This window comes from Delphinapterus leucas, chromosome 9, assembly GCF_059928025.1.
Source record: "Delphinapterus leucas isolate spDelLeu-1000000601 "Yukka" chromosome 9, BTC_Dleu_Yukka2, whole genome shotgun sequence".
In the NCBI taxonomy this organism is placed as follows: Eukaryota; Metazoa; Chordata; class Mammalia; order Artiodactyla; family Monodontidae; genus Delphinapterus; species Delphinapterus leucas.
In genome coordinates, this window is record NC_143137.1 from 49,499,376 (window position 1) to 49,643,554 (window position 144,179).

The 144,179-nt window shown below is 41.4% G+C and overlaps 4 protein-coding genes and 1 pseudogene across 11 annotated transcripts; 3 read left to right on the top strand and 2 right to left on the bottom strand.

The window, feature by feature from the left end:
• Positions 1-48,911: 48,911 nt before the first annotated feature.
• CBX3 (chromobox 3) lies at positions 48,912-59,373 on the bottom strand. Of its 2 annotated transcripts, XM_022584822.3 has the most exons (6): positions 59,253-59,373; positions 58,032-58,083; positions 54,983-55,125; positions 53,379-53,541; positions 50,563-50,657; positions 48,912-50,239 (listed from the first exon to the last, which is right to left on the bottom strand). In XM_022584822.3, exons 2-6 carry the CDS (start codon positions 58,053-58,055, stop codon positions 50,113-50,115), a joined length of 552 nt encoding a protein of 183 aa, XP_022440530.1. In that variant the 5' UTR covers positions 58,056-58,083; positions 59,253-59,373; the 3' UTR covers positions 48,912-50,112. The 2 variants fall into 2 exon arrangements, with proteins under 2 accessions (XP_022440530.1, XP_089773721.1); XM_089917595.1 differs by lacking the exons at positions 58,032-58,083; positions 59,253-59,373 and adding an exon at positions 55,209-58,005.
• Positions 59,374-60,290: 917 nt separating this feature from the next.
• HNRNPA2B1 (heterogeneous nuclear ribonucleoprotein A2/B1) lies at positions 60,291-70,684 on the top strand. Of its 7 annotated transcripts, none has more exons than XR_002646215.3 (13): positions 60,291-60,500; positions 63,276-63,311; positions 63,409-63,519; positions 63,687-63,833; positions 64,150-64,360; positions 64,513-64,614; positions 64,689-64,769; positions 65,473-65,535; positions 66,821-66,940; positions 67,189-67,311; positions 67,984-68,066; positions 69,445-69,580; positions 70,135-70,684. XR_002646215.3 is itself a non-coding variant. In XM_022584791.3 (12 exons), the coding sequence occupies exons 1-11, from the start codon at positions 60,495-60,497 to the stop codon at positions 68,043-68,045; spliced, it is 1,062 nt and encodes a 353-aa protein (XP_022440499.1). In that variant the 5' UTR covers positions 60,291-60,494; the 3' UTR covers positions 68,046-68,066; positions 70,135-70,684. The 7 variants fall into 7 exon arrangements, 5 of the variants coding, with proteins under 5 accessions (XP_022440499.1, XP_030615650.1, XP_022440484.1 ...); XR_002646217.3 differs by having other exon boundaries at positions 69,445-69,517; XM_022584791.3 differs by lacking the exon at positions 69,445-69,580.
• NFE2L3 (NFE2 like bZIP transcription factor 3) lies at positions 68,418-105,984 on the bottom strand. Its single transcript, XM_022584764.3, has 4 exons — positions 105,159-105,984; positions 82,023-82,190; positions 77,103-77,186; positions 68,418-76,412 (listed from the first exon to the last, which is right to left on the bottom strand). Exons 1-4 carry the CDS (start codon positions 105,738-105,740, stop codon positions 75,162-75,164), a joined length of 2,085 nt encoding a protein of 694 aa, XP_022440472.2. The 5' UTR covers positions 105,741-105,984; the 3' UTR covers positions 68,418-75,161.
• Positions 105,901-118,549, top strand: LOC149748402 (thymosin beta-4-like). Its single transcript, XM_089917597.1, has one exon. It carries the CDS (start codon positions 113,010-113,012, stop codon positions 113,124-113,126), a length of 117 nt encoding a protein of 38 aa, XP_089773723.1. The 5' UTR covers positions 105,901-113,009; the 3' UTR covers positions 113,127-118,549.
• Positions 118,550-136,410: 17,861 nt separating this feature from the next.
• Positions 136,411-139,025, top strand: LOC111182490 (ribulose-phosphate 3-epimerase pseudogene; annotated as a pseudogene).
• The last annotated feature ends 5,154 nt before the right edge of the window (positions 139,026-144,179 follow it).

Consider the following 144,179-nt stretch of genomic DNA (forward strand, 5'->3'; position numbering starts at 1 on the left):
GGGAAAACTGCAAAATCCACAGACAATAAAAATGGAAGCTGCCTGAACTTGGTGTTCAGAAGTTATAATTAACTGATACTATACTATCTAAAACTCTATCTTTAAATTTACATGAATTGTCCCGCCTTCTTGAGAAACACTGTCATGGTACATACGCATACTGTACAAAAGATGGTTTTATCGTCAAACAACTAATAATGGGATGGGAGCAAAAATTTTAAACAAATAATTTGGATTTTGATTTCTCATTTTACATCATAATCTTTTTTCAATAGTATGAAGACATATAGATTAATGTGAATAAAAATAATCACTCGACTATTGTTGATGAAAAATTAATCAATGTAAGAAAGAAATGGAAAATTGTATTCACGCCAAATTGAGAATTATAACCCAGGAACAGCCTCTCAGAAAGCTCAGAGAACTGTTCTGCCCATTAGAGGTCAAAGCACTGTTATATAGGTTTTTGAGACAGAGGGCTGTATATTAAATGACATAGTTTTCACCATCCGGATCTGCAGGTACACAGTGGTGGGTCACTGTGACTCCTTACGAAATCAAGAAGGAATGTTATCTTTAAGGAGCTGTCTTGTTGGTGCTGGGAGAATGTTGTTCTTTATGGCTGAGCAGGCATTTCTGCTGGTGGGTAGGTCTGGTAGATGCATAATGCAGATACACAATGCACAGTAGAGCAGGGAGAGGAGGCCAAGGGGCAGACAAAGATTTTTATGTTTAAATTTTCCTTGACTTACCTTAGAATATGAATGTTATGCATGTCAACATATGCTTCCTCCCCTGCTCCAACAATCCCATATTACTGTCCACTGCCCATAAATCTACTTCAAGGAATTTCCCCTTGGTTGCTGTGATGGAGGCAAATCGGGAGAAAAACTTTGTCTCTTTCCTCTCGTGTGAACTTCAGCCCTGACCTTGCCCAGATGTTCTCCCACATTGCTCTCCAGTGAGTGAGACACACCGCCCCAATCAAGTCCACCTATTGCTATGTCACTGTGCAGGAGAAGACATTTAGCTCTTTCCTCAAGGCAAGGCAGCTCTGAGGAGCATTTCAGGGACTCAGACAACCTGACAACTTCAGAATGGTTTCCTGCCAGCTATGGTTTCCCTTCCTACCCTGGCTGGCACTGGCTCTACTTTACAAGCCTCCCAGCAGCAGCTGGTCTCTGTCTCCATGGCAACAGACAGGCCTGAAGGAGCACACTCTCCAGCTTCCCTCCACAGGACAAAATTAGGGTGCCCACAAGTAGTTCATTAACGAAACAAACACAGTGGATTAAGAGAAAATGGGAGAAATAAAGGAGCAACTGAACAATGATCTGAACAATGAACAAAATAAAAGAATAAAAAGAATAAAATGAACATATGGACCTAGAGATTACCATACTAAGTGAAGTAAGTCAGACAGAGAAAGACAAATACCATATGATATCAGTATATGTGAAATCTAAACAAATGGTACAAATAAGCTTTTTTACAAAACAGAAACAGATTCATAGACATAGGAAACAAATTTATGGTTGCCAAAGGGGAAAGTCGGGGGAGGGGTAAATTAGGAGTTTGGGATTAGCAGATACAAACTACTATATATAAAATAGATAAACATCAAGGACCTACTGTATAACACAAAGAACTATATTCAATATCTTGTAATAACCTATAATGGAAAAGAATCTGAAAAAGAATATATATATCTGAGTTGCTTTGCTATACACCAGAAACTAACACAACATTGTAAGTCAACTATATTTCAATTTTAAAAAGTTAACAAAAGCAAGAGAAAATATGTAAGGATGGAAAGAAGCAGTGGAAAATGGCAGGTTATAAAAGGTGTGTAAATTACCCTTTCATTTTTGTTTTCTTAGAGAAGGCACATATAGTAAGTACAAAGTGGTAACCACAATCTAATTTTTTCAGCATATGACCCATTTCTCTATTTTGTTTATGAAAATAAATCAGACTCTAAACCCTACTGCACTGGATTAGTGGGAAAGTCAATCTTAGACGTTACTAAAGGCCTCTTAATGCCTTCCCCACAATCCAATTCCTGCTTCCGTGCCCTGCTAAAAAAGGAGCCAGAGATTTTACTCAGAGCTAAATATATGAGGAAGTTTCAGATCTCTAGTCTCCACTGGTTCTCACTGAGATACCCATTGTCCAAAGTCTCATGGTCCTTTTATGTTATTTTTGTGCCATGGAATTTGATGAAGCTGCATGGAAAAAAAACACTGAATGTTCTAAGGATGTTAAAAGAGACAAACAAATGAGCAATTCCATTAAAGAAAAAAGAAATTATAAATCCATAATAGGCAGAAGAAAAACAAGAATAATTGGATATAAAAAATTGCCAACTAAAACTGAGGAAAACTGTAGTCAATGAAATTTAGAAGTCAATGCATGAGATAAACTCTAGGCTGGACACAGGTGAAGAAAGAATTATTAAACTGGAAAACATAACTGCAGCATTTGCCTAGAATGTATCACAGAGACAGTTAAGAGATGTGGATAATAACATTGAGAGAATCCAAAATAAATACAAGTAGTGCTCAAAAAGAAGACATTGGATTAAATGGTAGTGAAGTGATGTTTAAGGTGATGACAGTTGAGAATTATCCAGAATTGTTAAAAGGCATGATTCTTCAGATAGAAAATTCACTCTAAAATCCAAGAAGGAAAAATAAGAATAAAACTACACTTAGAGCAGTAAAAGTGCTATTCTAGAACATCAGGGATAAACGGGTATCCATGAAGCTACCAGAGAGAAAAAGCAGATTATAAAAATTATTTAGGGCTTCCCTGGTGGCACAGTGGTTGAGAGTCCGCCTGCCGATGCAGGGGACACGGGTTCGTGCCCCGGTCCGGGAGGATCCCACATGCCGTGGAGCGGCTGGGCCCGTGAGCCATGGCCGCTGAGCCTGCGCGTCCGGAGCCTGTGCTCCACAACGCGAGAGGCCACAACAGTGAGAAGCCCGCGTACCGCAAAAAAAAAAAAAAAAAAAAAAAATTATTTACACTGGCCATAGAATTCTCAGCGGTAGCAAGATATCAGAAATGCTTAGCAAAAACAACTGACAACCTAAAACTTTTTATCCAGCTAAGTGATCATGCAAGAGTGAAATCAAAATTTGAGATACACATAGATGAAGGGAATTTCCTACCGACAAACAAAATCAGGGCTCTTGAAGCAGCCACAGTTCTGGCCCACAGTGAGATCAGGTGTTGCCAAGAAAATGCACTGGCTCTGAAAACAGTTGCCATGAATTGGTGTCCCATGTGCCAGGCATTCTTATGCACCATCTTTATCCTTCAATGCCCCTGCCACGGGAGTGGTCAAAGTACATAAATGTCAAATGGGGGAAATACAGGTATTCCCTGCTATGCGTTACTCTGTCTCTGCCATAACTCATTTGTTTGACATCCTTGGGGAATAGTGTTACACATTTTCCAGATGAGATGAAATAGAAAATAATACCTCCACTCACTAGAGAATTCTGGCCAGAACAATTGCTTGCAACAAAACTCCACAATTATTGCAAAGAAGGTACAAGCCCCATTCCTAAGGCCTAACATCTCACAGGTAGGAGACCCTTAAAACTCAGCTAGACCTCTTTTATTTACTGCAATTCTTCACTATCAGGTAGCCCAGAAAGCAGAAGTGGACAGGAAATGTTAGAGGTAGATATGACAACACCAGCAAAGAGGGAGAAAAACTTTTTGAAAGCAAGTCTGAAAAGATTCTTGAAGTTCCAACCCTACCACAAGGCTGATGTCCACCCTCCCCACAAGACTATGAGCTTCCTGAGGGCAAGAACTGTGCCTGCAGACATCTGTAGCTCCAGACACAGTGCCTGACACACAGATAGTAGGGCCTCAATAAATAGTCACTAGGATAGAATGGGGAGGAGATGAGGGAAGGAAAGGAAAGGAAAAAGGAAGCGAGCTAAAAGGAATGCTCTGAAAAAAAAAAACCAAACAAACCCGCTGAGAAAGCCTCAGTCAGCTTATCCTAAGGTGTATTGATTTGTTTTCTCTATATTTGATGCTCTGCTATTTGGGGTCTTGATCCTGGAGAGACTGTTCCCCACCCCATCCCCAGGGCCAGCCAATTCCTAGAAAAAACAAACGACTCCCCTGCAAGTACGCTTTTGATATACAAACAAACAAACCAATCCAGACAATCCAGCGGTCTCACCCCAGCCCTCTCCTTATCAAACTGTCACACATCAAGCCAGTATTCTCCCTGCCCTAAAATGCCCCAGGGCCAGGTGCTGGCAAGTAGGGACCACCCAAATAGCCCAGAATCTGCTGAAATTATTCAAACCATCCAGTCCTAAATCTCTTCAGTGTACCTACTCTGCCTGGCCATTCCTTTCCAAAAGAATCTCGATAAGGCTCTGGGCCATGCTCTGCCCTCTCCCACTCTTGTGCCTCCTGACTGTCACTGGTCCTTCCCCATGTGGCCCTGTGTGGACGGCGTGGTATGCCTCCTGTATCTAGGGTTTAGGGAGGATAAACATCTTCCTTCATGACAATCATGTCCACGTCTGTGGTCTTACCACATCTGATTAAAACAAATTCTAGGTGCATTTTTAACACATAAAGGCAACCTTTCTTTCCTTAGAAATACATTTCCTACTAAATAACAGAATTGTGTGGAGAATAGAGAAAGCATTTGTGAATTTTTCCTGTAATATCTATTTCATAAAGCAAAGGGAACCTTGAAAAAAAACCCACAAATTTTCTGAGAAGAAAACAAACAGCCCATATCTTTTCATCAAGCCAAAGATATGAGTTATTGAAAGAGAAGGTCTCTTCTAACTCAGGTTACACCTTGGTCAAGCCCTAAAAAGATTATAGCTTAGTTCTGGAATTTTTCTAAGTGTTACTATCTAGAAAGCCTATTTCAATTTCCAGTTGAGAGAAAATGAAATTAACAAGAGAAATGTTCAGTTCCTTTTGTAATCAATACAAGTAGCATTGAATTGAGTGAGGCAGCATTGAGACAAAGCTAATCACAGTCTGTCCTTTTCCAGTGCCTTATTTGGAATATTTCTCTTTCTTCAGTTTCACTGTGATTCACTTTTCCTGGAAATTAGTGTGGACCAGATGAAGCCAGTCACACGCTGTTCTGGAGTATTTTTCCTGTACAGAAATTAATATACTTCAGCTGTATATCAATGCCCTAGTTAGAAAACATCACCTCCATACCTACTTATTTTTTTAAAAATATTGAAATCTCTGTTCTCCACAATTCCCTCTGTGTAAGAAAGGCCATCAAAGTAAACTCAGAACCATAGATGATTCCCACCCTTTCCTTTGCCCCTGCTTTGGTTTATATTTATCTTCTTAAAGTTTATTCATTCATTCAATATGTATTTACTGAGCACCCACTAGGTGTCAGTCCACAAGCTAGTTGGCTCACTAGATATTGTCCCTCTCCTCATGGAGCTAACAGTCTAATAAGAGAGACAGATGTTAATCTAATAACCAAAAAGTTAATAATTAAGTATCATCTGTATTAAGTGCTGTGAAGAAAAAGTATTGAATGTTATGAAGGTAAAAACCAAAAGACCTGACCTGGGGGAATCAAGTGAAGTTTCACTGAGAAAATGGGATTTGACACAAGATCTGGAAGGATAGGGAAAGAACACAGGAGAGTGTTTGAGGCATTTGGAATAGCATGTGCAAAGGTCCTGTGGCTGAAGCACAGAGCTGGGGGATGACAACAGGAGATGAAGCTGCTAAGGTGGTTATAGGATAGATAATCGCCAGGTTAGAGATTTGGGGCTAAATTCTAAAGCATCATGAAGCCGGTGAAGCATTTTACATAGGACAGGAATATGATCAGCTTTCTTTTGGAGGAAGATCACTCCGGATTGTGTGGAAATGCGGAAGGGAGTGGGATGGAGAAGAGTGAATACAAGGAGACTAGTTAGGAAGCTATTACAAATGTGTAGGTAGGAGATGATGGCCTAGGGTGTTGGCAATGAATGTGGAGAACATGAAAAGTTTTGAGAAACATTCAGAAAGCAAAATTGAAAGGCTTGATTAACTACAAGTGGTTTGGTTGGCAGTAATTTCAGAAAAGAATGCCATTCTCATAATGCCTGAGAGGTAGCAAGTTAGAATGGGAAAAGCCTGGATGGTGGAAGGAAAAGTACATTCAATTTTTAACTCTGCTGCTTATTAGCTGTGTAGTCCGGGATGTGTTATTTAAACTCTCTGAGCTTTAATTTCTTTGTTTATAAGTAACCCATGTTCATGTCACTCTATAAATTCAGGTGTGCAAGAAACACCTTGACTTTCTTTATATCAACCACCTGGCTCTGGTTCCCCATTTCACTTGACCTGTGAGAAATTCAATCTTAGTTATTCTTGATGCTACCTCTGCTGTGGTTGGGCAAATGTCTTGGGGTCTTACACAGTTCCAAGGGACCAAGGAGCCCTTGGATCATCAGATAACAACCTATGCTAGTTACCATCAAGTCACCCACAGTTTTAGAGCCCAGGCTCTGCCTCTTTCATGCCTGGCAGGAGGAAAGGATCTGGGGTAAAACCCAGAGGTCATTTGTCAGAGGTCAGACTTCTAAAGGTACCACCAAGCCCATAGGCCTCCCAGGGCCCTGGACCTGCCAGAAAATGAAATGCAGCTACCCAGTCCTTCCAGGCAGGGTTCAGACAGAGGCATTGTGTGTAGTTAAGACAAACTACCCAGCCTGAAGTCTGGAAGAGGGTCTAGGACCCAAATATAAACTCATGTAAAGATTTTAGGCTGGGGCACCCTTGCAGGAGGGCCTCCAGTTTTTTCTACCAGGCAGAACAGACTTTTGGTTGTCCTTCTTGGAGGACTCACATACCTTCCATCCAGGGAATCTTTCCATCACATGATATCTCAAAGGCACCCCCTTCTTTCAATTCTTCTGGGACACCTTGAAAAATGTCTCCATCAATGATCTCACAATGGGTAGAACAACACCTTGTCAGGGTGGTAGGGAGAGTAACATATGAGTAAATCTAGCTAAAGTTCTGACATGTTGTCATTCCCCTTCCCTTAAGATTCTGGAAAGGTGATAAGTTTGGGGAAAAAAAACATGAAAAAAAAAATGTTCAGGACAGAACAATACACTGAAGATAGTATCTAGAAGGGTAGGAGGCAGGTATAAATCTGAGAGCCTCGGCTGAACACGGTGGCCATATGGACACAGTACTGTGGGACAGAACCACAAGAAGCAAGGGAATAGGATCCTGTTAAGGCTGAGGTTAATTTCTACCAGTCACTGAAGGAGCAGCTTTTAAAAGAAGAAGTTCAGCCACCGAATGCAGGCAACCATAAGGTTAATCCTGACAGAGAAACACAAGAGGCCAAGATAGCCTAAGGAAGAAGAGTAATTTCTCCCCAGAAAGTATCACTCTTTCCTTGTGACTCTAAGTAGTCTCTTTCCACACTCCAATATCCGGTCAGATTTTTCTCCACATCAGTTTAAATCCAACATGTATGGTCAGGGAAACAAATTACATACTTAGGTTGTTCTCAGACTTTTTCAGAATTGTTTTGAATTCTTGATGTTCTAGTCAGTTCTCAGGTCTCTACCTGAGAGTGGGACAAAGAACTGCAAGGGACAAGAGGACTACACACTGAGGTGAGAGCTGGGCCTGGGGTGTTAACCTAGATGCAGGTCTGGCCTCCACATGCTAAGCTCTAGCCATCATGAACCACTGTGGCAGGATAATATTTTAAAGATATTATCTCATATTCTTCCTTCTCCTCTCCCCACCTCTTGCTCATCCACAGTGCTTTCCTTTTTTTTTTCTCTCCATTCAAGCAAAAACCAGAAATATCATTGAGTCTCCTGGCTGGTTTCCAAAATCCTAACCCCACTGAGATTAATCTAAGTGTCCCTGCGTGACACATCAAGAAAAATCAATATGACTATTAAGAATGCACTTAATCCAACAAACAGTGGTTTACTAAAGAGGATTTTCTTTTTTCCTTATACAACAGATAGTCCTGAGGTAGGGCTTTGCTCTTTGGGTTCAGAAACTCTTCCATATCGGAGTTCTGGGTCCGCATCTCTTGAGTTCTATCTACCTTCCCATCATGGCTGCAAGATGGCTGCAGTGGCTCTCACAACCATTTCAACAGGGCAAGCAAGGTGTGTGTAGCAGATGCGATCACCCCATATTCCTATGGCCTGTTCCATTTTCAGGGGTGCTGGCCCAGCTTCCAACTGCCAGCATCCCTCACCCTGCTGAGGTCTCTCTCTGGCCGCCAAAACCTCCTTGAGCAGCACTCAAGCAAGAGTTGACGAGAGTTGGTGAGTAAATCCTGCTCCTTCGCCCCTGGAAGGGGGATCACATTAAAGTTATGTTCTACATTGCTCCCCCCAGGGGGTATATGTCTCAGTTAGCCACACTGGGTGACTTGCCCTGATAACTCATCTTTTATTGGCTTCATGACCTTCCTGGTCTTTTTTCCCCACTTCCCTACCAATGTTTCCTGGGAACATCTTCCAAATAAACCCCTGATGCTCAAATCCTTGCTTCAGAGTTTGCTTATAAGGGGACAGGAAGTGAGTGACAGCAGCACCAGAAGCCCTATTACCCTGGTGCTCTCCCCTTTGGGGGGAGGGGGAATTTCCCAGAAGCCCTCGGGGGACTCCTCTTACAGCCTATTGGTCAAACTGGGTCACGTGGGCTCCCTCAGCTGTTGAGAGGCTGGGAGAACAGCTCTGGTGGAAGATGGAGGAGAAAGCAGGGCTTGGTCATGGCGCTTGAGCTGGCCAGTATATTAGTTAGGATAAAGCTCAGGGGTAAGGGACGGAAAACCCCAAACAAGAGAGACTTAAGATAGAAGTGTATTTCTAACATAAGAACTGAGAGGCCGGTACACATTGGTTAGGGAATACGCCTGGCTTCGACCCCAAGTTCACCATGTGTTCTGGAAGTTTTCCTACGTGACAGGTACTGTTCTAAACCTCTCATATGCATTACTACATGTAATCCTCTTAACCTTATGACTTAAGTGCTATTATTATGGAGATACGGAGGGCTTAAGTAACTTGCCTGCTGCAAAGTGTCAAAGCCAAAGGCAATCTGCATCTTGAGCCGCGTTTTAAAGATAATATCTTCCTGTCCAGGGACATGGATATATCTGCGTTTAAGTGTTCTTTAATGTCTTGTATACTTTTACTAAATTTATTACCAAGTCCAAGACCTGGGTTCTTGGACTCTTTAATCAAAAGCAATTGATAGGGCTTCCCTGGTGGCGCAGTGGTTGAGAGTCCGCCTGCCGGTTCAGGGGACGCGGGTTCGTGCCCCGGTCTGGGAGGATCCCACATGCCGCGGAGCGGCTGGGCCCGTGAGCCATGGCCGCTGAGCCTGCGCGTCCGGAGCCTGTGCTCTGCAACCGGAGAGGCCACAGCAGTGAGAGGCCCGCGTGCCGAAAAAAAAAAAAAAAAGCAATTGTTGAGAGGCCGGATGAGGAATTCAGGCAAGGCTTTATTGGGACTGGTGCAGCAGGAGTGAGTGGGAGAGAGAACAAGTGACAGGCGCCCTTGCTTGTTCCCTGAGGCGGAGGCGGAGGCGGGGGTGGGGAGCTGGTCCTTTAAATGCAACAAGGGTTGAGGGCGGACCTGTGGGTTGGGCGGGAGGGGCGGCTTAGGTAGTCTGCCCACCCCCTTGGTGGTGCTGTGTGCAGGGATCATGTGGTAGTACCTTGCTTTTGCTCCCTGCACCTCAGAAGTGGCAGTTGGGTTTTGGCTTTTGTGTATCTCTTTCATAATGTGCCCCAACTGTGCATGCCTGCAGTTATTTTTATTAATTAATTAATTGATTTTTGCTGTGTTGGGTCTTCGTTTCTGTGCGAGGGCTTTCTCTAGTTGTGGCAAGCGGGGGCCACTCTTCATCGCGGTGCGCGGGCCTCTCACTATCGCGGCCTCTCTTGTTGCAGAGCACAGGCTCCAGACGCGCAGGCTCAGTAGTTGTGGCTCACAGGCCTAGTTGCTCCGAGGCATGTGGGATCCTCCCAGACCAGGGCTCGAACCTGTGTCCCCTACATTAGCAGGCAGATTCTCAACCACTGCGCCACCAGGGAAGCCCTGCAGTTATTTTTAGTCGCTTATAATTTCTTTGTATTCTGCTGCTGGAGGAGATGTGTGTCCAGGGGCAAGCATGACACTAAAAGGTCCCAGGTCCCAGCCTGTCTCATTACTAGGGTCTTTATTTTGCTATTGTTAATGATATTTTGGAAATTAAGTTATCTTTGTGGCTGGTGAATCTAAATATAATGGATTTTTTGTATATTGGCTTTATATCCAGCCATCTTACTAAATGTATTCATTTGTCTGAATAATCTTGGGTTTTCTGTGTAGGTATTTATCATCTGTGAATAAAATCAATTTTGTTTCTTCATTTCTGACCCTAATGTTTGCCTGCCTTTCTTCCCTCCTTCCTTCCTACCTTCGCTTCCTCCCTCCTTCTTCCCTCTTTCCCTTCCTTAATGCACTGGCTAAAACTCTAGTACAGTGTAGAATAGAAGTGATAATAGTGAGCATCTTTTTCTTGTTCCTGGTTTTTAAGGAGAAAGTTTCTAATGTTTTATTACTAAGAATTATTTTGATTGTAGGTTTTTTGTAGATACTCTTTATCTGGCTAAAGAAATTTCACTCTATTTCCTGGTTTGCCAAGGTTTTTTCCACAAATGCTTTCTCAACAACTATTGAGAATATAGGGTTTTTCTTCTTTAACCTATTAATGCAATGAATTGCATTTATAAAACGTATAATGCTAGATTAGACTTGTATTCCAGGAATACAGTGAATTTGGTATAGGTATATTATCTTTTCTGCACATTGCTGGGTTCAGTTTACGGACATTTTGTTTAGGGTTTCTCAGCTATGTTCGTGCATGAGATAGGTCTGTAATTTCCCCTTCTTCCAGAATGAATTGAGGAGTGTTTCTTCCTTTTGTTTTTTTGTTTTGTTTTGGTTTGGTTTGGTTTCTGGCCACACCTCTCGGCTTGTATCTTAGTTCCCTGACCAGGTACCGAACCCATGCCCCCTGCAGTGGAAGTGCATATTCTTAACCTCCGGGGACCGCCAGGAAAGTCCCCCTTTTGTATTCTTTGGAAGGCTTTTATTAAATTGGAAATGGTCTATTCCTTGAAAGCTCAGCAGAATTTTCTTGTAGGCGTGGTGATTTGTTTTATTTTTTGAACATTGTCTTAACGTTTTGTTTTTGAGTAATTTCAGCTTACTGAAAAGTTGCAAGTACACTACAAAGAATTCCCGTATATCCTTTACCCAGATTCCCCCAATTGTTAACATTTGATCGTATTTGCCTTATTTTTATCTTTATGTTGCAAATGTATTTTTCTGAGAGATTTAAGAATAAGTTGCAGACATGAAGTCTCATTACCTCTTAATTCCTCAGGGTGTATTTCCTAAAAACAAAAATGCTCTTCTACACAACCACATACAACCAACAAAATTAACACAGATATTGTATGTCCATCTATCCACAGACCCCATTCAGATTTCACTGTTAGTTCCAATAATGTCCTTTAAGGTCTGAGATCCAGTCCAAGGTCAAAATTGCACTTATTGTTATGCTTCTGTAGTCTTTTCATTCTGGAACAGTTTGTCTTTCATGTCTTCCATGACCTTCACATATTTTAAAAGAACAGTTCGGTTACTTTGTAGATCGCACTGAAATTTGGGTTTGCCCGATGATTCCTCGTGGTTATGTTCAAGCTATGCACTGTTGGCAAAAAAAACCACACAAGTGATGCTGTGTTCTTCTCAGTGTAACATATCAGAAGGCACATCATGTCTATTTGTTCCACTACTGGTGATGTTAACTCTTATCACTTGGTTAAGTTAATGTCTCCCATGTTTTCCCACTGTAAAGTTAATTAGTAAGTATTTTGTACTATTAATAAGTAATCAATGACTATTTTTGTGAAGAGATACTTTATATAAATATCCTGTTTCTCATCCACCTTTCAACCATAAACTTTAGGATTTATTGATGATTCGTTTATTACTATTACAGTGGTTGCCAATTGGTGTTTTTCTAATTTTGTCATTCCTTCTACATTTATTTGTTGGCATATTACTAAAAGGTAGAAATTACTTTCTCCATTTGTTTATCTATTCATTTATTTTTGTGACAACCGACTCAAGGATTCCTATTTTATTCAATAGGTTATAATCTGATGCAATGGCTTATATAAATCAAAATTATTTTTATAGCACAAATTATTATATATTGTACAGTGGGAGCCCCTCAGCACTGGTTTTATGTCCTTTTGACATGCCCCCATAATTCTTTGAGCACTTCCTTACATTTCAGCACAATAAGACGTTCCAGGCCCATTTGTAGTCTCTCTGCCCTGGCCCTGAATCAGTCATTTCTCAAGGAGCATTGATTCCTTTTCAGGGAGAATGATGTTTAGTTAATGTAGAAATGAAGACCTGGGTGCTAGGTGTGCTCATTGCTTCTGATAGGTCTTGCTTCTAGTCCCTCTCAATGGACAGAGCTGGGAAATGTAAGTATGTATACGCATATATACACTTATATCTATCTCAACTTCTAATATATGTATATGTATTCAAAATCATGAGATACATCAATGCCTCCAATTTGATACCACAAGGTTTATTCTTGTCTGCCTGCATTTCCCCAAGGGAAATCAGAGAGGTTTAAAATAACTCACAAGGTATTGGGCATCTGGGAGATTCCCAAGAGACTTACAACTCGAGGCTTGATTAGGACTATTAGGGCAATAAATAGTAAGTGCTCGATAGCATATATTCTACGACATATAATACCTGCTCAAGCAGTAGTCATGGATATTAATATATGCAGGGTTGAGGATGAGATAGTAGGAATTTTTCTTCCATGTTATTAGTCCCAGTAGCATAGTCTAACTGTCTTATGCATTTCTTGTAGATGAAATAGACAATTCTGGCCCTAGTTCCAAACAGCTGGCTGATAAATGAACTATTAGAAAATAGCCTCTTCTTAAGTTAAAGGCTGCTGCTGCTTTTTTACTTGTTATTGTCAATTTTGATTACCAGATACCTCAAATTTCAAGTGTATATATAGTCCAGATTGGTGAGAAATGGGAATTTTCTCTTCATTTTATAGCCAGAAACAGAATATAATTGTTCCTTTGTTAGCTCACCAGCACGTAAAAATGACTGGAAGAGAACTTTGCTTCTCAATGACTGCCTGCTCTTCAGAGCCGTGCTCCATAAGGTGCATCCCAGAACCAAAAGAAGCCAACAGTAATTAAGCAAAATTTCAAAGAGATTGTGCCTTTGCATGACCAAGATATCTTTCCATTTTCACTCTAAGGCAGGTGCAAATAAGACTTGTTACTGTAGATTGAATTAAGCTGCCTTTAAATTCTCTGTACTGGATTTTAAATGACCTGAAGCCAGACCGGAGCTACCAACCTAAGCAGTGCTGTTTCTTCATAACAACAACAAGAACAATAATAAGTAACATGTAATATAGAATATGTGATAAATCGCAACAATAGTGATATAATATGTATATTGTAAATGTAAAATAGTAGTAAAATGTCATCTGTCAAGCCTTTTCACAGGTGCCCTAATACTCTTAAAATACAAACTAATTCTTCTGGACAGATTTTTTAAAAGACACCTCTCTGAGTTTCAGATGTCTTTTCTTTAAAATGGGAATCGGGGCTTCCCTGGTGGCGCAGTGGTTAAGAATCTGCCTGCCAATGCAGGGGACATGGGTTTGAGCCCTGGTCTGGGAAGATCCCACATGCCGTGGAGCAACTAAGCCCATGTGCCACAACTACTGACCCTGTGCTCTAGAGCCCACGGCCGCAACTACTGAGCGCACATGCCACAACTACTGAAGCCTGTGCACCTAGAGCCCATGCTCCACAACAAGAGAAGCCACAACAATGAGAAGCCCGTGCACTGAAACGAAGAGTAGCCCCCTCTCGCAGCAACTAGAGAAAGCCCGCGCACGGCAACGAAGACCCAACGCAGCCAAAAATAAATAAATAAATTTATAAAAAATAATAATAAATAAAATGGGAATCAGAAGTCCTTATCTGCCCATTGCAAAGGTTTGTTTAAAGAACCAAATGAAATCATGCATGCATAAGAAGTTTGTGAATAGTAACAGTTGTACAGATATAAAGCTTTGGTTTTGGCTTGAGAAATATTTCCAGATCCATCAGCATTCATCTCTATAGCCATGATGAGCTCCCACCAGCTATTTGTGTCAAGCCAAAAATTAATATTTTGGTTATAATAAGAATTATAATGACTTAAATAGAGAAGAATAATAGCTACAAACACTACATACAGACATTATTTTGAGTGCTTTGTATATATTAACTTATTTAATTTTTATAAAACTTTATAAGGTAGTACCATTATTTTCCCCATTTTATTAATGAGAATTTTGAATCATAGAGTGTTTAAGTAACTTGCTCAAGGTGACACAGCTAGACCCTTGTGTAAACAGAATTAAAATAAGGGGATCTTCTGATGTGATGCAATCAGAAATACACAATATCACCTATGCAGTGTTCTTTCTAAATGATTATGAACAAAGTATTGCCTTTCTTTATTTTCTCTAAATCAATCTAATTATTATCGGGTCTTCATCCCACCACACTGGTGAGAAATTCAATCTGTCATTATTGGGGCTCCCTTACCTTCCACACAAGAGACTGGAGGGCTCCAGGGCATCTAGAAAACAACAGAGGACCTCAGATTTCTAGGTCATATCCATTCCATCAGTCACCACTCATATAATCATTTCCAAGCCACATGGTCCCTGTTAAGTCTGGCCACCCTGCGAAGTGGGAGTGGGGGACCAGGAATCCCTGCAGAGGCTAGGATCCCTTTGTCTGGGTCTAGCTTGCCTGCCCCCTGCTGGTCTGTTGCCCACCTCTCCCGGGATCTATTCCCGATCCACTGTCCTCCATGCCCATTCCTGGATTCCTAGCATAATCTCTTCACAAAAGGCAGGAATAGCCATTTTCAAGAAGTTTCTTTCTTCAAGTCCTGTAAAAAAGACATAAGACAAGGACATTTAAAGAGCCTAACTACCTCCTTGGAGTGCAGAAATCAAGGAGAACAAAGCATAGAAAGTATCCAACCGCAAATCTAAGTTGTCCTGCTGATACCTGAAGACCAGATCCTTGCTGGTCCTAACAGAACAGTGGTGAAATTCCCTGTAAGATGATGCATCGTCCCTATCTGCTTATGTGGAGCAGATCCAGCCACAGCCACGCCATATAACGTAAGCACCAAATCTAAAAGATGATACTGCATATAAAATCTTGATTGATTTATTTTCTGACTTGAAAGAACACCTAAGTAGAGGGCTTCTAAATGTGACACCAACTAACCAAGTTCTCACAAAACCCCTTTGGAGGGCCAGTGAGAAAAGAATAATTCTACTGCATTTTTTCCCCTTAAAGATCCTCCTCTGATGGCAATCCTTCAATAGTTTCCCACTACAGAGTAAAAGCCGAAGTCCTTTCAGTGATCTACAAGGTTCTACATGTTCTACCTCCTCTACCCCCAGTAATGTTAACTTTAAAACTTCTTATCAAGGGACTTCCTTGGTGTCACAGTGTTTAAGACTTCGCGCTCCCAATATAGGGGGTCCGGGTTCAGTCCCTGGTCCGGGAACTAGATCCTGTATGCATACTGCAAATAAGAGTTTGCGTGCTACAACTAAGGAGCTGGTGAGCCGCAACTAAGGAGCCTGCTTACTGCAACTAAGACCCAATGCAACCAAATAAATAAATAAATATTTTTAAAAAAAGACAACTGAGTCATATCTGACTTAAGAAAAACAAACAAACAAACTTATCATCGAAAGCATAAGGCCCCACCTGTGATGACCAGTGCCTTGATGTTGTCACAGCATTTTGGGGTCTCATGCATAGATTTGTGGCTCTAGAAATTTGGTTTTGTCCATAAGCCAGAGTTAAGCAGACAGACTTAGGTTAACCATACCATGTCTAGTTGTTAATTTTACAATGAAGAGCACATAAGTATCCAGTGAAGGGAATAGGCATGTCCTCTACCAACTGTATTCCTCTTCTGCCCAGGGGGCAGAATTACTGACCAAAAGGCTTCCTGGAAGCATGGAATCAGTGTATGGATTTATGGAGGTGTGGGTGGGGACGGTCTGACAGAGGTATATTTACCTTGAACCACAAGGGTTTGAACTGTGCTGTCTACTTATACCAGATTTTTTTCCCACTAAATTCCTACTATAGTTCTACATGATCCACATTTCTTTGAATCCCAGGATGCAGAACCACTTATATGGCGGGGGCCGACTGTAAAGTTATATGTGGATTTTGACTTCGTGGAAGTTGGCACCCCTAACCTCCGAGTTGTTCAAGAGTCAACTGTATTTAATCCACGAAGTGGATGCTCTCATACACTTTGATGGCAATGCGGATTGGTATACCTTGGGGGGCAATTAAGTACAATCTATTAAACTTTAAAATGCATATACCTTTTGGTATAATGATTTCACAACTAGGAATATAGTGTGGCTTTCACTTATGGAAAGGACTTCTACCCAGAGATATTCACTGCGGCATTGTTTAGAAACAATCTAAATATCTATTACCAGAGGATTGGTTAAATAAGGAAATGGAATATCAGTTGATAAAAAAGAATAAGTTAGGGGGCTTCCCTGGTGGCGCAGTGGTTGAGAGTCCGCCTGCCGATGCAGGGGACACGGGTTCGTATCCCGGTCCAGGAAGATCCCACATGCCGCAGAGCGGCTAGGCCCGTGAGCCATGGCCGCTGAGCCTGCGCATCCGGAGCCTGTGCTCCGCAACGGGAGAGGCCACAACAGTGAGAGGCCCGCGTAACGCAAAAAAAAAAAAAAAAAAGAGTAGGTTAGTTATGGATTGAAAAATAATGTCCAAGGTGAATTTGTAACCACTTTGTTAAAAGTTATGTAGAGACACTATCCCTATACTTATATAACCCAGGAAGGACAGATGAGAAATGGTAATAATGTGCAGCTATGGACAAACCACTTGGGTCCACCCCTACCAGTCAGGGGGCCACACCAGCTTTGAAGTCAGGTAGATGAAATCTGCTTAGCATCCCTGTGATAGGAAATAATGTAAAGCCCTTTTAGTAGCCCTTGTCTCTTTGTGTCCAGAAATGTCCATCCCTCTATCTTGAAAAGAACTTTGGGCAGTGTGATTAGATTATAAGCAAACGGGCTGTGAAGCCAGACCATCTGGGTTTGAATTCCAGCTCCACGGCTCATAAATCCTGTGACCTTGCTCAAGTTACTGAACTCTCTGTGATACAGTGTTCTCAGCTGAAAAATGAGATCATAAATTGAACATATTCTGAGAGTTGGGGGGGAGTTGAATGAGTTAATATTTGTAGGAAGTTTAGTTTCTGGCACGTAGTAACCACTAAAAACAATGTGAGCTATTATCATTACTATACCTAGAGAGGGAAGGAAAGCAATGTCTAACTCTGGCAATCTTAAGACAAGGACACTTGCTTTTTGCTGTATAAATATTAGTAATGTTTGATATTTTTTCCTTTGTGAGCATGATTTCCTTCAGGAGAAAAAAATTATTCTGCTAAATTGAAAAAAAAATCCAGGTCATGGTAGGTTTGAATGAACTATCTAGCTCTCCCCCCAGGGTACCCTGGGGCAGGTCATTTATTCATTCATGAGCATTAGGGTCAGGTTCCCTCTCCCCTCCATACAACTGGCTAAATGCACCCAAATTTGTCATGCATATCGTCCTCTTTTTGTTAATTCTTTCTTAAAGGACAATATAAATGATTCAGTTTGATCTTTCTTAGTCATAACCACATCAGTCCACACTGTCCTGATATTTCATCCAGATGATTTTAATTGGATTTTGACTACCCTGAAGTGCCAATCCTACCTTCACAGCCTGCTTCACACCTCAGTACTTCACATCAGGTCTCCCTGCCTCTAGGCCTCCTCCTGAAACTCCAGCCCTCACATTGATGAGCCGAGTCCTTCCTTCCCTGCTCAGAAGTTTCACTGGCTCTCTCAACTGCGTACAGAAATAAGTACTAATTAAAACCGAGATAGAATAACAAGCTGAGGTTTTTATTTTGTTTGTTTGACTATCTGGTTGGCAAAAATTAAGAAGACAAGGAGTGCCCATTTTGGTAAAGATGTTGAGAAACAAGAATTCTCATACCTTACTGGTGAGGTTAACCATCTCTTGGGATAAATCTGGGAATATGTATTAACATTTTTAATGTGTATGTCCATTGCCTCAGCATTTCCCCTTCTGGAAATTTAATTTAAGAAAATAATCCAAAAATACAAAGGTGGTTGTACAAGAATTAAATGTAGCTTTAAATGATAATAGTAGAGAATTTGTTAATTACTTATGGCGTATTATAGCATGGAATACTATGCTCCCATTGAAATGATTATACAGATTTATATTTATTGACATGGAAAAATAGTATATAAAACAATGTTTTATATACTATTGTAGATATTCAGTAATATTTATTACATGAATTCATTTATAATATATTAGGTTTAAAAAGTTATAAAACAATATGTACGTTTCCATTTTTTGTTTTTTAAAAACATACATATCTCTGTGTTACATTATATTATATATATTATATATGTCTCTGTCTGTCTGTCTGTCTCTGTCTCTCTGACCCCCCACTTTATCTATCTATCATCTATGTATCTCTACCTTACTATCTGAAAAAATCCTGGAAAGATATTGATAAAACAGTGGAGAGTAGAGTTGGGAGAAGCAGGGTTTTCACTTTCTGCTGATTGGTCTTTGGTACTGCTTAATTTTTTTAATTAACATATATCAATTTTATGATTTATTTCAATTCTGAAAGATCAAAACCATATTGTGTGGAATGTACAAATAAATAGAAATTCATAGTATGATGGAAGGGTAAATTCCTACAATCAAGGATAATTTGACATTTTGTTTCAAAATCCTTAAACATTAGCATATCACATGAAGCAGCAACCTCAGTTGAAGGAATTTGTGCTAAGGAAGCAAATAAAATTCCCACTAAAATGTCTAATACTAGAAGGTAGTTAAATAAATTACAATATCCACATGAGGGAGTAAGTTGCAGTTAAACAAAATGTAATTATGTTTTGGGGAAATTAAGAAAGGATCCCCCACATTTCCTAGAACCATTTGCTCTCTCCCCGTTCAATATGTGGTAGTCATCTCAGTGGAAGAGATGAAGATTTTTAAGATTCAAAAGTTGAGGAAGCCAGTGTAGATAGATGAAAATGAGCTCAGACCTGACATTAGCCTTCTCTTCCCTCCCCCCAGCCTTGGGCAGAGAAAGGGGAAGGATATTAACTCTACTGAGAGTCAATTTCTACTCCTAGATGGAAGGGGGCTTGAAAATAATATTAAGTTCATTTATATAGAAGAGTTTCAAAAGTTACAGTCCTTGCACAGCTGAGTTTATATCTAATATGACTCTAAGATTTTTTAAAGTATGCACGAAAAAGATTGAAGAATATATATCAAAATACATAGTGAATTTTTCTCAATTTTAGCATTTCTTTTTTAGAATGAATAAGAATTACCTTTGGAATTGAAAAATAAAACAATGCTATTAGAAATGCTTCTAAGCACAACTTCTCCTGCTTTGCCTTTAATAATATCCTGTAAATACTCAGTTTCCACTTTGCTCTTACCATCAAGGTGTTTTGCTAATAGTTCTTGCTTTGCCAAGCTCGCCTTTTTTACTTTGTATTAAATCCAGTTTTCTGGGGATTTTTCTCTCAATTATGCTTGTGTTTTTCCATGTTCCCATGGTGAAGGCAGAAGTAGGCACTGGAAGCTGTTGTCATGGATATAGATGACACCATGTTGGCTTAGAAGTATGTGATGATATGGAAACAACGTAAATGCCCATCGACAGATGAATGGATAAAGAAGATGTGGTACATATATACAATGGATTATTATTCAGTCATAAAAAGGAACGAAATTGGGTCATTTGTTGAGACATGGATGGATCTAGAGACTGTCATACAGAGTTAAGTTAGTCAGAAATAGAAAAATAAGGATCATATATTAACGCACATATGTGGAACCTAGAAAAATGGTACAGATGAACCAGTTTGCAGGGCAGAAATAGAGACACAGATGTAGAGGACAAACATATGGTCACCAAGGGGGGAAAGCCGTGGGGGGGTGGTGGTGTGATGAACTGGGAGATTGGGATTGACATGTATTCACTGTTGTGTATAAAATGGATAACTAATAAAAACCTGCTGTATAAAAAAATAAATAAAATAAAATTAAAAAAAAAAACGCAAGAAAAGATGGTGAGCATAGAAAGTGATTGACTTTTAGGTAAATCCAAACAAATATTTCCTTATAAAAAGAATACTGTTTAGGGACAAGGGTACTACTTCTTCGTAGCTTTTTCAGTTTCATCACTGGAGATAAGAGATCATGGAGCTGTACATATTTTCTGTCAACCACCACCTCCCACACCAGCATGTATGCTCCCTGAGAATAGGGTCTCTGTCTGGTTTGTTCACTGCTTGTGTCCAGTGCCCAGAACAGTGCCTGGCACATAGAAGGACTCAATAAGCGTATGTGATGACAAGATAACAAAAAGTAATTATGTAGTCCCTGAGACAAAGTAGTCCTGTTTTAAAAAAAATTGTCAGTGAAAGAAAATTTGACTGGTTTCCCTAGAGTATTTTATGCTTTCATTGTTCTTTTTAAATTATATGGCTATGAAGAGAGATGTCTGGTGGTGTGAAGGTCAAACCTGGACATGACACAAAGCTGATCTTACTTCCGTCACTAATCCACCGTGTTCAAGGTCCTCTGAGCCCATTTCCAAAAGGGTTTAAAAAAATAACCTGGGAAAGCCTCGCAGTGTTCAGAATAGTGCCCTAGCTCCAGTTTTCAAAATCTTTTTGCATGCAGATTTTTGTGCCTTTCTCTGTACGTTATATATTCTGAAAACAATAAGGTATTTAATTTACAAATAATGAAATTGCGAAAGAGATAGATTAAAAGTTGACCGAGGTCGCTCAGCTGGGTTGGGAGACAACAGAGATCCAAACCCAGGACTTCAGCCCCTGGAACACTAATCACTACAGGAAAAATACACAAGCAACAAACGTTTGTGAAGTGCATCCCGTGAGCAGGCACCGCAACAGGACTCACTCATGGTGCTTTAAATTTCCCCACAGCCACGAAGGCCATGGGAGAATTATCATTCCCATTAAACAGATGAGGAATGGGAGGCACAAGAAGCGTTTGTGACTTCCCCATAGGAAAGGGCACATCTCAGGCATGAACCCAGCACTTCAGGTTCCATGTCAAATGACCTTGAATGGATTTTTGAATAACCTTTTCCCCGCGGCTTGTGGGATCTTAGTTCCCTGACCAGGGACTGAACCTGGACCCTCAGCAGTGAGAGCACAGAGTCCCTGGACTGCCAGGAAATTCCTGACCAACCTTTAAATATTAACATTATGGTTAAAATGAAGGTCAGATGACCTCTGGGGTGGGGGTGAGGATTGGCTGGAGATGACCGTGAATGAACTCTGTGGGAAGAAGGAAACGTTCTCTACCTCGATCTGGGTGAGTGTCCAATAGTTGTAAACCTATGAAAAAGTCATTGAGCTGTAAACTTAAGATTTAGGCATTTTATTGTATGTAAATTATGTCTCAATAAAATACTGTAAAAATATTACTGTTCTACCGCAACACCTGTTTTATATCAGTGTCATCAGTGTGTATGTGCAAGGATGTGATATTTTCTTTTTCACTTATTTTGAAAACATTTTCCCACGTTGTTTCATAATGTCCATATTTGTCATTTTGAAATGATGATGTTGACATGTTTAGAAATATTTTCCTATTCTTTCACTTGATTCTTAAAGCCCCTCTGCAAGATAGGAGAGACCGGCATTATTTTCTCATTTGGTAAACAGAGAAATAAGACTCGGAATTTATTTTCAATCTGCTTTCAAAAAATATTAGAAGTGGCAGTTAAGGGACTTTTCCAAAGCGCTGAAGAAGTAGGGGTAGAACTAAGACTAACTCTGGGATTGCTACTCGTTCCCCTGGACCACAGGTTCCCATGGCTGCTCCCATCTGTGCATCTGACAGGGGTGTGTACTAGGGCTCAACACAACTGTCCACATGCCACCTGGACATCAAACTGGCCTCTGATTGTTTCAGGCAAGAAGATAAGAAAGAATATGCAGCACAGTTGTATGCCTAAGTTTCTCCCCCTTTTTAAAATTACAGAAGACGTACATTTTAATTGTAGAAGAATTGGAAATCCAGATTAGGCAAAAATTCAAATAATCACCGAAACAGCAATGCTCGGACATAACCACTATTAATATTTCGGACTGCATCCTTTCAAACTTTGTGTTGGTACATGCATAGCTGTATTCTCTTTAGGTTAGCATCATATCAGCAACATTTATCCATATTTATAAACATAAATCTGCATCATCTCAATAGCTATACAGGTCTCAGGATGTCACCACACAGTTCTCTTGATGTAACTGACCCTATTTTTAGCAGCATAGGTTACTTCTAATATTTCTCTATGATAAATAATGCTTATTTTGAATAATCTTAAATGTATATTTTTTCTATTTTATTTTTTTAGACTACATTTCTAGCAATAGAATTGCTGAGTCAAATTTCTAGGTTTAAAAATATTAATATATTTTAAAATTACTTACACAAGCATATTTTATCAATAAAGGCAATTCATGAAATAAAGTCATTTTAATTCTACCACCTGAACAAACTTTTCTGATCTTTTTGTTTTTTTTTATTTATTTTTAACTTTTAAAATTTATTTATTTATTTATTTTTGACGGCATTGGGTCTTCGTTGCTGTGCGCGGGCTTTCTCTAGTTGCGGCGAGCAGGGGCTACTCTTTGTTGTGGTGCGCGGGCTTCTCATTGTCGTGGCTTCTCTTGTTGTGGAGCATGAGCCTTAGGCGTGCGGGCTTCAGTAGTTGTGACGTGCGGGCTCAGTAGTTGTGGCTCGTGGGCTCTAGAGTGCAGGCTCAGTAGTTGTGGCATACAGACTTAGTTGCTCTGCGGCATGTGGGATCTTCCTGGACCAGGGCTCAAACCCGTGTCCCCTGCATTGGCAGGTGGATTCTTAACCACTGAGCCACCAGGGAAACCATGTTTTTCTTTTTAAGCCTTGTCCATAAACATAAATGATTTGTATAGTTACAGTTTACTTACTTTTCTGTCTTTTTTTAATTATAACTTTACTATAAACTTATTAGCACCTACTTTTTCTAATTTTCGTTTTTAATGACTGTATACTAGTTTATCAGCTTGAAACACTATATTTTTATTTAACAGTCCCTTATTGTTGGACATTCAGATTGTTTTCAAACTTTCAATTTTATGCTATTTTCGTTGCTGTGGATGCAGGCCTAATAACATTTTGGCTAGGTTTTGAAGTCCAGGATTAGCCTAAAAGGCATGTTCTTGGGTTAGTCCAGTGACCAACCACAGCTTCATGATGACATGGGACATACCAGATGACTTTGCAAAGCAGGGCCTTTAACACCTGGAGCTATAGCTGGTCCCAGTATCAGCACAATTAGGAGAGGCTAGCAAGGGCCTAGGTTGGGCTCACGTAGTCCCTGCATCTTTTGATTTACCTCTGCCACAAGAAATGGTCTTAAAACCCACTGCCTCTAAGACACTCTCTAAAGACTCCCCATCATGTAGAGTTACCTATTAATACCACCAACCCCAGCCCTACCCCACCATGCTTGGTTGTACAGATTCTGCTCTGCACAACCGTAGGGGGTGCAATACAATGGGATACTCCCATTCTTACCACAAATCCAATCCCAAAATAAAATATATAGTTATGAACTCAACTGTTAAATTATCTGTGTGGCCCCTACCTTGCAAGGAAATTAAAATCACTTAGAAATTTTAAAAAATGCAGTCATGAGTAGGGGTTATGTAATAGGTGTCATCTATTTACTAATACAGACGGTCTCCGACTTAACGGTGGTTTGACTTATAATTCTTCAACTTTAAGATGGTGCAAAAGTGATACGATTCAGTAGAAACCATACTTTGAATTTTTTTTATTGAAGTATCGTTGATTTACAATGTTGTGTTAATTACTGCTGTACAGCAAAGTGATTCAGTTATACATGTACATACATATTATACATTCTATTTTTTTTAAGTTACTGAATTTTTTTAAAAATTAATTCATTTATTTTTGGCTGTGTTAGGTCTTCGTTGCTGTGTGCGGGCTTTCTCTAGTTGTGGCGAGCAGGGGCTACTCTTCATTGCGGTGCGCGGGCTTCTCATTGCAGTGGCTTCTCTTGTTGCAGAGCACGGGCTCTAGGCGTGCGGGCTTCAGTAGTTGTGGCATGTCGGGCTCTAGAGTGCAGGCTCAGTAGTTGTGGCGTGTGGACTTAGTTGCTTCGCGGCATGTGGGATCTTCCTGGCCAGGGCTCGAACCCGTGTCCCCTGCATTGGCAGGCGGATTCTTAACCACTGCACCACCAGGGAAGCCCTAAATGCATTTTTGACTTAAGATATGTTCAATTTATGATAGATTTATTAGGACATAACCCCATAAGTTGAAGATCGGTACTTTATATTATATCTTTGGTGTGTCACAGACATCTTTCTGTCAGTTATCTGTGATTTGCCATGGTGATAGTTTAGTGGGCAAGGAAAGGTGTCTTATTTTGTTTCTTTTTATTATGAAAATGATATGTGTCATGCAGAAAACACAGCGAAGAGAATATGGTTGTTAACTCGTTGCTTGTTTAATATATAACATGCCCTTATGCTAAATACATTACCTGTATTTTTTCATTTAATCTTCACATCAATCTTATGAAGTAGGCACTGACATTATTAACATTATCCCCATTTCACAGATTAGGAAACTACAGCATAGAGAGGTAAAGATTAACTAGCAGGCCAAAAGTTATATAGTTGTTAAGTGGCACAGCTAGAATTTTTAACTCCAGACCTACTGGTTATATTATCCTATGAGGAAACACCTCCTGCTCTACATGCCCTACCAAAAAATTCTCCTATAATCTCACTCCCAGTGACAATCACAATTAAAACTTCATGCATACCCCTTTTCTTCTTTAATGTATATTACTTAGTATTACGTTACGTATTCTATATATATATAGTGTAATACTCTATAGGTATAGTTCTATATTAGCAGTAGATCCATAATGTTTCTCAATTTCAATGTTCTTCATTGAAATTCTTTCAAATGGTTCCATTAAAAGTCCATAATATATCTGTGTCATAATTTACCATTCCTCTGGTGTTTGACATTTTGCTCTTCATGTGCCATTTGAATTTTATTTTTATACCTCATTTAATAGTTTTATAGAAGTAGAAGTTCAATGTACAATTATTGAGTGAGTCGCCAACCCCCTGAAGACAAATGAGGGGAAGTACATAAGTGTTTTCTCTCTCCTTTATCTCAGCAGACATGCTCAACCTAGCATAGTTTCATGGGTATAATGAAAAATTTTTGAAGATTATACAGATGTTAATACTTCATTAATAAAGAATAAACACTATAGGAGCCATCTAATGAAGTAGTATTCCTCCTTAAAGGATTATTCACTTGCTTGATTTTTTGTCCTAGGTTTATTTACTTTTTCCCATGCTGGTGTTCTGCTAGATTAGCAAAACTAACTTCATCCAGTTTTCTTAGAGTTCTCTCTGTGAAAGACAAGGAAGTCATCTGTATTAGTTATCTATTGCTGCATAGCAAATTATTCCAAAACTCAGCAGTGTAAAACAGCAATCATTTATTATCTCATACTAGTTTCTGAGAGTCAAGGATCTGGGAATGGCTTAGCACAGTGGTTCTGAGAGTGTCTCCAGAAGGTTGCAGTAAAGGTGTTGGCTGGAGCTGCATTTATCTCCAGGCTCATCAGTCCAGTCAGAGAATCTGCTTCCGAGCTCACTCACGAGGTTGTTGGCAGCCCTCAATTCCTCACTGGCTGTCGGCTAGAAGCTTCAGCTACTGGCCAGGAGGACCACTCTGTAGGACTGCTCACCACAGAGCAAGTGATCTGAGGGGGCAAGGAAGGGAGAGGGGTAATTTGAGAGCACCCAGACAGAAGCTTCAATCTTTTATAACCTAATCTTGGAGGTGGCATACCATCTTTTCTGCTGTATGCTCTTGGTCACACAGACCAAGGCTGGTACAATTTGAGAGAGAACTACCTAAGGATGTGAATGCCAGGAGGCAGAGTCCTTGGGGGCCATCTTGGAGGCTGGCTACCACAGCACCTAACCAACGCTTCCTGTCTCTGCAGCCTGCCTATGCCTCATGAAGATCAGTAGAAACAGGGGAATATAATTTCACTTTTAAACAGTGAGCTTCCTACTCAGTCACCCTGGGAATTGTAAGCTTACCCATGGTTCACCAGGCCCTATCTGGTTTGTAGAGGCATATGTTGCTGGGAGTGGGAATTTCCTTGCTCTCTTGGTGGTATTTAATTGGCATTTTGTGCTTATCTGACACCCGGACGTTGTATACAATGTACTGTTGGTATTCGTTATTTTATCGTAGGTCTCTATTTCCTTACTGAAGAAACTAGCTTTATATAACATTTTACCAGTTCTTGACTTATAAGATTACTGGTGTTTTTTTTTTTTTCCCAGAAGCTTTCCACCTTTATTTTAATAATTATGACATCTTTTCATAGAGTCTTTGTTTTACTGTGAGCTCAAATTCACATATTCCAGCATGTTTTAGAAAAGAAACACACATACCATTGTGGACATTGTGGGCATGCAGCTATATAATTTACTCTTAAAGTTTCCTATACCTAAATAAAAGCTTCTATTAGTTAACCTACAATTTAACTTAAAAATCTGTGGATGAGGACTTCCCTGGTGGCGCAGTGGTTAAGACTCCGCCTGCCAATGCAGGGCACACGGGTTCGAGCCCTGGTCCTGGAAGATCCCACATGCCGCGGAGCAACTAAACGTGGGCGCCACAACTACTGAGCCCCAACTACTGAAGCCTGCGTGCCTAGAGCCCGTGCTCCGCAACAAAAGAAGCCACTGCAATGAGAAGCCTGCACACCGCAACAAAGAGTAGCCCCTGCTCACCGCAAGTAGAGAAAGCCCACACGCAGCAACGAAGACCCAATGCAGCCATAAATAAATAAATAAATAAATGTTTTTAAAAATCTGTGGATGAAAGGTATTTACAACTAACATTCTACAAAAAGGGATGAGAGATCATGGAAAAAATACTAATACTTTTGCTTTCTCCTTGTGTCATAGGGTAATAGGCATTCTGTTTCTCAATAAAGGATACAAATGCCCAATAAAGGATATTAACTGTGATGGTAATGGTGTAATCTTAGGTAACTGCTCTTTACAGTTAAAAAGGAATTATAGATAGAAATCCACACTTTATTTGTTTTATGGCTTAGTTTTCTTTTGCTTACTAGATTTTTGCACAATTCAAGTATTTCTGCACACTGTCCAAGGACGTACACCCACTGTTGCAGGACTGAGGGGATTCCTTTCTGGGCCGTTACGCAAATTGGAGGAATGACGACTTCTGACTTCTTTTCAAACAATAAGCTGTCCTCATTCCGGAGTTCTGTCTCACAGCTAGGAGTGTGCTGCTTTCTGCACTGGGGTGCCGAGTAAGATAGCCCATTCCTCAGAAACAGCCACACTCATCACTGACTTTTGGCCTTTCTGCCTCTCTCCCATTCCTACTTTGCACAATAACATTAACAACTTCATCGCCCCTCTGCTCCACCAAATCCTCCAGCTGGGGGTGCCTGCTTTGGTCTTTTGCTTTGGTCTCCTTCGTCCTCCACATCCAGTCTCAGCAGGCCCCACCATCCTAACCCACCTGAGTCTAACTCGGATCTTCATTCCCTCTTCCCGAAGCCTGCACTGAAATGCAACTGCCTGCAATAGTGTTCTCACCAATATAACGTTCCTCTGACTCCAAACTCAGTCTGGCACCTTGTTATGGCACAGCTGACACAGTTCATGCCTGTCTTCCTGCCACCACAGCGCTCATGTCCTCACTTACTATGATGGACACACAGCTTGGTGCTGTGTTTCTTGTATGTCCTCTCCTGTAAACTAAACCAGTCTCTTCAAAGCAAGAAGCATTAGGGAATAATGGTGGCCAGGGACTGTGGCAGACACTTTATATAACACCAGTGGTCCTCAACCAGGGGTTGTTTGTGCCCCCCAGGGGAGAATTGACATCTGGAGACATTTTTGGCTATCATAGCAGGAGGGGGTGTTACTGGCATCTAGTGGGTAGAGGCAAGGGATGTTATTTAACATCCTACAATGCACGGAACAGCACCCACAAGAATTATCCAGCCCCAAATGTCAATAGTGGCAAGGTTGAGAAACCGTGCTATACACTGTCTCGTTTAGTCCTCACAGAAGCCCCACAAGGATATTATCCTCTTCTTCCAGATAAGGAGGTTTTCCCGCTCCTCAGCTTCCTTTTCCAAGAAACTGAGGCTGAGAAGTTTTTGCCCCAGTTTCACCCTGTGGTGGGAGGAGAATTTGCATTCACGTCTTAGAAAAGCTATGGTCTTTTTTCTACTACCTCCTGCCTGGAGCAGGGCTCTCCTGACTGCCAGTCAGGAACAGCTGGGCAGGACTGAGCATGATCTATGGCAGCATTGTTCAAACTGCAGGTTCCCATCTATTAGTGGGTTGTACGTGACATTAGTGGTGGTCTGGGACCGGCAAAATAATAATTATCATCATAATAATAAAAATTAGAAAACGTATTGTTTTGTGAAACTTTTTCAGGTATGTGTGTGGGTGGGTGTGTATACTTATGCTCATGTGACATTTATATCTTACTAAGATTTACCATCAAAATGTTTGAGAAACCTGCTCCATATAGTTGCTGAGTTGTGGGTATAACCCGTTAAGGAATCCTTAGCTGTGATCTCTGAGGATCATGAAGCCAATTGGATCTAATCCATGGAGGACAGGAAGGGAAAGGTAAAGTTGGGTTAATTACATACTGGAGACACTATCTCCCCAGTAATCATTCGTTCCTCAAATATTTACTTAGCATCTTGCTCTACCTGGGCTTATTCTAGGTGGTAAAGGTACAGTGGAGAACAAAACAGTTATGCTCTAATAGAGCTTACCTTCTGGTGGGGGAAGGCAGGCAACAGGTAGACAAAAAGTAGAAATGACCCACCTAGTACAGACTGCAGTCACTTTCAGAGCTGCTGTCTTCCTGGGAACTTCCCCCGCCCCAACTCTCCAGTCTGCCATTCCATTCACAGGCTCTACCCTGGTTTCTAGTGATTCCAGTTCCTATCTCCCTTCAGAATCAATGCAGTGATCAGCCTCAGCACACACAGAATTTAGAGACAGGAAAGATTAAAAGAAAAGGGCTGAAAATGAGTGAGAGATCGGCTAGTGTAATCCCCAAACCTTATTATTTACTATAGCTTTTAAAATACTGTTAGGATGCTTCAGAATTGCCATCAGGAGATGACAATAAATTGTAGAGCTTTTAGCCCTCTAGTTAAAAATATTATAAACTGAAGCAATTTGTCCTCCCTCCCAATTTGTTTTTTGAAGAATGGATTTCTTTACAGCTTTTTGGGCATCTATTTCATGCTTATAGATAATGAACAATGGATTCTGTACATAGGAGCAAGTGAGCTATGAATTATTGATATGGAGTCAATAAATAATCAGACTAGTGCTTCCTTTGTTGCTGTGATACAGTAACACTGTGTGATATAGATGTACTGTTATAATATGTTGGACATATTTGGAATTTTACAAGGTGTTGTGTACATACATGAACTGCATCTGTCTAGGGCTGGAAGTGTCTGGCTTGTGAAGTGAGTTGAATTGTTTTGGTCAAAGGCCGGTAAGGACATTATGAAGAATAAACCTGTAAGCTTAGACGGAAATGGTCTTTAGGCTCTGGGAGCATGTGGATGTGTGTGGTGCTTGAACAGGGGTAACTGGTTGAGATTTTATTCACATCTTTGTCAAATGGTTAATAAGAACCAGTTGTGTGTGTGCTAGACTGAGGCTCAAACAGTGACCAGGACACAGTCCCTGTCGCCTAGGAGCTTGTCATAGGAAAACAGGCAAATGAGCTAGCAATTACAATACCATGAGAGGTAAGAGGTGTGATGGGGTAGAGACAGGAAGCTCATGGCAGGAAGTCTAACTCATAAATTTCTTTTTAGGGGAAAAGTGTAAATTAGTAGGTAGAGGGTAACTGAAGGCAGAAAGAATTTGGTAAGAAATGGAGGAGGTAAGTAAAAGTAGGGAGAGATCACAGAATGGCAGGGCATGTCTAAGTCTATATGAGCATTCAAAGGGGCACTTTGAGTCCTCTAGCCTACCAGTAATTCCAACTTTGTGTTTGGGTATTGTTTTTATGACACTGTTAAAGTGCACACATATTTAAAGGATGAGGAAGGAGAGCCAAAGTATTTCCTTAGTTTGCCTAAATACTGTGAAAAAACAGTATTTTTGGAGGAGGGGAGTGGGGAATATATAACTCTTTTTAACATAGTAATTAAATTCCACCACAGAAGACAGTGCAAGATTATTTCCCTCTTCTCCATTTAACAAATATAATTGAATAAAAAATACTTTCTTTTGCAAGGAGACTTCCTTTCTTCCTTCTACGGATTTCATGGAAGCCCCCTGCGGCCACTCTGATGTAGCTGCAGCATCCACACCTCCAGCTCCAGCTGTGTCCATATCCTCCCCCACAAACCACCTTCCCCTTTATGGAGAGGGCTGCATCTCATTTAACATGCCTGCAAATATTACTTAGACGTGATTCTGAAAGATAGGAAACAGGATCTGTGGGTTTGCAAAATGCTGCAGAAAAGAACTGAAACAGTAGTCTTGAACGAACTTTTGGTTGTAGAATTAATTATTTGAGAATGTGTTCCAATTATGGGCCACTTCCCCAGACACACACACATGTGCGCGCACACACACACACACAGAGTTTTGCATTAAATTCACGGGGTCTCTGGCATCAGGTTAAAAAGGCCCAGCTTAAAGCACAGGTGTGGATAGTCCCCAGTGGAGGAGAGCCGGGGCAGCTGTGGAGGAACCAGTGAGGGCACGGGGAATCTCGGGAAGTGAGGAGGAGGGACTCAAATAGAAATCTCACGATTTTCCAGACATTGGCCCTGGAAGGTAATAGTGTACGATGATTAAAAAAAAGCTATGCCATGCTGGTAATGTAGGGTAAATATTCTTAACCATTCTTTTAGAGAGAAGGTTTATCCACACGCTTAATGCTGTAGAACAAGCATTGGCAAACTACAGCCTTCAGGCCAAATCCGCCCGTTTTTCTGTGACCCAAAAGCAAAGAACGGGTTTTACATTTTTAAATGGTAGGGAAAATATCAACAAAAGAATATTTTATGACTTGTGAAAAATATATGAAATTCAAATTTCAGTGTCAGTAAAGCGTTTTATTGGAACACAGCCACCCTCGTTCATCTATGGCTGCTTTCCTGCTACAGTGGCAGAGTTGGTAGTTACCACAGAAATCATATGGCCCACAAAAGCCTGAACTATGTACTATGTGGTCCTTGATAGGCAAAGTTTGCCATCCTCTGCTTTAAATAAAGCTAGTAGGCATCGGAAGACCTAAGTGATGATGTGAATTATTTGGGGCTAATATCAATGAAATAATTATTCTCATAAAAACAGATCATTGCATTTCTTATACACCAGTTGGACTAGAGAGATATTTTACAAAGATCTTTCTCATGTACTCACATTCATATTAATCCTTAGGGAACATATCACTAAAGCTAAGACAATTTAAAATATGCAATAAATCTACATATGAACTATTAATCTAGGGTGATTCCTTATTTAAAATATAGGGGAAAATCAAGGGATATAAAATCAAGGTATAATTTTAGAGTTAACTCACTTCACCTTCTACCCCCTTACTGGAATTGTCTGTTCACTGATTGGTGTGGATAGCCATTCTGCCAGACTTCAGTGCGGTCATATTTATTTTAGCATCTCTAGCAACTTTCTATGCTACAAATACAAGTACTATGACAATCACAACTTAAAAAAAATTCTTCTAAAATTTAGTTGACCACTTTAGTACAAGAATCCTTTCAATGAACATGAAATGTGACACCTCTCAGGAAAATTTCAATCAAGGACTCCTCTATGATCTGCAAACTTCTAGAGCCTTTATCCTAAAGAGATTTATTTCTTGTGTTTGAGAATTAAACTCCTGGCTTATTGCTGCATAGGAACAAATTGGTAATAATAGTTAACTTGACACATTAGGAGAAATTATTCCAAAAATTCACCAGCTTTTTTTAGTACTTTATTGTAGGGTTTTTCTTTGGGTTACTTTAGAAATTGCTTTGCATGTTGATTTTGGAATTTGGTTTGGGGGAGGGGGTCAAGGAGAAATCAGTAAAAATCAATCAGTAAACAAACAGTAAAAAATGGGATATTTTTTAACTTTGTGTTGAAAACCTGCCAAAGTTCAAGAACTGTCAAGCCTACCTCAGCCTTTTCTTTAAAAGAAAAATAAACTATTGAGATGTAATTTATATACCATAAGGTTCACCTGCTTAAATTGTACAATTCAGTGGCTTTGAATATATTCAACTGGAGGCATGACTCTTAAATGTGGCATATTCTTTCTTTTGGCTGGCTACACGTGGTGTCACAATTGCATGTCTTTCATTCAATGCTTTATTTTCAGGCCAACCTGATTGGGTATTCTCACCAGTGTTCATCTTAAAATGTAAATGCCGGCAGGAAGAGAAGTATGTCTGTCTAAAATAGATCTGGGTCCAACACCTAGGACAGTACCAAGCAAGAACAGAGCAAATGGACAACACTTATTTCATAATAATTATACCATTTTTAACTGGAACCTGTTTGTTGGAAGGGATGATAGTGATTTCTGTGGTGTGCTCCAAGGACAAAGAACAAGATAAACTCAAAAGGTCGGAACAAAGAGTTACAGGACTCCTATCGCTCTGTCACAATGAGACCATTGCAATGTCCCAGAGCCCTCCGAAGCAGCATGCCTTGCTCCTTTCCCATCCCATATAAAGGTATTCATCCCACTGGAAACATGCAGACCCTACCCAATCGGCAGGTGACTCACAAGTCCCTTTGTTCCCTGGCTATAAAAAGACAAGCAACCCATGCTCATCATCGACTTTGCCTGGCTACCAGGAAGGTGGCCCGCTGTTCTTGCAGCGACTGTTCTCTTTAATAAACTCTATCTTCCTTACATTCTGCCTTGTGTCTGGAAATTCTTTTCCAACCTGCGCTCAGACCATGACAGTTTCCACCATTGATTTAATTCATCCATGAAAATGAACATGTACTCACAATCTCTAAGTTCTTCTCACTTCTCCTCCTTCCTCTTACTTCTTTCAGGTCAAAATAGGACGATTTGAATCCAGTTTTCTTGGAATATATATGCTGAATGGGGAATGCATATTTGCTACTGAAGACAAATACGCTTTAGTTAGACAAATGAGAAGTAATAGAAGGAGGAATTATAAACAGTTTAAAAACACTGATAAGCACAAGGGAGGCCATTACAAATTACATGGGAGTAAATTCAAGTAGGCTTCATGATTCTGAAAAAAAAAGAGTGAACATTCCCAGATGTATTTTATTAATTCAGGCACTTGACTCACCCAAGCGACAGCACTTTAAATTTTAAAATATATAATTTTGCCCTTTCCAGCCTTAATATGAGGTCCGTATACTGAGCTTGCTCTATTTTAGGGATTTACTTTATTTTTGCCTTTTTAAAATTTATTTATTTTTGGCTGCGTTGGGTGTTCGTTGCTGCGTGCAGGCTTTCTCTAGTTGCGGTGAGCGGGGGCTACTCTTTGTTGCGGTGCGCGGGCTTCTCATTGCGGTGGCTTCTCCTGTTGAGGAGCACAGGCTCTAGGCACGCGGGCTTCAGTCGTTGTGCCACATGGGCTTCAGCAGTTGTGGCTCACGGGCTCAGAAGTTGTGGTACACGGGCTTAGTTGCTCCGTGGCGTGTGGGATCTTCCCAGACCAAGGCTCGAACCTGTGTCCCCTGCATTGGCAGGTGGATTCTTAACCACTGCACCACCAGGGAAGTCCCTGCCTTTTTAAAATTAAATTAAATTAAATTTTTTTACTGAAGTATAGTTAATTCACAATGTTGTGCTAATTTTTGCCGTACAGCAAAGTGACTCAATTATACGCATACATACATTCTTTTTTTATATTCTTTTCCATTATTCCAGGAGATTGGGTATAGTTCCCTATGCTATACAGTAGGACCTTGTGGTTTATCCATTCTGAATGTAATAGTTTGCATCTCCTAACCCAAACTTCCAGTCCATCCCTCTCCCTCCCCTGCCTCCCACTTGGCAACCACAAGTCTGTTCTCTACGTCTGTGAGTCTGTTTATGTTTCATAGATAGGTTCATTTGTGCCATATTTTAGATTCCATATGTAAGTGGTATCATATGGTATTTGTCTTTCTCTTTCTGACTTATTTCACTTAGTATGGTAATCTCTAGTTGCATCCATGCTGCTGCAAATGGCATTATTTCATTATTTTTTATGGCTGAGTAGTATTCCATTGTATATATATGCTGCATCTTCTTTATCCATTCATCTGTCAATGGACATTTAGGTTGCTTCCATGTCTTGGCTATTGTGAATAGTGCTGCTGTGAACATAGGGGTGCATGTATCTTTTTGAATTATAGTTTTGTCTGGGTATATGCCAGATTGCTGGCTCATATGGTAGTTCTATTTTTAGCTTTCTGAGGAACCTCCATACTGTTTTCCATACTGGCTGCACCAACTTACATTCCCACCAACAGTGTAGGAGGGTCCCCTTTTCTCCACACCTAGTTTACGGGTTTACTCTTTTGGCAGATCCATTTTCAGTTTTTGAATGGTAGAAACACTATATTACAAGCCCAAATTTAAATCCAGGGCCCTCTCTCTCTCCATCACTCCCTTCCTCAAATTGATGCCAGGCCCTCTTGTAGGTACTAGGCACACTACAGTGAACAAAGAACAAGTACTTGCTCCCATAGCACTTACATTCTAGAAGGGAGAAAGTAAAAGTTCAGAGTCCTCCTCTGCCCTCAGTTGCATAACACCCACCTGTAGAGAGATCAATATTCTATTTATCTATGATAATATGAGAGAAGTGTAATTTAAGAATCCTCTCCTATTAGGTGTAATGTTCTAGTGCTAGAAGGTTGCTGAGGGTGGCTTTCTCTGGAGAACAACTGAGATTTCAGAGTAAAACTGAGTTTTTCATTGTGTTACCACTCTGTATAGCAAACTGCAAGAAAGCTACAGCATTCGCTCTGCAAAATTTACAAACACTTATCCCTTTCAGCACATCAGAGATAAGTTTCTAGTACTCCGAAAGTTTTCCTGGTGTAGAGGAATCAGATATCCATGAAAGCTAAATAAAGAGACCATAGGAGTGAGGAGGTATAATAGGAGCCTCATTGTGACACTATTTGCTAGAAAGATGAATTCACTTTAAAGTGAGTCCACCTTGGGATCTATCCAAAGGTATTCAGTTTCTGAAATACCGAAAAAGCCTTGTTAAGTGCTAGCCTGGATCCTGAATGTAATATGAATCTTCTTTGGCTTACCAATCTCATTCTCAAATTTCTCCATGCCCATTCTCACCTAGATTTTTCCCCTGGATATCTGCCCCTCGTTTCTCTTCCCACTTGATTCTCTCCTACTGCTCATCAAAATGGCTAAGAGCTTTGAGATACTAAAAGTGACCTTGGAGCTCTAAAAATATAAGCTTAACTTATACAACAACCACTTCAGGACATTGTTTTAGGGTGTTATCAGTATCCAATAAAGGCATCAGGGGAAGAGGTAGGTAGGAGTTGGTGGATACCAATGACCTTGATCTGTATAGTCACACTGAAATATCACAATAATGAAAAAGGTTGCTATGCAAGGTCACAATATTAGTTTCAGTGTCATTATTTTCTCCTTTAAGAAGGTAAAATGCAGGACTTCTGAATAAGGATAAAAGGTTGAATGTATGGTTTTATTTTTAAAAAGTGAGGAATGACGTCACCAAGATGGCAGAATAGGTCATTCCTGACTTTGGTCCCCTTCACGAGAAGAACGACTAACAACCATTCAAGAACAAGGCATCACTGAGAGAATCCTAGAACATAAGGGTGAGGCCCCTGCACCAGAGAGCCATGCTGAGAGGTCTCCCTTGAACCTCTAGTTCCTGCAGTGGAAAAAAAGAACCCAGGGAGCTAGTGGAGGGAGCTAACCCCTCTAGCCTTGGGTTGCTTTGTGGGACCCCCAACTCTGATTCACTCCACGAGGAGTGCTCAACAACTGTGAGACTCAACCACTGGGAATCTGTGATGGAGAAGAGGGAAGGGCTTGCAATAACCAGTACACAGATCTTGGCAGACCAAGTTCAAACCTGCAGTGCCCAAGTAGTAATCCCAACCAGCAGCTTTGCTCATATGCAGAACCAAGTCTAGGGTGCACTCTGACCAGGGAACTCAGCAGGGTGCAGCTCTGCCTGATTTGGATCCTCAAATGAGGAGTTTTGCTGGCCATAGAGCTTGGTTTGCCCATGCCCAGGCAAAGAGCCTCATGCACTGTGAAGAGAGTCTTCCAGCTGCATCTGACCAGAGGGGCTGGTGACAATTTCCGGAAACTGTGTCCCAGTGCTGTTGGAGCTGAGAGGTGGGGGAGCACAGTCAGTTGCCTCCAGAGCAAAAGCCAGTACAGGGAGGGTTCCCATGCTATGAGTAGGCAGGGAGATTAATCCATAGCCAAGGCTAAGGGTAGCTCCTGGCCCCTTCCAACCAGAGAGCTGGTTTGGGAAATTGAGAATAGCCTGCAGCAACCCCTCCCCCTCACACCCAGGAAAGGAAGCTGAGACATAGTCCCACTCACTCTGGAGAGTGTCTCCTGGCCCCCTGACCAGAAGGGCTGGTGACAACTCCTGGAAGCTGTGTCGCCCAGCAATGCTTGAGCCCAGAGAAGGGCAGGCAGAACAGATAGTTTGCAAAGTAAAGCCAGTGGCCTTATTCCGCCAGGGAACTTGGGATTTGGGTTGGCTTAAGTTAAGACAACAGACAAAACTCTCCCTCAGCTTTAGAGCTACTTCTCCTGTTGCACTGGGCAGGGAATCTAATTCACAGCCCCACTCATTGCTGAATACAGCCTTCAGCCTGTTTGACCAGGGAACCTAACACAGTTAGCTGCATAGGCCATTCAGCAGCCCTGTGTGCTGTGGCACTTGAACAGAAAGCACAGCCTATGGCTTCCCTTGTCTGCAGAACAAAACCAGTAGCCTCACCCAACCAGGGAATTCAGTGCACACTTTGGCCTGATTGAGGTCCCCAAACAATGAGCTGGACCCTATCCTGTTGCCCTGCAAGGGCAAGGAAGCTAATTCATAGCCCATCTACTACTGAATATAGTGCCCAGTCCCAACCATGTAGTAAGCCTGACCAGAGAATCCAGGCAGCCACAGAGCTCATGCTGCAGCATCTCTTGGGTATGCCAGCAGTCCTATTCAAGCCAGCAGTCCTATTCAACTGTTCTCACCAGAGACACCCCACCCCCATCCTCAGAGCTTGAACAGTTGCCTTGCCCCAAAACAGACCATAATAGCAGGTCCCACCTGCCGAAGGACATTACCAGCAGGCATACCCAGAAACCCATACTGAGCTGACTGGTGTAGAACAGTCTCTGCCAGAGCAAACCAGTAAAGTCTAAAAGAGGAGGCTGATCATGAAAAATTAGGTAAATAGGACACCTCCAAAGAAATCTAATGAAACTCCAATAACTGACCCTGAAGAAATGAAGATCTATGAACTGTAGGACAAATAATTCAGAATAATCCTCTTAAGAATGTTTAGTGGTGGCTTCCCTGGTGGCGCAGTAGTTAAGAATCCACCTGCCAATGCAGGGGACACGGGTTTGAGCCCTTGTCTGGGAAGATCCCATATGCCACGGAGCAACGAAGCCCGTGTGCCACAGCTACTGAGCCTGTGCTCTAGAGCCCATGGACCACAACTACTGAGCCTGTGTGCCACAACTACTGAAGCCCGCATCCCTAGGGCCCGTGCTCCTCAACAAGAGAAGCCGCCGCAATGAGAAGCCTGCGCACCACAACGAAGAGTAGCCCCTGCTCGCAGCAACTAGAGAAAGCCCACACACAGCAATGAAGACCCAACACAGCCAAAAATAAATAAATGAAATAAATAAATTTTAAAAATAATAAAAATTAAAAACTAAAAAAAAAAGGAAGTTTAGTGAACTACAAGAAAATACAGACAACAAAATTAGGAAAACAAGGCATGAACAAAACAAGAAGGTAAACCAAGAAATAGCAACCATAAAACAAACAAAAACAGAAAACAAAAAAACAGAAGTCCTAGAGTTAAAAAATACAATTACTAAACTGAAGGATTCAATAGAGAGTTTCAAAAGCAGACTCAGTCAGGCAGAAGAAAGAATCAGTGACCTTGAGGGTAGGACATTAGAAATCACCCAGTCAGAGGAGCAGAAAGAAAAAAAGAATGAAAAAGAGTGAAGAAAGGGCTATGGGGATTATGGAACACAATAAGAAGAAACAATATTCACATTATAGGAATTCCAGAAGGAGAAGAGAAAGAGAAGGGGACACAAAGTATATTTGAAGCAATAATGTCTGAAAACTTCCCCAACCTAGGGAGAAATGGACATTCAGATCCATGAGGCCCAAAGAACCACAAGTAGGTTGAACCTCTATAGGGCTACACCAAGACACATTGTAATTATCAATAAATTGCCCAAAGTCAGAGATAAAGAAGATATCCTTCAGATACACAATATAAAAGACATGAAAATTGTAACAGCAATAACCTAAAATGTGAGGGGAAGGAGAAGTAAGAGTGCAAAGCTTATGAATTCTAGTGAAGTTAAGTTTTTATCAGTTTAAAATAGGATGCTATCAGTTTAAGATGTTTTATGTAAGCCTCATGGTAACCACAGGGAAAATCCTGTAGTAATTATCCAAAAGAACATAATAAACAAGTCAAAGCATACTTATACCAAAAGAAATCAAAACACACAAAGAAAGACAACTGGATAGGAAACAAAGAACAGTGGATCTACAAAATGACAATAAATCAATTAATAAAATGGCAATACAGGTTGTCCCTCAGTATCATGGGGAATTGGTTCCAGGACCTACTGCAGATATGAAAATCTGCAGCTGCTTAAGTCCCTTTTAAAAATTGGCATAGTATTTGCATGTAATGTACACACATACTCCTGTATACTTTAAATCAGCTCTAGGTTACTTAACACAATGTAAATGCTATGTCAGTAGTTGCAGTCCACTGTCAAGTTTTGCTTTTTGGAACTTTATGGAAAATTTTTTTCCAAATATTTTTGATCCACATTGGTTGAATCTGTGGATGTGGAACCTGTGGATATAGAAGGCTGACCGTAGTAAGTCCTTACATATCAGTAATTAAACATAAATGGATTAACTTCTCCAATTAAAAGACAGAGAATGGCTGATGTATATTAAAAACAAGATCCAACAATATGCTGCCTATAAGAGACTCACTTTAGCCTTAAAGACACATGTAGTCTGGGAGTGAAGGGATGCAAAAACACATTTCAAGTAAATGGTAACAAAAAAAACAGACAAACAAAAAAACACAGTTAGCTATACTTATATCAGAAAAAATAGACTTTAAAAATAGTAAAAAAGAAACAAAGAAGGTCATTATATAATGATAAAGGTGTCAATCCATCAAGAAGATATAACAATAGTAAATATTTATGTGCCTAACGTTGGAACACATAAATATATGTAAAAACTAACAGAACTAACAGGAGAAATAAACAGTAATACAATAATAATTGGGGACTTTAATCCCCACTCTCAACAATGGATAGCTCATTCAGAGTATCAATAAGGAAACAGAGGATTCAAATAACATTATAGACCAAATGGACCTAACAGACATATACAGAATGTTTTATCGAACAACAGCAGACTACACATTCTTCTCAAGTGCACATGAAACATTTTCTAGGATAGACCATATGTTAGGCCACAAAACAAGTCTTATGTAGCAAATTCAAGAAGATTGAAATCATACCAAGTATCTTCTCTGACCACAGTGGCATTAAAATAGAAATCAACTACAAGAGGTAAACTAGAAAATTCACAAATACATAGAAATTAAATAACACTCTTCTGAACAACCAAAGGATCAAAGAAGAAATTAAAGGGGAAATAAAAAGTTTGAGACAAAGAGAAATGGAAACAGCACATAAGAACAAAATGTGTTGAAGCAAAAGCAGTTCTAAGAGGGAAGTTCATAGCAATAAATGCCTACATTAAGCAGGAAGAAAGATCCCAAATAAACAACCCAACTCTACACCTTAAAGAACTAGAAAAAGAAGAACAAACTGAGTCCAAAGTTAGTAGAAGAAATGAAATTATAAAGATTAGAGCAGAAATAAATAAAATAGAGAACAGAAAAACAGTAAAAAAGATTAACTAAGCTAAGAGTTGTTTCTTTGAAAAGATAAACATTATTGACAAACCCTTAGCTAGACTAGCCAAGGGAAAAAGAGAAAGAACCCAAGTCAACAAAAGTATAAATGAAAAAGGAGACATTACAAGTGATAACACAAAAATTCAAAGGATCATAAGAGGCTACCATAAACAGCTATACACCAAAAAACTGGAAGACTACCAAGACTGAATCAGGAAGAAATAGAAAATCTGAAAAGACCAATTACTAGTAAGGAGACTGAATCAGTAATCAAAAATCTCTCAACAAAGAAAAGCCCAGGACCAGATGACTTCACTGGTGAATTTTACCAACCATTCAAAGAAGAATTAACACCAGTCCTTCTCAAAGTCTTCCAAAAAATCTAAGGGGAGGAAGCACTCCCAAACTCATTTTATGAGACCAGCATTATCCTGATACCAAACTCAGAAAAGAACACTATAACATTATTAGAAAAGAAAACTAGAGGCCAATATGCCTGATGAATATTGATGCAAAAATTCTCAATAAAATACTAGCAAACTGACTTCAGCAGTATTTTAAAAGGATCATTCATCATGATCAAGTGGGATTTATCCCTGGGTTGCAAGGATGGTTCAACATATGCAAATTAATTAATGTGATCCATCACAGTAATGGAGTGAAAGAAAAGAATGATATGATCATCTCAACTGATGCAGAAAAAACATCTGACAAAAATCCAACATACATTCATGATAAAAACTCTTAACAAATTAGGCATAGAAGGAACATATCTCAACATAATAAAGGTCATATATGACAAGCCTACAGCTAACATCATACTCAATGGTGCAAGGTGGAAAGAGTTTCCTCTAAGATCAGGAACAACACAAGGGTGCCCACTCTCACCACTCCTATTCAATATAGTACTGGAAGTCCTAGTTAGAGCAATCAGGTAAGAAAAAGGAAATGAAAGGTATCAGAATTAGAGAGGAAGAAGTAAAATTGTCTCTGTTTTTCTTTTTTTAAAATAAATTTATTTATTTTATTTATTCATTTTTGGCTGCACTGGGTCTTTGTTGCTGCGCATGGGCTTTCTCTAGTTGCGGCGAGTGGGGGCTACTCTTCATTGCAGTGCACGGGCTTCTTATTGTGGTGGCTTCTCTTGTTGCAGAGCACCAGCTCTAGGCACCTGGGCTTCAGTAGTTGTGGCACGTGGGCTCAGAAGTTGTGGCTCGCGGGCTCTAGAGCACAGGCTCAGTAGTTGTGGCGCACGGGCTTAGTTGCTCCGCGGCATGTGGGATCTTCCCAGACCAGGGCTCGAACCCATGTCTCCTGCATTGGCAGGTGGATTCTTAACCACTGCACCACCAAGGAAGCCCAAAATTGTCTCTATTTGCAGATGACATGATTTCATGTATAGAAAATCTTAAAGACTCGACCAAAAAACTTTAATCAATGAATTCAGTAAAGTTGCAGGATATAAAATTAACATAAAAAATCAATAGCATTTCTATACACTAACAATGAATTTTCTGAAAAAGAAAGAAATTGATCCCATTTACAGTAGCACCAAAAACAATAAAATACCAGGAATAAATTTAACTAAGGAAGTGAAAGATCTCTACTCTGAAAACTAAAGGACACTGATGAAAGAAATGGAAGAAAACACAAAGAAATGGAAAGGTATCCTGTGTTCATGAATGAGAGGGATTAATATTTTTTTTAATTTATTTAAGTATAATTTATATGAAGTACAGTTGATTTACAATGTTGCATTAATTTCTGTTGTACAGCAACGTGATTCAGTTATACATATATATATTCTTTCTCATATTCTTTTCCATTATGGTTTATCACAGGATATTGAATATAGTTCACTGAGCTATACAGTAGGACCTTGTCGTTTATCCATTTTATATATAATAGCGTGCATCTGCTGATCCCAAACTCTCAATCCATCCTGTAATACCTGAAACAGTAAGACTCCTAGAAGAAGACATAGGAGTAAAGCTCCTTGACATGGTGTTTGTAGTGATTTTTTGGATATAACATCTAAAGCACAAGCAACAAAATAAAAAAATAAGTGAGATTACCTAAAACTAAAACCTTTCTGCACAGCAAAAGAAACCATCAACAAAGTGAAGAGACAACCTATGGAATGAATAAAAATATTTGCAAACTATATATCTGATAAGGGGTTAATATCCAAAATATACAAAGAACTCATAGAGCTCAATAGCAAAACCCCACAAATAACCCAATTAAAAACTGGGCAAAGGACCTGAATAGACACTTCTCCAAAGAAGATATATGAAAGACCAACAGGTACATGAAAAGATGTTTAATATCACTAGTCATTAGGGAAATGCAAATTAAAACCACAATGACCTATCTCCTCACACCTGTTAGAATGGCTATCATCAAAAAGACAAGAGATAACAAAAATACTGTTGTAGATGTGGAGAAAAGAGAACCCATGTGCACTGTTGGTGAGATTGTAAGTAGGTACAGCCACTATGGAAAACAATATGAAGGATCCTCAAAAAAGTAAAAATAGAACTACAATATGATCTAGCACTTCCACTTCTGGGAGTATATCCAAAGGAAACAAAAACACTACACTAACTCAAAAAGTAATCTGGGGGACTTCCCTGGTGGCACAGTGGTTAAGAATCCACCTGCCAATGCAGGGGACATGGGTTCGAGCCCTGGTCTGGGAAGATCCCACATGCTGTGGAGCAACTAAGCCCGTGTGCCACAACTACTGAAGCCCTTGCACCTAGAGCCCGTGCTCCGCAACACGAGAAGCCACCACAATGAGAAGCCCGCGCACCACAATGAAGAGTAGCCCCCACTCACCGCAACTAGAGAAAGCCCGCACCCAGCAATGAAGACCCAACACAGCCAAAAAAATATATATATATAAAATAAAATAAATTTAAAAATAAGTAATCTGCATCCCCATAGCAGCATTATTTATAATAGCCAAGATATGGAAACAGTTTGTGTCCATTGGTGGATGAATGGATAAAGAAGTTGTGATATATATGTGATATCTATATCTATATCTATCTACAGTACACACACACAGGAATATTATTTAGCCATGAAAAATGCGGAAGTCCTACCATTTGCAACAATATGGATAGACCTGAAGGCATTATGCTAAGTGAAATGTCAGATAGACAAAGACAAATACTGTATGATCTTACGTAAATGTGGAATCTTAAAACACAAAAACAAAAACTCATAGAAAAAGAAATCAGACTTGTGGTTTCCAGAGGTGGAGGGTGGGTGAGGGGGAATTGGAGGAAGGGGGTCAGAAGGTACAAACTTCCAGTTATAAGATAAATAAGTACTAGGGATGTAATGTACGACATGATGTCTATAGCTAACACTGCTGTAGGATATATAGGTTAGTTACTAAGAGAATAAATCTTAAAAAATTCTCATCACAAGGAGAAAAAATTTTTTTCTTCTTTCTTTTCTTTTTATTGTGCCTGTATGAGAAGATGGATTTTAGCTGAACCTATTGTGGTAATGATTTAACAATATATGTAAATCAAACCATCATGCTGTATGCCTTAAACAAGTAATGTATGGTAAGTACTTCTCAATAGAGCTGGAAAAAAAAAAAGTGAAAATTCTCTATGCACTCATAGAGCTAAAAGAGCAGTTTTAAATATCAATGCTCTTGTCCTACTCTCTCAGGTCAATTTTTCCCCCAATACTTAAATTTAAGTAAAAGGGCAGATTTCAACCTTCATTTGAAAAGTAGAGTTGGTAGGAAGTTCCAGGGTGTTCTAAGACACTGAAAATATTCACATTAGAAGTTTTCTAAAAGGCAAGGACAGAGGGTATTTTAAGAAGGTGTTTTCAAATTGGCTGAAATCCTTTGCATTAGTTATACATTTTGTTTATATAAAATATCCACCTTTTTTCTGGAAAGCACTCTTCCAGCGATTGATCCAATTATATTTCTCCACACATTTGGTTATAGTTGATAGTTCCAGGGAGGGCATCTGACCCAAGCCTAACAGACCTCTTAAAGGATTTTTGAATTGGACGTCAGAGAAAGAAAAACTCATCGTTTCTTTAGAGGCAGATTTGGAGATCTGGGAGCTGTCAGCACTTCTGTTTTTGATTTGCAGAGATCAGTTCCAGAGAAGAGAGCCAATAACCAGAGATGGCAAGTCTTGGGGTTGTGCCAGTCCAGGGTTGCAGTCATCCTGAGGTTTACAGTGGAGATTGGTAATAATATTTATCTGGTCCTTATTAAGTACTGGAGATTCAGCTCTGGGTGTTTTTTATTTAACCTTGAAAATCCCATGAGATAAATACCATCAAGATCATCCTCTTAGTTTTATAGATGCGAGTATTGAGGCATAGGGGTTAAGTAACTACAATAAATAGCTGAGCTGGGATGCAAACCCATGGGGTCAAACTCCAGAGCCCATGCTCTGAACCAGTTATTATTATTTTTAAAATAAATTTATTTATTTTTGGCTGCATTGTGTCCTCATTGCTGTGCGCAGGCTTTCTCTAGTTGTATCGAGCGGGGGCTACTCTTCGTTGCAGTGCATGGGCTTCTCATTGCAGTGGCTTCTCTTGTTGTGGAGCACGGGCTCTAGGCACGCAGACTTCAGTAGTTGTGGCGCACGGGCTTAGTTGCTCCGCGGCATGTGGGATCTTCCCAGACCAGGGCTCGAACCTGTGTCCCCTGCATTGGCAGGCGGATTCTTAACACTGTGCTACCAGGGAAGTCCTGAACCACTGTTATTTTGTCTCTAGGCCAGCAGTAATTTCCCTTATCAAAGCAGGTTTGAGTCGGGTATCTCCTACTTCTGGCCAAATTATGTAATGTGTTGTAAGCATACTAAGTAATATACTAATCAAAGGAATACCTCAATATATGTCCAAAGCCACTTTAATATCCTCCCCTTCAATGCTTCTCCTAGGTTCCCTTTCTCACTAAATCACATTTTCATCCATCCCAGAAAAAATGAATACTTGGGAGTCATTCTGGATCCCTTTCTTCCTGACCTCCACATCACCTCATTTTATATCCAAAACCACTTTATTCTACAAGCACATATTTGGGACTTACTATGGACAAAACCCTATCCTCAAACGAGTCCCCTTCTCTTTATTCCCATAGTTAATGCTCTTGTTCATACAACTGACCTTGACCTTCTTCAGCCTTTCTGTGCCCTAGTTTCCTCACCTGTAAAATGGAGTCAATCATGCCTACTCTAGAAGGCTATTTTGAGGATAAATGAGATAAAATATAAAAAAGTATTCATCAACTGTTATTTATTCTACGAATGAAACAATTCTTATGTGTGATCATGGAGATTTTCATACTGTTTGCTTTTACAGTAAAAACATGGGCTGTAATGGGAAAATAAAGATTCCAAATGAAGTTTCGTATTTTTGTCTTTTCCAGGTGACATGATTGCCTGCAGAAATCTTTTAACGTAACATAAATTCTTAAAACACACATAAAACCCCACCAAAAAACCCAACAGCCCTAAATCCCCCCTCCTTATTCGCTATTAGCAGATATGCTGATGATGGTCATGTATCTGAATAGTGCAACACATTTAGAAGAGCTACTACATCCATAAGAAGAATCAAGCTATGAAGATTGGCATCTACTACAATTTCCTTGATTATACCAAATCACCTACTGGAGCTTTAAGTTGTTAAAATTGCTCTCCTTGATCAGTGAATACTCAAAGGTACAAATTCATTTTTTCAACAAAAGATGAAAGGGTCTATGTATCATATAGGTTACATACAAATATACTATTCATATTCAGCTTTATGTTAGAGATTTTTATCTTTTGCTCGATGCCAATATTTGTCCAGGTATTTGAACACATTTCAGGCCTTTTATGAAAAAGAAAAACTTCAGTTTTATATGTTGGCCAAGTCTTTTTGTAGTGGCATAATGATTATCTTTGATCCATGAGATTAGGGAAACTGCTACCTACACATCTACTTCTTCAGAAGCACTGATGTCCATCTTGGGAAACAAAAGTCAGAAACCTTCACAAACATATTCAACAAAATCTCAGATTAAAGACCTGACTATAAAAATGAAATGAAATGAAGAAAATGAAAATAGAAGAAATTTTAAAAGACTATCCATGTAACTTCAGAATGGGAGAGGTATTTTGAAACAAGACATGAAATCCAGAAGACATAAAGACTGACAAGGGTTGACCACATAAAATTTGGTACGACAAAATGGTTATCATAAATCATGTCAAAAAACATTGGCAGAAAATATTTGCAACACAAAAAATTAATAATTACATAAGGAACTGCTACAAATTAAAAAATTTGTAAAATTGGCAATTCATTTATAGATGAGGAAATGCAAATAGTAAGCATGAAAAGAATGTTCAATAAAAATATCAGACATGCAAATTAAAACAAGATGCCACTGAACTGGCAACAAAATCAGTCTTAGTATTATTAATCTGCAGTACAACTAAGGATGTGGGGTAATGACTACTGATGGAAGACTCGTACACCAGTACAAGACCGACTTCATTAATTTCTGGAAATCCATCTGTATCTACTTTTCACTATGTATTATGTAAAAGAATGTTCACCACCTTGCTTCCCTGGAGTCCAGTGGTTAAAAGTCTGTGCTAGCAACGCAAGGGGCACCAGTTCAATCCCTGATCTAAGATCCTTGGAACTAAGATCCCACATGCCCCGTGGCATGGCCAAAAAAATAAAAATACCTAGTAATAAATCTAACCAAGGAGATGAAAGACCTGTACTCTGAAAACTATATGCCACTGGAGAAAGAAATTGAAAAGACACAAAGAAATGGATGTTCACCACATTAATCTAACAGCAAAAAACTACAAACAACCTAAGTGTTCATACCCAGCAACTGATTAAGTTGGGGAACCTCCATACAACAGCCTACGGTGTCCCTACTAAAAATAGGTAACACACATTGTTATTACCACATACAAGGCATTGTTTTAAGTGTCTCATATGCTTATATTTCATCTTGATTTACCTCTATTTTATAGATGAGGAAACTAAGGTAGAGAGAGGTGAAGTAACTTGTTGAGAGACTGTGCTATACTGGTTTTGAAGACGGAAGGGGCCTGGAACCAAGGAATATAGATGGCCTCTAGGAACCAGCCCTAATACCTTGACTTTTTAAAATTTTTAGGCCATGCCGCATGGCGTACGGGATCTTAGTTCCCCGACCAGGGACCAAACCTGTGCTCCCTGCAGTGGAAGTGTGGAGTCAACCACTGGACTGCCAGGGAAGCCCCAATACCTTGACTTTGTATTTTGGACTCCAGAAATAAAGAAATTTGTTGTTTTAAGCCATTCAAGTTTGTGACAACTTTTTATAGCACCAGTAAGAAACAGATACAACATAAGGGGTATTAAAATACATGGACAAGAGTTTCCAGAAGTGCTCTCACTAAGCTAAAATTCAAGGTACAGTCATCAATTTCTGATCTGAACAAAAGGTTCTGTATCATTTACAAACCCACTGTTGAGAGCAGTGCTAGGTCTACAAAAAATTGATAAACAGCTTAGTATAGGTGATTTCCTTTTTTCTGTATAGATTTTGGAAATTAGAAGAAATATATCACAACAGTATCAGTCCTATCAGAATACCTGTTTTTTTTTAAGATGGCAGCTTCAACAAACTAGAGTCTGAGTATCAAAATTTCACTTTAATGAAACAAGCTCCTCTTAGGAATCACCTGAAACTTATTTTTTTAAATAAATTTATTTTTGGCTGCATTGGGTCTTCATTGCTGCACACGGGCTTTCTCTAGTTGCGGTGAGCAGGGGCTACTCTTCGTAGCAGTGCGTGGGCTTCTCACTGCAGTGGCTTCTCTTGTTGAGGAGCACGGGCTCTAGGCACACGGGCTCAGTAGTTGTGGCACACGGGCTTATGTGCTCCGCAGCATGTGGGATCTTCCTGGACCAGGGCCCAAACCCGTGTCCCCTGCATTGGCAGGTGGATTCTTAACCAATGAGCCACCAGGGAAGTCCACTGAAACTCATTTTAAGAAGAAAACCTTTTTGTGTTAATACATATTCTACTTGAAATTCCTAAACTCAAAGGATCTAAAACAGGTACTCTAATGCCTTAGTGATATCACACTATTTACAAATATGAAGTTAATACAGTGAATGTGTTTCTACTCCCACTATAAAGTCATCAGATTAAAAAAAAAGTCTAATCAATCACATAAAGGAATATAAAACTATTTATTGACCACTGTTCACCAGTATTTACAATAAAGTAAACAATATACAGTTGAATAACATTCTGATTACTACAAAGTTATTGTTTTTCCTGGCTTCTGCTGAACCAGTAACCCAAAATACTGAGAAGACTGAGCCTACATGTAAGGAATGGGTTGGGGTAAAGTTTGAAAAAACATGCAGGTCAAGTTTAGATTAGAAAACTTTGTTCACTCATTGATTCCTGCAGATCCTAAACTGCCAACATCTCTAACCATCTGATTAGGTTTCCATTAACAAGTCTGAGACACTGCATGTATTACAGTCTTTCATTAAATACAGCACACGGATTTCAACTTCTTAGAGTGGTTTGCCAAAAGGAAGCTTTAAATGTCCATTTAACTAAGTCTTGCTTGGCTAATAAAAACATACCAGAATTTTTCTATTTTTTTCATTTGGGTTGACAGAGATAAAATTTTCCTTTCAGGAAGGTTTTACATATAAAACTGCATTTATATGATGGTAGATATGGATGCAGATTCTGATAGGGCTGCTTTAAAAAATTATCCAATTTAAATTGTTTAATTTGTCTCATTAATTACAAAATTATTTAATTTGAAAGGTTAAGACTTAAATTTTCAATTTAAGTTGAAGTGATTTCTTATATTGCTCAAAATGATAGAATCCCAGAAACATGGGCTCATCCATGGTTGTGAAAGGCTGTTTTTGTTTTGGTAAATGTGTTTAAACAATAACCAAAAAACCCCAAACCATTTACATATGTATTTTATGTATACACATACAGAAAACCCAGAATGGTCCTTAGGCATATATGAGTTAAATGCAAATTCTAAATTCTGATTGAGTAATGACTATGGAGATTTTCCCCAACATTTAGAAAAGCTGTTCTCTAATGCAGAGGAAATAATATACCATGGTATCAAATGTTCTTTTCTGCTAAAGGAAGCAACTACAGAAAGCTTTTATTTGTTCAAAGTAACCAGTGCTACAGATGCAAAAAAACCAAAAACAAAACCCCCAAAAAACCCCCCAAAACCCAACAACTTCCCCAATACTACTTCAAAACGAACATATCAAACTTGACTTTCATTAGAATGTAGTTATTTCTTCACACTAATAAATCAAAAAACCAAGAACCAGATTTTATATATATATATAAATATATATAAAAAGCAACGCAAACAATTATTGAGCTTCATCTTCTGGACAAGAATGCCAAGTTAGTCTCTCCTCATAAAAAGCAATTACAATTTGAGGACACTTCATATTTGCCTCTTTTGCCAGCACCAAGTCCGCCTCATCTGAATCTTTCCTGTTGTGAGGAAAAAAAATATTCAGTTAAAAAGTCTAAACTGTTTTTTGTCAATTGATAACCATTCACTTAAGGATCATAACTCAATCAAAAGGTATTGCTTCAGGGTTATGTGGTTACTTGTGGCTGTGTTCCAATAAAACTTAATTTTCCAAAACGGGCCACAGTTTGCCACTTGTTGCTTTAGCAAAGTAACTAGAATCATCCTTCTGGCAGATAATTACTCTCTACCTAATGATGGTCAACTATTTATAAAACCTAGGTAGATATGTTTTCTAAAAATTCTTACTGTAAAATATAACAGAAATTACCCACACACTTACCACTTCATGAGAAACATTAATTCTCCACTGCTGTCTGTGGCACCAATTATTCGCTCTGGGTCAAGACCTCTCGCAAAACCTCTTGGTTTATCAGCCTGTTTAAAAGAGGTTAAATGATTATTTACATAAATGTTCCCACACATTTTTTTCAGAGAGCAAACTAACAATGTTAACTTCCAATTTGTTTTCATGATATATAACTTTTAAATAAAAACCTTCTGATGGTGAAACAAATGACCAGAGCAAGAGCCCATATTTAGTACTAAAACACGTATTAATTTCCATGAAACTTACAAGCAGAAAAAACAAATCTGGATGTCTAAAATATTCTGAATCATAAATTAAGAAAACAGACAAAACTTTCTTCATTCAAAGACACCAAAAGGCAGGAAAAAAACCCCAATCTCTTTTTTTCTGGTAATTCTAAATCAATTAATAATTATAAATTCTTGAAAGTCAGTATTTCAAATTACTTCTAGGAATCGTCTAAATTACCCATGTTATTTTTTAAAGCACACAGAAACTATAAACAGCAAAGTAATAAAAACTTTAAAATGAGACTAATCAGTATTGTAATCAATCTGAATTACAGTAAACCTTATAAAATACTTAGTATAAATCAAAACTGTGGCCTGAGGGACTCCTGGGGATGCCCGAGACCTTCTGGAGTATCTGTTTATCTCTGCAAGATCTCCTCTTTTCATGTATCTGTGACTTTAGATTGTCTTTGCATATCTCCACCAAACAACATAGCACAGCAAATCGAATACAGGACTAATGCCTTATTAAGACAGACACTGACAAGATTTGCAAAAATGTAAAATGCCACTCTTCCCATTTAAAGTTATTTTTCATGAAAAGTTATGAATAACATGTAATAATCTTCGTCCTTCTTAACTGAATATACAAAACTGTATAAGTTTCTACTTTAATTTCTAATGCAGTTAGTACTGATAGTTATAATCCATATAAACAAGTTTTTTGGGATCCTCAATAATTTTCTAGAGTGTAAAGGGGACTTGAGACCAAAAAAGAGAAGTGCTTACACAACAAATCCTTTCTCCCCATGAGACTTTTTACATCATTATCTCGAGCTCTGGAGTCAGACTGCCTAGGTTATAATGATGACTCTAACCTTCACTCGCTGTGTGGCTTTGGGCAAGTTAACCTCTTTGTGATTCAGGTTCATTTTCTATAAAATACATACAATTAATACTATCTGTTTCATAGAAATTTTAAAGTATATGAAAAGCAAATTAAGTCATTTAGAACACTGCTTGGCACATTACGAGGGCTCAATACAGGATAACTATTGTTATTAAACAGTGCTTCTGTTGAGCATGTGGTTGACTTCCCATTTACTTACAACTGATTCTTAAGATTGTTACCTTTTTGCCTTGGCTGCTAAAGTGTTCAGAACCAAATTTGTAGCCCACCTCTGTTTCCCTTCTGTAAAAAATGAGGGTAATACCTATGATCTTGACAGAACTGTCATTAAGAGTTATTGGACTGGGACTTCCCTGGTGGCACAGTGGTTAAGAATGCACCTGCCGATGCAGGGGACACGGGTTTGAGCCCTGGGCCAGGAAGATCCCACATGCCTCAGAGCAACTAAGCCCGTGTGCCACAACTACTGAGCCTGTGCTCTAGAGCCTATGTGCCACAACTACTGAGCCTGCGCGCCTAGAGCCCGTGCTCCGCAACAAGAGAAGCCACCGCAATGAGAAGCCCACGCACTGCAATGAAGAGTAGTCCCCACTTGCCGCAACGAGAGAAAAGCCCGCATGCAGCAGCGAAGACCCAACACAGCCAAAAAAAAAAAAAAAAAAAAGTTAATGGACTGCGAAGTACTTAGCATCTAATTCAAATGATCAAATTTTATTTTTTTGCGATATGCGGGCCTCTCACTGTTGTGGCCTCTCCTGTTGCGGAGCACAGGCTCCGGACGCGCAGGCTCAGCGGCCACGGCTCACGTACCCAGCCGCTCCGCGGCATGTGGGATCTTCCCAGACCAGGGCACGAACCTGTGTCCCCTGCATCAGCAGGCGGACTCTCAACCACTGCGCCACCAGGGAAGCCCCAAATGATCAAATTTTAAATCCAAAGTCCTTATCAATAAATCTGTATCGTATGTTTAGTCCCCAAGCCTAGATATAATTTAGACCCAAGACCTTTTCCCAAATTGCCGTGTTAGGCCAAAAGGCAGGACAAGTATGTTTTAAAGTTGAGGGTAAAAGCAAGGATTTATGTAATTTGCTCAAAGCCACAAAGAAATCAACGAAGAAAAGATTGGCTCAAAATACACATGCAGTGAATGAACCAATTATCTCATTTTATGCTAATAAAAATTAATAAAAAAAATTATTATCCAAGATTATATACTTCAAAATCAAAGTACTGTTTGGCAATACAAGGATCATGTGCCAAAGTTTTAGTCACTACCACTCACTAATGATCTATAATCAAAATGTGCTATGTAGATTGTTTTCACTGTACTGTAAGGGATTTTCAATGATCAATTTTGTATTGTTTTTACTTAAGACAACTGGTCTAGATCAGAGGAAATCGTCTGATCTGAAGTCAAATTCCTCAATCTATCCAAAGTAACACTAGCACAATTTTAAGTGATGTAAGCACTTACTAGACATTTACACAATGTAGGGTAAACCATGCCTATCCTTTCTGTCCCAAATATTAAATATTTAACAAAGGGCTTTTAATGATATTTTTAAAGTACTTGAGTTTTAAAAAGCATTTAAAAAATCAAGTCATCCTTTTACAAAAAGCCTTTTTGCTGGCCAATGTTTTATACGTACAGCATCTCTTTTCTTCTTTGATTTGCTATCATCAGATTCACTGTCAGATAAAGATTTTCTTTTTGTTCCATCTTTTTCTTTACCAGCTTTTTGAGAATTAAGAAATGCTTCAATTAACTCTGGACAATCTAAATTTTCTTCGGGTTCCCAAGTATTGTCTGCACTGTGTTCAGTTAAAAAAAAAAAAAATTCATTCAATTAAACATGGTTCATCACCATCATCCATATCCATTTAATACATACCTGACAAAAAGTCCTCTGTACTGCAGATATTAATCATTTCCCCCCTCCCCTCACATTCTTTTGAGGAAATCTATACTTCCTTTTGTGTCTACTTTCACAGTTCGTACTAAGTGGGCAATGTTATTACCTCCAAGGTTAACTGAACCTGACTCTAGCAGAATAACTGGAACCAATATTTTTCCAAGTTATGCGGACAACTCACTTTAGAATTCCTCTGGAAGAGCCTTTAAAAAAGGTGGATTCCTGGTTCCCACCTCAAATTACTTTATCAGATTGTTCTTAGGGTTGAGGCCTCCAATACTGTGTTTTAAAACACAGCAATTCAGAGGCGCTCTCAAATGTGAGACAGTATTTTCAATTTCTGCTGGGTACTCAAATTGGGAAGTGATATAAAACAGGGGTTGGCAACTCAAAGTCAAATCCAGCCTTTTGTATGGCTGGCAAACTAAGACTGTTTTTTACATTTTTAATTGGTTGGGAAAAATTGTCACAATAAGAGTCATATGGAATTGAATTTTGGGGCCCATAAACAAAAGCATTATTAGAACACAGCCATGTTCATCTGTTTAACGTATTGCCTATTGCTGCTTTTGTACTACATTCTCAGAATTGAATAGCTGTGACAGAAGCCCACAAAGCCTAGATTATCTACTATGTGACTCTTATTAAAGTCTGCCAATCCCTGATATACGGCAGAGATGACCATTTCCATGTGTTTTTCAGAAGGGCTGGAAAGAAAATGAATATCAATTACCAAATGTGAAAGTAAGATCACCCTACACCACTAGTTACAAGATTGCTAACTTTGTGTGCTCTGATCCAGAAAGCCTTTACAGAACTAGACAGAATGAAATTAATCATTTTAGAGATGCTAGGAAAGATACTTTTAACCTCTGATTACAACTTGGTCTATTGATGCCCAGATTCTACTTCTTAGAGATTAAGATACAGTAAACCTAGTGTAGGACCTGAATTATGATGAGCACTTCTGTTTAATACCCACTAGTATACCTTACATAGCTTCACTATTTTTTAATGTCCTCTGTAGGAAAACCGTGTACATTAGGTATTCTTGGTAGTACAGTATCCAAAGACATTAAAAAGCAAACTGTACTCTATATTATATAAATCTGACTCTCCAAGGTAATCAACTAGACTCAAATCTGCTAGGTTACCACTGCAGGCAAAAGACATGGATGGCTCTTTTTAAACATACCTCAAACAAGATACCCTGGATTAAAGGTGCTTTTAAATTTAAAGAAACTTACAGAAAATGGATAAAAAGATCTTAGAATAAAAACAAATTTTAAATGTTACTTAAGTGCAGTTAAACATATAATAAAAGCACTGAGATGTCTTACTCTGTAAATCCCTTCCACTTCAGGAAATACTCCACCTTCCCATTCACTACACGTCGGTCCAGTACTTTTTCTACCACAAATTCTTCAGGTTCTGCCTCTTCGACTTTTTTACTTTTTCCATTCTGTTTCTTTCCCATTTTTTGCTAAAACAAAACAAGACAGATTTAAGAAATGTCCTTTTTTGATTTTTTTTAGTACATTTTAAAGGCTAGAGTACTTATATTACCGTTGCATTTGACACCTAAATTTCCACTTCTATATCCCAGAGCAGATACCTTCTGAAAAGGTAAAAGTTAACAGATAATAAAATAAAGGAATTCTTGATTCTGTGGGTTTAACTCAAAACTATCACCCACCACCCTTCAGTGAAATAATACAATCAAAAACATTCTTTGAAAGCACTGTTTTATCTTTTCCTGGTCTTATTTCTATGTAGTCTACAAGACCAATTTTAGTAGAGTTTTCACTCATTTTAACCACAGGACAGCAACAAACAACTATTAGAGAATGATACAAAGGAGAATAACTAGTAGTGACAGGTCTTATTAGTGAACCATAGACCCATTAAAACTACAGCCCCCAAACACTAAGACCCCCTTTCCCAATTGAAACACCGATGTTAAAAGCCTCGACAATTTAAGAGAAAAGATAACTGCAGAACAAAAACATGGTTCAGAACCCTGATATCAATTGCAGGGTCAACCAATGAGACCATAAATAGGTTAAAAAGGACAAGATCATTTCCCCATAATCTCTGTACATAATGTCACTGACCACTCGGAACAAACCTATAATGCTGTCACTTTAAGAGGCCAAAATGCTGGATCATTTTAATTATCTAATGTGAAAAAATCCTTTTCTTGGCTTCTCAAGAGAAAGACTCTAAAGTGGTAGCCAATGAAACTAACTTACAAGTTTTTAGGTTAGATTTTTTTTTTTTTTTGGTATAACACTCTTTGAGAGAAGCAGGAGACCAAGCTCAACAGAACAATAACTCGAAACAGATTTGTTATTGAAAATGGATAAACTTTCAAAAAAACCCAGAAATGGTTATTAAGAGACTAAGGGGGAAATCCCACATGTTATGTTCATCTTGGAATCATTTCACCTTAAAACAGGTGCTATTAAAAAAAAAAATTAATTGCTCAGTCACTAAAGTCATCCCTCCTAAAGCATGTAAGCAGAAAAATTAACAGCTATGCCTCAAGACTGCAAAGGACATTTAAAAATATGTAATCATTTAGAGGTGTACACACACATGTAAGAAATAAAAATTCTCTGAAACTTAAATAATGCAGCAAACACCTGATTTTGTTGGATACCATTCCCCATGTCGGGTCTTATAACTTTCATTAGTCAAGATACTTGGGTACTGCACCCAGTCAAATAGCCTTCTGCCTCCATACAGTACAAGGAAGGTAATGATGGTGGTAGTGGAAAGAGTGAAGAAAAACTGGTATAGACCAAAGCTTATCAGACACTGATCCTAAATGAAAAACAAAAAAAGTATGTCCATGAAACTAAGAGGCTAACAGAGTAAACAGGAAAACAAAAACAAACACAGAAAATGAAAGCTAAAAAAAATTTGGTCAAAGAAATAAAGTATTTACTACTATGGCACCCATAAACTAGTTTCAAATGCTCATCCTTTTCTTTTTAAAAGAAAATCCACCCACTTTCCCATTTAAATTACAGCACACATTATCTCACAACACTAACAAAATTATTTTAAAATGCAAAGTTAGGTAGATTCTGAAGACTATCAAACTGTATGCAAAGCAATTTAATTTTAATAGACGCATCTATTTGCTTTCTGTATCTATACTCATCCTCATAGTCTCAGGGACAGCTATTTCGTTTCCCATCCAATACTTCTGATACTGGTGATTGTAAAGCCAATTTAATTATCTACATTTTGGTTTACTGATTATGAAATTTGAAGGACAGTTCAATCCTGAGGAAGCACAGATTATGCTTTGTGCTTTTTCCATTGATGGCTTTGATGGGAATAAATTATGCCACCAGACAGGCTTTATATTTAAATGTTTCTCAGGATGTTTGACTTTGAGGTGCAATGTAATGATGAAACAAATTAAAAATCACCAACGTGCCCTTTATATTGCAAAACTCAAGGGGAGAATACACAAACCAAAACCATTTTGCTTTATTTAGATGTTTACACTCACCTTTATATACTTGCAATTGTTATTAACGCAATGTGTTAGAATTAAATACCGTGGGAACCATAACTTTGAATTTCGTGATTTTTATGTGAATATTCCAATGATTATGTTAAAACTCCAAAGTTGATATGGCTGAATACATACATGTCTACAGGTTTACAGAAGTTTTAATGAAGCCTAAGAATGCAAACTGTGGGTTTAAGAAAACTGCTGGAGAGAAAAAACTTAATTTCTCAAAAGATGCAGATCTAGTTTCCTCTTTCCTGGACGTATGTGTGATGTTTTTTCATGTCGTGTACTAAAAAAACCACACTGCAATGATTTAAATTTAAGACCCTTCTGTATTTTAGAATAAGCAAGTTTGAAATATGACAGTGACCAAAACAATTCGAAACATTCAATGACTTTTGTCTCCATCTAAGTGTACAAGGTAACCGTTCTTTAAACAGGGCAATGCTGAAAATACCTGCTTTCCCTAGAATTCAGTAGAGTGATTTTGAGAATAGTATGCCAATCAACAAGGGCTTTATTGCTTTGTCTGTGTATGCTTATAACATTCTTCCAGGTCACATAACTTTTGTATCTTTATTTCAAGATAAGAATACTTGGTAAAAATTTATTTCATGCTACTCTCCCAAGATTAGGTTTCCCTAAACGAATCAAGACACTATTAAACCAAGTCAATAAATATCTCAATGTAGTAATTTCCTTTTTGCTCCTAACTCTCCCCATAATAACAGTGGGGAGAGAAGGGCCTGGAAACTATTATATGGATATAAATTTCTCAACCACAGAGATGCAAAGTTATAATTTTTGAAGAAAGTTTGTGTTAGATCCTTAAATATTTTAGGTTGTCATTAACTTACCAATGTAGTTTTATTGGACGCCATTTTTTATTGCAGACTTGAAGAGCTATTACTAGAAAAATGCATGACAGTTAAAAAAGTTTGCAAGACACAAAAAAGTAGCTAAACATAAGCTTTGTTTGGATTCCAACCCCCACCTAGGTAACTCACGTTATCAAACATGTATACAAACCCACAGAGAAGCAGTTTTGAGATTCTGCACAAACTAGTGATACACACCTAAGAGTATATCAGTGTTGTAACCAAGTGTACCTAGATAACCTTACCGGGCACGTTAGTACCCGAGAAAGCTTTAGGTAAAAAATAGACAATTTTTTTTTCCCAATCCAAATCCCACTTATAACAGAATTTTTAAAAAAATGGCCAAATAGTTTGGTTCAAAATCAAACGACTGCCCGAACGATCACAATAACCAATTATTGTGAATTTCTCCTCTACACTTAACAGTCCAAAAAGTCGCCTATGTAATGTAATCCCAACCTGGTTTCTTCTTAGCAGCCTTCCCTTTCCAATCACTAGTTAAAAAATTAAAGGAAAAACACACCGAGATGTTCCAGTCCCATTTCGTGCCACTTTTGAAACCAAATCACTTCTTTTCTGCACTTTCATCCGCTCCCCTCAAGCCCCTGCCCCACTCGGCTTAACAAGGCCTTAGCGCCCGGCCCCCGCCCCGCCCCCTCCCCCCCTCGGGAGCGCGGGCCTCGTGGTCAGCGCATCCGCGGGGAGAAACAAAGGCCGCGGCGCGGGGGCTCAAGGGCACTGCGCCACGGGGCCCGCGCCTCCCCCGACCAGGCGGCGGCCACGTAACGGAGCGCCCGCCGCAGCCTCCGGACATCGGGCCGCGCGGATACGGGAGAATGCACCGCCCTCCTTGGAGGCCCAAGTCGCCGACCGAGGCCGGGAGGGGAAGGAGAGCCCCTCTTCTTGATCCGGGATGGGGGAGGGGAGAAAGAAATGCGCTTTGTCTAGAAATAAGGCAGTTGTCGCCATAGCTTTCAACCTTGGGGAGGAGTCTCGTCCCCTAAACCAACTACAGACGCCGGCCCAGCGCCAGGCCCGCCGCGGGGTCTCTGTTGGCTTCTCCTTTCCTTCCCACCAGCTCCTGATTCAGGGTCGGGCGGGGAAGGGATGGGAAGCGGGGGAACTGGGGGCCTCTGGGGCGCATATGGTATCTTAAGCAACACCACCGAGTGAAAGCTAGAGAAAAAGAAAGACACCGACTTCACCGCCTCCGAGCTGCTCCGGGTCCCCGGTCTGCACCGTCTCCGGCCCTGCGCGCCTCAAGCTCCAGCCACATCCGAAGGGGAGGGGGCTGGGGAGCTGCGCGCGGGGCCGCCGCCGGGGGGAGGGGAAGGTGGCACCGCCCACGCCCGGCGGCCGCGAGGGGCGGGGTGGGCGCGCGCCGCGCAGTGCCCGCCGGGAGCCCGAGCCCGGGAGGGAGAGGGGGAGGGGGCGGCGACGGTGGCGCTTACCGTTCGTGGCGTGGCGCCTGGTGGTCCCCGGAGGGAGGGGAGGGAGAGGGAAGGTTGGGGGTGTTGAGGGCCGTGACCGAAGTCTCGGCGGAGGTTTTTTTCTGCTTTGCAGCAGTAGTGGCTGGCGCCAAAACAGGACTCCGCCCACTTCCTTGCCCCTGAGGTTGGGTGCCTTCGAACGCTGGGGGTAGGTGGGGGGGGGGGAAATCGGGAAATAAAAACGAGCGCCCCTTTCGACTACCCGCGAGGTCGACCCCGAAAGCGTTGGACAGGGTTGGGTTCGTGGAGCGTGAAGTGTAATTTTTTGACTAGAAGTCGCTTCGGGTGTTTCCGGAAGGGGCCGAGTCGGTCCTCCGCGCAGAGGAGGAAGGGTGGGAGAGGGAAAAGGCAGTAGAGAAGGCTACTAGGTTTTTTTTAAGACGGGGGTGGGGGGAGATTATCAAAGCGTTGCTATAAAGACCACCTCCGGGGTTGAGGGGGCTGGACCTCTGGGCTGAAGATTAAGCTCCTCCCAACAGCGTTAATTTCAAAATGCGCGACCGTTTCTCACCTGCCCTGCGCTAAGGCGGGGGCTGGACCCAGTTCCGAGAGTCAAATACGCAGAACTCGAGCCTTCCACAATTCACAGAGCCCTTTTACGCAACTGACGTCAAGCACCACTACTGGCCGCAAGGGGGAGGGGCACGTACTTGGCGCAAGGAGGTCGTAGAGCGTTCCCGCCATTGGCGGCGGTTAGGGCGTTTACGCAACGGCCTGACGTAGGGGAGGACGCGTTAGTCGGGGGGAAGGTTCTAGAAAAGCGGCGGCAGCGGCTCTAGCGGCAGTAGCAGCAGCGCCGGGTCCAGAGTGGAGGTGCTCCTAGCGGTGTTGTTTCTCGACCAGCGGCAGTTCTCACTACAGCGCCAGGACGAGTCCGGTTCGTGTTCGTCCGCGGAGATCTCTCTCATCTCGCTCGGCTGCGGGAAATCGGGCTGAAGCGACTGAGTCCGCGATGGAGGTAACGGGTTTGAAATCAATGAGTTGTTGGAAAGGGCATGGCGAGGCCGTTGGCGCCTCATTGGAAGTCGGCCATCCGCCTCCGTGGGAGAGCGGCAGCGAAATTGGGCCACTTCAGAAGCGGCTGGTCTCAGGATGTTTTTGAAGAGGGGTCGTTAGTGGAGGCCTGATTGTACAGCGCTTTCCCCACCCTCAGTCTCCCGGCGCCATTTCCCTTTGCTGGGGGTGGGGGATGGGGAGCTTCCACATGGCGGACGCAGCCCCACTTTAGTGAAAATGGGGCGCGGAGGCAGGAATTCTTACTCCCTTTTTACAGCACGCTGGTTTGGGGGCCCCGGCGTGTCCGCGCTTGAGCGTTTCGGCGGGCCTCGGGTCCTCGCGAGCAGGACTGCGGAGCTTCCCCTCCCCCCTCCCGGGAACCGGATTTGGCGGCCGCCATTTTCATTTCTCTCCTTCCTCGCAGTGTTTTCCTTTTAACTCTCTAAGTTCAACTAGTTTGACTCTTTTAACAAAGAATAGAACTGGTTAACTATTTTTTTTTTCTCGGACTGTTTTCATGCCGTTTCGAGGTGGACTCCTAGTGTCTTGTGAGCTCGGGTCTTTAAAGTCTTGCGCACCTCATTAGAGGCTCGCTCCCTTCCCCTCGATGAAATGGCGCCATTGCGTTCAGGAGCCGCACCGAAGGGCGGGGGGAGGGGGCGGCGTTCTCCAGGGCGGGTTCGCAAGGCTTAGGAGGTAAAACCGTGTAGGGTGTCGGGCCCGGTTTAAGGCGAGCGGTAGTATGAAGACCACATTTTGTTTTCCAGCCCTTGTTTATTTGAGTAATGGTTTTATCTGGGTCTGCGGTAACTAAAAAGGCAGTTGAATCGTAGGAAACTTCAGAAATGAAGAATCAGATTTAGAGCCATCAGCTTACTACCGACTATGTGGGGAGGCCGTGGGGGAAGGAGGTCTGTGGGGGGCGGTATTTGGTTCAGAATCCTTTATTTTCCTGAAGGATTCTCTTTGAAACGTAGTATTTGTATTTTAAATATTATTTTTACTGGGAAATTTAATCTTTATTGGGCAAGACCACAGGTATTTATTAGTGGTAAGTTAGAAATCATGATGAAAATGAAATAAAAATGACTTTATAGTTGTACTCTGGTTAAAACATGGCTCAGTCCTTCAATGCGTGTATTGCTATATACAAAACTTTTAGGCTGGGCCGCTATGTTTTTGAACTTTGTCACTTGCTTTTCTCGTTTATGTTTGCAATCATGGTTGATGATTACATTGATAAGCATAAGGTCTCAAGCCAAGGGGGTCTACCTGGGTATTTTCCTTGACCCTAAGCACGCTTATAAAATAACTTTGTTTGTAATCGATAGTGGACAGCGGGTAAGTTTGGAAAATGAGGTAAGTAATGAGTTTTTGCCTTTGTTAGTGATTTGTAAAAGTTGTTGTAGATGTATTTTTTAATCTATTTAATTTATTTGGGTTTTAAAAGGTCTATTAACTGACAATATTTGGAGTAAATAAAATTTGCTTAAGAGTCCAAATATCAGTATGCTAAGTAACTTCTGTAATTGTTTTTTAAGTGTCTCAGGAGCTAGTTTGATAATTTGTTTTCAAAATTTTCAGAATCCTGAAAAGTTAACTATATAGGGAAAAAACTGAATTGTTTATCGCTGTATTTTCTGAGCTGTTGGGAGAATGTCATGCATGGAGAGAGGAACTTCATAGAACTATGGGTTGAAAGTTGTAATGCTGTTTGATAACAGTTGGTCACGGACATTGTGACTAACTTTCGTTTCTGAATATTCTTAGTTTTTTAACCTAGTCAACTGAAAACAATGACCCAGCCTGCTTTAACTCATAGCCCCAAATACAGAGCTGTTAATGCAACTTATTTGCTTGCTGGTTTGTAAGGATTGAGTTTTCAGACCAGGTTCTTTTTCTTTTCACATGTGAAAGTTGTTTATTATGCTGTGTAATTTGCCAGAAGACCACTAAGTTCAACATGGTGAAGTGTAAATTGTAGTACTTTGTAGCTACGGGATAGTCGCAGTGGTCATTTAAATATTTTTATGGCTTTGAAAAGTGAGATGATCACAGTGTCTTACTATGTTTCTGCTTTTAAGCTCAGTAACGGTTCAGATTGTTTCTGTGTTGTCTACATGTCAAAAACTAGCTATGTTAAAACTTTATTAAGTTTTAGACACCGTTAATTATGAAAGTTATTCTGCCTTGGTCAGAAGAGAGGTAAATTTTACGGATATTTTGGTACATACATTGAACGCTTAAAATTTTCTGTAATGGAGAGTTGGTATATGGGGAGAGAACAATACTAGGTTTTTGAAAATTGCGTTACATTAGAATCACCACCAGAGGGAGCAATGAAGAGAAACTCACTTTTCAAATAACTGAATCCTGAAATAAATGGCAACTCTTGGTTATAAAAAGGCAACAGTTTTTATATTTTAAAAATTTATATTTAAACGGAATATTTAAAAGTTCTCTGTTCTGGGTTATAGGATTGAATGCAGATTTTGATAAGAATCTTAACTTTTCAGTCACCAGGGAGTAGATTTGCTCCTTTTTCTTCAGAAAGTTTTTTTTAAACTAAGTTATGCTAGATTTGTTTAAAATAATTTAATGTGAAGTAAATTTAGATCAAGCGTTAATGATTTTGAAACTTGTGTAATTCAGCTGAGGCAATTTTTTTGGTGTAACACAACTAATGCAGTTTAACATATGGTTTAAATTTGATGTAAGTTTTTTTTTTCCCCCCCAGAAAACTTTAGAAACTGTTCCTTTGGAGAGGAAAAAGGTACTCTGCCAGCAGGTCACCTCATATTTAAGAATTTAATTTCCTGCATACAAAGAGAAAATGTAAATAAAAATTGAAATGATGTTTTCCTTTGCAGAGAGAAAAGGAACAATTCCGTAAACTCTTTATTGGTGGCTTGAGCTTTGAAACTACAGAAGAAAGTTTGAGGAACTACTACGAGCAATGGGGAAAACTTACAGATTGTGTGGTACGTTAAGTGTGGAAGTGCTTAGGGATAGTAGTCCTTCAAGTGTTGGGTTTCTCTGTTTAAAATGAGTGAATCATGGAGAAAATCACTTTAAAATTCATATTCATTATTTTAAAATGCTGTAAGTGATGAGATTAAATGGTAACATCACTTCTTTGGATTTAAAGGTAATGAGGGATCCTGCAAGCAAAAGATCAAGAGGATTTGGTTTTGTAACTTTTTCATCCATGGCTGAGGTTGATGCTGCCATGGCTGCAAGACCTCATTCAATTGATGGGAGAGTGGTTGAGCCAAAACGTGCTGTTGCAAGAGAGGTGAGCAAATACACAACTTGTTTGTTCAAACAGTTTTGAGGAAAATTCCATTTCGCTCTTGCTCAAGATTAGAAAGTGACTTTTGAAAGAACAAAGTTATCTGTATTTAGCTCAAAGTGTTTTTGTTTCTTTAATAGAGCTTCGTTGGGTTTCTGTACTTATAATTTCCTAGACTAAGTTATTTCAAAGATTAGGTTCTTATTCATAAGGTGCCTTAGTATTTGGTCATAGGATAGAAGCCATGTATGTTACTCAGATAGTGTGCCTTCGTTCGTGTTTGTGGTTTCTTCAGTCAGGATGATTTTTTCTGTTTCAGGAATCTGGAAAGCCAGGGGCTCATGTAACTGTGAAGAAGCTGTTTGTAGGTGGAATTAAAGAAGATACTGAGGAACATCATCTTAGAGATTACTTTGAGGAATATGGAAAAATTGATACCATTGAGATAATTACCGATAGGCAGTCTGGAAAGAAAAGAGGCTTTGGGTTTGTTACTTTTGATGACCATGATCCTGTGGATAAGATTGTGTGTAAGTGTCCATAAGTGCTAGGGGTGTGGCTTTTTCACATTTTAAGTTTTGAGTATGTTAACACCTAAAACTTTGTTAAAGTAAAGTTTAACTTGTAACTTGGCTAATATTATAGGATGCTGACTTAATGGACTCTGAACTTTTCATTCCAGTGCAGAAATACCATACTATCAATGGTCATAATGCAGAAGTAAGGAAGGCTTTATCTAGACAAGAAATGCAGGAAGTCCAAAGTTCTAGAAGTGGAAGAGGAGGTAACTTCAATTTCATTTTTTTCTTAAGATTTATTTGTATAAGTGTTTGTTACTAACCAGGGTATTTATTGTAGGCAACTTTGGTTTTGGAGATTCTCGCGGTGGTGGTGGAAATTTTGGACCAGGACCAGGAAGTAACTTCAGAGGAGGATCTGGTAAGTCCGCCTTCTAAGTTTAGAAGGGTGAATGTGCTTGAAAACTGAGTGAGTTTTAATTAGAATCTAGGAAATCCAGGCTAATTTTTAAAAAGTTATTCTTAAGTTCTAATGTAGGTTCTTTCCTGATGGGATATTCTGATTTGGCTAGGCAAGAGGTAACATTTTAGAAGTCCTATAGTTATAGTCAAGGGCAAATAATTGCATAGATCCTTTATGGTTTTCAGTTTCTGGAAAAGTTAAGATAGTGCAGCCATCTTAAATTTATGAGGTCTTCCTGAATAGTCGGTGGAAATACTGTAGAGACTTATGTGTAGGTTTGAAGAGGTCTGTGTCTTTGTTTTTTGCTTTGGGCTTTATATGTAGGTTAATCTGAATTAAAGTAGTGGGGTGCCAACAGAAATACTGCCCCTGTCCATTGTCATTCCTTTTCATAAATGAATATCTTAAGTGGAGGTTTGCCAAGTCCAAGCCCCAAATCAGGCAGTTACCTGATGATGAAGTGGAATCACATACTTTAGTGTATTTTTAACACTAAAATACAGCATAAAATATACAGTAACACCAGTGTACAGCTTAAGGGGAATGGGTTCCTAATAATTCTTATTCATAGATACTAATAGATAACGTGGAGGAAGGGAGGGTAAGGAATTGAGTGGCATGAACCACAGGAAAATAATCTTTTTTTTCCTGCCCATAACAGATGGATATGGAAGTGGTCGTGGATTTGGGGATGGCTATAATGGGTATGGAGGAGGACCTGGAGGTCAGTTTCTTCTACACGTCTTAAGGTTTAATCACACTGTGTTGTCCGTTTTTGAGTGTATACATGAAATTTTTCTTAATGTTTTACCTTTTGTAAAGGGATTAGGTGATAATGGTTCAGTTATTTGGATTTTTATTCTGATTTGCATCTTACCTGTTGTAAATTATAAAAGGAAAAATATGGTTGTAGGTGTTTGTATTTTTGCAAAATCAATTGGGTAGATTTTAAATGAGAATTTAAAAATGCTGTTTAAAGCTGTCCTGTTGTTTTTCAAGCAAGAGAATTGGAGATAGATGTGATATTTTGTATACTGTTTTCCTGAAAAAGTATAGAAAAGTGGTTACGAGCAAGATCAACATGTAAGGGGAATGTATATAAGAGCCCTGTGTTGTCTTAGCTCTTACCAAGATGAGTCCAGGAGGATAATGTTCCAAAAGTCCCCGAAGGAACTTTTCCAAAACATACACAAGTGTGCTCCTGTGTCTAGCTAAGGTGGTGAGCCACTGTTAAATTTATCAAGTGATATGTTTTGTTGAAGTACAGAAAAGAGTGATACTTGATGACAAATGTCTTAATAGAAAGGAACAAGACGTTTAAAACTGATCTAAATAATAGGCCTTATTTCTGGTTTTGACCTCATTAGGCATGACTTAGGAGTCACATAAATCTCACTATTTCCAATATTGCTTTGAAATCCAAATATTGATTTGGTTTGAGAAAGATGAGTTTTTGTACTTACTGCAAGCAATCTGAGAATACCAGTTTAAGTTTAATTACATGCGCAAGTTTGCTAATTTCTGGTCCTCCCCCCCATTTCTACTCAGGAAAAGGGTGGTGGGCATTTTATTTAAGAGACATGGTAATTCACAGGGAAACATGAGTTGGGAACTTAATCTTTTGGACCAGCAGGAAGATGTGGTACTTCTACTTTGTTCCATTAGTCTACACATCTTGTCTGCCCCACCCCACCTACAACCTTACACAAAACATAAATAGGATTTCAGGATACCTTCCAGAGAATCCATGATGTGTCTTTAGTTTTAGGGGAGACCTGTGGCATTACAGGTATTTGTTTATAAAGGTTTTATCCAGTTGTTAGTGGGTAGGCACTCCCCACCCCCAACCGTTTACCAAGGATGGATATTAGAATCTACCCTTGAGGATTTTAGAGATTTTGTAGAACGAATATCTTACTTAAAAAATACGTGTTTTGGAAAGCTGGAAGTGGGTGTTCAAATGGCATTGAAAATATTAAGTAATTACTTAAAGGCTTATTTTATAATAGGTGGCAATTTTGGAGGTAGCCCTGGTTATGGAGGAGGAAGAGGAGGATATGGTGGTGGAGGACCTGGATATGGCAACCAGGGTGGGGGCTACGGAGGTGGTTATGACAACTATGGAGGAGGTAATAAATTCACCTGCATCTTTATGTGGGAATTTGGATTGGAATTAATGATTTTCAACACGTGAGATTTTTCATTTCATTGTTGTTGATGGTTGTCTTTTAAAAAAAAATGTAGAATTGTAGATAGGTGTTTTGCATTTATTCTGATTTGTTTCTGTGGGAATTTTAAGTACTTAGCATGTACCACTGGTTTAATATTTGGTTGTGTTATGGGGTTTATTGTACAGAAATTTCCAAATTTTTTACAGGAAATTATGGAAGTGGAAATTATAATGATTTTGGAAATTATAACCAGCAACCTTCTAACTACGGTCCAATGAAGAGTGGAAACTTTGGTGGTAGCAGAAACATGGGAGGACCATATGGTGGAGGTAATTTATTAGATTTTTCAAATTTGTGATGAAAATATTAAGTGTTCCATGACTTTGAAGAAAGATAACTTTCAAGTTTATTTATGCTTGGGTAACACTTCCCATCAAATACAGTGTTATTGAGAGTAAATTTTGGGGAAAATAAAAATGTAACATCACTGGGGGGGATTGTTGTGGTGGGATGTTCAGTGATATAAAATATTTCGGGGTTAGTGAAGTGGATTAGATGTTTTCAGTGGCTTGGGTGATTAAGAAAAAGCCAGATAAAATTGCTGAGCATATTGCAAGTGGTGTAAATTTTGTATGACTCTTAGAAAGCTAATTTAGTAAATCTGAACTTTTCGTTCAAATCATCGTTGAGAGTTGTTAGTGGGACAGAAATAGATTCCTTATGTTTCTTATGCTGGGTATACTTTCTTAAAAAATCTTTTAAATGATCATGGAAGAGAGCCCTTTAAAGGAGAAGCAGTAGTAAAATGTTTTCAAGTTTAAAGGAAAAAATTGAAAAATCTGTGAATCTGGATAATTTAATCTTGAGTTAACGAGGCTAACTAGAAACAAGTATGGTCTCTGATCTGCATGTTTTAGGGAGTGTATGGCTGTAAAATAAAATCAACTGTAGAACTTGGGAAATCAAAATAAGTTTGCTTTCTCTTGTTCTAATAATTCTAGGAAACTATGGTCCAGGAGGCAGTGGAGGAAGTGGGGGTTATGGAGGGAGAAGCCGATATTGAGCTTCTTCCTATTTACCATGGGTAAGTAGCTTTTAAGTTTCATGTTATTAATGTCTTGGGAGACCTAGCTGCCAGGAGTTAAAAGCTTTTTAGGATCATGTTATCTTTCCTTAAAACCTGGTTAGATGGATAATTTCATAACCTATTTTTTTTTTACTCTTTACTTCTGTTGAAACAGGCTTCACTGTATAAATAGGAGAGGATGAGAGCCCAGAGGTAACAGAACAGCTTCAGGTTATCGAAATAACAATGTTAAGGAAACTCTTATCTCAGTCATGCATAAATATGCAGTGATATGGCAGAAGACACCAGAGCAGATGCAGAGAGCCATTTTGTGAATGGATTGGATTATTTAATAACATTACCTTACTGTGGAGGAAGGATTGTAAAAAAAAAAAAAAAAAATGCCTTTGAGACAGTTTCTTAGCTTTTTAATTGTTGTTTCTTTCTAGTGGTCTTTGTAAGAGTGTAGAAGCATTCCTTCTTTGATAATGTTAAATTTGTAAGTTTCAGGTGACATGTGAAACCTTTTTTAAGATTTTTCTCAAAGTTTTGAAAAGCTATTAGCCAGGATCATGGTGTAATAAGACATAACGTTTTTCCTTTAAAAAAAATTTAAGTGCGTGTGTAGAGTTAAGAAGCTGTTGTACATTTATGATTTAATAAAATAATTCTAAAGGAAATTGTGTAATTATAGACTTTTTATTTTAAATAAGTTAAGGAGTGGGTAGTATAATTAAGGTCCATTGCAAAGCTGTTGTTATATTTGTGTAAGATAAATGCTGGTCAGATACAAGTGTGTTGTCTGCAATTCATCAGGATTAAATTATCTAGATAACTTAAGGGATATCTCTGCAAGGAGAAACACCTTTTTAGATCTTTTAGATGCTGCTTCTTCAATGCAAGGAAAGGAAATAACCCCAGCGAGGTACTCTTCAGGGATACAGGTCTAGTACAAGAGAACTCTTGACGGCTACTAAGTTCAGCCAGTCTTAAGAAACTGTGCTGTTTCTACAAAGCTTTAACTACAGTAGTTTATAAGGATGCCAACGAAAGCTGAGGGTGTAGAGCAAAATAGTTCTAAGCTTCAGTTAAACTTCTTTAGGTAAGATCTCATTTACTTTTCCTTTCTTAATTTTCCTCCCCAAAAGATAAACTAATACTCTTTAATGGTCTTTCAGTATAGTGGTTCTCATGTAGTTTAACATAGCTATAAATTGAGTTTAACAATTTATAAACTCAAGAGAATAATTTTATAAACCCTGTTTTCCAATCTGTCATTTACTTAAATTATTTTGGTTGTTTTTTTTTCCCTTTTTTTCCTTCTTTCCCATCCCCCTCCCCCTCTATGAAGATTCAGGTGCTTAACATATCATTTTTTTCCCTGCTGGAATTTTAGCATTGATATGAACCATGGACACGTATATTCTGCTGCCACAAAGACTGTAAAGTGCTTCATTTCAACAGCTGAGGCAAGCCAAGTGATCATTAATAAAGCTTTTCTTGGTTCCTTCAGTGGTGTTGGTAGTGAAATGGTAGGTAAAAGTTAGGCTGCAAGTTGAATGAATCATGAAATTTCCCATCGTTACACCCTTGTGTATTCACATTTCTTGGATCAAGCGTTTTGAGTGAACTAGGGATTTTTTTTTTATTAAAAATAAAGACGTTTTGTTCTTCTGTTATTTTGATACGGTTCTAGCTTTACATGCTTATCAGGATCAGGCTAAGGAGAAGGTAGGGCAAGATGGTTAAATCTACTTTCAGATAATTTATATTTATGAATAAAAGTGTCTACATTATAAATCTTGTATGTATCCAATTCTAAATACTTAGGTTTAAATGTGGTAATTCTTTCCCAATCCCTAACCTATAGGAGAGACGTAGGTTGGCTGCTGAAGTTTCATTTCTTAAATGTCATCAGAGATTGATTGCCTGGCTTTATTGCCTTTTCAGGAATGTGATAATCAGGGCATATTCTACTGTATGCACCTGTGAGTCTTCTTTGATCCTAAGACCACCACTGAAATTATTTAGGTTCTTTGGACAAACATGATAAACTTCTTCAGATACTTTTTTTTTCCTTTGGCAGGAAGGTGTCTTGCTGCAGGTAACTAATGAAGAAGTGGTCAACCACAGAATCTTCAAGAAATAAGAAATTCTGTACCATCTGAAAGTAGTTCTTGTTGGTGCCTTCATTTTAAAAAGCACTCTTTAAGATTAAAGGGAAATGTTTTCTGATAAAATAACAGACTTCATTTAGTACAGGTTCTTAATATAAAACAATTACAAATTGAGTATTGTTTGTAACAGAGTAACATCAGTTCAGCTAGAGAGAGAAATGTATCGTGTTTTGAATTAGGTTTTGTGAGTAGACAGATTAAAATTCTATTTTAAATATAAAGTTTATTAAAATAAATACTTTTGTATTCAAATACTTGGTGTAATGTTTACACATAAAATGTGAATCTTGTTCTATGAACATTAAGTTGTCTAAAGGATTGCCATCCACTAGATTTCTAAAGCAGTTTCACAAAGCAATGCATATTGCCATTTTCCTTTCAATATGGATAGACAAACGAGAAAAGCACTGTGGACATTATTGGCTGTCCCTAATAAAATGCCATTCTTTATACACTGTATATTCAGCGTTTGAATAATGCTACAGATTTCTGGCTTTGCCTTGTATGTTTAACATTGCTGGTGGTGTTTTAAAAGTCATTACAGATTCTAACCAGCTAAAGTGGTCCAACCAAGTTTAAGTGGCTATGCAAAAGGCACTGAGACAAAATCTGTCATTAGTTTCTCTCAAATGTGAATTAGCTCTGTTTCGTTATACACTTAGTATCAGGTGGTTGTCTTGAAGGGTTAAACATGGTGGATAAAATTTAATAGCAAGCAGTGAGTTTCTTACTTGGATGTTCACCTGAAATGATGAAAAACCAGAAAAATAGTAGGGGACAAAGTAAAGTTGACTTGTTCTAACTATCTCTTTTGGTTTTGATATGAGGTATCTTACAGGTAAGTCAAACTAATGATGGCTAACGGAAGATGAACTTTGCGTCCATTGTCGGCTATAAATTTGTTTACATTTGGCTGTGGATTTACTAGGAAAAAATAATTCTTAATGTCTTAAAAATGTCTAGCTCTTCAAAGAAGTTAACTTTTGAAGATAAATCAAGTTGGTATAATACAACCCTAAAATACCCAGCATTTAACAGTAGCACAAATAGGGGAAGACATCTGTATTATGTATTAACGGGGCGAAATGACCTAGTTTATTGAAACATGCAATAGGTAATGTTGAGTATTTTGTGTGTGTATATGTTGTGTGTGTTGAGCTGCTAATTTTTTAGAAATTGAGATTTAAGGACGGTTTTGTTCTAAAAGGAAATATTTTAGAGAACTTAAATTTTCACCTCACTGTTTTTGTAGGTCAGCAATTTGGAAACAGCTTAGCTGTGCAATTTCTAGCTGAAGCTTAGGGTTGTGTGTAAGTCAGGGAAAACATGACTTGGGCTGGAATATTTGAATCCAAAATGGCCTGCTGACAGGACTGAAGGTTGGTACTGGCTATTTCCTTTACCCATAGTGAAGCAACAAAAGAATCCTCAAAATACAACCAGTGTTTTTGTAAGTTATCTTGTGATCACTGTGGGAGGGGAGGGTTTTACTCACATGACGACCAAAAAGCACGATATTGGGAGCCATCTTGGGGGATGGCTCCCATACCTGGAGTGTTTTCCTCTTTGGTAAAAGCTTTTGAAATTGGATCTTCTGTGTGGTTTTCAGTATTGCGATTAAGTGCATGAGTACGTTAAAGTTGGTCTGAAGTGATTCTTAATATTTAAAAGTACTGAGGCAATTAAGGGAGGCTTTAAAAGAATTGTGTCTTGGTTCCTTAGTAATGACAATTACTAGTTCAAACGTGTGGATATGTGGTGCCTTTGCAGAAGGTAGAAAACATCACTAATCTCAGTATACCCAAAGTGCATGTGTACATTGTGGCTTAGTTATATTTTAAATCAGTCTAAAGTTTGGAACAAATATTCTCAGGTGGTATACCCAATGATTTTTTTTTTTTTTTTTTTTGCGGTACGCGTGCCTCTCTCACTGTTGTGGCCTCTCCCGTTGTGGAGCACAGGCTCCGGACGCGCAGGCTCAGCGGCCATGGCTCACGGGCCTAGCCGCTTTGTGGCATGTGGGATCTTCCCGGACTGGGGTACGAACCCGTGTCCCCTGCATCGGCAGGCGGACTCTCAACCACTGCGCCACCAGGGAAGTCCCCCTACCCAATGATTCTAATGCTGCTCTGCTATTACTGCAACTAAACTAAGTGAAAAATATTTAAATTATTAAGCACTAATATGTACTCCATAGGATGACTTTGTTCACTTTGTTGTTCTGGCAGCTGGGCTGACTTCTTAACTGCTCCTGTATTCTAAAGGTCAGTGCTGAACTGGAGCCAGCCTAGAAATGGAACCCAGATATCCAAATCATATTGAGCACACGTTGCTTGAAGATTACACGCAATAGTTTTAATTTCCCTGTGAGGATTTCATCATGGCCTGTTGTTAGCTACGAAAAGTAAATAAGGTTTTAATAGGAAAAGGACAAATGAGATGCTGAGCGCCTGTCGGAACCAGATTTCACTTTTAATTCTCAACTGATGTAATTCTATGACAAAGGGATGATTTCAGGAATAAAAGTATTTTCTATAGGTAAGGAAGGTAAGACTGCTTTTATGTTGGGAGTAGTAAAAAATGTAAGTTTGGGCCAGTCCACTGAAATCAGGAGGGAAAATGATGCCTAGCAAAAAACATGCTTCAAAGAGGCCGAAGGCCAGTTATACAGACTACCAGATTTACAGGTGTAAACACTGCTGATCTTACCTAGTTCTGCGGGTCCTTTTGTGGCTACAGTCTGTATTTAAACCCCCAAACAAATACTTGGGAACTTAAGTTTATCATCCCCCAACCTTGATTGATGGAACTGTTTCTCAATTCAAGTACGTCTTTACTGTTTATCCATGTCTTGTTCAGATTAGCTGAAGAGTGATTTCACTATTTAAGGAATGGGTCAGATAGGTCAGATAGCTAACAGCTGTCCAACAGTCAGTAAAATTAAAATGCATATGGCTTCCATTAGAACTTGATATTTTGATCTGTTTATAAAAGCTTGAGAATCATTTTCTCAACACTCCACCTATTCCTTTCAACTGATAAAACCTGGCTTTTTTTTTTTTTAAAGACTACTGAACTAGCAGAATATTCAATCTTGGTGTATCTTAATCTGTAAGTAGGGAGCTTAGGCTAAAATAGTGGTGTGAAATTTTCACTGCTGACATCAGTGATGGAAAGCAGTGTGGTATTTGTTCAAAGGGACTGTCCAGAAACTAGCCTATGGCAAATGAGATGAAACTGGCCGGTGAAAGCTGCATTCGTTGACCTTTGGTCACAGTGCACCAAATACCTCATGGATCTCAAATTTTCAGTTGCTGTGAATGTTTTGAATCCCAGCTGTCTCTGCTGTGCGCCTCTTTTTTGCCCATTTGATGTTCTTGATATTTTCAGGGATTGGGGAGAATGCTGAGCCTGACAAGAGCAAGCACTAAAATTGAGCAAACTGGGATACCTGCAGTTTCAAAACTTATAATTGGTTGTGGCATTTTACATTGTATGTAGACTTGAAAGAATGTGCCTTGAAGCTCTGTATTTAAGAAGCTAAGACATCTGAGGTGGGCTCCCTTGCAAAAAGCCAGCCTGTCACCATTGAAAAAGTGGTTATTGCACAAAACTGGTCAGAAGAGCGAAACTTGCATCTAGAAGCATTTTGCTACTACGTGGGGCTTGGAACAAATTCCTAGCTCCCATTTAAAGTATAGAGGTTTACTTTAAAAACCCACACCCTGCATTTCTGTAACCCAAAATAACTTTGACTTGTGACATTTATGTTTTTGGGCAATTATAACCGCAGAAAACATCTGACAACCTTGATTCTAATTTTGATATTAGACTATTCATGTTAATGTTCTCAAACCTTGACAGGGCAGTTGTCTTCAGAAAATTCTTGAGGTTTCATTTCAAGTGCCATTCCTATTGTCCTTTTTATCAAATGGCTGTCTTTTTGCCTCTTTGAATATCTTTCATTTTGCTTCAGTATTTTCATTTCTTTACAAAGTCTGTGCTTATCATCCCTTAGTGGTGGCCTGCGTTCTTGTAGGGCCTCCTGTACATGCTTGATTAAATCTTTCCATATTTAAGCAAGTTAGGGGTTTTTTTTGGTGTGAGCTGTCAGTGTTCCAGATGTGGAGCTATCCCTACAGGCTGACTTTTACTGCCAGGGAATTAGTCCTATTTCTGTATATGCAGGCAACTCTAGTTATGGGAGGCAGGGAGGCTCTTTGTCTTCAGGTGTTAAAGCCTAATGCAGTAATATTTTAAAGCTCCAGTTTGTTTTGTTTGGGCATCCTGGTGTAGAGCTTGGTCTATTTCATGTCATGTTTTGTGTGTGAGGTCTCGGGGGGGGTGGGATTTTGCTTGTCAGTTCAGTGTTGACTATATTCGGTTTGACTTGAGTCTGATCAATTTGTGTAGTTTTTAAAATTCAGCACTGCTGCCCGATTTGCTAGATATTCACCTGTGTTTTTAAATGTGGGTATTTTGGAAGAGAAGTTTGCTTAGGATTTCTGTATAAAAGGGGAAAGTTAGTACTTTATAAAATCAAATACAAAATTTATTTCCACAGAAAAAGCTACATAAGTTTTCATCTATTAAGCTAAAACAGTTCTTGAAAACTCTAAATGAAAATATTTTAAATCATAAAAACATGTTTTGAAATGTGTTTGCTCTCTTTGAAGGGACCATCTTACTAAGAAATGGCTAGTGAAAGACAGTTACCAAGTTTCCACGTCACCCTATTTCTACATTAGTTCATGAAACAGGCCCCCAAGTCTGATATTGAAGTCCTAAACTGGTCCATATAAGCTTCAAAATGTAGCCTTAATTGAGTGATTCAAGTAGCAGTAGATAACACTTGAGCTAAACTTCGAAGCAGATTCAATGGTTTTTGATCAGTTTCTGAACATTACGACTTTATGCATATGGATGGAATCCATCTTCAATTTCTTCTCTCACTTTTTCGTTTTCCTTTTTGGTTTTCCTTTTTTTGGCCTGGGGTCACCAATTCCTTGGGTACAATCAAAACACTTCCATCACGGCTGCACTGAAGAGCATACTGGTTTGGATTGACTGGCCTACCTTCATCATCTCTTAACCTACTAAAAACATCGTGATAGAGATCGTGCAGTTTCTGTTTCATTATATTTATAGCTTTGTGACACTGGGATCGCTCTCTCTTAAGGGTTTCCTTCTTTGCTTGCAAGTTACATACGTCATCTTCCAGATTCAAAATTACATCCAGTTTGCGCCTACGGCAGTTCTGAGCAGCAACTTTATTCTTCCCTCTTCGTCTAATATCACGGATGAGCGACACTTGAAAATCTGTCAGATAGTACCTGCTTAGCATGCTGTTGAAAGAATCTACAGGCATCTGGACAATTTCATCCACAGAAAAAGGGATGTGCAGAGCTTTAGCACGCTGTTCATCACGGCTTAAGTTTCTGTCTGTGTCATTGAGGTACCCACGCCTTATTTTCTGTGACTTCCCAGGCCATGAAAAAGATTCATAAGTGGATTCTAGTGCACTTGGCTGTAAGTGGTAAGTGTGGTTATGTAATACGGGTTGAAATGCAAAGTCCCCATGAAAATGAGAATCACTTCTGTGATCCATGTGACAAAGTTTAGTGGGCTCTGGGTAGTAGCCTCCTACAGCCCCTTCTAAGTCACGGTGGGAAAGAGATTCACTACTAGAACGTGAAGCACCTTCACATACAGAGCGCAAGGAGTTAGACTTGGTGACAGAGGTGCTATTGTGGCTTGAGTTTAAGGAAAGCCCAGAATCAGAATCTGGTTCTTCAAAAAGCTGAGAAACTTCCATTGGATCAAAACCTTCTTCTGTGGCCAAAGACATTAAATTTATCTCATCAAATATGTTTACATCAAGGTCATACAGAAGGTCTTGGTTTGTTAGGTCCCTCATCTGATTGTCAAATGGAAGAAATCCTGTCAAATTAGTTCCAGAAAGGGTCTGTTCAGGATTGGTAAGAGGAGAATTTAACTGCAGAAATAGTTCTTGTGGCTGTGAAGTCCTTGTTACTGGATCCCTTCTAAATGTATTGTCAGGACACAATAACATGGCCTCATGGAGATTTACATCATGACTTACAGCCTGGCTATAATTTGCATGTGTAGGAGAATTCATGCCATCATTGATACTTCCTGGGAGAGCACTGTCTCCCAGTGAGATGCCCTGAAAAAGGAAAGGAAAAAAGAGCACTATAAATAACAAAACTATTTTAATAGCAGTTATAGTACCTAATACAGTACTTGTTCTTCTCTTGTGTTAATTCCTCTATGTAAGTAAGGATATGCTGTTGGCTACGAATAACTTCCCTTAGTTAAATAATGCAGGCAACAGAATACATGATGTGAGCCCAGGTGAGAATATGCTATGTCAGGAAAGATCTGTTCTTTGAACATCATGGGAAATTAGAAAGATTTATGTTAGTGTGAAAGCAGGTCTTGTTATTCAAAAATTCTAATATCTAATATCTTACTAGTGAAACAGTCTTAACTGCAGGGAGAGAGGTATCTAAAAGCAAATTAGACCAGCATAAAGTGTAATGCTGCCAGAAAAACTAAGGTGTGCCTTAGTTTGTCAAGTTGTGTACTGCCGTTTTGATTCAATATGGATTTTATGAATTTGATTATATCTTTATGATTATTTGGAAGGGGGAACTATACATATTTGGCTAATTCTCCAAAGAAGTGTTTCTATAAGAAGTAAATCTTAAGTCTGTGCTTAAATAATGCACTAGAAACCGTTATCTAAGTATTAGTTTAAACTGCTGTGTATCCTAGGTAATAAGGTTGTGTTTATTCACAGAGAGATCACTGCAGATATTTTTCCTGCAAGGATAAAAGCCAAGATTCCCATTACCTCCAGTGGATTTTCAGGCTGTGATGAAAGCAACTGAAATAAGTCTTCCAGAGAGAAAAATGTGTCTGTTCCATTTCGATGTATCTAGAAAAAGAAGGTGCATCATTCACTTAAATTAAACGACTGAAGTGGTTGACTGGGGCTTTTAGGCTTAATCTGGAAAGGGTAACCAGGTGTTACATCCATGCTGGACTTTTATCTCTAGTTTGAAATTTTTACGTTCTATTCCTTTTTTAGTACTTAGTATTTTAACATCCTGCTGTAAACAACCTTTAACTTGATGACTCCTCCATTCCTGCCCTAAGCGTTCTTCATCTTATGTCTTTAGCTTATATTCTTGGTTCCACCTTATTTGTCCCTCTCCACCCAACTTTCCAAATTGATTACAAGATATTTAGAGTTACCAAAGTTCTATCAACTTCTTGTTATTGCTATGTCTCCTGCCTTAAGGGTTTAAGTTTGTTGAAATAATTACTTTGATAGTTCTCTAGAGTGGCTCCAGGAACTCTTTAGTCTTTGTAACCTGGAATTATTTTGCCTTCATGCTTAAGTGATAGTTTATCTCTCAAGCTTAATGTTTTCCCTCAGCCCTGTCTTATGGCATTTATTACTACTGATATGCTATTGGTCTGTCATTTTATAACACCTAATCTTTTTTTCCCTTGGGTAGTTTTAAAGATTTTTTTCTTAGTCTTTGTTGCCCTGCCATTTCACTGGGATTTAACTTACTTACTCTGCTTGGGACTCTGTACTCCTCTAATCTGAGACATAAGATCATTTTAATTTTGGATATATTCTGCCATAAACTCTCTGAATACTGCTTCTCCTTCATACTTCCCTGCCTCTCCTGGGACTCCTATTAGAAATAATTTAAATTTTTGTATTCTATCACTTTTTTCTTTTTATATGTAAAGGTGAGCTCGTCTTTGTTGAGAAGTTTCTATAGCAATGACACATACCAAGGGTTTACGATCTAGGTTTTACACTTTTCTCTGCAAGGACCAGTTTTTGTATCATTTTCTAGACCTTTTCTTGACTCAGGATTCCTAATGGTGATGGTAGTCGGAACCCACACCATTTAGTGTTCTGATTTCTAAAGGTTGGATGGACAGCTTCCTTGCTGTCTCCTCGCTGGTGGCTAGGATTGTTCTATTCCTCATTTCCGGAACCAGAAGAGGCTTTAAACATTGAGCTTTAAAGCAGGGAACTCTCCAACTCCAGCCTCTGTCATGGCATCTGGATACAGTTCTTCTTGGGGACTCTTCAAGCCTTGGTGCCTGATTGTCTTAAATTCTGGATTTTGAGTTCCCTCTTTGCTGCTTGTATCTGTAGAGTTCTGTGTCTTGCTTTTGAGTTCACTTATACATTTGAAGATATTATCCATTCTGTCTTATCCAGGATTTGTGCATCTGATGTGTCAAAGGGATGTCTTTACATGTTAGCAAGTTCATATTCCTGACTCGTGCTGTGTGTAACTACCATCCCCAACTTTTTACTTTAGGGGTTTCTTTGTCTGCAAAATACCTTGGGTTCTATGAAGCCATGTTTTCAAGGCTTCTATTTCTATGGATGCTATAGGACTTACTTAAGGTAAACTGGTGAATAATAAGATTTCTTGTTCTTCTTTAACTGGCAAACGACACATTCTTACATTCTTAGTGGGTAGCAAACTTCTTCACCAGTTGGATTATTTAAAATGATTCCTAGTTAAGAAATTTCATAAACCTGATTCATCAGTCCTGGCCAGCCATTGACCAAAATCTGCCTGATGGTCACAAGTGTGTGAGAATGAGTAACAGTAACAACATCAGCACAAATCTGCATTCCTGCAAAAACAATCCTTAACTGTAGGTAAAAAGAAACCCTTAATATGTAGAACATACAAATATGATGTATGAAGATCATTCTGCTTAAAATGAATTATGGACTGATCCTTAGCTAGTCAAAGATGTGTTTCATTAGATACCTGTTTTCCTCTTCAGTGCCCCTGGAGATAGAGGTCTGAGGAGCTAGCCCCCTGGGTGATCCACAGGAGACAGAGGCAAGAGATGGGAGGGTGCAAGGTGTGACAGAGTCCCTTAGACACCTCATCGAGCTGTATTTCTCCCCTTTCTGCTCTTGAGGGTGGTATTGGCTGTGGTGGCTTCAGGTAACTGCTAGTCCATGGGGGGGCCTCCTCCTTCCTTCGTGTTTCCCTTAAAAAAACCTGCCTTCACCTCTTAGGAAAAGTCTCATTCACTTCTCTTCAGAATCTCACGGGCTGATGCCTTCTACTTGAGGGCTTTAACTATGGACAGCATTCTGTTTGCAGTCATCCTCCTTCCTAAATCTTCACATAAAATACAAACAGTTCTATTTTTCGTCAAGAATTCACTGCATTTTGAACAGAGATCACTAGGAGTTTATACCTTTTAAAAGATGAAGCAATATATAAATTCAACTTGTCTTTAGTGAGAGGAAAGTACCTTCAGAGTAGTATATATATTCCTATATATACTGTGTATTTTACTTCATTAACAGCTAGCCAAGTCCAGGCTTGCAGTGGGGCTAGAAAGAACTTACTGTTAAAGAGTGAATTATGTCAGTCATCCTAAGTATTTTCAAATGCTAGTGATTCACTTTGGTCACAGACAATTCCCTCCTAAGTAACATATCTCAGTACGAGAGCAGACGCGTTGTTAGACGCTTCTACAAGAAATGTATATAATTGTCATGTCATGTTCTAAGTGATGTGTTTCTAGAAGGTTTTGTTCAAATTGATGTTTGTCTCAAGTCAAATTTTAAATTCTGAGGAAAGCTCCCTACTTCATCTATCTCTTCATTATTATTTAACGAGTGCCTGTTATCTAGCAGTGATAGTAACTAGAGAACACAGTTGCTACTTTTCTGGGAAGTCTGGTGAAGGGGTGTAATTGCAAAGACATACCCAAGAGAAAAATGAACCAAAAGCATAAATCTATACACAGTGAAGTGGTAAAGAGACTGGTAAAAACATCTTTTGCCTCAAAAATAACTTGGGAGGCATTCAGGAAAGTGAGCTGAAATGTCTCCTTCAAAACAAATATGGTTCTTTCAGTGTTCACTGGCACTGATGTGTATAAGCAGGTGGTAAAGCCACAGGAAGGTACATGAATTACAAGGAAAACACAAGGCCTGGGGAGAACAACAGTGGTAAGAGCAGAGGCAGATGGAAACACCTGCATTTCACAGTGAAATGCCAGGCTGCAATGGGATCCTCAACTGTAGGTCATAAAAGTGTTGAACAGCCTGAGAGGTAAAGTGAAAATGGGAGGGTTCCTTGGGGTGAGCTCCCCACTGTGAGACTAGCAAAAAGGGACTTAGAAACCACATAGAAACATGGTGTGTTTAGGGGACACAGCAGATATGCATGCAGAGCTTGCCTGAAAACTAAGGGCAAGAGGCCAAGCAAGGGCTTGTTAGAGAAGTGATTGGACTGATAAAGGAGGTGAGGTGCAAGTTTCCAGGACCAGCACGTGGTTGAGAGGCCACCTGGAGGTGGAGGTGCATGTGTCCTTGTGAAGAGAAGGGCAGGTGAAGGACTCTCAGCTGGGCGGTGGGGTCTCTCCAAAGAACCTGTGAAGTGAGAGAGCCCATCCAACAGAGAAGTAGTTTTAAATAACATCCTACGGTCCAGGGAAAACAGTCTCAGGCTGGCACCAGTCAAGGAACACCTTTCCTAAGCTCCTACCACCCATCACCCTCAGCTCCAAGACGGCTGGCTGTACAAGCAAGGGAGGAAGAACTGGGGAAGAAGAGAAGCTGGCCACACACACCCCTTTCCACTCAGCCAGGCTTTGAGGCTGCAGCAGGGATAGGCGGGGAAAAACTAAATTTCAGTTTTTGAGAATTAACCCTGGCTATATTTATCAACTGCTGCACTGGGATGACCAGAGAGGAATTTTTGTCTTGATTATCTAGAAGTCACAGGGTCTGTCCCAGGTTTCACCCAGCGTGTAGGGGAAGAACTAGTTCCCTAGAACAGCTTAGAACAGGCTGGAGGGGGTGGGGGGCGTGGTGGGTGGGCAAAGGGAGCAGAGCTGTTTTCTAACTCCACTGTCTATCATGTGATGTTCCGTGTGATGTTACATAGGTAAGGCTACAATGATGGTGGGCTGTCTGAGAAGGGCCAAGGCATGGCGCAAATGCCACCTGGGGCAGTTCAGGGCTGATCAGGGCAAGACCTGCAAGGGTGCCCGGGAAAGTGTCAAGTGGCTAAAGGTCTGTGGAACCTCCAGACCCGCCTGGAGCATTTGTTTGCCAGGCTTGTGGGCTAGGACCTCAGCAGGGCTGAGCAGAATTATGTTCCAAGTGAAAGAAGGGAGGAAGCACAGGCCACAGGAAGAATCCATCCCTTCAGCCTAGCTTCTGGAGTTCATCTTTCTACACACCCTTTTCACTGCTGGTGAGTGTGGTTATAGAAAGGAGCCAAGGAGGTTATCCTACTCGGCCTGGTCAAAGATGCAAAGTGGGCTCCTGGACTGCCCCTTCAGCATGGCATACCAGGAGACTGAGTGAGGACTTGTGCCCGAGTCCCAGCTGACTGAGGGTGATATGCCTGCAGGGGCCAACCTGGCTGCTTCTGCAAATGGTTGGTTGGTTGAGGATTCCTGGGTTCAGGATGCCAGCCATCTCTATCCCTTGCAGACACAACAAAACCTGCTAGCAAGTTTCTGGATGGGTGTCTGTGAGTTTAACCAGATGTAATGTTCTGTGGACTGATTCCTTTGTCAACCAAATAACCACATCCACAGTTTTAAAAAAACATGTATTTTCATATATCAGATTTACTTAACGGTAAGGCACACATACACAAAATTCATTCTCAACACAAACTATCAAAAGCCGTAAAATCTACCTTAATGCCAAAATGGTACGGCCAGGATATTCTAACTTGCTTACCTCGTTTCTAGGTTCAGAGGTCTTTTCTGCCTCCCAGGCAGGTTTATCTGCTACTTTATTTTCATCTTCATTCTTCTGCTGTAGTGATTTCTCCCTCTGGGTTGATGCTCTTTGCTCATTTTCCTCATGCTGGGACCTGTGATCCACAGCTCTTAGTACCTCATTCTCCTATAAAAGGACCCCCAAAATGTGCTAAGTACAAATCCGCGTTTCATCAATTAAATCTTTAAAACCGTTGTGTACTTAACTGCTCAGTGATCAGGAAAACCCACAAGTCAAAAGCTACGTTATCAAACATTTAATTCTGAAACAAAGGTCAGTTTTGTGTCCTGTCCTTTTTAAGAACTCACTGTGAGACAGGCTGTTCTGATCTGGATAATTAAAATTATATGCATTTATAAAGCCCCTGGACTTCAGGGTGGGTTAGAAGAGCTGACTTCACTTTATACACTTCTGTACTGTTTGAATATTTTACAACAAACATGTATTTCTTTTACAATCAGGAAAAAGGTAAATATATTTTTATTTTGAAAAAATAAAGTTAACAAAGCTTAAACTAGCATCTCTGATATTTTCAACTAATTTACGCAGATGAGTCCTTCCACCTTTAACTGAGGAGACAAAAGGCAAGAGAATTTTTCTGAACATTCAAATAGTTATCATTTAGCATATACTGAATATTCTGATACTTTCAATTATATTAAAAGTTCTCTGTATAATGTTTCCCCTGTAACATAACATCAAGGCCTCTTAAATCCTTTCAAAGGATCTATTTTTAATTTCTTCCAGCAACAAAACACACTGGACTAATAACTCGAGGACAGCACCACTGCCCCCCACTCTAAACCACAGAAATGTTCATCTTAAAAAAAAAGTGAAGGTCAAAGAAATGGAAATCCACAGATGCCAGAAACAAGGAGAGAAAGGAAGAGCAGAAAAGGAAGTTGATGTGCTGGTGGCCCACTTGGTTTTACTTGCTTCTCTGTTCACTGTACCAAACTATACAACAAACTCAGCCTCCCTCTTGACACTGTGGATGCTAGTCTTCCTGCCTCAAATGATCTCTCCGTTCAAGTACTTGATCACAAGGAGCTCGTGTGCTCAAGAACATTGCTTCTGCTACCCTATCCTCTTCTGCGTCAAGTTGTTTCTTGTCTATCAGCTAATTCCCGTCAGCCTACTAACACAATAACATCTCCCATCTTGAAAAGTCCCTCCCTTGGTCCCACATTACTCTTTAGATCCCATCCCATTTTTCTGCTCCTCCGGAGAGCAAAATCCTCTAAAGAGTCATCTGGACTCAGTGCATTCTCTCTTGAACCTATTTCAATGAGGGTTTGTCTCCACCCCTCCACTGAAGCAGCACATCAGAGTCCCCCAAGGCTACAGTTCTCAGTCTTCAACCTATTTGACCCATCAGCAACATTTCACTGAGTTTACTCCCTTTTTCTGGAAACAGGTTCTTCACCTGGCATCCAAGTACCTTCTCTCTCTACTCTCCTGTCTCACCGACTACTTCTCCTTTGCTGATTCTTCATCTTCACCATATAAACATGGCAAATGCCCCAACGCTCAGCCTCAGGCACAGCAAGCACTCTTTCAACTTCCTCCCCCATTTCCCCGTTCCTGCTGCTTGTAAGGTGCTCCCTCTGCTCACCTCCCCCCATCTCTACCCCTCCCAGCGCCCCGGTCCCCCTTCCTTCAGGTCCCTGTTCAAATATCACCATCTCACTTTTCTTTCCTAAGTACTCTATAAAAAAGCACACCCCTCCCATTAATATCAGTCTCTTTTATCTTGCTTTATTTTTTTTCCGATAGCATTTAGCACCAGCTGATATATTTGTTTGTTGTCTATCCGACTAGTATGCAAATTCCCTGCGGGCAGGGACTCTGCTTGGTTCCTGCTATATGCCCACTGCCTACCCCTGAGCCTGGCACACAGTAGACCCTTAGTAATAGCTGTTGAATAGATGAACTCCCAAACACAACACCCTAAGACTTTGGTAGGGATCTGATTTCTGATGGGTGAGATACCATAATCTTGCTCTTTCCTGCAATTAAAACACTGATTCCTATCTAAATTCAGGGAAGAAAGGAAAAGGTAGACTGGTCATCACTCTTTAACCTCAGTCTTTTGCCAAGGGAAGGTTTCTTTTGTTAAACCTTAAGAAAATCTAACTCAAAATTCTAGATTCCTGAGGCAGCTAACTTTGTTTACAAATAAATTTGCTGTTGGTGGGCACTGGAGCTTCTTATCTCTAATTCACATGATCTATTTTAGAGCCATGAAGCAGGGTCCCCTTAATCTGTAATATTTGAGTTAACACATGTGGAGACACACATGAACTTGCAAACATAAGAATGTTATCTTTAACAATATATAAATAAACAATAACAGAGGGAACAGGTGGCTAATACACAACTAGATCAAGCCCATAAGGAAACTGATCCAACTTTTAGAGTGTATGAGAGTTTGGTAACAAAAGTATGTAAGATGGGCCTGCCTAAAAACTCGGGAAGAAGAGAACGGAAGGTAGAGAAATTCTGTACGACTACAAATCACATGGCAAGAAGCAGAAAACAGGTTAAAGGACTTGTCTGGTGGCACAGTGGTAAAGAATCCGCCTGCCAATGCAGGGGACACGGGTTCGAGCCCTGGTCCAGGAAGATCCCACATGCCACGGAACAACTAAGACTGTGCGCCACAACTACTGAGCCTGCGCTCTAGAGCCCGTGAGCCACAACTACTGAAGCCCGCACACCCTAAAGCCTGCACACCGCAACTAGTGTGCCCATGCACCGCAACTGCTGAAGCCAACATGCCTAGAGCCCATGCTCCACAACAAGAGAAGCCACTGCAAAATAAGAAGCCCACGCACCACAATGAACAGTAGCAGCCCCCGCTCACTACAGCTAGAGAGAAAAGCCGGCGTGCAGCAACAAAGGCCCAACGCAGCCAAAAAATAAATTTAAAAAAAAAAATCATAAATGAACGCTAAAATTAGGGAATAAAAATTTGATGAAAATAAGATAAACAGTCTCAAAGCGTCACTCCACAGATTACTTTTTAAACACAAAGAAAAAGATAACACTTTAGGAGAAACCTGGCAAACACCATCTAAACCAAGTGGTCAAATCTATCATCACAATATGGCGATAAACCAAGATGCCTCCTGATACGATATGAAGGATACAATACCACGTCTGTGGTATTCATCATCTCAATGTAATGAGGAAACATCAGATAAATCAAAATTGGGAGCCACTTTACAAAATAACTGATTGATGCTCTTCCAAAACTTAAAGGACAAGAACTGAAATACCTTTTCCAAATTAAAGATAACTTACGAGATTTGAGAACTAAACGCAATGTGTGATCTTGGGTTAGATGCAGACCCAGGAGAAAAAGTAGTTTACACAGGACGTTACTGGGGCAATAGATAAAATCTGAATATGGACAACAGATTATAGTCTTAAGCTTATGTTAAATTTTCCTGATTTTGATTAATTGGTTATAGAAAACATCATTTTGTAGGAAATACTATACACAATAGCTTCAATTCATCCTTAAATGTTTCAGAATGAAATAATTATATGTGTATAGAGATGTAATTATAAACAGGTAACTCAAACGGGGCAAAATGTAAACAATAGGTAAATCTAAGTAAGGGATATATACTATTCTTGCAACTTTAAAGTTTGAAATTATATCTGATTAAAGCTATCCCAAAAATCCCTACATAGCAAAATCACTTTGGCCAGGGCAACAGCAAAAGGTAGACTCAGGAAAACTATTCTTCCATTATAATTTCTGTTCATCTTTATTTTTCCCCCAAAGTATATATAGTCATATCAACTGCTTTACTAATTATTTTCACCTCTTCCTTCCCAACATTTAAATTTATTTCATTTTCTTGTCTAGTTGCTTTGATCATGCTTCCAGAATACTCTTCAATAACAATGGTGATACCTGACGTAAAAGAGAACACTCTTCGCCCCTCTATTCTCAATAGTCTACTACTTCACTACTTCACTTCTGACACCGGATGTGTGGGTCTTCCATACACCTAGCAATCCTGTGACATCAGCTGGGTGTCCTATAATTTAACTCAGTTCTGACACCATCTAATTGGGGATAATATCAGATCCCACAGCTTAAGCGCTCGGTCTCAAAGACGCCACCTCCCCCTTCAGAGGTCAATTCCAAGTCCAGGTTGTCACCTGTGCCTCCCACCAAGTGCCTATAAATAAAAGGTCCCCACAATCCCTCCTCCTCCAGTTTAATTTGCCAGAGTGGCCCACAGATCTCAGGAAAACAGTTTACTTACTAGATTACCATCTTATTACAAAAGGACAAAACTCAGGAACAAACAGATGCCTAAGAGCAAGGATTGGGGGAAGGGGCACAGAGCCTCCATGCCTTGCATCACTCTTCCAGCACCTCCACGTGTTCCCCAACCTGAAAGATCTCCAAACCCCACCCTTCTGGTTTTTTATGGAGGCTTCATTACACAGGCATGGTTGATCAAATCATTGGCTATTAGTGACTTAACTCAGTTTTCAGTTGCTTCCCCAGAGGTCTGGGAGGTGGGGTTTAAAATTCCAACCCTCTCATCACTTGGTTGGTTCCCCTGGCAACCAGCCCCCATCCTTAGGGGACTCTCCAAAAGTCACCTCATTAACGTAAGTCAGGTGTGGTTAGAAGGGGCATGTTATGAATAGGAAGACACTCCTTTCACTTTTATGGCTCTGGAGCTATTTCAGGAACTGAGGACTGAAAGACCAAATATTGTAACAAAAGTTGCTCCCATTGCTCTTAATGCTTAGGAAATTCCCAGGTCTTTGATAGCTCTGCCAAATGGGGACTGGGGGGGAGATGAGGACCAAATACACACACCTGACATTCTTTATTTTTATTTTAATGTTTCACCAATAAGGATAACATGCAGTTTTATTTGAGATTCAACAGTCTTTTTTAAAGTCGTTCATTCAATCAATACATATTAAGTGCCAAATATTGGGTTGGCCAAAAAGTTTGTTCGGGTTTTTCGTAAGATGTTATGGAAAAATCCAAATAAATTTTTTGGCCAACCCAATACTATGCTATTGATAGATGCTGGGGATACAATAGTGAAAAAAGAATTCTAGACTGCCCCTTCAGAGCTTACATTCTAAAGGGAGAGGGAGCTCAAAATACAAGTGAACTAAGAAAATTTGCAAGTTATGGCAAGTGAAGGAGAAGAGGGGGCCCTCCTTTAAAAGACTGGTTAGGGAAAGCCTCTCAGGGGAGGTGATATTTTAGCTGAGATCTAAAAAAAGAGAAAGAGCTGTGTACAGAGGAGAGAAATGAATACATTCCTGTTACCATAACGTATTTGATTAGTTTCTTAATGATGGATATTTAGATGTTTCCAGTCATTTCTTAAAAAAAAAAAAGATATTAAAATATCCTCACACATACTTATTTGCACTCATGTGCAAGTAGAATAAATTCCTAGAATGTATGCTAGGTCAACAGATAACTTGTATTTTTCATTTGATGGAATGTTTGTGGTAACTTACAATAATCCTACCAACAAAAGTGCCAGTGTGATAGATGAAAACTGGCATCTCGCTGTAGTTTTAATTTCTATTTCTCTTATTATGAATGAGGTTGAACATCTTTCACAAGTTTGAAAGCATTTTTATTTCCTTTTCTGTGAACTATTTGTGGTCTTTTCCATTTTCCTATCCGGGTCTTAGTCTTGATCAGTAGTAGCATAAAATTTTTACTCACCTTCTCCCATTCAGTCTCCGATCGATGCACATATGAAACAAGTGGTGACTATGAAGACAGTAGGGGAGAGAATGCCTGAGTACGCCTAAGGATGGAGGCATGAGGAGCAAAAGGGCCAAGGGAGGAAAGTCACAGTCAGAGCAGGAATCTGAGCTTCCTCTGCAGCCACACAGCAAGGGGCAGAAGAGGCAGCGTGAGAGCTGGGGCGAGTCACCCCAGTGCTGAAAGCCTGGTTTCAGAAGAGGGCCCTTTCTGACACTCCAAGCGTCCGTGAATAAGTGGCTATATGATATATCACCCAAACCAGTCCATTTCTGAGAAGGTAAGAGGGTGCTATTAACAATTAAGCTGGACAACAGGCATAAACCAAGACTGTCCCAATGGCCACCCTATCTACGAGGGCACAGGGGAAGAAGACCGCGTGACTGTTAAGAATCTTGGTGGAAGAATAAAAAGCACTGACTGAATGCCAAAGCCCTGGGGAAGACAGATACTTTAACTTGCACAGCCTTAGTTATTCAGTGAGTATTTTTTTTAGCTAGTCCTTCACTTATTCATTCAACAATCATTTACTGAGAGCCTACTATAAAGCCAACAGAAACAGGTGTAGTAAGAAGTGACGGACGAGAATTTCCCCAGGTCAGCGTAACGCACATGGTGCTGTGCAACCCAGACGACAGCCCTAAGCTGGGCCTTTACAGAATGCCTCGCCTACCCAGGGCCACCTCACCTAGGGCCACACACTTCCCAAGGCACCCACATCCAAGGACTGAGCAGGGAGGGCCCAAAGGCCTGGCCACCTCGGCCCATCACGGGATAACTGTGATATGCCACTTTAGCACCAGAGCTCGTGGCTTTGTCAGCCTGCTCTGCAGCTTCACTTCTGCCTCTGTCCAATGTGCTTTCTTATACTTCCTTCCACAGCTGTAAATCCCAAAGGTATTCCCTTAGAAACATCCTGCCCACTAAACTTGGGCTCAGAGTCCCCTTCCCAGAGAACCCAATTTGTGACAGTCAGTAATCTGCAGGGGGGAGAGGGGTGCAGACACCAGGATCTCAAGGCAGGGAGGGGTGGAGGGTCCAACATTATAATATTTCTATTTAGAAAGTGAAAACGGCCTATTGCACTTATAGTATAATTTGCACAGTCTGCAAGGCCCCACGAAAGCCTTGCGGCTAGGAAGGCTCAGGTCCAAAACAGGCTGAGTAAAAGAGGCCCATCCTACTCATACCAGCTATGTGACCTTGGGCCATTCTGACCCTCAGTTTCCTTGTCTGTGATGTGAAAGGGTAATATTTCTAATTCACATTTTAAGGAATTAGTTGAGAAAAAGCATTTTATACATTTTAAGATGCCGTATAGACATTAATCACTACTCCTTTCTACTGCTTTTTGATTCTGAAGAGTTGCAATTAATGACTAACTGGTGACAACTCAATCAAAACCCCAAGAGAAAGTGAGTCCAGCCCTTAGTAGCCAGTAATTACTACCTCTTTGCTCTCTTCTTTTCCTGTCTTCCTCAACTCAATGACATGGAGCTGAAATAGACGGTACATGTGTTTTATAAGCACTGTTGTATATACTGGAGATTTATGGCCCCTGCCCTTAAAGAATGGGTTAGCTAAACCCATTATTAGGTTACTTTTTATTTGTGTGTAGGTAGGTGATTTTTACTCTCGTGGGGCTGGGACTCAATTAAAAAAAAAAAGGAGAAGAAGAAAGTTTCCACGCTCACCACAGGAAGCCATCATAAACTTGTGAGCTGGGGTGCTTCATCACAACTAAACACCCAGGGACTTGTACTGAACTGGCAGCTGCTGGTAAGGCAGGCCCTGCCCACCACAGCCCTGGCTGTTGGGAGCTGACCCACCCCATCCTCTGCATGGATACAGAACCTTCTCAGTTTGGGCCCCTTAGCTAAAACTGGGTTCTTCTGTCTCTAAAATCCCATGGCTTCTAGGGTTTCTCCTATTACATTTCTTCTGCTCTACGTAAAATTACAACTATTTGGGTCTCTTCTTTCCTACTGGGCTGTAAACAGCTTTAAAATTTTTTTATTTTATTGGGTTGGCCAAAAAGTTCATTTGGTTTTAGGTAAAAATAAAACACACTTCATTTTCACCAAGAACTTTATCGAACATATTCATTAACCAAACGAACTTTTTGGCCAACCCAATATATTATAGTTGATTAACAACGTTGTGTTCATTTCAGGTGTACAGCAGAGTGATTCAGTTATACATATACATGTATCTATTCTTTTTCAAATTCTTTTCCCACTTAGGTTACTACAGAATATTAAGCAGAGCTCCCTGTGCTATACAGTAGGTCCTCGTTGGTCATCTATTTAAAATACAGCAGGGTGCACATGTCAATCCCAAACTCCCTAACTATGCCTCCCCCCACCCTTCCCCCCTGGTAACCAGGGCTGTAAGCTGTAAACTTCTGACACCTGTCCTGCAGCTGTGAACTCACCTTTGCCACCAACACAGGGAGCAGAGCTGAGCCTGGCATGAAGGTTTTCTGAGACAATGAAGGTAGTGGGAAGGGGAAGAAAGAAGCAAAGCTGGGCTTTTCTGCTCTCTTTGCTAAGTCTCTGAAGCTCCTGATAACTGGCAACATGATTTCTGAGTCTGTACTTACTCTACTGTATTGGGACCTGAATAGTATGATGGAGAATTTGACCCTGAAAACACTCTTTGTGAACAGTCCCCAGCTGGCTTAGCTGGGCCTTTCATTTAGTCATCTGGGGTAGGAAGGACTGAGACCTGCTGTGACCTTCAGGGCTGGATGGACCTTCAAAGACAAACAACAGTGCGGGGCCTATGAGAAGGATGACATCAGAGGGACAGGGGTGAAGGCCAAAGAATTCTCAGGCCCATCTCTAGGCTGGAGGCAAGCTGGAGTCATCAGGTCTAGAGAGAAGCAAGGAGCCAGGTAAAGAGAGACTGTGACCTGTTTGGCCCGGGTGGTATCTAGGAGCAGTTTATAATAATTAGAGCTCACACTTACTGAGCACTCACTGTGGGCCAGGCAACACATACATGATCTCACTTAAGTTGCCTGGCATCCCTGTAAGGTAGGTACTGTTGTTATCTCCTCTTACAAAGGAGGAAACTGAGGTACAGGGAGGTTAAGCAACTTGCTTTAAGTCACAGAGCTAGTAAGTGACAGGACCAGGGTTTGGCTGCAGGTGTTTTCACTTGATAGCCAGCGCTTGGACACTGCACTGATTCTTGTTTGCCCCTCCAGGTCCCCGCGTGTGCCCCAGAAGCTGACCCCTGCAAACTCCGGGGCTCCCAGCAAGTTTCACCAATGGGAGGCTGCAGCAGGACACTGGAGGGGGCTGGGGAGAGGAGGGAGAAGCCCGGGCATTCCTCCCCGTATGCCGGGCTCCGGTAGTCACCGGGTGTCCCAACATCCCGGTCCGCTCCTGTGAGGAGTCATTCACTGAAGACTCTTCATTTGAGCCACTGGGGTGAAGCGTGCCTTCGGCGGGGATGCCAACTGCACAACCACCCATGCTGGCTCCCACTTGCTTCACACAGTTGAGAACAGCAGAGGTGGGAAGAGCTCATGCCGCCCAAATAAAGCAAGTTCCTCTCTGTCTGAATAGCACCTTATCAGGCAGAACAGCTAGCAACAGTGCAAGGCGCTGATCTTATTTGGATTGCGAGTCCAACAAACCAATTGAGAAAAAACATATCATGAGATAATTGGGGTTAAATACCGACTGGATATTTGGTGATAACAATTTTTTGTTGTCTTTTTTAGATGTGGTAATGGCATTGTGGTGATGTTTAGAAGAGTCCTTATATTTTAGGGATATACACTAAAATATTTGTAGAAGATTTTGGGAGTTGATGAAGGTTGTGGGAAGAGTGAGAGAGGAACAAAACCAGGCTTTCCTCTTCTCTTGGCTAAGTGCCTGCAAAGAGCTGGTACAAGAATCACAAGAAATGATGTCTGGGACTTGTTTCAAATTAATGGGGGGAGGGCCAGGGGGAGTGACAGATGACCTAAGACTGTTAAGCTGGTGACAGGGACGGGACTCCATTATCCAATCTCCACTCTCTCCCCTTATTATATGTGCTGGAAACTTTCCACCATAACATGTGATATAGACTAAACTCACTTCTGAAGGCCCCTGGAGAAGACAGGGAGGCAGCTAGAAAACTGGCAGGTGTCCTCCACGTGGTCGAAACAGCCATGCAATGTGACTGCCCACCAGGAGAAGCTGGGTATGAAAATAACCAGTTTCTAAACAGGAGCCTCAACACCTAGGACACAAGGGCATGAACGCCAACCTGCAGGCTTTGATTTTAAAAGGAGCTGCTTCTCCTGCAAGTCACCCCTGGTGCAGGCTGAGGGACCGGGAGAGGGTGGGGCAGGGGAGCAACAGAGATTCACTTATGATTCATTTAAGGCTAGATTACTCCAGCAGGCAGGACAGGCCAACTGGCTTTCGAAATGCATGATGTTTTTGTATGTTCTTTATAATAGAAAATTTCAAGCACATAAAATAAACAGAAAGCAGAATACAGTAAGCCCTCCAGGTGCCCATCACACCCAGTGGCAACAATTACCTGCCATTCTTATATCACTAATACTGCCACCCCCTCCCCATCACTCAATTATTCTTTCAGTTTTTAGGCAGGATTTACACCGGCCAGAAATGCATAAACTTTAGCTGTACAATTCTGACAAATGGAGGCACCCATTTAACTCCCACCTCAACTGTGAGGTAGAACACTTCTACCTCCCCAGAAAGTTCTCTGCTATTCTTACATTTTTACCTTAGCATTACCTGTTCTAGAACTTAAGCACGAGTTAATTTTAAACTGCACTTATTTGCAAGTTAGTTCTGCATTCATAATTAGCTTTGGGGGCATGCTAGTTCCCCAACCCCAGCAAGGAACTAGAGAGATCTGGCTTTAACTTTAAAACAACAGCTGGCGTCCCACAGTGAGAGACTGAGCGAGGAGGCTGGAGCTGCTGCTGGACTGTGCGCTTGAGGGATCTTGGTTCCCAGGCCGGAGGTCGGGCCCGAGCTCCTGTGGTGGGAGCTCTGAGTCCAAACCGCTGGACTAACAGAGAACCTCAGACCCCAGGGAATATCAGTCGGAGTGAGGCCTCCCGGAGGTCCTCATCTCAGCACCAAGACCAGGCTCTGTCCAACTGCCTACAAACTCCAGTGCTAGATGTCTCAGGCCAAACAACCAGTAAGACAGGAATACAGCACCACCATCAAAAAAAAAAGAAATAACAAAAAAATTTGTCACAGATGAAACAGCAAGGTAAACCCCTATAAGACCAAATAAATGAAGACAAATAGGCAACCTACCTGAAAAAGAATTCAGAGTAATGATAGTAAAGATGATCCAAAATCTCAGAAACAGGGCTTCCCTGGTGGCGCAGTGGTTGAGAGTCCGCCTGCTGGTGCAGGGGACATGGGTTCGTGCCCCGGTCCAGGAAGATCCCACATGCCGCGGAGTGGCTAGGACCATGAGCCATGGCCGCTGAGCCTGTGCATCCGGAGACTGTGCTCCACAATGGGAGAGGCCACAACAGTGAGGGGCCCCGCATACCGCAAGACAAACAAACAAACAAACAAACAAAATCTCGGAAACAGAATGGAGAAAATACAAGAAACATTTAACAAGGATCTAGAAGAACTAAAGAGCAAACAAACAGTGATGAACAACAGAATTACTGAAATTAAAAATACTCTAGAAGGAATCAATAATAATAACTGAGGCAGAAGAACGGATAAGTGAGCTGGAAGATAAAATGGTGGAAATAACTGACAGGGAGCAGAATAAAGAGAAAAGAATGAAAAGAATTGAGGACAGTCTCAGAGACCTCTGGGACAACATTAAACGCACCAACATTCGAATTATAGGGGTCCCAGAAGAAGAAGAGAAAAAGAAAGGGTCTGAGAAAATATTTGAAGAGATTATAGTTGAAAACTTCCTTAACATGGAAGAGGAAATAGTCAATCAAGTCCAGGAAGCACAGAGAATACCATACAGGATAAACCCAAAGAGAAACACACTGAGACACATATTAATCAAACCATCAAAAATTAAATACAAAGAAAAAATATTGAAATCAGCGAGGCAAAAGCAACAAATTACATACAAGGGAATCCCCATAAGGTTAACAGCTGGCTTTTCAGCAGAATCTCTGCAAGCCAGAAGGGAGTGGCAGACCATATCTAAAGTGATGAAAGGGAAAAAGCTACAACCAAGATTACTCTACCCAGCAAGGATCTCATTTAGATTGCACGGAGAAATCAAAACATTTACAGTTAAGCAAAAGTTAAGAGAATTCAGCACCAACAAACCAGCTTTACAGCAAATGCTAAGGAACTTCTCTAGGCAGGAAACAAAAGAGAAGGAAAACACAATAACAAACCCAAAACAATTAAGAAAATGTAATAGGAACATACATATCGATAACTACCCTAAATGTAAATGGATTAAATGCTCCAACCAAAAGACAAAGAATGGCTGAATGGATACAAAAACAAGACCTGTACATATGCTGTCTACAAGAGACCCACTTCTGACCTAGGGACACACTCAGATTGAAAGTGAGGGGATGGAGAAAGATATTCCATGCAAATGGGACTCAAAAGAAAGCTGGAGTCGCAATTCTCGTATCAGATAAAATAGACTTTAAAATAAAGACTATTACAAGAGACAAAGAAGGACACTACATAATGATCAAGGGATCAATCCAAGAAGAAGATATGACAATTGTAAATATATATGCACCCAACATAGGAGCACCTCAATACATAAGGCAAATGCTAATAGCCATAAAAGGGGAAATCGACAGTAACACAATCATAGTAGGGGACTTTAACACCCTACTTTCACCAATGGACAGATCGCCCAAAATGAAAATAAATACGCAAACACTAGCTTTAAATGACACATTAAACAAGATGGACTTAATTGATATTTATAAGACATGCCATCCAAAAACAACAGAATACACTTTCTTCTCAAGTGCTCATGAAACATTCTCCAGGATAGACCATATCTTGGGTCACAAATCAAGCCTTAGTAAATTTAAGAAAACTGAAACCGCATCAAGTATCTTTTCCGACCACAATGCTATAAGACTAGATATCAATTACAGGAAAAAAACTGTAAAAAAATACAAACACACACACACACAAAAAACACAAACACATGGAGGCTAAACGATACGCTACTAAATAACCAAGAGATCACTGAAGAAATCAAAGAGGAAATCAAAATATACCTAGAAACAAATGACAATGAAAACATGACCACCCAAAACCTATGGGATGCAGCAATGGCAGTTCTAAGAGGGAAGTTTAAAGCAATACAATCCTACCTCAAGAAACAAGAAAAATCACAAATAAACAACCTAACCATAAACCTAAAGCAATTAGAGAAAGAAGAACAAAAAACCCCCCAAAGTTAGCTGAAGGAAAGAAATCATAAAGATCAGATCAGAAATAAATGAAAAAGAAATGAAAGAAACAATAGCAAAGATCAATAAAACTAAACGCTGGTTCTTTGAGAAGATAAACAAAATGGATAAACCATCAGCCAGACTCATCAAGAAAAAAAGGGAGAAGACTCAAATCAATGGAATTAGAAATGAAAAAAAAGTAACAACCGACACTGCAGAAATACAAAGGATCATGAGAAATTACTACAAGCAGCTGTATGCCAATAAACCGGACAACCTGGAAGAAATGGACAAATTCTTAGAAAAGCACAACCTCTGAGACTGAACCAGGAAGAAATAGAAAATATCAACAGACCAATCACAAGCACTGAAATTGAAACTGTGATTAAAAATCTTCCAACAAACAAAAGCCCAAGACCAGATGGCTTCACAGGCGAATTCTATCAAGCATTTAGAGAAGAGCTAACACCTATCCTTCTCAAACTCTTCCAAAATATAGCAGAGGGAGGAACACTCCCAAACTCATTCTACGAGGCCACCATCACCCTGATACCAAAACCAGACAAAGATGTCACAAAGAAAGAACTCTACAGGCTAATATCACTGATGAACACAGATGCAAAAATACTCAACAAAACACTAGCAAACAGAATCCAACAGCACATTAAAAGGATCATACAACATGATCAAGTGTGGTTGATCCCAGGAATGTAAGGATTCTTCAATATACACAAATCAATCAATGTGATAAACCATATTAACAAACTGAAGGATAAAAACTGATGATAATGTCAATAGATGCAGAAGAAGCTTTTGACAAAATTCAACACCCAGTTATGATTAAAAACTCTCCAGAAAGTAGGCATAGAGGGAACTTTCCTCAACATAATAAAGGCCATATATGACAAACCCACAGCAAACATCATTCTCAGTGGTGAAAGACTGAAACCATTTCCTCTAAGATCAGGCACAAGACAAGGTTGCCCACTCTCACCACTCTTATTCAACATAGCTTTGGAAGTTTTAGCCACAGAAATCAGAGAAGAAAAAGAAGTAAAAGGAATCCAAATCGGAAAAGAAGAAGTAAAACTGTCACTGTTTGCAGATGACATACTATACATAGAGAATCCTAAAGAAGCTACCAGAAAACTAAAAGAGCCAATCAATGAATTTGGTAGAGTAGCAGGATACAAAATTAATGCACAGAAATCTCTTGCATTCCTATACACTAATGATGAAAAATCTGATAGAGAAATTAAGGAAACACTCCCACTTACCAACTGCAACAAAAAGAATAAAATACCTAGGAATAAACCTACCTAAGGAGACAAAAGACCTGTATGCATAAAACTATAAGAAACTGATGAAAGAAATTAAAGATGATACAAACAGATGGAGAGATATACTATGTTCTTGGATTGGAAGAATCAACATTGTGAAAATGACTATACTACCCAAAGCAATCTACAAATTCAGTGCAATCCGTATCAAACTACGAATGGCATTTTTCACAGAACTACAACAAAAAATTTCACAATTTGTATGCGAACACAAAAGACCCCAAACAGACAAAACTATATTGAAAAAGAAAAACGGAGCTGGAGGAATCAGACTCCCTGACTTCAGACTATACTATAAAGCTACAGTAATCAAGACAGTATGGTACTGGCACAAAAAGAGAAATATAGATCAATGGAACAGGATAGAAAGCCCAGAGATAAACCCATGCACATACAGTCACCTTATCTTTGATAAAGGAGGCAAGAGTATACAATGGAGAAAAGACAGCCTCTTCAGTAAGCGGTGGTGGGAGAACTGGACAGCTACATGTAAAAGAATGAAATTAGAACACTCCCTAACACCATACACAAAAATAAACTCAAAATGGATTAAAGACCTAAATGTGAGGCCAGACACTATAAAACTTAGAGGAAAACATAGGCAGAGCACTCTGTGACATAAATCACAGCAAGATCCTTTTTGACCCACCTCCTAGAGAAATGGAAATAAAAACAAAATAAACAAATGGGACCTAATGAAACTTAAAAGTTTTTGCACAGCAAAGGAAACCATTAACAAGACGAAAAGAAAAGCCTCAGAATGGGAGAAAATATTTGCAAAGGAATAAATGGACAAAGGATTAATCTCCAAAATATATAAACAGCTCATGCAGCTCAATATTAAAAAACCAAACAACCCAATCCAAAAATGGGCAGAAGACCGAAATAGACATTCCTCCAAAGAAGACATACAGATGGCCAAGAAGCACATGAAAAGCTGCTCAACATCACTAATTATTAGAGAAATGCAAATCAAAACTACAATGAGGTATCACCTCACACCAGTTAGAATGGGCATCATCAGAAAATCTACAAACACAAATGCTGGAGAGGGTGTGGAAAAAAGGGAACCCTCTTGCACTGTTGGTGGGAATGTAAACTGATACAGCCACTATGGAGAACAGTATGGAGGTTCCTTAAAAAACTAAAAATAGAACTACCATATGACCCAGCAATCCCACTATTGGGCATATACCCAGAGAAAACCATAATTCAAAAAGAGTCATGTACCACAATGTTCACTGCAGCTCTATTTACAATAGCCAGGTCACGGAAGCAACCTAAATGCCCATCGACAGATGAATGGATAAAGAAGATGTGGTACATATATGCAGTGGAATATTACTCAGCCATAAAAAGGAATGAAATTGGGTCATTTGTAGAGGCCTGGATGAATCTAGAGACTGTCATACAGAGTGAAGTCAGAAAGAGAAAAACAAATACCATATGCTAACACACATATATGGAATCTAAAAAAAAAAAAGAGGTTCTGAAGAATCTAGGGGAAGGACAGGAATAAAGACACAGACACAGAGAATGGACTTGAGGACACGGGGATGGGGAAGGGTAAGCTGGGATGCAGTGAGAGAGTAGTAGTGACATATATGCACTACCAAATGTAAAATAGATAGCTAGTGGGAAGCAGCTGCATGGCACAGAGAGATAAGCTCGGTGCTTTGTGACTACCTAGAGGGGTGGGATAGGGAAGGTGGGAGGGAGACGCAAGAGGGAGGGGATATGGGGATATACGTATACGTATAGCTGATTCACTTTGTTGTACAGCAGAAACTAACACAACACTGTAAAGCAATTATACTCCAATAAAGATGTTAAAAAAATAATAAAAGAAAACAACAGCTGGCAAACCAGGGCACTAGCCCAGGTCCTGCTGCCGAAGCAGGTAACTCTGGCCCTGTCCATGAGCTCTTCTGGGCCTTCAATTCACAGAAAGGCAGTTTTCAGCCAGGCACCCCCTCCATTCACACGTTGCCGGGTAGTCAAAGGCCCTGGGGGAGGAACACCGTGGCTGAGGTCAAGCTTGGGCAGCACAAGTATCACCTGGAGGTCTTCTAAACTGCAGAACCCAACCCAGGCCCCACTTGAGAGGCTCTGATTCAGCCAGTCAGGGGTGGGCCCTGAAATCTACATTGTTAACAAGCAACCCGGTAATTGATACAGTCACTGGGATGAGAAACTCAGCTCTAAAGAAAGGCTGAGAAGCTCTTCCTTCAGATGAGCCTTCAGGCTTCTGCCTCCCCAACACACCCAAGGCCTTCTTCATGACCTAGCAGTCTTCCGTTATGTCCTCTGGAAGACAGGACTTTCCTGGGGATTCAACCCCCCAGCTCAGGGGCACTGAGAGCAAATTATCAGTTGAATATTTATTAACATGCCAGGAACGGTCCTAGTCCTTTTACAGCATTATTTAATCCTCAAACTCTCCCAGAAAGAGGTTAATATTCTCCTTTTACAATTTGGATACCACGGCTCATGGAGGTTGCCCAGGAAGAGACGGAGCTGGGATGGGGTGACGACGAGTTTTAGGTGTCAGCGTGGCCAGGCTTTCGTACCTAGAAGTCAATCGAACACTAACCTAGGTGTTGCTGTGAAGGTATTTTGTAGATGTGGCTAACAGCTGCAACCAACCAGGTGACTTTCAGTAAAAGAGATTAACTTCTGTAATCTGAGTGGGCCTTATCTCATCCAATCAGTTGAAAGAAAGCCTTTAAGGGCAAAAGTGAGGTTTCCCCGAGGAAGAAATTCTGCCTCAAGCCTGCAGCATTACCTCCTGCTGGTGGTTTCCAGCTGCCCTAGACTCTGGATGTGCCCAGCCTCCACAAACACGCTAGCCAATTCCTTGAAATAAGTCTCTTAAAAACACACACACACACACATACCTCATACTGGCTGTGTTCTCTAGAGAACGCTGGCTGATGCCAATGGGAACCCGGGTCCACCCAATCTCAAAAGGCCGTGCCTTGCTTCTAGCCACTGCCCATACTCTGCCAACCACCACCTGCAACTCAACCAAAAACCACCCAGCTATGTACCTGAGGCTCAGTCTGCTCCAGCTCTCCAGAAGTGTATTTGAATATTAATGCAGATCCTTAACTAGATTTTGAGAATAAATTATTCATATCGAAAGGCTGCCACAAATGGGAGAAGCTTGTTTTTACGTTTTAAGTTTTGTAGTGGGCGGGAGGGAGGCGTGGTTTACACAGTGCTTAAGAACAGTGACTGGTGTATTCTGGGCGCAGTCACTAACTTGCTATATCACTTTAGGCAATCCTGAGTTTCACCACCTGATTAATTATGATGCCAACCCGCAAGTCTGCTTGCCACTGCCCCATCCACTCAAATTGGCATTGAGTGGTCAGATGGCCCATCAGGATTTCGGATATGACCTACTTTCTGGTTGGGACTCTGGCCGTGAAGGTCCCAAGACATATTCAAGCTCACAGCATCTTGGAAGTTCTGCAGAGCCAACGTGGAGGATGGATGAGGGGCGCTCAACAGACGCTGGCTGAACTGGCCTGTGCTCCCAACCCTGTCCCTGGGCGCCATTTGCAGGTTAAAAGCTAAGATCCAGTTTCCACACTCAAGACACTGCGGTTCAAAGTAGAGGATGCAAGTCCCACAGAAGAAATGTCACAAAGTGCAATAGGGCTCAAAGGAAAGAACAGGAAGTGCTTGTAGATGAGGTGATAGTGGAGAGAAGTCAGAATTTAACAGTAAAAGACTTGAGAGGAATGAAAGGAGGCATTCTGGGCAAAGGCAACAAAGTAAATGGCAGGAAAGCACTGCTGTCTGGGGAAAAGGAAGGGAGAAAGTTAGAGCGGGAAAGTAGGCTACAGGTGGAGGATCAGAGGGAGATGAGCTCAGCTAGGGGAGCCACACTGGCCAAACGGGGAGCCTTGAATGACAAAATATCAAATTGGTAGGTAACGGGGACCTAGTGGGAAGCTCCCCAGATGAAAATGGTAAGGACCAAGGCGTGCTTTGGAAACCTGCACGCGGCAGCGGAACGCACAGGAATAAGTTGGGAAAGGGCATCAGCGAGGCCCCGCTGAATGAACAGCAGCTGCGGACGTTATCGAGGGCTCACCACGCACCAGCCCTGCTGAACCTGCGTGATCTTTTTTAACCCTCACGACAGCTCCTGCAGGTACTCTTACCATCCCATTTTACAGATATGAGAACCAAGGCACGGGGAGGTCAACACGTGTGCTCTGGGTCATATAACGAGTCAGCGGTGAGCTGAGACCTACAGCTACCCAAGCTGGTCTAACTCCAGGCCCGGCACACTGACCACTAGAACAGCCTGCCGGGGTCTGCTCGCCGGTGCAGATTCTGAGTTGAGCTGAGAAGCAGAGGGAGCAAAGAGGAGGCTCATACACCGCAGAGATGACCTCTCCGTAACCTACCACTTCGGGTGAAGGGGGCTGACTGGGAAGAAGTCTGGAGTAAGGTTCCTGGGGGTTGTGGCACATCAAGCCAGCAAAAAACCCCGATTTCCTCATGAACTTATACCAAGTCCTTCTGCAAATGCCACTACGCATAGCCTAGCTGCTTCCAGGACGGCTGACTTCATTTTCAACAACTGGAGTATATACTTGATAAGCAAGCCGAACACCCCAAGAGGTGCCAGGAAAGAGAGATGGTGACTGCATAACAGATTGGCTTGAGTCCCTTGAAATTCATATGTTGAAGTCATAGCCCTCAGTGCCCCAGAATGTGACCTTATTTGGAAACTGGGTCGTTGCTGACGTGGTTAGGATGAGTAGGGTGGGCCCCTAATCCTATATGACTGGTGTCCTATAAAGAGGGAAATCTGGCTACAGACATGTGTACAGGGACAATGCCATGTGCAGAAGGCAGAGACTGGGGTGATGCAGTAGAAACCAAGGGTTGCCAAAGATTGCCAGCAAACTACCAGAAGCTAGGAGCGAAGGAACCCTGCTGAGACCTTATCTCCAACTTTTTGCCCCCAGAACCGTGAGGCAATATATTTCTTGTTGTTTAAGCCACCTGGTTCGTGGTACTTTGTCGCAGCAGCCCTAGGACACTAATGCAGTGACCCATGCCATCCTTTCCAATAAGACGACCATAGGTGCATCTTCACTGCATATTTCAGTAAGTAAAACAAAGTCTACTGTGAAACCTTGTACTGCAACGGATGTAATTACATATAAGACTATCTCTGTACCATGGCTGTGAGCTGAAAGCTGGCAAGTGTTTGATATTTCATCTATCTCCAATTGCCCGGGCATCAGGGACTATCTTTGATTTTGAAACAAAAACCAACTTTTACTTTATCATCAAGGACCTTCTTTCCCTTCCCTTTACTTTTAGAAGCAAATATTGACTGTATCAGATTCTTCCTGTGACCCGAAGAAACCAAGTCCAAAGGACAGTAAATCTGAGGTCCTGCTGTAGCCCTCTCCCAGCAGAGGGTCCCCGGTCTGTCCCAGGGCACGAAACCACATCAAGATGACCACAACCCCTCTCAGTTGTAAAGTGGCAACAGTTCTCTGAAATACAGATACTGGCTTTTAGCAGTCACCCCATCTTCATATATGCTCACACACGATTCTGCAACAACTGTTCATTGCTTTGTTTAACCCATGCATGACTTTGAAGAACATGCGCTTCACGGGTTGGGAGTGAATGGCTGTGGTTAAGAAGGGAAGCTTGTCTACCCTGGGGAATTCCACGTACTGTTCACAGCTAATGATTAGCCCCACTGAGAAGTGACACCAAAGCAGTACTTCTTTTGATACTTGGAAAATCCCCTACTCCAAAATATTTTTGCAAATGTACAAAAATTATGGAAAGTTACACTATAAAACTGGAATCTCCTACAGCTCAAATGTAAGCCACCAGAATTACCTATTTTAAAACAAAACAAACCTATGATGTTCCTATGGGGCACAGCACTCACTCTTCGAGGTTAACATTTATTGAGCATTTAAGATGGGACAGGCACAGTTCTAAGCCTGTTGCACGGAATGAATTGTTTAATTCTCACAACAACCCCCTGTGGTAGGCACCATTATTATTCCCATTGTGCAGGTGCGAATGAAGCACAGACTGGTTAAGAAATGGCCCGAGGTCACACAGCAATGCGTGGTAGAGCTGGGATCCCAAACCAGGCAGTCTGGCTCCAACACACCCCACCCCCTTAACTAACAAACAACCAACCAAGCCAGACATATAGACAAACAAGACAAAAGGGAATAATGTGAGTGGGGACAGGTTAAGGAGGGTGTGTTGAAGATGGGAACAAAAGAAGAGAACAACAATTACATCCCAGGCACTGGGCTGGCGCTTCACACATGCTTTTCCTACTTAACTGGCACAACACCCTTGAAGGTAAGCATTACTTTCCCACTCAACAGATGAAACACCGAGACTTGGGGAGATTAAAGTAACCTATAATGAGGGCAGATTATTATGTGACACCCCAACATGCAGCTTTGCTCACTGCAAAAACCAGTGCTGTTTTTTTCAGCTCATTTTCTCCAGAGTCATGGTTTCAAATTGTAACTTTGGCATTATGGATGGTGCAATCTGCTTTTCGAAGTCAATCCAGCATTGGAGAGCAGTGGTGCTGGGGTCAGGAGTGGGGCGCATTGCCCCATTCCAGCTGCAAGCTTGCACAGAAGACCTGAGTACAGCGTAGATGCTCAATGTGCCAGCCCGGGAGCCAGGAAGCTCAGGGTCTAGACCCAGTTCTGGCACTCATTAACTGTGTTGGTTTAGCCAAGCCCCCCAGCCTCGGTGGGCCTCTATTTTCCTTAAATACGAATTGGATATAAGGATGCCTGGCCTGTGGACCTCATAAGGGCATGTAAAACGTGCTACCAATAAAGGTGAATTGGCTGTGAAAACTGTAAGGTGCTCGACAGCTGATCATCGTCAGAATGAACAAAATCAGGTCATCCCAGCAGCTACCACGGTCCAGCAGGTCCACACATGCCAGCTGGGGAAGGCAACACCAGAAGAATGGCCCAGCATGAACCTCACCCTCTCCCCTAGGAAATCTGGGCTCAGGGCATCCAAGGTCTGGCTGGGCCTAGGTCCTCAGAGCTTCCCCCAAGGCAGGCTTGCTGGTCTAACTAGGTATCAACCAGGCTGGGCCGTGGAGGGAAGTCCTTGAAGAGTGAACAGCCTCATCTCCCTCACTGCACATTTTGCAGGCCGGCTGGCATTCAGCAGTGATAAGGGCAGGGTGCCACCTGGGCCGGCAGCCCACACTGGCTTTCATCCATGTATGTTGCAGGATCGGGAAAGGTAGCAGTGCAGTGCGTACCACTCCTGCAGGGGCAGGGGATTCAGGCGAGACCAACCCACAGGGTAGAGAGAGACTGGACAAGTGAGCTGAAAGAATCTTTCCCTCCTGGTGTTCTGAACAGACAGGAGCCCACCGAGACTCTCACCAACCCCCTCGCCATTAGTTCCGGCCCCAGGAAGAGGAAGGGATCAGATCTGCATAACACTGAATCACCAGGCACTTCGGCACAATGACCCCTCCAGGAGAGGGTGGAGAAGCTCGTCTGGCAACTGCCTACACAAACAGGGCAATTCTGAAGAGCAGCAAACAAACCAGTCTGGCCCCAATTCCCATTTTGCATAAGATTGCAGTCCACAAAAAACAACGTCCAAGGAACCCTTGTTGATCACTACCGATTGTTAACACTAAGGTTTGGGCCTAGAGAGAATGAAAAAGGCCCCTTTGAGGGAACTTTGGATAAGGCCATTTTGTGGAAATCGCTGTGCTGCGTCTTTAGACTCCAACTTGCCATTGGGAGCACCAGATGCTTCAGTCAACAGATCTCGGTGAACTTTGTTTTAAAAGAAAGTTACACTGAAAGGTTCGAACCTACAAACCAAAGGGGACTTGTTAGTCACTAGGTGACTATCAGGGTACCTGTTTTCTTTATGCTAAAAAGGGGTTACACGAGTTCCGGGGGCTGGAGGATTGTCAGGTGTGGGGGTGGTTAGGTACGAGCAGGTCCGTTTGTGTGCTAGCCTCGGAGCTGACACTCACCACAGCTGCTTAATTCAGGGACGCATCAAAAAACAAACTGCAATGGGTTAAAATCCAGAGGGGGCCACCGTGTTGGGCCGGGTGCATGGTTCTTAAGAGAAACGTGCATCCTCCCGGGGGCCAAGGCCTCCTTCGGTTCCAGAAAAAGACATCTCGGCTTACACGAGGTACCGAACGAAGAGAGTGAGCCAGAAATTTTCCAGCATACCGCCTCCTCTCCCCTCCCCACCCCCGAACTACCCCTGATCACCGTCAAACACACGAAAGGTGTTCTCTAAAACCTAACGGATGATTTCATGCACTTCATTCCCAAAAGCCTAAGAGCCACAGCGACAGCACTAAGAGGCTTCGGTCGGATTCACAAAAAAGGGAGGCGCACAGTCGTCCGCAAACCCGCAACCCCCCGGGGGCGGAGGGTGGAAGAACGCAGGGTTGCCCCCGCCCAGGTCCCTCGCTACCCTCCAGGGCTCCCGGCCAGGTCCCCCATCACCCCGCTCGCGTCCCACTCTCCTGTTACCTCGCTCGCGTGTCCGCCGGCGTCCGACACTTGAGACGTCGGTTCCGCGGGAGCCTTCTCCTCGTCCCCGGCGGCCAAGGGGCTACTCGGAGCCGCTCTGGGATTCCCGCCGCTACCTGGCGCAGCCTGGCTAACGCCGTTCACGCCGGCGCCCACTCCTCCGGCCGAAGAGGCGGCGGCAGCGCCGAGCAGCGCGTGGGCCCCGTCGGCGTCCCCGGCAGCCACGCTGTGCACCAGCCATGCGTCCACTCGGGTACAGGGAATGAAGGGGACCCCCAGCGCGCGCACCTCCCGGAGCAGCTGGCCCTCCGGCGGCGCCACGGGGTCCCGCTCCCGGCCCTTAGGGTGCAGGAGCTCGGCGCGCCCCCACCCTCCCGAGGCCGGGAAGGGGCTGAGCGCGTAGGCAGGGCTCGTCGGGCCGCCCGAGAGCAGAAGCTCATCTCCGAGCAGGGTCCGCGGCGGGAGCAGCAGGTAGAGGTCCAGGTCCAGGTCCAGGTCCAGGCGAAGCCCCGCCAAGCTCAGCAGGATGGTGAGGTGCAGGAGGCTGCCGCCGTCCGACCACCACGGCTTCAGGTACTTCATCTCCCGCCGCGCGCCCGGGGACGCCCCTGCCGGCGCCCGCGGGTCCCTGCGCGCCGGCCGCCGCTTGGGCACGTGCGGGCCCTGCGCGCCGCCGGCACCTGCCCGGAAGAGACAGAAACAATGGACCCGGGCGTGCAGCGGCCGTCGCGGGCCCCCTGAGCCGGGCACAAAAACAGTCCAACCGCAGCCGCCCAGGTGCCTGCGGCTCGGGAGAGGCGGAGGAGGAGGAGCCACCTACGCGCAGAGCTAACCAGCTTAGCCGCCCCGCTGCCCCGCAGCCGCGCGCTACAACCAGGCCCCGCCCCGGGCCGCGGGCGCCGCCACTGGGGACACGCCCACTGCCGCCCCAAGCCTGCGTGGGGCGGGGCTCCCGGGCTCAAAGGCTCTTTATTCGGGGGGAACGCAAAGCTTTCTGGGAGCAGAAGTTGTTCTGGGCGCCAAGTGGCCCCCAACCCTGTGGCCGTGGGCTGGGCGGTTGTGGCTGAATGCGCGGGGTGGGAGTAGGGGGTCCGGAGTAAAGGTGGGTGGGAATGGACCGGATGTGTAGACTTGGGGAGGGGGCCGAGGGGAGGGAGTCGAGGCACTGGGCAGCACGCAAAGGGCTTCCACCCACACGAGAACACTGAGCTGGCACAGTGGGTTCACATCCCAGCGCCACTACCAGTCGTGTGACCTTGAATAAATTACTTCTCTGTGCCTCAGTTCTCTTATCTGTAAAATGGGGATAGTAGTACCTGTCCGATAGGGATGTGGTGAAGTCAGAGGAAATATTAAATGTAAAGCCCAGAGTTTGATATATAGATTCCACTGCTACCGTAAGGATCAAACAGCACTGCTCTCCATTCCCTCCCCCCACTCCCGACCCTGTGCTCCAGCCTCACAGACTCCTCCCTGTGTCCTGGGCTACCCCTGCATGAGGCTATGCCTTCCCTCATGGTCTCCTTTGCTCCTGAAATGACGGTTAAGAGCACCAGCGCTAGAGTTATCGTGCATGACTTCAAAGCCCCCTCCATTTCTTACTGGCCTGGAAACTTGGACAAACTGGTCACTCTCTGTGCCTCAGTTTCCTCACTGTGAAATGGGACTAATAAGAGCATCCCCTCAGCACACCTGTTGTGAGCCCCAAATGAGCTGTATGTATACCACCAACCACAGTACCTGGTAGGTAGGAAGCAGTCTCTGAATGTTACCCATTATTTGTACTACCTATCCTCCAAGGCTTAACCCAAAGATACATCCTCTGAATTTTCACCATTTGTGATTCTCTTCCCCCACGGTGATTTCTCCATATGCCAACATTGCAACACCTGGCACTTTTCACTTTGCATTGTAGTTGAAATTGTTCTGATTTGCCCATTGTGAACTCTTGAGGGCAAAAAACCTGTTTGGCTCACCTTTGTGCCCGCGTGGTACCCAGCACTGGGCCTTGCCATTGTAGGTTTTACTAACTCCCATTTCCTTCCAGGGCGTGGGGGTGGGGGCAGAGAGGGAGAAGGTGGTGATGCCTACCTGAGGGTTGGCAGTTGTGTAAGAAGTTGAGCAAGACTTGTTTTTTGTTTTTTTTTGCGGTACGCGGGCCTCTCGCTGTTGTGGCCTCTCCCGCTGCGGAGTACAGGCTCCAGACGCGCAGGCCCAGCGGCCATGGCTCACGGGCCCAGACGCTCCGCGCCATGTGGGATCCTCCCGGGGCACGAACCCGTGCCGCCTGCATCGGCAGGCGGACTTCCAACCACCGCGCCACCAGGGAAGCCCCAAGACTTGTTTTTAAAGGCCCCTTCCTCCACCTGGTTTTCTCCTCTGTCTTGGGCCTACTGTAATGAGAACTTCACAAGAGATGTCAGTTTGCCCCGTGAGAACCAGAGGAGCTGAAGCAGACTTCTTCAAAGTCGCTTCCGCTTTAAGCCTTGGGGGTGGGGTTATGGGGTGGTGAAGAGGCTGGAAGAGAGACACTCGCAGGGTTAGTGAGATTTGGGACAGTAGCCCTGTTCACAGCATTTAGTCCCTGGACAGGGATTCAAGTTCTGGGCTCGGTTAACGTCTGCTGAATTCAGATATTTACCTCAGTTTTTACTGAGGACCCACTGAACCGCCTGACACTGTGAAGGATAGGACATGATTTCATTAGGGACGGAAAGAATGTTCTCAAATGCCTAAATATTTTGGAGATATAAATGACTATACAGGAAGTGCCATAACCCAGGTGAGAACAGAGATGGTACCTTCTTTAAGGTGGTATCTCCTAGAACCTCACATGCAGTCGGAGCTCAAGACATTTTTTTCAGTTGAATTGAGGCATTTACACTTGAGATGCGTTTTGAGGGATCCTAATAGACTAGGAACAGGAAGGACCTTCAAACTTCCTTCCTAATGTGGTTGGCGACAGAGGTTGACCCTCCACCTTTAAAATGTGAGCTGATAATCACAGTATCTGTCAGACTGCTCAATTCAAATGTGTGGATTATGGACTGGTGAGAAGGGGGGGCACAGAAAGGACCTTGAGGCCAAATATGAAACAGGAGACTCATAATCAGTCCTACACACCTTTGACCTTCAACATAACAAAAGTTCCCATTTTTAGGAAGGCAGAGAGTGGAGTGAGAATGGGTTTTTTTGTTTGGTTGGGGTTTCTTTTTCGTTTTTTTTTTCTAGAATACCTCCACCATTGCCTTGTAAAAGTCTTGAAAAGTCATCTATGTTTATTAAAATCCTTAAATCAGTGCTACTCAAAGGATAGTCCAAAACTGGGATCAGTCCACAAACTGTTTGTTTCTGGTCCAGATGAGGAGAGTAATAGAATTGAGAGTGTTTAGAAATGTTTATAGTAATTTGACATTGTTGTAACAACCAAGCCATGATCAGTGGGTTTGCTTTTGTATACTTCTGTTACTTAATTTTTCTAGAAATGAATTTTTTTTTAATTGTACGGAAGTACTGACCTATAACAAATTGGGGGGAAAAAGCTGGTCCTTCACCAGAATTAGTTTGAGAAGCACTTAATGCATTCTTGTGAGGTAGGCAGGTTCCAAGATGACTTCTAGTCCTCCCCTTTCCTCGAGTGTGGGCTGAACCTGGTGACTTGCTTCTAACAAACAGAATATGGCAAAAGTGATGGGATGTCATTTCCAAGATTAGGTTACAAAAAGACTCAGCGTCTTCTGTCTTGCTTACTATCCTAGTCGGGCTGCTATAACAAAACACCATAGAACTGGGTGGCTTATAAACAGCAGAAATTTGCTTATAGTTCTGAAGCCTGGAAGTACAAGGTCGGGGTGCCGGCACGGTTAGGTTCTGGTGAGAGCCCTTGTCTGAGTTGTAGACTGCTGGCTTCTGATTGTATCCTCACAGAGAGGAAGGGGCAAGGGAGATTTCTCAGCTGCTTTCTTAAGGGCACTTATCCCATTCATGATGGCTCTGTACTCATCACCTAATCGCCTTCCAAGGGCCCCACCTTGTAATACCATCACCCTGGAGGTTAGGTGTCAACACATGAATTTTGGGGGGATAAAAGCATTCAGACAGCACTACCTTCTCTCTCCATCTCTTGCTCTCTCCCTCTTGGAGAGGGCTGCCATGTTGTGAGGATCCCTATATAGAAGCTCATGTGGCAAGGCACTGGTGTCTTCATCCAACAGCCAGTGAGAACCTGAGGCCTGCCACAGCCATCTGAGCGAGCTTGAAGCAGACCCTTCCCCGGTTGAGGTTTGAGATGATGGTAGCCCCAGCCAACTCCTTGATCGCAGCCTTGTGAAAGACCCAAGCCAAAGGATGTATCTAAGCTGCACACGGATTCCTGACCCAGAAATGACTCTAAGATAATAAATGTTTCAAGCCACTAAGTTGTGGAGTTAATTTGTTACACAGCCTAGTTAACTAACAACCTGTGTCAGAAGCGGACATCAGACAAGTGGAAGGAAAAACTAAAAATGCAACTGCAGTTGTGTAGTATGGTTAGTGATATTCTCCATGAATCATTTATAACTGTGAAGTAACATTACAGTAGTACATTCTGGGTCCTTCATGCAATAATCTGGCTTACGCCTATAAATATAAGATTGTAACTTGGCATGAAAGATATCACTGTCAGCTGGTGTGAGGTGACCACAAGCATCAGCATCTTCTCCCATGGCAGTTGCTTTTATCTATCCGAAATAAGCAAGAGGGCTGCCCTGGTGGCGCAGTGGTTGAGAGTCCGCCTGCCGATGCGGGGGACACGGGTTCGTGCCCCGGTCCGGGAAGATCCCACATGACGCGGAGCGGCTGGGCCCGTGAGCCATGGCCGTTGAGCCTGCGCGTCCGGAGCCTGTGCTCCGCAACGGGAGAGGCCACAACAGTGAGAGGCCCGCGTACCACAAAAAAAAGAAAAAAATAAATAAGCAAGAAAGAAAACAGGTCCAAACATTGGCATCCTTCTTTTAGAAAGTTTCTGCTAATATTAGCTACAAGAAATTTAAATTCGTGGTAGAAATTCCAGGGTTAAGCAAAAAAAAAAAAAAAAAATTCCAGGATTAATACCATATTAAAAATCTAAGACATAAATTAAGATATAAGTCATATTATCTAGGAGGAAGAATTAAGCATAGCTAGTTTCAAAACAGGCACAGTCACTAGAATTTAAATGACTCTGCAACTGTTGAGACATTTTGCCAAAGGCTTCTGCAAAATAGGTTCAAGAATGGCCTGATTTGCAATCTAATATCTAACAGTCTTGGTGATGATGAATCAACTGATACTTCGTGAAGAGGAAGAGTTTTTCCTCATTCTCTTAGCAGTCTATAATCTTCTGAAAGTTGCTCTGGACTTTGGGATGGTGATGCTCACCATCTGTGTGTTCACACATGGCATTCATTGGAGGAGCTGCGACGTACTGAACGCTGCTCTGTGCTGGGACCTTTCCAGGCACAATCTCATTTACTAGTCACAGCAACTCTATGAAGTAGGTATTACCCCCATTTTGTATTATCTAGATAAGGACACTGAGGTTCAGCGTCATGATACCCTGTGCCCACAGACATGCCGGTGGTAAATGGCAGAGTCAGAATTCAAATGCACAATCTCTCCACTCTCCACTGCAGTTCACACCTCCTCTGTGCTGTCTGGCTTGTTTATTCATGACTCAGCCTCCTGCTCCTGCAGGAGAGAATGCCCTTCCTCAATCACCGCATTCTTCCCACAGCTTTTGAAAGTGTAAAATCTGCTCGCAGTTTATCTTCTCTGCAGAGTTTCAGGGGAAATGAAGTATTGGTTTTGTCTCTCTGTACGATGCTCCACCTTCTTGATCTTTTACACAAAAACAACCACCTCTGTATTTAGAGCAGCCTGTGTGGTTTGGTGATCCCTGCACAGTTTTGACTCCTATGGATCCACGTCAGCCTCAATTACCATCAGTGACAAAGCAGGCCCCCATTTGGTGACAGTCATTGGGATACAAAGACATGTAAGACAAGAGCTTACAGCCTTGTTAGGGAAGCAGGATGTGCACAGGGTGAAATGCATGCCACTGATCTGGGGGCATAAGACTCCTCATGTGAGAAGTATGTTTAAGGCCAGGCCTGTGCCAGGGAACTCACAAGCTAAACAGCTTTGCTGCCCGCCACCTAGTCTCTGTGGTGTGAATTCTTACATTCAGGTCAAGGTTCCAAAGTCTGCAGTTGCTCTGTGTGTGTGTGTGTGTGTGTGTGTGTGTGTGTGTGTGTGTGTGTGTGTGTGTGTGTGTGTGTGTAAGGGGATTGCAGGGACAGAAAGGAAATTAGGAAGAGAGGTCTAGGGGACATTGGAGTGAGGCCGGTCGGCAGGGAATGAGAAATCTACAGGTTTGCAGTAGAGACATTTGGGAGCAAAGGGGAACTGCCATTGCCAACCCTCGTCCTGTCTATCACATCCAGAATGCTGGACCCCTAAGCTATCGTGGGCCTGTTCTGTTTAACCACAGACCTAGTCAGTGTGGCGAACCACTATAATAAACAACTCCCAGACTCAGTGGCTTAACCCAATGAAAGTTTACTTTCTTATTTCACAGTCCAGAAGAGGGTTTAGGATAAGGGGACTCTGTGCTCTTTGGGGTCATTTGAGGACACAGGCCCTCTTCTTATGTGGCTCTGTCCTCCTCTGGGTCCTCAGCATCCTCTCCATTCAGCTGGCATATGGAGAAAGAGAGTAAAGAGCAAGCAGAGGAGGATTTTACGGGCCAAACCCAGAAGTGGCCCCCATGACCTCCACTCACATGCCATTGGTCAGAACTTGGCCATGTGGCCTCACCTAAGTGCAATGGAGGCTTGGGAGGTGGGCCTAGCTGTCCTCCCAAGACCAAAGGGAAAGGGTGGATACCTGTCTTTGCCACATCTGTCCCTTGGTCTTATTTTGCATTCTATTCATTCAGAAACCATTTACTCAGCACTACTGGGTATCTAGCTCTTTTTGACTAAAAATATTATTTTAGCCACTCATAGGCAATTAGCACACAAATGCAAAACTAGAATGGCTTGTTCAAGGCAGAGCAGCACTTTACACTGACAGTCTGAGTGTTTAAGAAATGCTGACTGAAACAACATGGATGGACCTAGAGATTATCATACTAAGTGAAGTAAGTCAGACAAAGACAAATATTATATAATATCGCTTATATGTGGAACCTAAAATATGACACAAATGAACTTACTTACGAAACAGACTCACAGACATAGAGAACAGATTTTTGGTTGCCAGAGGGGAGGGGGTTTGGGGTTAGCAGATGCAAACTATCAATATTATATACAGGATGGATAAACAACAAGGTCCTACGGTACAGCACAGGGAGCTACATTCAATATCCTGTGATAAACCATCATGGAAAAGAATGTCTATATGTATGAATCACTTTGCCGTACAGCAGAAATTAACACAACATTGTAAATCAACTATACTTCAATAAAATAAAATTAAAAAGAAAACAGAAATGATGCCTGATGAGAATGGTCAAAGCCGATGGTACATATGTGGCGAGAGCTTGGGATTCCCCAGTCTAATCCCAGTTGGGCCCAAGCAAGTCATTTTGGGAAGGGCACCTATATCTCTGGACGCTGCACCTCTCACCTGCACAGTCAGAACTTGAACTGGACAGGTTTCTAAGTTCCCTTCTCACCTTGAGTGTCCCTGAAAGTCTTGGTGACCACTGATGACTATGTTAGATTACTACTAAATTCAGGCACTCGGCGGTGACCACCGCGCAGACCGGACTTTAGCTCACTCGCAACTCACTCTGCTTCCTCTGCAACCGTGTCTGACAAACCCGATATGGGTGAGACTGAGAAATTCAGTAAGTCGAAGTTGAAGAAAACAGAAACGCAAGAGAAAAATCCACTGCCTTCAAAAGAAACGATTGAACAGGAGAAGCAAGCAGGTGAGTGGTAAATGAGGCGTGCATCGCCAATATGCACTGTACGTTCCACGAGCATTGCCTCCTTATTTTACTTCTTTCAGCTGTTTAACTTGGTAAGATGCAAATAGGTTGGATCAAGTTTAAATGACTGTGCTGCCCCTTTTCACATCAAAGAATGGAGAACTACTAACAACAAAGGCCGCGCCTGCCTCTCCCGTCCGCCCGCCTGTCTGGCTGGCAGGGAAGGAAAAGAACTTGCATGTTGGTGAAGGAGGAGGCTGGGTGGGACGACAGTGAAATCTAGAGTAAAGAGCAAGCTGGTCCACAGTGTCCTGCGGGCTGTAAAATGCAGTTTAATCAGAGTGCCATTTGTTGTTGTTGTTGTTCAAATGATTTTAATTATTGGAATGCACAATTTTTAAAAATATGAAAATAAAAAGTTTTAAAACCTGAAAAAAAAAATTACTACCAGGTCTGTGTTCTCACTTAACTATGAGGCTATCAGACCTAAAGCACCACCACACAACTTTAGAAAAGAAAGCAAAAGACAATACACTCCACTCTTAACCATCTCCGGCTAGAAGAAGAATCTGAAAGGCATCTCTCTCTGACAAGTTTGCATCTTTGTGATGCATCTTCCTTATTTTTTTTGCACATGCCCCGTCTGATGATGACATTCTGAAAGTCTAACACTCCAGTTGATCTTCACTCTCCAACTTTACACTATTTGATGACAGGGAAGCAGCACATAAGTTGGGTTGTGGGGAAAGTCACTGGTCATTCACAAAGTAGAAAACCCAAGCAACCACCACTGAGAATTAATATAAGTGCAGTTTACAGAGGACTGATGTATTGCTCCTTTGCTATAAGAAACTCGTTTTGAGGCCAGTGACCCTGATCATTGTTTAATAAGGTTGATGGTTTTTAAAAATTATCTAACAGAGGTTTAGTTTAGCACCTGAACTCTCTCATTTGCTTAATCATCTCCCTTAAGCATATTTGTATTTTTGATAGCAGCTATAATGTTCTCTTTACTAATTCACATCATTAACCAATTCCTGCCTAACTGTTTCTTTGTCCCTGCTGGTTTTCTCTAATTCCTAGTTTTATCTTCCTGAATTCTGGAATCTCTATCTGATCTTAACTCAGCAGCAGCCTTCTGATTGCCAAACTATTGATACAAGAACAGAAGGCAGGGCTTCCTGGGCCATCTAGATCTGCTTCTGAGCCCCTGCCAACCTCTGCCTGCCTTCGCCCACCTTTTAAAAAGGTATATATTAGTCATAGTTTCTGCTTGCTGACCAAATGTTGTCTATGATATTGTAGTAGGTTGGATAGACCCCCCTGATTTCATGTCACCACACAAAACCTCAGACTGTGACCTTTTTTGGAAATAGGGTCTTTGCAGATGTAACTAAGGTAAGGATTGAGGTGACATCATACTGAATTAGGATGAGCCCTGAACCCAATGTGAGTGTCCTTTTAAGAGACAGACAAGGACACACACACCTATAGAGAAGGAGGTGATGCGAAGACAGAGGCAGAGATTGGAGTTAATGCTGAACAAGCCACCAGAAGCTGGAAGAAACCAGGAAGGATTCTCCCCTTGAGCCTTCAGAGGCAGCACAGCCTGCCCGCGGCTTGATTTCAGACTTCCGGGTCCCTGGAACTGTGAAAGAACACATTTCTGTTGTTTTAAGCCACCAAGTTTTTGTGTGGTCATTTGTTATGGCATTTCTAGGAATGTAATACACATAATTTTACAATTTTCCTTCTCTTTTTGTTTTGTTCTTGTTATTATAGAAGAACGATTTTTGTCCCTGCGTAAAGACTGGGATACTCTGGGTACTGTCACGTTCATGGCAACCTCAGAGGCAGGATAGAGGAAGGAGCGTCGCTGAAACAGGAGTTACGACATTAGCACTCAGGAGGCCTGTTCAGGGAAGGGCAGATGGGTGGGTGGCTCGTCTTAGAAACCACCTGAACCTTGGGCCTCATCCTTGTGTCTTACCTCCAAGGCTCCATCTGCAGTGACTCTTGTCCTGTCCCCCACCTCTTACCTGCTGGGAGGCCCCAGCAAAACACTGCATCAGGCTTTTGTAAGAGAAGCTGATAAAAACTTATCTGTGACTTCCTTCCTACAAACTTGAAATAACTTTCAGTTTTCCTCCTGATGACAGAAGTAATATGTGCTCCTTGTAAAACAACACCAACAGATAAGAGAGAAAGGAAATAGGAACTTGAAATCACCTAGAATTTCCCCACCCAACATAGTATGCACACCTGTATTTATATTATTTTATAAAAATAATTTTTATAATTTATATAATACCATATGTAAGTTATATAACAATTTTTATAAAAATTTGTTTTTGTAACAAATTTTTTTGTAACTGCTTTTTAAAAACCACTATAAGCAAATATAGTTCCACACTGTCATCTTTATAAGCTGCAAAATATCCCAGAACACAGATGTGCCTTGATTTAGTTAAAGAGTTTACTACTGATAAATGTTTAGGTTGTTGTCATATATTTTCACTATTATAAACAATTTTACAATAAACTTCTTTTAGACATAATTTTGGGCACATATCTGATTATTTCTATAGCATGAATTCCCCCAAATTTTTGAGTGAAAGAATATAAACTTTTAGAGGAGTTAGATATAGTCTGCCAATTACTCTCCCGAAAGGACCATGTATGATGACTTTCAGTCCTTTTCATCAATATATCCTAATTTTGAGTTACAGTAAATATTCCCTAATTTTCTGAATAAAACTATCATAACCTTGCTGTTACTAACATCTAGATTAGAAAGGATCTTAAAAAAAGAGTTTCATACAGTAACTGGAATTTTTTTGGAGTGCATTTTCCTTCAGTTGTCTCCTTTCTCCCTTTCTGTCTTATTTCTGTTTGAAAGTGCTTTGTGATCACAGTGTGTTATTTACTACTTTGTGACTCTTACAAGCATCGATTAACCATGAACATGACTCACCCTGATGTATGTCTTTCTTAATTCAGTGGTAAGTGCACTTTCCCAATTCCGTTGCTCTAAATATCTCCAAACCTTCAGGACTGCCAGAATGAGTTAGGAAGAAACAGTATCTGGATCTGTTTCCTACAGAAGTGTCAATATTTGCTAAAACAAAGAGCTGGGACTACCCCCAATGGAACGCCATCTGTCCTTGTCTTTGAGAGGCTGCAGGAAAATCCTTTCACAGCCAAGAGATGGTTATTTGGCATAACTGATACTGAAATTCAGCAAGGTGGCTTTCAGAGGTGAAACAGGCTGATAAAGAGAGACTTTGCTGTGTGAAAACGGGAAGTTTAGAAATGTGTTTCAGTTTTGAATCTATAAACTAAGGATTATTTACTTTACCAAAATATTTCCCATAGGAATCTTTTAATCAGCACGATCACCTAGCTGACTTAAACATTCCGGTCATGAACATGTTATTTTCTTGTACAGCTTTTCAGGAAGTAAGCAGCTGGTAAGATGAGACACAGCTTCCTTCTCAGAGTCTCATTACTTCAACCATGCTGTTTCTTAAGCAGATAAGCTCCCTACTTTGTTCTACGATATATGGAAGCTCAGTTCTGTTGCAGTTTTAGGGTGGAGGCATAAGACACAGAGTCCAGCTTCTGAAGTATGGTTAGTTGCCTGACTCGGGTTCCAAAGGAAACCTGGTCACCTGGCTTCCTTTGGAGAAAACCCAGATTCCTTTGAATAGCAACCTGAAGAATAATTGAAGAGATCATCTCAGGTTGGAGTGAAATTCTTCAAAATACATTCGACGGCTTTCAGGGCCCAGTCCTCCTCCAGAGCGCTGCTCAGTGGGATGTTTGCCACTTAGAATTTCAGTCCATCTGTGTAGTGTCCAGCTCTCTCCTGAGAACACATTCATTTGGGAACCTCGAACATTCCATAACATTCTTATGATTCCCCACTTTATCCAGCTATGTCACTTCTTCCAAGTTTATTTCCAGCAGATGCTGCCAGTCCTCAGTGGGACCTTCACCTAATCTCCTTCTTCTCAGGAAGAGAGCAGTCATCCCAGCCTCAAGAGGGCTGTAGGCCACCTCCTCTAGCTGTCCCTGCTGTAGGCTGGAATGAACCAGGAGGGCAGATCTTCCCACACTGCTCTGCATCTTGGCCCAGGTTAACTAGATCCAGCTAAACCAGAGGGTCTTGGCCACTACGGAAACATATTTCAGCCCCCAAAGATACATGGGTATGTTTCTCTAATGGCTTTTTATATGGACTAGATTTATGCATTCATTCAATACATACTTAGTGAACATGACTATGCGTCAGGCATTGTTCTGAGAACATGTTTCTGTGAATAAAACAAAGCCCCAGGTTTAATAGAGTCTGTAATCCACTGGGGGCAGACAGACAATAAATAATTTATCAGAGGGTGATACATGCTAAGAAAAATAAATAAATAAAGCAGGGAAAAAGTGTTGAAGGGGAGGAGAGTGATGGTGGGTGTACGGTGCACACAACCATGTTACATAAGGAGGGAGACATGGAAAGTCTGACCTGCAGGAGGTGAGGGAGAGCACCAGGCAGTTCAGTGGGGAAAAGCATAGCCCAGTTAGTGAGAATAGCAAGTTCGAAGGCCCTGAGGCAGAAGAGCACCAACTGTGTTCAAGGAATAAGGGGAGGCCATGCGGAGGAAGGGAGAGCAGTACCCGGTGCCAGCTCACGCTGGACATGATAGCATGGTGAAGATTCTGTATTTTACTCTGAGTGGGATGGGAAACCAGCAGAAGATTGTGAACAAGAAATTAATACATGTAAGACACTTCAAACACTGTGCACAGTAAGTACTGAAAATTCTAGCTTTTGTTTTTACTTTTCTTGACTCTAAAGGTAACTAACTTCCATTCTGCATTATGAGAATGATAATTTTTAGCCTAAAATATGGCACAAAGGATAGAAGTCCTGATCTGACAGATCAGATTTGTGGTTACCAGTGGCCAGGGGTGAGGGGAGGAGAAATTGGAGGAAGATGGTCAAAAGGTACAAACTTCCAGTTATAAGATAAATAAGCACTAGGGATGTAATGTACCACATGATCAACATAATGAGCACTGCTGTGTGTTACAGATGAAAATTGTTAAAAGAGTAAAGCCTACGAGTTCTCATCACAAGGAAAAAGTTTTTTTCTATTTCTTTAATTTTGTATCCATGTGAGATGTTTACTAAACATATTGTGACAATCACTTCACCATGTAAGTAATCAAATCATTATGCTATGTATCTTAAGCTTATCTGTATAAGTGCTGTATGTCACTTATATCTCAATAAAACTGGAAGAAAAAACCTCATTAATATTGAAAAATCCTGATCTTACAAACTTTAGGTCCAATTTTAACATCCTACATTTACAAAGAGGATTGATGATTAGAAAATTACCTCATGTCCAAGACTAGGTTCTTTTCATCTGCTCCTTGGCAATTTATTTTCTTTCTTTCTTTTTTAAAATTTATTTATTTATTTATTTGTGGTTGCGTTGGGTCTTTGTTGCTGCGCACGGGCTTTCTCTAGTTGGCAGTGAGTGGGGGCCACTCTTCGTGGCAGTTGTGGGCTTCTCATTGCAGTGGCTTCTCTTCTTGCGGAGCACGGGCTCTAGGGGTGTGGGCTTCAGTAGTTGTGGCATGTGGGCTCAGTAGTTGTGGCTCGTGGGCTCTAGAGCGCAGGCTCAGTAGTTGTGGCGCACGGGCTTAGTTGCTCCGCGGCATGTGGGATCTTCCCGGATCAGGGATTGAACCCGTGTCCCCTGCATTGGCAGGCGAATTCACTTTTTTTTTTTCAAAAAGCAGAAAAATCATTCTTATTTTTATGCAAATGCATATTATAACTCGCCGTTCTACACCTTATTTTTCTTACTTATTGATGTGTCTTAGAGTCCTTCCCTATTAGTACCTTTTTTTTTTTTTATACAGCAGGTTGTTATTAGTCATCCATTTTACACACATCAGTGTATACATGTCAATCCCAACCTCCCAATTCATCCCCCCACCCCCCACCCCCGCTGCTTTTCCCCCTTGGTGTCCATACGTTTGCTCTCTACATCTGTGTCTCTATTTCTGCCCTGCAAACCAGTTCATCTGTACCATTTTTCTAGGTTGCACATATATGCGTTAATATACGATATTTGTTTTTCTCTTTCTGACTTACTTCACTCTGTATGACAGTCTCTAGATCCATCCACGTCTCAACAAATGACCCAATTTCGTTCCTTTTTATGGCTAGTAATATTCCATTGTATATATGTACCACATCTTCTTTATCCATTCGTTTGTCAATGGGCATTTAGGTTGCCTCCATGACCTGGCTATTGTAAATAGTGCTGCAATGAACACTGGGGTGCATGTGTCTTTTTGAATTGTGGTATTCTCTGGGTATATGCCCAGTAGTGGGATTCCTGGATCATATGGTAATTCTATAGTTTTTTAAGGAGCCTCCATACTGTTCTCCATAGTGGCTGTATCAGTTTACATTCTCAAAAACAGTGCAAGAGGGTTCCCTTTTCTCCACACCCTCTCCAGCATTTGTTGTTTATAGATTTTCTGATGAAGCCCATTCGCCCATTCTGACTGGTGTGAGATGATACCTCATTGTAGTTTTGATTTGCATTTCTCTAATAATCAGTGATGTTGAGCAGCTTTTCATGTGCTTCTTGGCCACCTGTATGTCTTCTTTGGAGAAATGTCTATTTAGGTCTTCTGCCCATTTTTGGATTGGGTTGTTTGTTTTTTGAATATTGAGCTGCATGAGCTGTTTATATACTTTGGAGATTAATCCTTTGTGCATTGATTCGTTTGCAAATATTTTCTCCCATTCTGAAGGTTGTCTTTTCGTCTTGTTTATGGTTTGCTTTGCTGTGCAAAATCTTTGAAGTTTCATTAGGTCCCATTTGTTTATTTTTGGCTTTATTTCCATTACTCTAGGAGGTGGATCAAAAAAGATCTTGCTGTGATTTATGTCAAAGAGTGTTCTTCCTATGTTTTCCTCTGAGAGTCTTATAGTGTCCGGTCTTACATTTAGGTCTCTAATCCATTTTGAGTTTCTTTTTGTGTATGGTGTTAGGGAGTGTTCTAATTTCATTCTTCTACATGTAGCTGTCCAGTTTTCCCAGCACCACTTATTGAAGAGACTGTCTTTTCTCCATTGTATATCCTTGCCTCCTTTGTCATAGATTAGTTGACCATAGGTTTGTGGGTTTATCTCTGGGCTTTCTATCTTGTTCCATTGATCTATGTTTCCGTTTTTGTGCCAATACCATATTGTCTTGAATACTGTAGCTTTGTACTATAGTCTGAAGTCAGGGGGTCTGATTCCTCCAGCTCTGTTTTTTTCCCTCAAGACTGCTTTGGCTATTTAGGGTCTTTTGTGTCTCCATACAGATTTTAAGTTTTTTTGTTCTACTTCTGTAAAAAATGCCATTGGTAATTTGATAGGGATTGCATTGAATCTGTAGATTGCTTTGGATAGTAAAGTCATTTTCACAATATTGATTCTTCCAATCCAAGAACATGGTATATCTCTCCATCTGTTGGTATCATCTTTAATTTCTTTCATCAGTGTCTTATAGTTTTCTGCATACAGGTTTTTTGTCTCCCTAGGAAGGTTTATTCCTAGGTATTTTATTCTTTTGTTGCAATGGTAAATGGGAATGTTTCCTTAATTTCTCTTTCAGATTTTTCATCATTAGTGTATAGGAATGCAAGATATTTCTGTGCATTAATTTTGTATCCTACAAGTTTACCAAATTCATTGGTTAGCTCTAGTAGCTTTCTGGTGGCATCTTTAGGATTCTTGATGTATAGTATCATGTCATCTGCAAACAGTGACAGTTTTACTTCTTCTTTTCCAATTTGTATTCCTTTTATTTCTTTTTCTTCTCTGATTGCTGTTTGCTAGGACTTCCAAAACTATGTTGAATAATAGTGGGGACATCGTTGTCTTGTTCCTGATCTTAGAGGAAATGCTTTCAGTTTTTCACTATTGATAATGATGTTTGCTGTGGGTTTGTCGTATATGGACTTTATTATGTTGACGTAGGTTCCCTCTATGCCCACCTTCTGGAGAGTTTTTATCATAAATGAGCGTTGAATTTTGTCAAAAGCTTTTTCTGCATCTATTGAGATGATCATATGTTTTTATTCTTCAATTTGTTAATATGGTGTATCACATTGATTGATTTCCATATATTGAAGAATCCTTGCATCCCTGGGATAAATCCCACTTGATCATGGTGTATGATCCTTGTAATGTGTTGTTGGATTCTGTTTGCTAGTATTTTGTTGAGGATTTTGCATCTATATTTATCAGTGATATTGGTCTGTAATTTTCTTTTTTTGTAGTATCTTTGTCTGGTTTTGGTATCAGGGTGATGGTGGCCTCATAGAATGAGTTTGGGAGTGTTCCTTCCTCTGCAATTTTTTGGAGGAGTTTGAGAAGGATGGGTGTTAGCTCTTTTCTAAATGTTTGATAGAATTCACCTGTAAAGCCATCTGGTCCTGGACTTTTGTTTGTTGAAAGATTTTAAATCACAGTTTCAATTTCATTACTTGTGATTGGTCTGTTCATATTTTCTATTTCATCCTGGTTCAGTCTTGGAAGGTTATACCTTTCTAAGAATTTGTCCAGTTCTTCCATTTTATTGGCATAGAGTTGCTTGTAGTAGTCTCTTAGGATGCTTTGTATTTCTGCAGTGTCTGTTGTAACTTCTCCTTTTTCATTTCTAATTTTATTGATTTGAGTCCTCTCCCTCTTTTTCTTGATGAGTCTGGCTAATGCTTTATCAATTTTGTTTATCTTCTCAAAGAATCAGCTTTTAGTTTTATTGATCTTCGCTATTGTTTTCTTTGTTTGTATTTCATTTATTTCTGCTCTGATCTTTATGATTTCTTTCCTTCTGCTAACTTTGGGTTTTGTTTGTTCTTCTTTCTCTAGCTCCTTTAGTTGTAAGGTTAGATTATTTATATGAGATTTTTGTTTCCTGAGGTAGGCTTGTATAGCTATATACTTTGCTCGTAGAACTGCTTTCACTGCATCCCACAGGTATTGGATTGTTGTGTGTTGTCATTTGTATCTAGGTATTTTTTTATTTCCTCTTTGATTTCTTCAGCGATCTCTTGGTTATTTAGTAATGTAGTGTTTAGCCTCCATGTGTTTGTGTTTTTTACATTTTTTTTCCCCTGTAATTCATTTCTAATCTCATAGCATTGTGGTCAGAAAAGATGCTTGATATGATTTCAATTTTCTCAGATTTACTGAGGCTTGATTTGTGACCCAAGATGTGATCTATCCTGGAGAATGTTCCATGCACACTTGAGAAGAAAGTGTAATCTGCTGTTTTTGGATGGAATGTCCTATAAATATCAAGTAAATCTATCTGGTTTATTGTGTCATTTATAGCTTCTGTTTCCTTATTTATTTTCATTTCGGATGATATGTCCATTGGTGTAAATGAGGTGTTAAAGTCCCCCACTATTATTGTGTTACTGTCGATTTCCTCTTTTACAGCTGTTAGCAGTTGTCTTATGTATTGAGGTGCTCCTATGTTGGGTGCATATATATTTATAATTGTTATATCTTCTTCTTGGATTGATCCCTTGATCATTATGTAGTGTCCTTCCTTGTCTCTTGTAACATTCTTTATTTTAAGGTCTACTTTATCTGATATGAGTATTGCTACTCCAGCTTTCTTTTCATTTCCTTTTGCATGGAATATCTTTTTCCATCCCCTCGCTTTCCATCTGAATGTGTCCCTAGGTCTGAAGTGGGTCTCTTGCAGACAGCATATATATGGGTCTTGTTTTTGTATCCATTCAGCAAGCCTGTGTCTTTTGTTTGTAGCACTGAATCCATTCACATTTAAGGTAATTATCAATATGTATGTTCCTATGACCATTTTCTTAATTGTTTTGGGTTTGGTTTTGTAGGTCCTTTACTTCTCTTGTGTTTCCCACTTAGAGAAGTTCCTTTAGCATTTGTTGTAGAGCTGGTTTGGTGGTGCTGGATTCTCTTAGCTTTTGCTTGTCTGTAAAGCTTTTGATTCCTCCATCGAATCTGAATGAGATCCTTGCTGGGTAGAGTAATGTCGGTTGTAGGTTCTTCCCTTTCATCACTTTAAGTATATCATGCCATTCCCTTCTGGCTTGTAGAGTTTCTGCTGAGAAATCAGCTGTTAACCTTATGGGAGTTCCCTTGTATGTTATTTGTCATTTTCCCCTTGCTGCTTTCAATAATTTTTCTTTGTCTTTAATTTTTGCCAATTTGATTCCTATGTGTCTCGGCATGTTTCTCCTTGGGTTTATCCTGTATGGGACTCTCTGCACTTCCTGGACTTGGGTGGCTATTTCCTTTCACAAATTAGGGAAGTTTTCGACTATAATCTCTTCAAATGTTTTCTTGGGTCCTTTCTCTCTCTCTTGTCCTTCTGAGACCCCTGTAATGCGAATGTTGTTGCGTTTAATGTTGTCCCAGAGGTCTCTTAGGCTGTCTTCATTTCTTTGCATTCTTTTTGCTTTAGTATGTTCCACAGCAGTGAATTCCACCATTTTGTCTTGCAGGTCACTTATCTGTTCTTCTGCCTCAGTTATTGTGCTATTGATTCCTTCTAGTGCATTTTTCATTTCAGTTATTGTATTGTTCATCTCTGTTTGTTCTTTAATTCTTGTAGGTCTTTGTTAAACATTTCTTGCATCTTCTCCATCTTTGCCTCCATTCTTTTTCCGAGGTCCTGGATCATCTTCACTATCATTATTCTGAATTCTTTTTCTGGAAGCTTGCCTATCTCCACTTCATTTAGTTTTTTTTCTGGGGTTTTATCTTGTTCCTTCATCTGGTACATAGCCCTCTGCCTTTTCATCTTGTCTATCTTTCTGTGAATGTGGTTTTTGTTCCACAGGCTGCAGGATTGTAGTTCTTCTTGCTTCTGCTCTCTTCCCTCTGGTGGATGAGTGTCTCCAAGAGGCTTGTGCAGGTTTCCTGATGGGAGAGACTGGTGGTGGGTAGAGCTGGCTGTTGCTCCAGTGGGCAGAGCTCAGTAAAACTTTAATCTGCTTGACTACTGATGGGTGGGGCTCGGTTCCCTCCCTGTTGGTTGTTTGGCCTGGGGCAACCCAACGCTGGAGCCTACCTGGGCTCTTTGGTGGGGCTAATGGCGTACTCTGGGAGGGCTCCCGCCAAGGAGTACTTCCCAGAACTTCTGCTGCCAGTGTCCTTGTCCCCACGGTGAGGCACAGCCACCCCCTGCCTCTGCAGGAGACCCTCCAACACTAGCAGGTAGGTCTGGTTCAGTCTCCCCTGGGTTCACTGCTCCTTCCCCTGGGTCCCGACACGCACACTACTTTGTGTGGGCAGGCAGATTCTTAACCACTGCGCCACCAGAGAAGTCTCCTTGGCAATTTATTTTCTAAAAAACTTCTTATCATGGACATTTTCAAACTTAATACAAAATTAGATAGAATACCCAGTTTCAAGCAATTATCAATTAATGGCTAATGTTGTTTCTTCTGTATTACTATTTTCCTCCCCCTCCTCACACTGAATTACTTTTACAGCAAATCCCAGACATATCTTTTCATCTGTGAATGCCTCAGTACATAGCTCTGAAAATAAAATCTTTCTGTTTTGCTTTACCATAAGACCCTTATCACACCTACAAATTTAATGGTAATTCCTTAAGATCATAAAAAATCCAGTCAGTCATCAGATTTTCCTGGTTATCTCGTTAATGCTTTTTAAAAATAGTTGATTTGTTTAAATTGAGATCCAGACATGCACGTTGCATTTGGGTGTTAGGTCTTGTAAATCTTTTAAAATCTGACTATTCGTCCTTCCTGTTTGTTTTCTTGTCATTTATTTGTGAAGAAACTTGGTCTTTTGTTCCTTAGTTGTCCCTCATTTTGGATTTTGCTGAATTCCTCCCCATGGAGTTGTGAATATGTTCCTCTTTCCCCTTGTTTTTCCTGTAAACTGGTAGTTGGCTCTAGAGGCATAACCAAGTTGGATTTTTTGGCAAGACTACCTCATGGGAGGTGCTGTGAACTTCCTGTTACACCCCATCAGGAGTTATGTCCTGCCTCGCTTTCTCTATCTCTTATATTTGGTAAAATACACATAACATCAAATTTACCCTCTTAGCCACATTGAAGTGTACAGTTCAGTGGTATTTAGTACATTCACCATGTTGTGCAACTACCACCACTATCTAATTCTGGAACTTTTCTGTCACCTCAAAAAGAAACTCTGTACCCATTAAGTAGTCATTCCCCATCTCCCTCTCCCCAGCCCCTGGCAGCCATGAATCTTTTTGTCTCTCTGAATTTTTCATATAAATGGAATCATGTAATACGTGGCCTTTTGTATCTGGCTTCTTTCACTTAGTATAATGTTTCCAAGGCTCATGCATGTTTTTAGCACGTGTCAGTACTACATTCCTTTTTGAAAATAATTAATTAATTAATTAATTAATTAATTTTTGGCTGTGTTGGGTCTTTGTTGCTGCGCGTGGGCTTTCTCTAGTTGCGGTGAGCGCAGGCTCCTCCTTGTTATGGTGCGTGGGCTTCTCATTGCGGTGGCTTCTCTTGTTGCGCAGCACGGGCTCTAGGTGCGCGGGCTTCAGTAGCTGTGGCACACGGGTTCAGCAGTTGCGGCTCACGGGCTCTAGAGCGCAGGCTCAGTAGTTGTGGCACACGGGCCTAGTTGCTCCGCGGCATGTGGGATCTTCCTGGACCAGGGCTTGAACCCGTGTCCCTTGCATTGGCAGGCAGATTCCTAACCACTGCACCACCAGGGAAGTCCCCTGCATTCCTTTTTATGGCTAAACAATATTCCATTGTGTGGAATTTTATTTATTCCTCAGTTGATAGACATTTGGGTTGTTTCCACCTTTTGACTTCTGTGAATGGTGATGCTGTGAACATACATGTACCATTTTGCTGGAACACCTGTTTTAATCCCTAGGAGTGCCTCTCTTTTTGTGGTGTTAGGACTCATCGGTGGGTTCAGTTGGCCTCAGCCTGATCCATATATGATAATGTTCCCTGTGGGCCTTTCATCTATTGATTTTAGCCACTTTTGATGACCACTGCCTGTTCCAATAGGGTTCCAACAGCACACTTCTCATAGAGGTCGAGGTGGCCTAACCATTTTACTTTCCGTTAACATTAAAGCAGCACTGTTCTGGGCAACCAAGTTCATGCATTCCTAGGAGGGGAAGAAAATGGGGGGCAGGGGGGCTGGTGACCAAAAAGTGTGAGAAAAGCTGCATATGATGGATGCCCTTGCTGCAGACTGCAGTGCTCACTCACATGCTAAGGCCCCTGGGAAGCTGTGTAGTCAAAAAGCCTGTTTAGCTTTAACTCTGTATTTCCCAAGTTTATTTGACTATGAATATTTTTTTCTCTATACTTATTCTAATTATCCATTGGAACATGCTTTGGAGAATATTGTTTTAGTGTCTAGGTTACTTAAAATACTACTAATTAATTTATACCTATGTGTTTCTTAGCTGTTTGGAACTGACCTGACAGTCCCCAGAATCTTCTATTATCACTTAGTGGCCATAAGTTAACCATATTCTTGCAAAATCCCTGGACAGCAGAGTTGGCAATATTTCTGGCAAAGCTTCACCTGGAAACTCTGAATTGAGATTATGTCCTTGGGAATGAATGCTTGAGTCAAATAAGCAAATATCAATTTCACCCATCACCTCAATCTTAAGTGTCTGATGGGCACCTGTGATAAACCTTAGAGAAGCACCATACTGATGTGTAAGCCAGAGCTGCTTATCATTCCTCTCTGCTCTTCATTGCTTTACTCTGCACAGCCCCCAAACCATGCCGAGGACCCCCTTCATGTTTCCCTGGGTCACACTGCTGGGGGCTCTGTCCCACCACCCACACGTCAGCGTGGTTAGATAATGCTAAACACTGAGGTCACGTGGAGAGAGACTCCTTGGTTGACTTTCTAAGGTCAGGGATTTGAGAGAACTCCTTTCCCGTGGCCACTTTAATGCATTTCACTTACTAGTTTGTTTTTAAAAGTTTTTAACCAGTCAAGCAGCCATGCAAAATGCTGTGATCTGCACCTTTGAGGCCAGAAGCATGGCACAAAGGTGGTGCCTGCCCTCACCATTTAGGTGGGCTCAGCAGGGTAGCAGGGGCTTGTGGGGAGTGGGAGGAGGCTGGTAGGAGGAAGAGTAGTGAGCAATCCAGTGCGGGGAAAGTGGAAACCCTGGGCCATTTCACTGTTAGAGAGAGGACCCAGCTCTGTGAAGTGTGTGCTGTAACTGGGGCTTCTAGGTAGAGGCGGTAATGAAGGTCAGCCAGAGTACAGCGTGGTTCCAGGTCAGAGATTTGCTGGGGATACAGGGGAAGGGGCCTGGCCAGAGTTGGGCAGGGTGCCAGGACCCTGGAAGTCATCTGCCTTGGTCCTGATGGGCTCAGGAGTTAAGCAGGGCCGAGTATGCTTGCGGGAGGCCTCACTGGCCTAACCTAAAAATTAACTTATACAACCTAACATCCAGCATCCTAGGACAGGCTGGCATTGAGAGGCAGGATAATGGAGTGGTTGAGAGCACAGATGTCGGTGCCAGACTTCCAGGGTTCAAATCCTAGCTCTGCTGCTCACTAGCTGTGTGACCTTGGGCAAGTCACTCCACCTCTCTGTGCCCCTGTCTTCCCAGGGAGGAATAAAAGTAAGACCTACCTTATAGGGTTGTTTATGAAGATTAAAGGAGTTAAGATATGCAAAAGCACTTAGAACCCTGCCTGGCACTTAGTGAAGTGTTGAGATTTACCTGTTATGATTAAATGGTGGGCTTAGAGGACAGATCTGTGAGCTGCTGGGCACTGAGAGCTGCTGGGGTGCTGGGTAAGCAGTGGGGAGGAGGGGGGCTCCAGGGCAGGTGGGCAGGAGCAAAGGAGAGAGGGAAGAGACTTTGCCTGTGGGCAAGCCAGGGAGGGGAGAGCTGGATCTTGAACTCACCAGACACCCCACCGTTTTTGGAACAGGGAAGGTTGCAGAGCCCCATTCCGTGCCAATAGGCCCAGATCACAGTTTGCTCCTGTCTCCCTAGGAGAAAGGGGGTCATGGCCATGTTCACATCCCTGTCCCTAGGTTACCTGAGTTCCCCTCCTGGCCTCCTTCTCCAGTGGTTCCCATGTGTCTCTCATCTGTTCTCTTTAGAACAGTCACAAAAGTTTCAACTAAACTTAGTATCAGGTTATAATTCTTTTTCCTGATGACTCAGCTTGCTTTTCCTTTTCATTTTCTGCATGAGAAAAGGGAAAACCTTCCCTAGGATCACTGAACACAGCCTTCCTTTCTCTTGATAATAGCCTGGTGAAGGTGGGGAGGGGGTAGTGCCCAGAAACTGCCAGGCAAGTAGAGCTGACTGTCCACACGTCAGTGTCCAGAGGCTTCCGTGTCCCCGTGTCCCCTGTTACCTGGCCTGTCGGCACCGGCTCCAGGGGGCTCTGCGTGCTCACTGGCCCAGCTTTCAGAACCAGGCCCCCAACAGCCAGCCCGGTGGGGGGCTCCAGCTCCATCCCCCCATGGTGACGTGGGATCTGTTTCATCTCAGTATATAATTAGCTAAAACTAGACCAAGTCACTGCTTTTAACAGTCCTTTTGCCTCCTGATCTTACCCACTCCCATTTTTGTTTTGGAAGGATCTTCCTTTCCACTTCAGGGTCCAGAAATATACATTTGGTTTTGTTTAAACATTGTTTTCTAAGAATATCTATGCGACCGCCTTACTTTCTAACTTTGCCAGCACCCTCCTGCCTCTGTTTCTTACCTGTGCCATTTCCTCTCTAGGTCGTGTCCTCAGCCTTGTGTTTGGGCATGAAAGCATCCTGGACGTTGGACATCTAGGTCTTCTCACCTCTCACCTCCACTTGTGTCCCTCTGTCTTCTCTCAGCACCACCTCTGGACCAGTTCGGTGGACCCCAGCCCTTGGTTCAGACCTTTCTGTTTTGGGGTCACACGGCAGCTTGGTGTGTTAAGGGCAAACCTCACTGGCATCTAGGTTTCCCCATACATTGCTTTGATGTTCCCTCGTCAGCAGCAGCCTCAGTCTCTGTGTCACACTGAGAGCCAGCCCCTATTTCATAATCACTATTAACTTTCAAAAGTAGGTCCATATTTGGCACTACCCACTCAGCACGAGGTGCTAACGTCTGCACTATTCACTGCTAAGTTCTTTGTGAGTCTGAGTCAGCTCCTTACTTTCCCTACTCCGTCTCTAAAGGTGGCCTCTGCTTCCTTTCCTGTATTCACACTCTGGGGGAGGAGAAAGGTAGTGAGATGCTCCTAAGACCAAAGTCATGATTGCTCCCCTTTCCTGAGGGTCTCCAGACACAGGTTCAGGGGCACGTGTAGGTAGTGTAGGTTTGTATGTTCTGAGGGGAGAAGTGATTCCACAACAGAAAGAAGTGGCCTCACAAGAATGAAAGGACAACTTCAAACATGCTGTCAGTAACTCATCAAATGACAGCAATGAAGTAACCCTTCAGGTCACGCCTGGCAGCCAACTGACCCTGGGCAGGGGAAACCAATGGCCAAAGAAAGGAGGAAGCACACCTGAGCCAACTTGCTCACAAGCTGCAATATGTAAACGTGGGTACAAAGCGGTTACTTAATTCCTGCACCTGTTCTGACTCAGCACACGCTTGAAGTACTTTTTTTTTTTAATTGTAACATCTTTATTGGAGTATTATTGGTTTACAATGTTGTGTTAGTTTCTGCTGTATGATGAAGTGAATCAGCTATACGTATACACACTTGAAGTACTGGGCCAGGATTTGACAGGACGCCAGTGCTGGCAGCACACGCAGAAAATTTCACGGTGACACCACCCAGATGGTGCCAGGAAAGGGACACAGAGCCCAGTGGGCTCCGCCTGCAGCTCTGGAGGAGAAGCCTTCCTCCTGCCTGCAGGGAAGACTTGGGCTGATGCCTGGCTCCCCTGGAGTAGCCTGCAAAATAAACTAGCATGGACCTGACATTTAAAAATTCGTCAGCTGTAGATTTTCAAAGTGTATCAATGGGGTTTGGGTTTCATGATTGCTGCTAAAAAAATGTGAGCAACTCGCATGACTATATTCAATTTTCACTGATTTAATTACTGCTAAGAAAAGAAACTGCCAGATGGAAAAGACATCGGCATCACATTTCTCACGGTGTTCAAGTCGGCATCAGCATCGATCAAAACCTTGCAGTGGCCTCTCGTTTCCATCCGTGGTTTTAAAGTGACTGTACTTAGCTGACTTATTTGTGATCCCCTCTTCATTACTGTGTCTTGGACAGTATCAAAACAGACCTGCCTGGGGCTTCCCTGGTGGCGCAGTGGTTGAGAGTCCGCCTGCTGATGCAGGGGACACGGGTTCGTGCCCCGGTCCAGGAAGATCCCATGTGCCGCGAAGCGGCTGGGCCCGTGAGCCATGGCCGCTGAGCCTGCGCGTCTGGAGCCTGTGCTCCGCGACGGGAGAGGCCACAACAGTGAGAGGCCCGCGTACCACACACACACAAAAAAGACCTACCTGTGGCTGTTTATATAAATCTTTAAGTTCAGTATCTTGTGAGCTTCCAGAACTTTTGTTGGCAGAATATGGTAGTGCTTTATAAATGCATGTGGGAGAAAACCTTGAAAAGATGGTAGACTCGTTTATAGAAGAGGTAGCAAACAATGACCTTTCTGGAACATAGAAAAAAAAATATATGCATCTGCTTTAAGCAGCTTTTTATTAGTGAAATGCATGGCTTACTTTATAAGTAGTAAAACCTAAGACTTGGCAGCAGTTTTAATTCTCCAAGGAGCACAGATTATGTTCAAAGGGCTAAGATGGTTCATCGTAAGATCAGAATGAGTTACGGAACAATTAGAGAGAAAATTCAACTCAAAATAAATGTCGACTGAGTGGTTCTAGGACTGAGCATTTTTACTGGCGGGTGAGGTGTCTAACATTTGGATGCATTTGAATTATCGTCACAGAGTGAGAGAGGACCTTAGCTGTCATCTTCTCTCTTTTCCCCAGCCTCCAGTCCTGGAACCTCTGACAGCTGATATGGTTGACCTTGCCCAGGACCTCACAGGCAGCCTACCTCGTGGATGCTTGCCCAGATCTAAGCTTACACGGTTTCCCTGTGGCCTCTAAATACCCAGCTTCCTCTCTGAATGGCCCACAGTGAATGCATGTCTATAAGACAGGTTTTCTAATACCTGAAGTTAGGTCTCATGTGTCTTCCAACTTGGCTTTTCCTTTTTCAGGCTGATTCTGTGGATCTGGATCCTTCGTGAGGTGGCTCACTTAATCAAAGAGAATGAACTTCCTGGAGAGAAGAGAACAGTGCTTCAGCCAAGCAAAGCTTGTGTAGCTGTGCTTCTAAACTAGACTGTCCAAAAAGCCCATGAGCATTTTCTAGACCAGCATCCCATCTCATTCAGCCTTTCCTCCCTTTCAGAGTTTCCAGAACTTTCACCATCCTGGAGGTCCAGCACTAGCTGGTATCAGTTAACCAATGGTCTTAAAAGAGAAAATAATATTCCATTGTATATATACATATATATACACAGCATTTTGTCCATCTGTTCGTCCATTGATGCATGCTTGGATTGCTTCCACCTTTGACTCTTGTGAATAATGCTGCTATGAACATGGCTGTACAAATATTTGCTCAAGTCCCTGCTATCATTTCCGTGGGGTATATACCCAGAAGTGGAATTGCTGGATCATATGGTAATCCCATGTTTTGAGGAACTGTTATGCTGTTTTCCACAGGAACTGCACATGATCATTTTTTTTTTTTACTGCATATGCTATAGTATAATTATAACAATTTATTAGATATTGCCAAAATTTTTTCTAAAATTATATATATATACACACACACACACCCCTACCAGCAGTGACCCAAATCTTTGCCAACACTATTATCAGATTTCTTAATTTTGGCAAATTTAGTGGTTTTAAAATGATTATTTTATCGTGGTCTTAATTTTTATTTCCCTAATTACCACTGCAATTACTCATTTTACATGTTTGTAAGTTTTGTTTTTCATATGGAAGTCATTAATCCATTAAGAATTAATTTTGGGGGCTTCCCTGGTGATGCAGTGGTTGAGAGTCCGCCTGCCGATGCAGGGGACACGGGTTCGTGCCCCTGTCCGGGAAGATCCCACATGCCGCAGAGCGGCTGGGCCCGTGAGCCATGGCCACTGAGCCTGCGCGTCCAGAGCCTGTGCTCCGTAACGGGAGGGGCCACAACAGTGAGAGGCCCGCGTATCACAAAAAAAAAAAAAAAAAGAGAATTAATTGTTGTGTATGGTGTATGATAGAAATCTAATTTTACTCTTTTTTTTGATTTATTTATTTATTTTTTGGCTGTATTGGGTCTTTGTTGCTGTGCCCAGGCTTTCTCTAGTTGCGGAGAGCAGGGGCTACTCTTCATTGCGGTGTGCAGGCTTCTTATTGTGGTGGTTTCTCTTGTTGCGGAGCACGGGCTCTAGGCATGTGGGCTTCAGTAGTTGTGGCTCGTGGGCTCAGTAGTTGTGGCGCACAGGCTTAGCTGCTTCGCAGCGTGATCTTCCTGGACCAGGGCTCGAACCCGTGTCCCCTGCATTGGTAGGCGGATTCTTAACCGCTGCGCCACCAGGGGAGCCCTTCACTCCTTTTTATGTGGATAACCAAGTGTCCTGGCTCCATCCTTTTCCCACTATCTCATATGTCAAGCCACTATCTCATATGTCAAGTTTCCATATATGGTTGGTCTGCCTCTGAGCTGTTTGTTCATTTGGTTACTTTGTCAACCTATGTTAATGGCATCTGTTCTCTTTATCAGGAGGGGACAATGAGGTATTGAGAGAGACTGATCCTGGGTTAACTGGGCACTTACTGTCCGGCATTGTAATTGCACCTGGCTATGGACAAGGTGGTTGGAATTGGCCTGCTAGTTGAATAAAGTCCATGCACTCATGGAGCTCAAAGATACACATATTTAAATCCCGATGATGTAACATGGTAAGTGTGGTAATAGAGGAATAGCTGACATGATATGAGAAAAAAACAGCAAAGAAACAACTAACTAGTATTTGGGTGTCCAAGAAGGTAACAGGGGGGTGACCATTTCAAATGAGCTGAGGTCTAGAGGTACACAAATTTAATATCAAACCCCAGTGCTCCTACTTATTAGCTGTGTGACCCTGAAAAATTCTCAAGACATCGTTGAGCCTCAACTTCCTGTCTATTCAACAGAGGTAATAATAATACTTACCTCAGAAGGTTGCTGGGAACATTAAAACAAACCGTATATCAGGAGCACTTAGCCCAGGGCCTGACACAGTGGAAGTACTCAATAAATGTACACCTATCAATTCATTCATCCAATAATATTAACTAAGTACCTACTATGTGTCAGGCATGGTAATAGGCTATAAGTACAAGTGTGAGAAGGCAAATGGTCTTTGCTCTCATGTAGCTTTTGGTCAACCAGGATACACATATGCTTATAAAATATTCACACAAATATATCATTACAGATTTGATGAGTGCTATAAAGGGAAATTATAGCATGCTAGGACAGAATAGAAGAGGGAAACCTGATTTATGATGAGTGTTTTTATCATCACTACACATTTCTGAGCTGGGACTTGAAGGGTGGATAGGAGTTTATGGGCACGGCAAGTGGGGATGGCCATTCCAGGCAGACTAGACTTCAGAGGAAAAGGCATGAGATGCGAAAGCATTTCTCTAGGTCAGGGGCAAGTGCCCCCTCACTCAGGACCCCCCTCACTGCCCAAAGACTTAGAGGGATTCCTCATGTCCACCTTTTCCAGGGAACAGGCAGGAGAAGTTGAGCGCCTGTGGCCCCCAAACATGTCTGGTGGCTCAGTGAACTCTGATCTTTTGTCAGTGTGATAAACTGTTCTCAATCCACTGACCAGCTCCTTGGTAATACTGGGCTGAAGATAAATGGTGAAAATGGCTTAGATGAGCTGGATTACAGTGAAGTCCTTTTGATGTTAATGTTGGTCAAAAAAGTATTTAGGACTGACCTCAGTTTGGCACTCCAAAGCTCAAAGATAAAAAGAAGTGCTCAGAGAAAAGAAAGTAAAGTGATTAAAAGATTTTCCAAGACGTATGTGAAGTATTTTTACAAGCTAACGGTGCATACTGTTTGCCATTTAGAGCAGATGGGACAAAGAGTTATATTTGCAAGAAGGGAAATACAGATGCTTGTGAGGAGTTTTTCTGGAACAAGTACAATTCAATAGTTCTCAAACTGCAGTGTATATCAGAGTCCCTCCAGGAGCCTGTTAAAAATTTAGACTCCCTCTGCAGTGATGGCCATTGTCAGTGTGCTCAGGAGTCTGCATGGGTTCTCTCCCAGCCCGAGAGCCCTGGCTCCGCCCACTCCACACCACAGCTTAGCGCTAGGTCTGGGGCAGACGCGTCCTGGGAGAAGTTTGCCACAGAGGCAGCCCAGATCCCAGGGGGCAGCACAGCCACCTCAGTTCCTGCAGCCACTACGCCCCGACCCCCAGCCCCAGGCTACTCCACACCAGAGCCTTGCACTAGATCTGGGACAAACACAACAGAGAAAGGGTTGGGCAGCTTCTGAGCAGAACTGAAGCTGCCTGTGTAGGCAGTTCATAGGACCTCACTTGCTTCAGCATCACCTCCTTTGAGGCAGGGCTCACACTCACGAGCAATGGATCCTACTGAACCCAACCCTCAGGGCTTCTAATCCAACAACTGGGGGGGGGCAGACCCCACCCCTGCCAGGGTGGCAAGAGAGGAAGCCCCATCTCATATCCTGCACAGGCTCTAGATACTACAACACCTACCACACCCCCTGTCCAGGGGATAACAGCCAGCACACCCTAAGGAAAGACGTGACTGGTGTCCATACCGAAACCAGCCCTTGCATGAAAACGCGGGACATACGTAGTCTACACAGGGATGTTCTCACATAAAAACACCCTTTCAAGACCACAGCAGATAACTGTTTCTCTTAAATTCATAGAGACAGAGAAAGTTAAGTAAAATGAAAAGGCAGAGGAACTACACCCAATCAAAAGAACAAGAGAAATCCTCTGAAAGAACAAATTATGAAACAGAGCTCATCTGTCTACTAGACCCCAAGTTCAAAAAGGTGGTAATAAAAATGCTAACCGAACTAAGAAAGATTATCAATAGAAACACAGATCACTGTAACAGGAACTAGAAACTATAAACATGAACCAATAAAAAATAGACAATTCCATTGCTGAGATAAAAACCAATCTAGAAGCAATGAATAGCAGACTAAATGACACAGAAGAATGAATACGTGATCTGGAAGGTAGGATAATGCAAATCACCCAATCAGAACAGCAGACAGAAAGACAAATAAAAAAAAAAAAAAGAAAGAAAGCAACATATAAGATCTATGGGATAATATAAAACATGCCAACCTATGCATAATAGGGGTTCCAGAAGGAGAAGAGAGAGGGAAGGGGATCAAAAAATGTATTTGAAAAAATTATGGCTGAAAACTCCTCAAACCTAAAGAAGGAAACAGATATCCAGGTACAGGAAGCACAGAGAGTCCCAAACAAGACGAACCCAAAAAGACCAAGACACATTATAATTAAAATGGCAAATGTTAAAGAGAGGATTCTAAAGACAGCAAGAGAAAAACAAAGAGTCAGTTACAAGGGAACCCCCATAAGGCTATCTGTTGATTTCTCTGCAGAAACTTTGCAGGCCAGAAGAGAGTGGCAGGATATATTCAAAAAGCCTGCAACCTAGGATATTCTACCCATCAAGATTAGCATTTAGAATAGGAGAGGTAAAGAGTTTCTCAGACAAGCAAACACTAAAAGAATTCAGCAATACTAAATTTACACTAAAAGAAATATTGAAGGGTCTTCTCTAAATAGGAAAGAAGGGCATCCAGCTGCAAGATTGGCCTGTCCATCCTCAACAGCGACCTGGCCAGTTTAGGGGCCGATTATCTGTACCTGGATGCATTTTGTTCCCAACATCACCTTTGGTCACCCTGTGGTACAAAGCCTCCGAAAGCAGCTAGGCCAGGACCCTTTCTTTCTTTCTTTCTTTTTTTTTTTTTTGCGGTACGCGGACCTCTCATTGTTGTGGCCCCTCCCGTTGCGCAGCACAGGCTCCGGACACGCAGGCTCAGTGGCCATGGCTCACGGGCCCAGCCGCTCCGCGGCATGTGGGATCTTCCCCGACCGGGGCACGAACCCGTGTCCCCTGCATCGGCAGGCGGACTCTCAACCACTGCGCCACCAGGGAAGCCCAGGACCCTTTCTTTGACATGCACACGATGGTGTCCAGGCCGGAACAGTGGGTAAAACCAATGGCTGTAGCAGGAGCCAATCAATATACTTTTCATCTCGAGGCTACTGAGAACCCGGGGGCTTTGATCAAAGACATTCGGGAGAATGGAATGAAGGTTGGCCTTGCTATCAAACCAGGAACTACAGTTGAGTATTTGGCACCATGGGCTCATCAGATAGATATGGCCTTGGTTATGACAGTGGAAGCTGGGTTTGGAGGGCAGAAATTCATGGAAGATATGATGCCAAAGGTTCACTGGTTGAGGACCTGGTTCCCGTCTTTGGACATTGAGGTTGATGGTGGAGTAGGTCCTGACACCATCCATAAATGCACAGAGGCAGGAGCTAACGTGATTGTATCTGGCAGTGTCATTATGAGGACAGAAGACCCCAGATCTGTGATCAACCTGTTAAGAAATATTTGCTTAGAAGCTGCTCAGAAACGTTCTCTCGATCGATGGAACCACAAGGAGTCCAGTGTTTCTGCTTACGAGATCTCCTTTTTACTGGAAAACAAGAATATTACCTACCAAATCGTACCACAGTTGAGGCAGTGCTGCTTTTCTGAGCAATTATTCATTCCAGTGACTAAAATCCATTTTGCAGAATGTTCCAAGTGGTTAGAAATTGGTGTGTATTACATTTTCAGTGATGCAATTTAAAGATTAGTGTGGTAAAATACCATTTTTACTGGGAGACTTGATTTTTATAAAGAGTAAAAATATGGGTATATCAAGGTTATGAACAGAAATGTGTCTTAATGCCTAAGAAAGGCATATTAGCTACTATGAAAAAAATTTTTTTTCTGAATTTCTAAAAAGAATTTTCTTTGCTTCTTGGCTTTTCTGAAAGCAAAGGAAGTCCGGTTTTTCCTGTTTCATGTCATTTTTGACTTGTGTGTGTGTGTGATAACTAAGTTGGGATCTGGCTGGGATGGCTCTTCTAGCTTCAAAAACATCTTTTTTACTTTGCACCTTATATTTGATACATAAAAAAACAATGTATTATGAAGTCCAGGGATTTTCAGGTCGTCTGTTGTAAAACGCAGGCACAAGTTTTATCAGGGTGTTTTCTTCGTTAGCTTTGCTCTAGGGGCAGGTTATTCAGTGGTTCTTCCCCCAAGCCCCACCCACCCTCCACCAACCCCATTTCCCCTTTTTCTTAATCACACCCGCTATTCTTAAGTACATAAGATGTTTTCCTAGCTCTATGCTAAAAGGAAAGGAAGGCCTCTATTTGGAAGTAATATTAAGTTGAATCCTGACTCTCTTCCCCTTTCTATTTGTTTGACCTTAGCAAACCAATCCAACCAACCTCTCTGAGCTGATTATTAACTGATTTATATATTGAATATAATCATAACAACAGTGGGGGGTTGTGTTGAGGATTAAGAGATACTATTAATTATATATGTAAAGCTTCCACTACTATTCCTAGAATTGTAGGGTAGTAGAATTTGAGAATGCTCAATACAAAGTAGCTATCATATAAATTTATGCTTCGTAGATTATAAAGTATGTTGATATAATCTCATTAAACCTACAAATCAGTCCTAAAAAAAAAAAAAAAAGGAAAGAAGCAAGACTCTATAAGAAAGGGAAAGTCACAATAGAAAAGGCAATATATGAAAGGATTGAAGATCACTTAAATAAGCCAGTACCAAGATTAAAAAATAATTAAAATTATAAAAGAGGTTATAACCACAATAAACAGTAAAAGGATAAGCATGAAAATGTAAAATAGGATGTCAAAATCACAAAATGTAGGAGAGGGGAGTATAAAATGTAGATCTTTTAGAATGTGTCTGAACTTAAATGACTATTCGTTTAAAGCAAGAAGATATAGTTATGGGTCAACATACTTGAAATCTATGGTAAACACAAATGAAAAACATACAATAGCTTCACAAAAACCAAAAAAGAAAGGAACTCAAGTATACAAAAGAAAATCATCAAATCACAAAAAGAAAAACAAAAAGAAGAATAAATGAAAAAAGAAGAACTACAAAAGCAACTGGAAAACAAGGATTAAAATGGCAGTAAGTATATACCTATCAATAATTACTTTAAATGTCAATGGACTAAATGCTCCAATCAAAAGACACAGAGTGGCAGATTGGATACAAAAACAAGAACCTACAATGTGCTGCCTATAAGAGACTCACTTCAGGGCAAAAGTTACACACAGACTGAAAGTAAGGGCATAGAAAAATATATTTCATGCAAATAGAAATGACAAGAAAGTGGGAGTAGCAAAACTCATATCAGACAAAATAGACTATAAAACAAAGGCCATAAAGAAAGACAAAGAAGGCATTATATAATGATAAAGCGATCAATACTAGAAGAGGATATTACACTCGTTAACATATATGCACCCAATATAGGAGCACCTAAATATATAAAACGAATACTAACAGACGTAAAGGCAGAAATTGACAATGATACAATAACAACAGGAGACTTTAACACCCCACTAACATCAATGGACAGATCATCCATACAGAAAATCAACAAGGCAACAGAGGTCCTAAAAGATACAATAAACCAGTTGGAATTAATTGATATCTACAAGACACTACATTCAAAAAACACAGAATACACATTCTTTTCAACTGCTCATGGAACATTATCTAGGATAGACCATATACTAGGTCACAAAATAAGCCTCAACAAATTTAAGAGGGCAGAAATTATTTCAAGCTTCTTTTCTGACCACAATGGAATGAAACTGGAAATCAACCACAGAAAGAAAAATGAGAAAAAAACGAACATGTGGAGACTAAACAACATGTTACTAAAAGAAACCAACAGGTCAGCAGTAAAACCAAGGAAATCAGAAAATACCTCGAGACAAATGAAAATGAAAACACCACTTTACAAAATCTATGTTTTGCAGCAAAAGCAGTTCTAAGAGGGAAGTTCATAGTGATACAGACCTTCCTCAAGAAACAAGAAAAATCACAAAGACCACAAAAGACCTAGAATTGCCAAAGCAATCCTGAGGAAAAAGAACAAAGCTGGAGGTATAACTCTTCCAGACTTTGGACTATACTACAAAGATACAGTAATCAAAACAGTGTGATATTGGCACAAAAACAGACATATGGATCAATGGAATAGAATAGAGAGCCCCAAATAAACCCACACATCTAGGATCAATTAATCTATGACAAAGGAGGCAAGAGTATACGATGGGAAAGACAGTCTCTTCAGCAAGTGATGTTGGGAAAGCTGGACAGCCACATGTAAATCAAGGAAATTAGAACATTCCCTCACACCACATTCAAGAATAAACTCAAAATGGCTTAAAGACCTAAATATAAGACATGACACTATAAAACTCCTAGAAGAGAACACAGGCAAAACATTCTCTGACATAAATTGTAGCAATATTTTCTTAGATCAGTCACCCAAGGCAAAAGAAATAAAAGCAAAAATAAACAAATGGAACCTAATCAAAGTTAAAAGCTTTTGCATAGCAAAGGAAACCATCCAAAAACAAAAAGACAACCTACAGAATAGGAGAAAATATTTGCAAACAATATGACTGACAAGGGGTTAATATGCAACATATGTAAACAGCTCATACAACTCAGAATCAAAAAAGCAAACAACCCAATTGAAAAATGGGCAGAAGACCTAAATAGACATTTTTCCAAAGACATACAGAAGGCCAATAGGCACATGAAAAGATGCTCAACATTGCTAATCATCAAAGAAATGCAAATCAAAACCACCGTGAGGTATCACCCACACCGGTCAGAAAGGCTTTCATCAAAAAGTCTACAGATAATAAACGCTGGAGAGGATGTGGAGAAAAGAGAACCCTCATATACCATTGGTGAGAATGTAAATTGATGCAGCCACTATGAAAAACAGCATGGAGGTTCTTTAAAAAAACAAAAATAGACCTACCATATGATCCAGCAATCCTACTCCTGGGTATATATCTGGAAAAAACAAAAACTCTAATTTGAAAAGATACGTGCACCCCAGTGTTCACAGTAGCACTATTTACAATAGCCATGACATGGAAACAAACCAGTGTCTATCAACAGATGGTTGCTTTAGGAAGATGTGGTATATATATATGTATATATGGACTATTACTCAGCCATAAAAAGAATGAAATATTGCCATTTGCAGCAACATGGATGGACCTAGAGAATACCATACTAAGTAGGTCAGTCAGAGAAAGACAAATAATATATCACTTATATGTGGAATCTAAAAAATAATACAAATGAATTTATATACAAAACAGAAACAGACTCATAGACATAGAAAACAAACTTATGGTTACCAAAGGGGAGAGGGAAGGCGGGGGAGGGATAAATAAGGAGTATGGGATTAACAGATACACAGTATTATATATAAAATAGAAAAGCAACAAGGATTTACTGTATAGCACAGGGAAGTTCGATATCCTGTAATAACCTATAATGGAATATAATCAGAAAAAATAACTGAATCACTTTGCTGTATACCTGAAACTAACACAGTATTATAAATCTACTATAATTCAATTAAAAAAACAGGGGAGAGGATCAGCAGGTGGTAGGTCCATTTGTGCCACAATCTATAAACACTTAATAACTGAATAAAAACATTTCTAATAAACTTCTCGGGCTGTAAAAAATAATTTAGACTCCCTGGCCATTCCCAAGGCTCAGTAGGTGTTCCCTGGGCTCCATATTTTTAACAAGCTCCAGAGAAGATTCTGATGCTTGAGGATACTCTTTGAAAAACCTTGTAGATTTAGCATCTTAAACTTTTCCCTTTTTTTGTCTTTGATTGCAAATTCTTCTTTAGAAGAGTCTCAAGAATTGCTCTTTCTTTTCCATTCCCCCTTCCCCTGCCTAATCGTCAGCTGCGCGTCCCGAGCACAATTCCCGGGGCAGGTCAGCTGTCATGTCGGTGTCACTGCCCCTCTGTGGCTCCACTCCGAGATACAGCCTGCTCAGAGACCCTTCTCTTTCCACCCCAAAATAGAAGGACACTCTTTTCAAGCAACAGTGTTCTCAGACAGCAGTGGACAGTCCGCACTGAACGTGATCACTGTTCCAAGGGGCTGGGCTGGGGGCAGCAGCAGGACACACCCCATGCAGGTGTCTTTCCCTTTCTCTTTTGTCTTGAAATAAAGCACACAGATTTCAAATTTCCTGTACCTTGGTTTTCTCTCTTCTGGAGACACTCTTCAAAAGAGTGGCTTTCAGGGGCCGAACCTCGGGTCTGGGGGCTTGATCTTTGATCCCCAACACCCTTCCCTTTCCTCCCGGGAAGCCCAAGGTCTTTAATGCACTGCGCCCTCTAGAGGCCGGCTGTGGCATGCCAGTTAAATCCCGCGGAGGTTCTCACTACATCTTGACGCCAAATGAAAAACCCAGCGTAAAGAGCCCGTGGTGAAATGGGTCAGGGAAAGGGGGAAAACGTTTTAAAGTCGCTGTTTCGCTTAAGAAACATCTTGGCCTTAACTCTGACAACCAGTTTATCTGGACAGCTCCCAGTTTCTTTAGTACATTTTCGCGTGAAGTTGGTCTGCCCTGTCCTGAAATTTTCTGAGATGCCCAAACGCCTAATTTTCAGTCTAGGTTCCTTGTTTGTATGAATCTCTCCACAAGCTTGTCAAATCCAGGTTTTCTAGGCTGACTTGATTTTATCCTTTACAAAAAATCTTACTCAATTTAGGATGGGAGAAAAAAAAAACCATGAGAAACATCCACACTGCGTGGATGCGTTTTCATAAACTCACCTGCTGTCCGCAGATAGTTTTTGTGGTGGTCTTGATGAGTCGATGAAAGAGAAGAACCTGAGGTTTTGCAAGGTTTTCTGCAGGAGGAAACTGAGAAGGACCTGAACTCCGTCCTGCCTGCACCCGAGATCTACAGACGTGGCCTTTTCTGGAGAGCCGGACGTTTCACAGGACCAAGACTCAGCAAAAGAGACTCGCAGAACTGTGCATGGGAGCCAGAGCCGGAAGACCACATGAAGTGGCCTACCCCGGGGAGAAAACGTGCCCTGGTGTTTTTAGTTAAGAGGTTGCTAACACTCACCTTGAGGGAGAAATTCACATCAGTTTAACCAACCTTGTATGCTTCCAATTCAATTCAAAAAACCTGATGTTGCCAAATAGGACCGTAGGCCCTTATGCATTTCTCAAGTAGAATGAAATAAAATTGACTGTCTATAAAATATTTATCAGATCTAGGCTACTGTTTGAATTATAATGTCTCCTGCAGGCTTTAAAATGTCCTCTCTCTGCTTATTTCATTATTGATTAGGCAGAAAATATTTTTACTTAATGCAGTCAGTGACTATAATGTGTTTACTGGGATTAATTTACTCACTCTTGAGGATTAATTTAATTCTTTTATGATGGCAATTTTTCCTGGGACTTTTTTTTTCGCCCAAAGGGTCACATCCAAATTTATTAGACTGTTACATTGTTCACAATAATCTGGGTATAACTGAATAATTTATGCCTGTGTTTGCCAAGCCTGGCTGCCCATCAGAATTATCTTGAGGAATATATTTTTTTCTTTAATATTCATTTTTATGTATTTATTTGGCTGTGCCAGGTCTTAGTTGCGGCACGTGGGATCTTTGTTGCTGCATGCGGGATCTTTACTTGTGGCAGGCGAATTCTTAGTTGCAGCATATGGGATCTAGTTCCCTGACCAGGGATGGAACCTGGGCCCCCTGCATTGGGAGTGTGTAGTCTTAGTCACTGGACTACCAGGGAAGTCCCTCTTGGGGAGTATCTTATAACTATTTTTTTGATTTTTGGCTGCGTTGGGTCTTTGTTGCTGCGTGCGGGTTTTCTCTAGTTGCGGTGAGCGGAGGCTACTCTTCATTGTGGTGTGCAGGCTTCTCACTGCGGTGGCTTCTCTTGTTGCATAGCATGGGCTCTAGATGTGCAGGCTTCAGTAGTTGTGGCTCGCAGGCTCAGTAGTTGTGGCTCACAGGCTCTAGAGCGCAGGCTCAGTAGTTGTGGTGCAGGGCCTTAGCTGCTCCGCGGCATGTGGGATCTTCCCGGACCAGGGATCGAACCCGTGTCCCCTGCATTGGCAGGCGGATTCTTAACCACTGAGCCACCACGGAAGTCCCTTGGGGAATATCTTAAAAATAGAGATTCCCAGGTCTCACCCCAGAGCCAGTGAATCAGAATTTCTGGGGGTGCGGCTGGGACATTCTTCCATTTAAAGATGCTCCCCAGTGATTCAGGGGCAGTAGCCGAGCCCCTCTTGATGGACTAGGGTTTGGGAATTGATCAATACAGTTTAGTCTTGGGTAATTTTAAGGTTAAAATGTTACTGACTTTAAATGTAGACTTTTCTGCTGGTAGCACACATGTCCTTATTTCTTTGCATTTTCCCGTTCACTGGAATTACTCAAGCACCCCTCAGTATATTAGAAGTGAACTTCAGAGGAGGAGGATAAAGGAGGTGAATGAGGTTCAGAGTGGAACCGTGTTGTCACTGGCAGTAGTCAGTGTGGGTGAGGAGGCAGCCCAAACAAGTGGAACAGCCACCTCATGGGCGCTCTCTCTCCCTCCTGCCGGATTAAGCTCTTTGGGTCAGTGTTGCTCCATTAGACTGGATCCCTAAAGATCATCAGGAAAGCTAGGTGGGTCCCAGGTTATGTGCCAGGGGAATTCACCATGTTCAGTGATGTGAATTGGTACCTGGACACAGGACTTGAAGAATACT

Coding starts and splice junctions, on each gene's coding strand:
- CBX3 (XM_022584822.3), bottom strand. CDS start 58,055: ATGGCGTCCAATAAAACTACATTG. Junction 50,658..53,378: donor CAAAGAAGAAAAGAGATGCT/GTACGTATAAAA, acceptor TCTTTTAAACAG/GCTGATAAACCAAGAGGTTT. Junction 50,240..50,562: donor TTAATGTTTCTCATGAAGTG/GTAAGTGTGTGG, acceptor TCCTCACAACAG/GAAAGATTCAGATGAGGCGG.
- LOC149748402 (XM_089917597.1), top strand. CDS start 113,010: ATGGGTGAGACTGAGAAATTCAGTAAGTCGAAGTTGAAGAAAACAGAA.
- NFE2L3 (XM_022584764.3), bottom strand. CDS start 105,740: ATGAAGTACCTGAAGCCGTGGTGGTCGGACGGCGGCAGCCTCCTGCAC. Junction 82,191..105,158: donor CCGGCGGACACGCGAGCGAG/GTAACAGGAGAG, acceptor GTCCTTTTATAG/GAGAATGAGGTACTAAGAGC. Junction 77,187..82,022: donor CCTCTGAACCTAGAAACGAG/GTAAGCAAGTTA, acceptor TTCTTTTTCTAG/ATACATCGAAATGGAACAGA.
- HNRNPA2B1 (XM_022584791.3), top strand. Junction 63,312..63,408: donor TTCCTTTGGAGAGGAAAAAG/GTACTCTGCCAG, acceptor TTTCCTTTGCAG/AGAGAAAAGGAACAATTCCG. Junction 64,615..64,688: donor TTCTAGAAGTGGAAGAGGAG/GTAACTTCAATT, acceptor TATTTATTGTAG/GCAACTTTGGTTTTGGAGAT.